Source organism: Choloepus didactylus, chromosome 15 (genome assembly GCF_015220235.1).
Source record: "Choloepus didactylus isolate mChoDid1 chromosome 15, mChoDid1.pri, whole genome shotgun sequence".
Lineage (NCBI taxonomy): Eukaryota > Metazoa > Chordata > Mammalia > Pilosa > Megalonychidae > Choloepus > Choloepus didactylus.
The window spans coordinates 32,674,513-32,817,047 of NC_051321.1; the positions used below are offsets into that span (position 1 = coordinate 32,674,513).

A 142,535-nucleotide genomic window follows, 5' to 3' on the forward strand; every position below is an offset into this window, starting at 1 on the left:
AAGTCTGCAAAGTAGGTTGTTGGAATTTTGATTGGGATTGCATTGAATCTGTAGATGAGTTTGGGTAGAATTGACATCTTAATGACATTTAGCCTTCCTATCCATGAACATGGAATATTTTTCCATCTTTTAAGGTCCCTTCTATTTCTTTTAGTAGAGTTATGTAGTTTTCTTTGTATAGGTCTTTTACATCTTTGGTTAAGTTTATTCCTAGGTACTTGATTTTTTTAGTTGCTATTGAAAATGGTATCTTTTTCTTGAGTGTCTCTTCAGTTTGTTCATTTCTAGCATATAGAAACATTACTGACTTATGTGCATTAATCTTGTATCCCGCTACTTTGCTAAATTTGTTTATTAGCTCTAGTAGCTGTATCGTCGATTTCTCAGGGTTTTCAAGATATAAGATCATATCATCTGCAAACAATGACAGTTTTACTTCTTCTTTTCCAATTTGGATGCCTTTTATTTCTTTGTCTTGCCGGATTGCCCTGCCTAGCACTTCCAGCACAATGTTGAATAACAGTGGTGACAGTGGGCATCCTTGTCTTGTTCCTGATCTTAGAGGGAAGGCTTTCAGTCCCTCACCATTGAGTACTATGCTGGCTGTGGGTTTTTCATATATGCTCTTTATCATATTGAGGAAGTTTCCTTCAATTCCTACCTTTTGAAGTGTTTTTATCAAAAAGGGATGTTGGATTTTGTCAAATGCTTTTTCAGCATCTATTGAGATGATCAATTGATTTTTCCCTTTCGAGTTTTTAATGTGTTGTAATACATTGATTGTTTTTCTTATGTTGAACCATCCTTGCATGCCTGGAATGAACCCCACTTGGTCATGGTGTATGATTTTTTTAATGTGTCTTTGGATTCAATTTGCAAGTATTTTGTTGAGGATTTTTGCATCTATATTCATTAGGGAGATTGGCCGGTAGTTTTCCTTTTTTGTAGCATCTTTGCCTGGTTTTGGTATTAGATTGATGTTAGCTTCATAAAATGAGTTAGGTAGTGTTCCATTTTCTTCAATGTTTTGAAAGAGTTTGAGTAAGATTGGTGTCACTTCTTTCTGGAAAGTTTGGTAGAATTCCCCTGTGAAGCCATCTGGCCCTGGGCATTTATTTGTGGGAAGATTTTTGATGACTGATTGGATCTCTTTGCTTGTGATGGGTTGGTTGAGGTCTTCTGTTTCTTCTCTGGTCAGTCTAGGTTGTTCATATGTTTCCAGGAAATTGTCCATTTCTTCTACATTATCCAGTTTGTTGCCATACAGTTGTTCATAGTATCCTCTTATAATTTTTTTAATTTCTTCAGGATCTGCAGTTATGTCACCTTTTTCATTCATTATTTTGTTTATATGGGTCTTCTCTCTTTTTGATTTTGTCAGTCTAGCTAGGGGCTTGTCAATCTTGTTGATCTTCTCAAAGAACCAACTTTTGGTGATATTTTTCCTCTCTATTGTTTTTTTTGTTCTCTATGTCATTTATTTCTGCTTTAATCCTTGTTATTTCTTTTCTTCTACTTGGTTTAGGATTGGTTTGCTGTTCATTTTCTAGCTTCTGCAGTTGATCCATTAGTTCTTTGATTTTGGCTCTTTCTTCCTTTTTAATATATGCGTTTAGTGCTATAAATTTCCCCCTCAGTACTGCTTTTGCTGCATCCCATAGGTTTTGGTATGTTGTGTTCTCATTTTCATTCGTCTCTATATATTTAGCAATTTCTCTTGCTATTTCTTCTTTAACCCACTGATTGTTTAGGAGTGTGTTGTTTAACCTCCAGGTATTTGTGAATTTTCTAAGTCTCTGATGGTTATTGACTTCTAATTGTATTCCATTGTGGTCAGAGAATGTGCTTTGAATAATTTCAATCTTTTTAAATTTATTGAGGCTTGTTTTATGTCCCAGCACATGATCTATTCTGGAGAAAGTCCCGTGAGCACTAGAAAAGTATGTGTATCCTGGTGATTTGGGATGTAATGTTCTGTATATGTCTGTTAAATCTAATTCATTTATCAGATTGTTTAGGTTTTCAATTTCCTTATTGGTCTTCTGTCTGGTTGATCTATCTATAGGAGAGAGTGATGTGTTGAAGTCTCCCACAATTATTGTGGAAACATCAATTGCTTCCTTTAGTTTTGCCAGTGTTTCTCTCATGTATTTTGTGGCACCTTGATTGGGTGCATAGACATTTACGATTGTTATTTCTTCTTGTTGAATTGCCCCTTTTATTAGTATGTAGTGGCCTTCTTTGTCTCTCAAAACATCCCTGCATTTAAAGTCTATTTTATCTGAGATTAATATTGCTACACCTGCTTTCTTTTGGCTGTAGCTTGCATGAAATATTTTTTCCATCCTTTTACTTTCAGTTTCTTTGTGTCCCTGTGTCTAAGATGAGTCTCTTGTATGCAACATATTGATGGTTCATTTTTTTTGATCCATTCTGCGAATCTATATCTTTTAATTGGGGAGTTTAATCCATTTACATTCAACGTTATAACCGTGAAGGCATTTCTTGAATCAGCCATCTTATCCTTTGGTTTATGTTTGTCATATTTTTCCCCTCTGTCTATTAATATCCTTTATTGTACCCATACCGAATCTCTTTAGTACTGAACCTTTCTCCAAGTCTCTCTGCCCTGTCTTTGTTTCTCTGTCTGTAGGGCTCCCTTTAGTATCTCCAGTAGGGCAGGTCTCTTGTTAGCAAATTCTCTCAGCATTTGTTTGTCTGTGAAAAATTTAAGCTCTCCCTCAAATTTGAAGGAGAGCTTTGCTGGATAAAGTATTCTTGGCTGGAAATTTTTCTCACTCAGAATTTTAAATATATCGTGCCACTACCTTCTCGCCTCCATGGTGGCTGCTGAGTAGTCACTACTTAGTCTTATGCTGTTTCCTTTGTATGTGGTGAATTGCTTTTCTCTTGCTGCTTTCAGAACTTGCTCCTTCTCTTCCGTGTTTGACAGTGTGATCAGAATATGTCTCGGAGTGGGTTTATTTGGATTTATTCTATTTGGAGTTCGCTGAGCATTTATGATTTGTGTATTTATGTTGTTTAGAAGATTTGGGAAGTTTTCCCCAACAATTTCTTTGAATACTCTTCCTAGACCTTTACCCTTTTCTTCCCCTTCTGGAACACCAATGAGTCTTATATTCGGACGTTTCATATTATCTATCATATCCCTGAGGTCCATTTCGATTTTTTCAATTTTTTTCCCCATTCTTTCTTTTATGCTTTCATTTTCCATTCTGTCATCTTCCAGGTCACTGATTCGTTGTTCACCTTCCTCTAGTCTTGTACTATGAGTGTCCAGAATCTTTTTAATTTGGTCAACAGTTTCTTTAATTTCCATAAGATCATCCACTTTTTTATTTAGTCTTGCAATGTCTTCTTTATGCTCTTCTAGGGTCTTCTTGATCTCCTTTGTATCCCGTACTATGGTCTCATTGTTCATCTTTAGTTCTTTGAGTAGCTGCTCTAGGTGCTGTGTCTCTTCTGGTCTTTTGATTTGGGTGCTTGGGCTTGGGTTATCCATATCATCTGGTTTTTTCATATGCTTTATAATTTTCTGTTGTTTTTGGCCTCGTGGCATTTGCTGAACTTGATAGGGTTCTTTTAGGATTTGTAGACCAATTGAAGTCCTTATCTCTAATTTATCAGATCTACAGCTTCGTGGAGTACACTTTCTCTAACTAACCCACAGGTGGCGTCCATGAGCCACCTGTTCTCCACAAGCCAGTTCTCCCCTGCTTAGCCTTTTTGGTGAGTGGGGGAGTGAGTCTTGTGGGGTCCAATTGGTGTACCAATCTTGCGTGTGTAGTTGGTGTTGCCTGCCCTGTATATGGGGCGTGTTTCTGGGCAGTCAGGGAGGGGGGGTGGCTCTAAGAATCAAATCTCCCTGGTGATCCTAGAGTTTTAAAGCTGCTGCAATCGTCTAATCCTTCAGTTCAGTCCTGCCACAGTTTGTCTCTGCCACTGACCCACAAGTCCTTGGTATTGGCGTATGGCTCCTGAGACTTGCAAGTGGGCCCCTCTTCCAGGCTGTGCACCCCGGGTCCTCTGTTGAGGGATGACTGTGCTATGTCACAGGTGAGTGCCGTCCCCCCAGGGTGGTTCTGGGCTGCTGGGCTGTGTAGGGAGGCTCCCAGTCTGCTGAACTGATGGCTGAATGGGGCTTTGTTAATTCACACTGCTCCACCTTCCCAACTCTGGGACAATCAGCTGAGGTTGCAGGGAAGGCTAATGTCCACGCCCAGTTTTGTGGTGTGTGCCTGTTATTTGAAGCACTTCCATCACACTGGGTTTTCTGGGGCAGTTCTGGGCTATGGGGCTGGCGATGGGCAGGAGTGTTTCCTGTCCACCAGGATGATGGCTGTGAGCGGACACCCCCCTTTTCTTGGGAAGTTGTGGTGTTTAGTGAATTTTCTCAGCCACTGGATTATTGCCTTTTGTCTCAGAGCTCTCTTAGTTCTGCTCTTGTCTTGACCTGCCCAAATTGCAAGTCTTTGAAGCTTTCTGTATTGGGCTTCTTAGAGTAATTGTTTTAGAAAAAGAAAAAAGGATTAAAAAAAAAAAAAAAAGGGCCCTCCTCACAGATCTAATGGGTTATTGAAATGCTAAGAGAGAAAGCAATTAGGGCCATTAAGGAAAGTTCCACAGGGCAGAGAGATCAGCTTTTCTTCGGGATTTGCATGTGAGCCTCAGGGCCTGAGCTCTGCCCTTCCCCTTTCTGTGTTCACCAGAACTCCAAAAATCCTCTGCTTTTATTTTGGAGTTTTTCGTGTTGTTTTTTTCTATGCCTGTCTCCTCTCTGCTGGGCTGGCTGCTCTCAGATTCTCTGGTGTCTGGTCTCAGTCTATCTATGGTTGGAGTTCGGACCAGCAGAACGAGCCCCCGACAAAGGCTGCCACCACAGTTCTCCCCTCCCCACCCCGGAGCCGACAGCACCCCCCGCCATGGGACCGAGCCCGGCAGGGAGGGGCGCGGGCCCCCCGGCCACAAAAACCCACAGATTTCGCTGATCTCAGCAGCCCCACGCTTCCATGAGTGTTGCATGAAGCATGCCCGAAGTCAGACAGCTCTGCGGTGTCCAGTCCACGCAGCCCCCAGCCCTCTACCCACCCCCCTGGAGGAGCAACCAAAACACACAGCTCACCAGTCCGCCATCCCACCCCACCTCCCATACTTCTTAAAGAAGAGGTCCAATGGCAAGGGCATGGATATGTGTTAAAGGTAAATGGGTTTGAATTCTAGCCCTGCCCCTTGCTTGCTAAGTGACTTAGGGCAAATACATTAACCTTTCTGGGTTTCATGATCCTCATCTGTAAAATGTAAATAAAACCTTCACAGGGTTATCACAAATATGAAATGAGATAATGTGAAGAGCACTTGGCACAGTGCCTGGCACATGGTAAAAGTTGGATAAATGTGAGCTGCTTTCGATTATGTTATTACTAGCCCTGGATTTTCTTTGATGGTCTTGTCAATTTGATGATTCCAGGATTCTTACAAGTACTGAATGGGATATACCGTACCATCCAGCTCCTGAAGGAGCCTTCTGGGCTGTGTGTGCACTCACTCTGAGCACTGGATGCTGTCAGGGCTGCTCAGATACCATCCACAGTCAGGGGCTGCCTCCTTCTGATGCCAAGGCCAGGCCCCTCCCTTCTGGCTGGCCCCACAGAGCTGTGTCCTGTCCTGCAAAGCCACCACCATTTTTCGTTTTCCCAATTTCCCTTCTTGGCTCAATATCTTCCTGTCCCAGGCTGCAGCATCCCTCCAGAAGCTACTTCCAGAGCTCTGTTGCATCTTGCGGGAACTTCCTCTCATATCTGGAAAGGATTTTCTCACTTCCTTCTCAGTGTCTTGGGTCTTACGTTAAAGAGTTCCACCTGCTAACTTCATCCCCTGCCACCTTGGAGACATTATTATCATGTGACATCATAATCGCAGTGTGCCACCATGTCACTGCATCATTTTGTCAGTATCTCAATACTATATTAACATGATCACACTGTCAGGTTGTCATTTCATTGCTGTGTTGTGTGCCTTGCTACAGTCATCACAATACTGTGGTGTCCCTTATTACATAGTTACCTCTATATCACAATATAACACCATATTGTTAACCTGGACTTTGACCCATTATTTCCTGGTTGGTATTTAGTAAACTGCCATATGACTGTCCTGTTTCTGGGTTACATCATTACATCATTGTCACTGGTACCTTTATGTTGATGCATCCTTACCAAGTTATGTTATTATAGAATCACTTTGTTTCAGTATTATACTGCTACTTTGTTAAAGAATTACATTGGCCAAAATGAAATGTAAATTGGGTAGGAGGGCGCAGTAGGGAGGTCTATTTCTCAACCCTACCATCCAAGCCCAATTCATTCCCCTGAGCTACTTCCTTGTAATTCTGTCTATTGTAATTCATGCCTAGTCATGTCAAACTCTGTATATCCAAAGCCATGCTCATCATTTCTAGTCCCAAGTCAGCTCTCTTCCTACCTCTGCTAATGGTCTCACCAGCCCCCCAGCCTCATGGAACATAATCCTTGGAGGCAGTTGTCTTTGTCCATTCATCTTCCTCTCCTTCATATCTAATCGGCAGCCAAGGGCAGATATGCTACTCCAGTGCAGCTGCCACTAGGCCCACTTGGGCCCAGGCAACTTGGAGGTGGAGTCTACCCAGCTCACCTCATCCCCCTTTGCCCCTCAAAGAGACTTCTCCATCACTAACCCTCCTTCTACAGGTCAATCTCAACCCCTCTCTCTCCCTTTCTCTGTTTCTTATAACTGTACCATTTATGTTCTCTCTGCTTCAACCTTTCTCTTCAACCACTCTAGCTGGCAGCCAGAATTAACTTTGCAAAGAACACTGCATCTGGCCATTCTTAGAAACAGTCAATGATCTCCCATCAAGGGCAGGAAAAAGGCCAAGCTCCTCAGCCTGGCATTCAGTGTCCTTTACAAACTGATCTCAAGTTGCCTGTCCAAATCTTCCTCTCCCTTCCTCCTTTGAACAGCCTTGTGCTCCAGCCAGGCCATTCTCTGAGCAGAGCATGCTTCCTCTAGATCCTGGGTTTTGCTTCTTCTCTAGGAAGTCCTCTCAGTCATCCTCTCCATCATTCTAAGTTTCAGCTCGCAGTAGCCTGTCCCTTGTCTGAGCCTACCCACCACAGCAGGTTTGTTTGAGTCTGATGTTCACAAGCTGAATGTTCCTGAGGGTTTCTTCTCTCCCCAGGCACCCCAGCCAGTCTTGGGCTGCCAGGAGAGCTCATTTGGACATTTGGACATTTTCATGGCCTTCAGACTATAACTTTGTAACCAAATAAACCCCCTTTATAAAAGCCAATCCATTTCTGGTATTTTGCATAATGGCAGCATTACCAAACTGGAACACAGGGGAAAACTCTGGATTATATATCTTAGCTTCTCTCCAAAATGTTTCTCTCAGCTTCTCTGAGCTCTCTCAAAGGACTCCAGTGATCTAATTAAGACCCAGTCAGAATGGGCGGGGTCACATCTCCATGGTAATGATCTAATCTGAAGGTCTCACCTACAGTTGGGTGCGTCACATCTCCGTGGAAACAACCTAATCAAAAGGTCTCATCCCACATGATTGGATTAAACAATCATGGCTCTTCTGGGGTCCTAACAGCTTCAAACTGGCACAGATGTGATAGGAAAACCAAGGAACCCAAGGATTGCCAGCCAGTAAGAACATAACATCTGGAGGACGCGAGGTTTCCAGCCTCCGAAACCTCGAGACAAATAAACTCCCGTTGTTTAAGCCAACTCATTGTGTGGTATTTTTCATAGCAGCCTGGAAACTAAGAGTGTTTTAAAAGTGCATTTTAAAAGATAATATTTGCCACAGGCAACAACCTGAATCAGAAGAGCTGGAGGAGCTGATGATGGCTCAGCCTTGGGTGGTGGTGAGTAGCTAGAAGCAAATGGACCAGGTTTGTTAAAGTTTATAGGAGGTAGAACTGACAGGACTTGGATAGTGATTAGATGAGATGGAAGAAGAGGATAGAGTCAAAGATGACTGTTTAGATTCTGATTTGAGCAGCTGAGCGGATGATGGCCATTTCTTCAAATAGGATCAATAGCTGGGACACACACAAATACACATATAGTCACCTCCAAATGGTTGAGGGTAATGATAGAGGAGTACAGGAAGTTACGCGACGTAACCCAGTGAAGTGGTTAAGAAAGACTCTGGGTTGGGCTATCGGATGCTAATGCCATGACTAAATGGGGCAGAGGGTCCAAGACATGAGGTTGGGCCTTGGGCTGGGATCTGGGGACCTGGAAGATGAGGGAGCAGGAGGCCTGGAGACTTGGAAGTGGACCCAGGGTGGCCCAAGGCCTGGGTGACTCCAGGCTTGGTTGGTGACAGACAGCTGGGCCGGACTGGGCTGCCCTCTCCTCCTCTGATAATTAATCCTGCACGGGGGCCGTGGGCGATGACAGGGCTGTCTAGCGTGCACTTAAGCATTAAATGACCAATTTCTGTCAGACTAACTTCCCCAGCCTCCCCATCCCCTCCCCTGCCGCCTACCCCCCGCATGCACCCCCTCCTTCCGCTCCCTGCACTCTGAGTTTTTCAGCAACTGATGGCTCCTGGTTCATTTCTGTGGAATTAATTGGTCCCTGAATGAATTCTGTTGACAGGGCAATTTATCATGTGTTTGGGCTGACAGTGAGGGTGGGGGGTGGGGGTGGGATGTGGGTAGGGGGTGGAGAGATGGCTGGGGGTGGGGGTGGGGGATCAAGATGAGGGGAAGGAGAGGGCCTGGGTTGGGATGAATATTGACCACAGATGGGGCCTGACAGGAGCCAGCCTGAAGGCTTGGGGTGCTATAGTGTACCCCAATCATGGCCTCACCCTTTGCTACATATCCCTGATCCCACAAGTTGAGAGAAAACCCCAGATTGGAGAGGACCTCCCCCCAAGCTTTGCCTGGTCTCTCCCCAACTCTTCAGTTATCCCAAATGGGGGTATCTTTGTTGGGGGAATTCAGAAGCACTCTACATTAACCCTCTGAAGGCTGGAATGGGGCCTGGGGCTCTGAGAGAGAATAAGGGAATGTGTGCATGTGTGTGTGCGTACACTCGTGCACTCAAGGAGTGAAGGACTGATTAGTCTGGGGTGGGGTAAGGGGCTGGTCCCAAGGGAGTTGGGCGCTCAGCCGGCCCGACTAACAGGAACCTAAGGGACTGACTAATTAGGGTATTGGGAAGGTTTGCATAGGCAGAGGTGTGAGGGCAGGCAGGAAACACAGTTGGCCCCAAATAGCTGCTTCCTTTGTCTCCCTTCCCTAGTACCCTACCCTGCACCTTCAGTGGTCCCTCAGATCACCAGTCATCTGCTTCAGTACTTGCAGCCCCTGTCCCCAAAGACATCTGGGCAGATACTGGGAGAGAAATTGGAAAAAGTAGGACTGACTCCCAGATGGAAGAGATGGCAACAAATAAATCTATGGCTCCTCCTTCTCTAGCTTAAAAAGCCCTCATTCCCTTTCCCATCTGAACATACCCCACCCCATCTCCACAGAGCTTTCTTGAACTTCTGGCCACAGAGATCACCCAGGTAGCTACAGAAGCCTAGAATATCAAAGTGGAAAGGGATCCTAGAGATCATCAGGCTTTACACGTGAGGAAACTGAGGCAAAGAAAGGGGCAGGCTTATTGAAATTCACACAGTGACCTTGTGATCCAACTTTTGGATCCCTTCTACTCCCAGCTTGGAGATGCCTCCAATACATGCATGGTTTTTGCTTTGCTTTGGGTTGCTTTTGGGGGCTCGGAATTCTCTGGAGGGGGGAGGCTGTCCCGTATGCCTCTTCCACAAGGTAGCTGAGGCACTTGGGGATGCAGTTACAAAGGTCAGGTTGAGAGAATGGGCCCAAGGTGCTACTGGGCTCAGTCAACTAGGAAGGCTGCACGGAAGAGGATGACAATCTGGTGTGTGTGTTGGAGGGTTGGGGTGGGGGGGTGGAGGGCTAGCCATCTTGGGGAAGAGTCAGGGCAAGGGGCAGCCAAATCACCCCCACCAGTGTGTGTCCTCTTTGCTGGCAATACACTCCTTCAGCTCTCACAGACTTCCTTCTGAATCCCCAAGAGTCTTGCAAAATTCTCTACCCTCCTCAAGACTGGGTCCACCCCTGCTCCCTGACTCTCAGCAAACAGTAACTACATCTCCTGCAATCCCTCTTAGTCTCCTTGGCAACTTACCCCCACCCCACCAAGTCCTTCATCTTCCCAGCAGAACAGAGGCCTCCTGCTTCTGACTCCCCTTCCTCTTCACCCTCACCCTGGGCCTCCCCGTGCTTTCAGGCCTCCTTCCACAAGGCCCTCACGTCCATCCCTGAACAGCCTCCTTTCACCCCCTCCACCCTCCCAGCCAGCACGCGTGTCCACACACCCCTTAGCCGAAGCTCACTTGAGCTCCCTTGAGCTTCCCAACAACCTCCTGGCTCTTCTCATCTTCTCTCCCCTTCCAAGTCTTTCAAAAGAGCTATTTACACTCTGCCTCCTTCCACTTTCCATGCCCTGGCCGAGCCCAGCCTAGACCCAGTGGCTCCCCACCCACTTCAGAAAGCACTAGCTTGGAGGTCACCAAATATCCCCTATTCACCAAATCCAATGGCCTTACCCTCAGTCACAGAACAAAAAAGCAAAAATTTGATTTATTGAGGAAATAATTGTCCTTATACATGTTAAGGACCTGGATGGCTCTTTACTTTTATTTAAATTTTATGTTTCAATGAAGTCAAAATTGTATTTAAAATAAATCCACAGAAATCTCTTATTCTTGTCCCCACCCATACTTTCCCCTCTCAGAGATAACCATTTTTATTAGATAAAATAATAATTTTACCTTCCCATGTTTATTTACATACAAGTAACATGGATAAATTCTTACTTTCCCTCTTTCCTCACACAGTGTGTCCCCTATTCTGCACTTCCTCATTCTTCATCACCTTTGACTAGTATTCCATTGTGAGGTGATTCCATGGTTCATTTAATCACTTTCCCACTGACAGACCTTGGATTGTTTCCAGTCTTTTCCCCAGATCCTCATAGCTTCTCTTTTACTCTCTCCTTTTCTCTTACTCATGCATTAACCTGTGAACATTTGGTGGACACCTCTTCTTTGTGTGTCTCTGTACACGGCACAGGGCTATCACAGCATAGACCACATCCCTGCCATCCTGGAGAAAATGAGCTAGCTGGCTTCTCCTCCTGCAAGGTGCAAGCTTTGATGTCAGAAAGATCTGGGGCCACCTGTCAGCCTTGCGACCTGCAGACTGTGCGGCCAAGGGCAAAGGGGTTCAACCTCTCTGAACCTGTTCTCTCATTTATAAAGTGTGGAAAAGTAATACCCATCTCACAGGATTACTGTGAAGACTGAATTAGATGATAAAATTAAACTGCCTGGTACACAGTGGGTGCTCAATAAATCTGTTTCCTTCCTGAGCTAATCTTAGCCTACATCCTCTCATTTGCCTGGACCATTTTCATGGTCTCATATATGGTCTCATATAGGTCTCATATATGCATCCCCTATCTCTCCTGTATCCCACACCCCACATTACTGACAAACAGTGTGTTGGGGATTGAATTGTTTTCCTCACAAAAGTCATGTTCAGGTCCCAACCTCTGGTCATGTGGGTGTGAACCTATTTGTAAGTAGGACCTTTGAAGACGTTATTAGTTAAGGTGTGCCCAAATGGAATGAGGGTGGGCCTCAATCCAATATCACTGAAGTCCTTAGAAACAAAGGAAAATGCACAAAGAACGAGAAGCCACAGGAAGAGCAAGAAGCTGGAAGTCGGTGGAACCTGGAGGAGAAAGGAGGTGATACTGCCATGTGCATTGCCATGTGACAGAAAAACCAAGGAACCCTAAAGATTGCCAACCATTCAGAAGATACCGACCCTGGGAGGAAGAAAGCTTCTAGCCTCTGAAACTGTGAGCCAATAAATTCCTGTTGTTATGCCAACCCACTCTATGGCATTTGTTTTAGCAGCTGGGAAACGAAAACAGATCTCTTGCAAAATTGCAAATTTATTAAGTCATTCTCTCTTGCTCAAAAATTGTCCCATGGTTCCCATTGCCCATAGATAAAAATCTAAAGTCTTTTAACAAAGCATTCATGCACTCCAGAACTTTTTTGGTTGCAACTAACAGATACCCAACAAAGTAGCTCAGAAAAGTGAAAGAGAGAGCGAGGGAGAGAGGGAGAGAGAAAGTCGGCCTATGACCCTGGAAGTCCAAAAGTAGGTCTTCTTCAGAACTAGCTGGCTCCAGAGGCTCAAATGACATCACCAGAGCTCTTTTTCTCTCCACCAGTCAGCTCTTTTGGTCTCTGCTTGACTTCACTCTCAGGTGAGCACTCTTCACATGGAAGGGGGAGTATTTGGGGGGGTCCTAAGCCTCACCATTGCAGCTCCCTGTCCAAAGGAAAAAGAAATACTTTCTCTTCCAGCACCCAATACAATTCTGAGAACACTCCAACTGTCCCTAACTTGAGGTCTTTGCACTGTGGACAGTGGCCAGATGTGGGTCTCAGGTCCACATCTGTGGCCAGGAGCTGATGGGGCACTCTGATAGACAGTCACACAAGAAGTGCACAGGATGGTGGAGGGCAGCTTCCCAGTGGAAGAAGGGTTGCCTCTTTGATGCCCCCCATGGAGAACGTGGTAGGTACATTAGGGTTGTAAAGAAGAAGAGTCACTGCAGCACCACTGGTAATATGGGAGTTATACGAGTTGAGCACTTGTGAGTCCTGGAGAAGCCAAACTTCTGAGATCCTCATTATCAACTCAGTATTCTCTGTGGGTCAGCCTCCCTCTCCACATGACTAGGGCTCCTACCATTTCTCACTCTCTCCTCTTTCCTCAATGCTCCTGCTTACTCATGGTTTCTTCTTCCTCATCACTCCATTCATTTATTTGTCCATCATGTATTTATTGAACACCTACTATGTGCCATGCAGTGTCCCACGCATTGGAGATACAGCAGTAAACAGACAAAAACCTGCCCTCGTGGTGCTCATGTTCTAATGGGAGAAGACAGGATATCAACAAAGAAAACAAAATCTGTTGGTTGGTGGTAGCAAGGGAAGGGAATAGAGAGTGATGGTGTGCTGTGTGCTATTATTTAAGTTGCTCAGGGAAGACCTCTCTGATAAGGTTAACACTGGAGCAGAGACTTCAAATACATGAGGGAGCCAGCCATGGGGATGTCTGGGGGAAGAGCTTTCCAGGCAAAAGACACAATAAGCCCAAAGGTTTGGAGGAAGGCATGGGCTTGATGTCATTGCAGCACAGCATGGAGACCTTCGGGACCAGAGCACAGTGAGCTGGGAATGATAATGAGAGGAAGTTAAGAGAACTGATCAAAGGGGTGGGGTTGACCAGTCAGAACATGCAGGATCTTGGGGGTCAGTTTTGTGACTGACTTTGACTCTGAGGGAGATGGGAGCCACCGGAGTGTTCTGAGAAGAGAAGGGACGTGATTTGCTTTCCATTTTGGTTGATCGCTCTTGCTGCGGGGGTGAGAATAGACTGGGGTGGGGCAAAGTTGGAAGCAGAGAGACTAAATTGAACTTTATTTGCAAGTCCAGGAGAAGGATGGGGTGGCTTGGACGGGTATGTACAGTGTAGGTAGTCAGAAGTGGTCAAATTCTGGCTCTGTTTGAAAGGTAGAGCTGCCAGGTTTTGCTGACAGATCAGATGTGTGATATGAGAGAAAAACAGAAATCAGGAAGACTCAGGTTTTTAGCCTGAGCAATGGGTGGAACAGAGGTGATGCTTTATAGCCTTGTTCTCTCCATACTTCCTAGTTCTGCTGCCTGAGAAAGAGGGACAAGTTGGCTCAACTCGAATTTGTGCAAGAGTCCAATTCTGTACCAGGAATGAAGTCATTGGTGCAAAATAATGGCAGTCTACGTCTACGTGTACAGGAGGAACTGTGGGTGAGTCAGCTTCCTTAAAGGAGCTGAGTAACAGATACCATTTTTGATGCCTCTAGCACAGTGTCCTGGCTACCAATTCCTTTTTAGCTTCATCTCTTACCATCTCCCTTGCCCCTCCAGGCCTGATAATCCAGCCACATTTTATCTGGTATATTTCCATGTCTCCACGTCTTTGCTCTCATTGTTCCCTCAACCCAGGACACCTTTCTTTATCTGTTTCTAACTGTGGTCCTTGGTGTACCTCAGCTGGGAACTCTGTGGGGTGCAAATAGGACTAGCAGAGTCAGAATAGTTAAGGTCTGGGGAGAACAAACGGAAGCTGAGGAGTGGGCCCTTTTTGTGTCTGGGGTGGACAGGTGAGGGTGCAGTTATGATAGATAACTGACAGGACTTTAGGCATATTCCTGGGCCCTCAGGCTGATTCCAAGCAGAAACCAGCACCCCACGAGGGACACAGCATGAAGTGTGGGATTCTGGTTGTCCAGTTCCATATGAGGGAGAACAGAAGTAGAACAGAATGTGAGTTCCTGGTGGGACCCAAGTAAGAGGCCTTGGCTCCTAATTTGATGTGTTGGATAGGGTGGACCTCCCAGCTGGGGGTGATCTGAAGGCAAAGCTAGGGACCAGGGGCCAGGAAGCCTGCTACTTATGGAGGAGGGCGGGGGCATTCACTGGGCTGCCCCACCCCAACCCAGTGCCCTGGCAACTTCCAGGAACTTACCTGCTGGGCATCAGGCAATAGTCAGGAGTTCTGCCATGCTGGGTTTTTGTAGGTTCTAAGCAAGATCTCCAAACTGGAGTGCACATTTTCCAGGGGTGCAAGGTAACCATTTGGGTGTGGGAAGAGAACCTTAGATGTTCTATTTCAATATATTCCAATCTCATCCTTTTTCTATTTTATGCTTTATCAGGTTTGCAATATCTTAGTTCAGTAGTACATTTACAGAATTTGTAAATAAGTGAATATACACACATTGAGAGTACATGTTCAAAAGTCTTTTTACTGTACAAAGAAATTTGAAGACCACCCTTCTAGGAGACTGTTGGTCAGGAGGAGCAGCATGGTGCAGGGCAGAAGGAGGGACCCACAGAACCATGGTGCTGCCATTTGCTGAGATGGGGAACAAGCAGATGGCACAGGTGAAGCCAGCGGAGAGAAGGGATGAGCTTGATTGGGGGCATGCTGATTCGTTAGGGGTCCTGCAAATCCTCCTGAGGTGTCATGATGTGGGGGGCTGAGCAAATTGGCTTGGAGACAGAAAGGCCTCTGAGATACTGGTGGGAAAGAGGTAATTAAGAGACTGCCCCTAGCCAAGGAGAGGAGGTCACTCCTTAGTCTGTCTCCAGGTTCTGCTTTCAGCTCTCCAACCACCCTTGGAGGCTCAAAGCTTCAAAAACTTTTCAAATGGGAGGGGGCTGGGATGGAAGCTGAGCTGGGGAGGCTCCCCAGTGGTGAAGGAAAGTCTCTGAGTGCAGAGAGCAGGTGGAGGCTGTGGCCTTTGTGTTGTAAGAGTGTGGAAGGGCTAGAGCTGGGAAGTGGCTGAAGGGGTGGAGCAGGGACCCCTTCCAGGTATCTTCAGTTCACTGCGGACAATCCTGGACAGTCACCCCGTTCCTTCCCTCAAACAGGGATACAGACACTGGGCTATACACACAGATTCTCTCATTCACACTGGACACTGGGGCACAGGAACACTAGGTGTGACTGAAAAGACAGTTCTCCTGCCACGGCCACCCTGAAACCCGCCCAGGGACATATAGACCCACACCGACATACAGAAGTCCATACACAAGCAGGGAGCCACAGAACGACGAACCCACATGGGTGCCCGTGCTCCCCGTGGGACACACAAACCACACCACAGCCACAGTGCACACCACTCCCAGCTACTGCTCACCGGGCCCGGGAATCGTCAGGGCACAGGGGAAGCTGCAGCAGGACCCATGAGCAATGGGGTCTCCTGAGGGCTCCTCCGGGCAGGGTAAGTAAACGCGCGGGAAAGCAAACTCACAGCAAGGAAACTCGCGGGCGCTGTCTGAGGTCTCCACGGTCTGCTGTCTCGCAGGATGAAATTGCTGCTGAGCTGACGCGCAACTGCGCCAGCCGGGGAGTGGAGGGAGGGGACAGGACCCCAGACACCTCCCTTCTCGCGAGCAGAAGGCCCCGCGTTCTGAGAGCTTGTACCCCAAATCTGGGTGCTGCTGAAGTGGCGGGAACCGCGCAGTTGTCTGGTATAGATGCGTGCCTTGACGTTACTCTGCACGTTCGGAAAGCTTAAATTCGTTGCTCCAAAGGCGGGTTGGGGAGGGGAGGGGAGGGTGGATACTGAGGGGACAAGCTCCTCTGGGTTTCTACATGCGCTCAGTCGCTGCTGAGGGGGTCTCGGCAAAGGGGTTGGGGAGGGTCCCAGTGCAGGGGACAAATGAGAGGATCATTGTGGGAGTTATTGGGGGTCAGTGCGGGGAGAAGCCCGCCCCAGAGACAGGGATAGACAAATCTGGAGCCACGGGGAGTGACATACAAAATTTTATTATTATTATTATTATTTATTTATTATTATTATTTCTCATGTGCACAAAAAAGAAAGAAAGAAAAGAAAAGAAAAAGGAAAAGAAAAGAAAACGAACCGACGTGCTGAAAGTGGTCCAGGAGATCAGAACCGGTGGGGGACCTTTCGAGGGTTCAACCTGTTCCTGGGTCCGGGACCCCCGCCCGGTCAGCCCTGCGAGGACTGGGATGGGCCCGGCCTCGGAGTCCGGACCCCGGCGCCCTCGCCGCCCGCGCTCGGCCCACGGAGCCTGGCTGGGCGCCGGCAGTTCCCTTAAACTACTCTCTTTTCTCGCTTTTCTTTTCAAATAAAAAGGCTCGAAGGGGAGAGAGATCTGGTCGAGGACTCCAAGCCTTTTCGTATTTGTTCAAGGATTTTTATTTATTTATTTATTTTCACTTTTATTGACTTTATTTCTGTTATTTCGAGTCGTCACGATCCACGGGTGAGGAGACATGCAAGGCGCATCGCCGCTACCGAGAGAGCAACTACGGGGCGAGGCTGCCCGGCCGCCGGCGGCCCAGGGCGCTCGGGGCCCCGCCGCGAGGGGGCGAGACCGGGGCAGGAGCCGCCACCTCCGTCTAGCCTGCCAGGGCTGGGCGGCCGGGGCGGGGCTGGGGAGAGAGCCGAGGGAGGGACAGAGACAGAGAGACTAGAGAGACGGACGGAGAGACACGGAGATGGCGAGGGGGAGAGATGCAGATAAGACAGAGATGGAGAGAGGAGAGATGCAGGGAGGAGAGCGATGCAGAGAGCGAGAACACGGAATTCCAGATAAAGAGCCAACAAAGCAGAGGCGAGAGGAGTCCACAGGACCATGTTCGTCATTTTGCATAGAGATTTCTTTTCTTTCGTAATTTTTTTTTTTTTTTTTTTGTAACATAAAAAATGCCCCCTCCCCCAGGACATGCTGTGCTTTAGTGGGCGTGTAGCTATGTCCCCCCTCCCCCCCCCAGCGAGCGGCGACTCTCAGCAGCACAGACAGCGGGGCGTATCTACAGGCAGGGCCGGCGGGCGGCGGGGACTCTACCGGGCAAGGCGGGGGCGGGGTTATATACACAGGGGTTCGCCTTCACACGACACACACCGTCTTTCTACAAAGCAGCAGCCGGTTGGATTTTCGTTTGTTTTCGCTTTTTTTTTTTCTTTTTGCAAAGACCATCATATTAAATAAACGTAGACTTTTTGCGGTTCTGTTCAGTTCCTGCTGGAGCAGGAGGCTGGTAGTGGGGGCGGGCAGCCCCCCACTTCCACCCCGCGGCAGCTCAGAAGCCGGCTAGGAACTGGCTCCTATCACCGGCAGATTGAGATTTGGGGGGTGGGGGCTGGAGCGGGCATCAAGTAACGGCTCGGATAGACCGGGGCTCACGGCCTATAGACAGGGCCCGCGACCGGCCGGGACAGCCTCCAATGGGGCGGCGGGTTAGGAAGGAGGGATGCAGAGGGTAGAGGGATGGGAAAAGCACGAGCCGGAAGGGAAGTCAGGAGGCCAGCAGATGAAAGAGAGGCTAAGGTAGGGGCAAGGCGGGGCTGAGAGTCGGATCACGTCGTAGGAGGTACCCGAGCCCAGGGGAGGCAGTCCAGGCAGAGTGGGAAGAGCCAAGAGTCGGACTTGGTCTGTGCGGGCTACTGGGCCTGCGTGCCTTGGGACCCAAGCTTCGAAAGACCTGACGTCCCCAAACCCCTTCCCTAGAGCCGGATCCCTAGACCCTCATTCCACCTTCCACGGCAGGGCACGCCCAGGAAGCAGCGACAGTCCGGCCGGCTCACGGGGAAAGGACTTTTTTCCCCGAGGGTTCGGAAGGGGGCTCTTCTTCCTTCTGCAGAAAATCGTTTGGTCCTTAATTTCCTTTGCCCAGCGGCTGCAGCAAAGCCTCCCGGCGCCCGAGCGTCCGAGGCGGGCTGCGCCGGGGCTGGGCCGCGCTGGAGGCCGCGCTGATTGTGTGTCACAGAAACATGTTGCGTGCGCTCGCCGGCGGGCCCGGTCCCGGGCCGACTCGGGCGAGGCGGGCGCCCTCCTCGCAGCGCCGCGCAGTCCAGGAAGGCGGGAAGGGGAGGCGGGCGGGGGTGGGACCGGCGGGCCCGGGCCTGAGGGTCCCGCCTGCGGCTCCGCCCGTCCGGTCATCCAGTCCGGCTATCGACGGGGTGACGTGAGGGCTGCGGGGTCCTGGGATGGGGGTGGGGCTGGGGCGGCGGCCGGGAGGCATCGCGTCGCGTCGGTCCTCCCTCCCTCCGGGGTGGGCGGTCAGACGGGGACGATGTGGAGGCCGAAGCTGTCGGCCTGAAGCTTGATGTGGTCCCCGCGGTAACTAGTGGCGGTCATAGGCAGCGGCAGCAGCGGCAGGGGCGGAGCCCCGGGGGGCGGCACTATAATAATAAGGGGAACCTGGAAGTTAACACAGGAGAAGAATGGGCTGGGTGAGAGGACAAACAGGAGAACAAAAAAGGAAAGAAAAGCAAAGAAAAGACCTCCCCGGGCTGGGGTCTGGAGGGATCTGGGCGGGAAGACCTTGGCTGGGCCGCGGAGCCGGTTGTCCCCGAGGAGAGCTGCGTTCACCCGCCTGGCGAGGAACCTGAGCGGTGGGCGCCGCCGCCCCACCGCCGACACCCCAGGGGGACCGAGGGCGAGGGCGGGCAGGGCCTCCAGCGGCCCGGGAGGGAGGGAGGAGAGGGAGCAGGAGGCGCGGGCGTCCTCGTGGGATCCCGGGGCCACAGTGCTGCACTACCGAGCCTGCCCCGCCCGGCCCCCGGAGTCCGGGCCGCAGGGAGGCGGACCGGCGTCGGGAAGCAGCATGGCCGAGCGGGCGGGCGACGCGCTGCGCCGCCGGCCAGCCAGGTGGCGTACTCACTTAGTAAGGCGGGGTTGCTGAATCTCCAAGCCTCGTTGTAGGCCGTGTACTGGGGGTGGCTGTACGGGTTGCCAGAGAACTCGCTCCCTGCGGGGGATGGGGTGGGGGTGAGAATCAGAATCGCAAGCGGGGACCGACCCGACGAGCCCCTCCCGCGACCTCCGGCTGTCTAAGGCGCAGGTGCTGCGGCCTGCAGGCTGGGCGGAGGCGGGAGACCCCGCAGGAGGCCCGAAGCCCCTTGGCGCCCGGTACACCCGCGTGGCGGGACCTGCGGGTCTGGACGGTACCAGCGCCAGGGCCCGCCCATGGCTACCCCGCGGAGGCGCTCGGGGACACCCTGGGAGGGTTCGTTCCGAGGCCGGGGGCGCCCACCCCGCCGCGCTGGGGGTCAAGGGCCTTTTCAGCGGAGAGATTCCGGCTGTAGGAGCCAGTGCCCCTACGGGTCGGAAGCGGGGGAGAATGGCGAAGAAAGGCCCTCGGGACACTTTGTCCTAGAAAGTCCTAAAAATGGCATCTCAGCTTGGTGCCAAGGCAGAGGACGGAAGCTCTGCTGGGAAACACCTCCCTCCCGCCTTTTCCTCGAGAGGCCGAATACGTGGGCCACGCGGCAGGGAAAGGAGGCGGTGGGAAGTGGGTGGACTGCCCGCCGACCCGCCAGCGGTGAGCGGAGGGCCCCATGGGCTGGGAGCCTTCGGAAGCCGTCTCCCTCCCTCCGCGGGAGAAAGGCCAGACCTTTGGGTTTCCCCCTCGCCCTTTCTCCTGTGTGATGACCCCAGACTGTTTACAGTGATCCCTAACCGCGGGTTAAGTAGAGGAGAAGGGGCCCCTCTCCGAGAGGGAGCTGAGGTGGGGGTGGGGGGTGCAGCCACTGGAAAGCCTGTTTATTGACGAGGAGGGAAAGCATGCGTGCAGCAGGATAATGAGCTTCTGAGCTCAACTGTGACCAAGAGGAACTGAGCTATCTCCTTCCCCATCACTAATGAAACAAGTGTAATTTCCTCATCAGCACTAGATTCTGTTTAACGACTCCCCCCTTGCCACCATGAGCTCTCTGCGGCTCCCCTCATACCCACCTCCCCGCAGATTCCTCCCCTCCCCCCCTCCCCCCACTCCCCTCCCCCCCACCTCTCCAAGACCTTCTCCAGCCTCCACTTACTCAGGTCACTCACCCCCTAGGACCTTCCAGGAAGAATCTCCCTGCCTCTACCCCCACTTCTATTCCCCTTCCCCCAAATCTGGACAGGTATCCCCTCACCCACACCTCCCAGCTCTCCTTGCCCAGCTCCTCTTCTACCACCCCTGCAGCAATTTCACTCTTTGCCGTAACCACCCCCCCCCCCACCAAGCTTTGCTTACCCAGGGCTGTCCCTGGATGGATGGGCCAGGGAGGGGACCAGTCAGCTTCTTCTATGTCTCTAGTGCCCTTTCCTCCCTCCCCCTAGGAGAGTTGAGCTTCAAGGAAAGGGCACACAGAGCATGCCCAGAGGGAGTGGGTTGCGGGCCCAGCAAGTCTTACTCTCTTTAAGGCCCGAGTTTTGTTTTTTTGTTGTTGTTTGTTTTTTTTTGGTGTGTATGCAAATAAAAGCTTCAACTCTTTAGCTTCAAGCCCTGCTCCCAATCCAGGGTGAAGGGTCAGGAATAGCAAAAGCTCCAGCTGCAGTGGCCAGACCCTAAATACCACTTCTATCTTTGATCCACAAGGCACCTCCATCTCTTCATGGGCTGGAGCCCAGGGGAGCAATGAGGGCCTGGGTCCCTCTGAGGAGATGGGGGTTGCTCTAGCTTGTCTCTCGGAAGCCACGGTCTTTCTGGTTCCTGCCATAGCCAGTTCTCTGTTCCCCTTTCCCTCCTCTCTCCAGGGTGCGGTCATTTCTCAACACTGGGCTTCCCTTGTGGGTTGGTGTGGTCCAGGGTGGCTCTGTCTGAGTGACTGACGTGCCCTTGGAAATGGTTCCTGACTCCAAGTTTCCATGGAAACCAGGACAGTCTCTTCCAAGCAGTGTCAGCTGGCTGGGGTGGCCTGGGGCACTGAGGGCAGAGCTGAGACTGAGTGCTCCCAGGGTACAGGCTTGGGTGCGTGGGCGGCGGCTGTGGAGCAGCCATCACACATAGTGATGGATACACACAAGGTGTGCACTTCCGCGGGCTCCCTCCCTGGTTGCTCATGAGGGCGCATGAGGGACCAATGGCAGCCTCTAGGGAGAGGGGGACAGAGTAGTGGTGGTTTGGGGGGAGGGGATGTTGAGTTTCCCCCCACCCCCAGCCTCAGACTACAGACCACTCAGCAGCTCACCCACGATTTAATTACCCCCACCTAGATTAGGCAGCTGCAGCATTGTCACCTACCAGGCACCATTCCTGCCAGGGTGGAGGTGGGGTAGCTTCCCTGGCCAGTGGGGGGCACATGAGGGGGGTAACCAGGCAGAGTGGTGCTCGCCATGTCACGACCTGGAAAAACACAAAGGGGAAGGGGTGAGGGCTGGAAGCGAGGGGCCTGCCTCTGTTCACACCAGGGCTACTCTGTGGAAAGGACACTTGGCTGTGTGCAGACATGTGTGCGTGCATGTGCAACACTGCATCTGAACAAGCAGGCCCAGGTGTGCCTTTGCATGTGTCTAAGTTTGTTACCTAAATGCCTGTCCCTGTCATCAGCTGTGTGTGTGCACCTCTGTGCTGTGTAGCTCTTTGTGTCTTTCTCTGTGTGCACTTTTGTGTGTATATGTCTGCCTTTGCCTGTATCTCTTTGCATCCCAAACCCAGATGGAGATGGGAGGGAGATGACCTGGTTTTACTCCTCCTTCCCAGGAAGACATTCGGCTATGGTCTCTCCAGTAGCCAAATGGACCTCTATCATCTTGCTCTCCCCCTCCTAACATCCCATGTTTCCTTCAGGCTTGGAGGACACCCCACCACCTGCAGGGGCTGATGGGTATTCCTTGTCCTCTCCAAGTGGAGCTGCAGGTGTTGGGCCTGGCAGGGGTGGAGAGCAGGGGGCCAGCCAGTGGGCTATTTTGCTGTCGGTGTTTATGGCATTTAAATGATAGAAAATCCTCCCTGAAGCAAATCAGGAGCTTTGAGCCAACAGTGCAAGTGGATCGGATCAAGTTTCACCGAGCAAAATCTGCTCCCCCCACCAGCTGCTGGACTTCTGTCCCCGGAGGCCTCTATTAGCTAGGGTAGGGGGCAGAGCTTTCCTTAGCAGTGTCTGGGAGTGGAGGCAAAGCAAGTCAATATCAGGGATTGCTGACCAGAGATGCCCACGATCCACAGACATCTCCTCTAGAATACAGCTGCACCTGACTGGCCTCCCTTCCTTGCCTGCCCCCTCCATCGCTATGAAGGTCACCGTCTCCCTTTACAACTTAGCAGGCTCCAAACTCCAATGACAATAATTTGCCCTCTCCACTCTCCCACACTTCCACATCCTAGAGACTACTTCTTTGTCCTCTCCTGGGTCCCATTTATCCTCTCCAGGTTCCCCTTATCTTCCTCTCCAGCCAGTGCCACTCTATCACTCTAGTGCCTCTGTCCAACCCTGGGCTGCCTCTCCTTCCCTCTCCACAGTTCAGCTCCTAGGAAGGCAAAGTATGGCTAGAGGAAGTCCCAAAAAACTATGCATATCTGGCCCAGTTTATTTTCTGTTCATCAACTGGGCCCTAGTCTTCATCCTCCCAGTGGTTATCCCCAAGCATGTCTCTGTCTCCCTGCCACTCTCCTTGAAGGTGACCTCACCGTCCACTTTCCTGGGATGCGTGGGTTTCCTCACTCCTACCTTAACCCATCCGAGTGATTCAGTCTTCCTTAGTAAACCGAGCTACAGCTCAGGCTTTTGCATTTCCAGCTGCCTGCTGAATATTTTTATCAGCTGTCCCACTGTCACCTCAAACTGAGCAAGAATAAAAGCTGATTCACCCCCTCCCTCCCCCAATCAGTTCTCCTGGCCCTGTTGCAGACCATCAGACCAGAAACTTCGGAGTCCTTGACATAGCCTTTCTCCTCGCCTCTAACATGAAGTCAGTCAACAAGTGTTGTCAATTCTCCTTAGCAATGTCTGTTACATCTTTATGGTCTCCATTTCCTCTGCCAGCACCATAGCCGCAACAGTTGTTTATTCTTCTTCTTATTAGCATTATTTGTATTCCCTGCCTCCAGATTCTTTACCCCTCCAGTCTATCCCGAATGTGGCTGCTTTCAGCTAGCCCTCATGGAACATTGCTTTCATCACACCATCATTGATTCTCTGTAGCCTGCAGTTCTAATTTAAACTGCCAGGCTTTTAAATCCTTCCAGGTACTTTCCCCACCAACTTCTCAGCTCTGATTCTCACCGCCACCACCGCCCCTCCCCCCCACGCCCCTCCCCCCCGCCCCAGTTTAGTTGACTGTTTTCGCTGTTTTCTTCTGTCCTTTTGCACATGCTGTTTTCTTCTTCCCTTACTCATAGCTTCCTTCTCCTTCAAGCCCAGCCATTCTAGCCATCAGGGAGGTCTCTCTCTTCTAAAGTTCTATAGCATCTGTGCCCCATTATAGTATATTTCATAATGCACCCGCCCTGCCGTTTCATGTCGTGCCTTGCTTCCCCAAACACATTATAATCAACCTAAGGACAGAACCCTGTTTTCTGCTCTGTCCTGCATAGTTAAGAACACAGTAGATGCTCAATGAATACTCGGTGATAAATTCTGTCATTCCACTGCACTTACAGCCAATTCCACATGGGTTCGCTCATAATTATTTTCTAATTGTTTCATATGTGTTGGTCTCTTCTAAAGAGATAAAAACTGGGACAAAATGTAAATATTTGAATTTTCTTTTTCTTTAAAAACAGTTTAAGCAATGGATTACAAATTCTTACAAGATGATGAAAGATCTGCGGTGAGGGACTCATATTATGACTTGGCCTTATGCAACAGAATGATTTTTCTCTATACCTATCCAATGTATCTAATATCTTACATTTTCTAAAACTCTAGAACAAACAACAGAGGGGAACTGTCAGAGAAGATGTCACCTCTGACTCCCAGAGAGAAGAAAGCATCTGTGTGTTTGTTTTATTGTAGGTTTTCTTTTATTGACTTCTATTATCAATAAAAGGTACACTCCTCCTGATCATCTCTCAGTGGATTAGACCTGAAATGGGCAATAACAATATCTATTAATTCCTAGAGAGATTACTAATAAGGCACATATTGGTCAAAAAAGGCCCAGGACAGAGGAGAGTGAGAAAAGATGTTGAGGTTCTGAAGCTAGAAGGATACAGAAACTCAATTCCTCCTGGCTCTGTGATCTTAACATCTACAAAGAAGCCAGAAAAAGTGGTATGCCTCTTTCCTAATAAACAGGAATTTAAATGCATCTGAATTCTGATTTTTAGCTGCAACATTCCCACAACCTGTCACACATGGATTCCTTGTAATTAAAGTTTTAGTGACAAAGTCCCCCACCTAGCTTCAAGGAGAGAGGATGACTGGAAAGGCGTTTCCAGCTAACTTGGAGGCCACCCTTATTGCCGTATTTATTTCCACTGGCTTTCCCTCTGGTACGATGCTAAGTACAATTTCCAGCATACAGAAACTTTTGCATGCTGCAAGTTGCCAACAGACCTATTGGCCAAAAGGTACGTTTCCAAATTCTGTTTTAAAAACTGAAATTGGCAAGTGCCAAGCAGACATTTTTTTTTTTTAATATGAAGAAAGAGGCCCATGACAAGGAAAAAACAAACAAGCTTCTTAATGTTTTCCATACCGCTATACTCCTAGCTGCTGGAGGTTCCATAAGATCAGCATCCCCACAAAGAGGTGCCTGGTCAAGACCCCTGCGCAAACAAAGATGCAAGCTACTGCATACAAAGCACTCTCAATGACTTCATTAGTACACAGGTGACACCTGAAGAGCAGGAAAAAATTCACCAAACTCTTGCCAGAGCCATATATTCTTCCGGAACACCATTGTCAATAATGGAAAACACTTACTGCAGGAAGTTTTCAAATTACTAAGACCATCGTCCCATTTGCCCAGCAGCATTCTTTGAGCAAGCCTCTTTTAGAGGCAGAATATGAATGGGTAATGGACTCTGTGCAAGGAAGAATCGACAAAATGCTGGGCTTTGCAGTGTTACAGATGGATGGACAATTGGGAATGGAGATGGACCCTAAAACTCTAAGAGAGCACAGCCACCTTCTTTAAACAAACAAGCAAAAGCAAGGAAACGAGACAACAGCTACATAGCAGAATACATCCAGTTATAAAATATGTGCCATCCTACAGAAGACAGGAAGCAGTAAAGTATTTTCTTTGCTCGCTGACAATGCTGGTAACATGAAAACATCACCAGGAATCACAAATGGATAAAAATCCACATATTTTGACAAGAGGATGGGCATTTCATATTGGATACTTGGTTCCTAAGGTTACAGAGTTTTATAGAGGGAAGAGCATTCGAGATTATGAGTCCAACTTCATGTTTTAAAGGTGAGAAAATGTAGATAGCAAATGTAATGGTTCCCCAAGACTACACAGCTAGTAAATGTTAGAGCCAAAGTTTGAAGCCAAGACTATACTATGCTACCTTTTAATGATAATATAAAGCTAGACACTCCCCAGAAGATCCAAAGAAGATGAAAAGAAGTCACCCAACAAGGAAAATCTCATATTGTCACTGCTGTCATTAAGATAAGGCAGGTGAAAAAGGACCCGGAGTAAAATATGGACACTGAAACTCCACAATAAAACTCCATGAGGTGGAGTATTAATCTCCTGTGAGGATTTTTCCAAAAAACAAAGAGGCTCTTCAAGAAACAGTAGTAGTTGAGAATCTTAAAATCCCCAGAAGTGTTAGAAGCACTGTACTTGATGAGGATGTCTTTTCAGTTCAACTGCAGAAGTCCCTGAAGATTCGAAAGCCAATTTCTACGGCAATCACTACATCTGATTCAGAGACAGTGCACTTTTGTCAGACATTCCTTACCAAATGGGCCAGATCAAATCAACTGTTTTGGGGACTCTAAGTGCAGTTCTTCTTACCAGTACAGAAAAAAAGCAAACTAAAAGACTTTATTAAGAAATTTGAAATTTTTAGTCATCAGATAATTCATAGTACTTTAATTGTCAGGTCTCAGATTCAAGGGCAGAATTGTGTTTCTAAATACACCTGGAATAGCCAGCAGTCATTGAGGACCTACTGCATGCCAGGCACTGTTCTAAATATTTTATATCTATTATCACATTAATCCTCACATCAACTCTGTGAGGTGAGTTCTGTTTTTAATACCCATCTTACAGATGAGAAAACTAAGACTCAGAGGGGCTAGATATTATGTCCAAGATTTCATAGCTGGTAGATGAAAGAATCTAGAGTATAGAATAAGCATACTCTTGGCAGTTGATTCTAGAATGAGATTCTCAAATATAGAACACCTAGAAAATAGAGAGGTATCTGGTTCATGAAAGTAACCGGGATCATGCTAAGCTAATCCTTTCTATAACAGAACACCTTGTTGCCTCTTGTTTCTTGCCTGTTTCAGATTCTTCCACTTTCTACAGCATGGGTTTTAAATATGGGGTTCACTGATTCCTTGGGACTCCATAGATGCATGACGGGGGGCCATTTAAAACTATGCATAAAATATTATGGGTATTATGCATGTGCATCTTTCAGGGTAGAAAGTAAGTGGTTTTTATCAGATTCTAAAAAATATTTGTAACTAAAAAAGATGAATGAGCACTGTTTGTATAAAAAGGAACCTCTGTTCTTTGGCATAAGAAAGACGCTGATTTGTTTGCAACTACTTGAATTGTGTAAATAAACAAGATCACAGAAAGAATAACAAAAATAACACGTGAAGGAACAGGGAGGGAGTGAAGGAAAATGTCAGAATTCAGAAGACCAAGAAAATAAGAAAAAAGGAAGCCCCTGAAGATGCAGAAATTGCTGATAGTGATGGCGCAATGAGACTTATTAGACATAGATTTATATGGCAAAAGTTATATTCAATGAGTTTAGAGATGCTTTCCCTCAGCATCTTTCTCTGAAAATGAGCACTTTTGCTATCTACTTGACACTGTGGAGAACCCTAAGGCCAGAAAACATAACTCTTGTTTTAATACCCTCTCCTCAAGTTTTGTCTACTTCTAAGGTGGCGAAAATGAAGACATTAGATTCCTTCAAGGTTGGCAGCCTGTGTCTCCATTTAAGACAAAAATTGATAATACTTACAAGAATACTCAGTTTCTAAATTTATAATTACTACCTAAATATATTATACATTTATTATACTAATTATGATTGCTCTATAACCAATCCAAGTTACACATAATACACTAAATAACAGACTTTACATCTGTAGATGCTTTAAAAGGAGAGGGAAAGAGTTTTCTACATATTCCTTTTTTTTCCCCTATTTCCCAGGTTTCCAAATCCTTCCAAAGGTTTTCTCTGGGGCTGAGGTGTATGTGTGAAAGCCCTGAGCCCCAGGCACTGTTTTGGCCCCACAACTCAACCTGAAGCTGGCCTGCTCAGTTTCCAGCAGGGGGGGCTGTGCCCGCAGCTCAGGGTGGCTGCTGTCCTGGCCCGCCTTGCTTCCTACTGACAGCTGGACCTTTAATCCCTGGTGTGTCCTGGGTAGGGACGCTGCCCAGACCTGCGTGGGCTCAGTGAGGTCTGCACCTTGACGGCCAACCAGCTGGACACGAACAGTCACAGCGACCCCACCCCTGCCCCTCCCAGTGCACTGTCCTTGCCTGGGCTGTATAGCTGGTGGGCTCAGGGCCCCTGGGGAGGGAATTTCTTCTACTCTGCTGGACCATGCATGGAGCTGCAGGCTCAGGATCCTGGGTTAAGGCTAGGGAGTGTTGGGGAGAATCACATTTTCCAAGAGTTGTAAGGGAACTTGGCTATCTTCTATCCAATGCCCTCATTTTACAGAGAAAGAAACCTAGGTTCAGAGAGAAAGAACATCTCCAGCCCTCTCTTCTTTTCACTTCCCCAGGCAGCCTTCTCTGGCTTCATTAGCAAGTCACAAATGGACCTCTGAGTCGGGCAAGTGCTGGCACTCGGGAGGCTGTGCCCAGGCTTGATGCTGGGCTCAGCTAGAGAGACCCTCGTGCTGGGTGGGCGAGGTTAAGCCTGTTTGCACAGTCTCCTGATACTTCAGGGCTCCCAGTTCCTCTCTGGCTTTATTTCGTTCCCTGAGAGCACTGAATTGTCAGCTCTAATCCTTCCAAAAGTGCAGTGTTTTTTTCAGGCGCTCTGTGTCAGTGAAACCCTAATCCCAAGGAAAATGGCCACTTAAGCTGCCAGAGCCTTAGGCCGCTCTCCAAGCCCGTGCAGAATTTCCTCCCTCCCTGCCTGCCAGCTCAGCCGCCACTGGGGAGGATTCCCGGCTGAAAGCACGCAAAGCCCTCTCCGAAGTGACAACAGTGGCAGGCTTGCTTCTGAAAGCTCAGGGTTAGAGAAAAGGGCTTGTTTGCCCTGAGGCTACAGCTAATGGGGGTGGGGGATCATGACCCACCTGGGGGGGGGGTTGTCTTCCTGTCACCTTGGGGGTGGCTGGCTCCCTGGGTGAAGCAGGCTTTCAGGTCTTGCCTGGGTGGCTTTGAGGCCATCAAGGCATTTCTGAACCCTTGGTCCCTGTACATACCTGGCACACCACATTTTAGGATTTGTGGTCATTCAGAAAAGGTTGAGTTGACTGACTTGAATTTTGCTTGGACAAACTCTTCTTTTTAGAAAGTGCTAAATAATAAGTAAATCAGCTTAGTGCATGGCGGGGTCCCCTTTTGAAGAACCTCCTTTAGGGTTCCCACAAACGTCAGAAACACCATCTACATTACAGCAGCCTAAAGGCTACCTATAACCTAGCTAATTCTGAAAGCAGTCCTCAGTGTTCTCTACTAAGCACTGCTTTGTGAGCCTGTGTTGGCTCCTGTATGCACTTGAAATAAAGAATGTTGATTTCTTGAAAATATTTTGATTCAAATCCAGACTGGCCTCCCTCCCTGATCTCTGATTGAATTAGTGAGACCATGCTGTGGAGAAATCAGCACAGTCCCTCTGGCGGGGCTCAGTCTTTGGGTCTCCTGGTGGGTAGTAAGAGATGAAGGGAAGAGGCCAGAAGAAAGGCCCAGGCCCGAGGTAACCAGCCAAACTTGAGCTCAGCTTGGATGAGCACAGAACTGCATCTTCACTAAGATGCCTGGAAACGCTCGGATCTTCTTCGTCCTCCCGACTCTCCTTGCCTCTGCAGCCCCATTATTGGGCACATGTACTTTGGCCCATGGCACCCACCTGGGGGAGGGCAGCCCACCACTGCCAGGATGGCTGATGAGCACGGACAAGGACATGGGGTTGGGGCTGGAAGTTGGGGTGGTGCCACTTTTATTCTGCTGCAGTTTGGCCCTGCTCTCTGAGCCCTAGGGATTGGTGCCCATTCTTCTCAGTATTCTTTTCCTCTAGAGGAGGACTGGATAAAGGAGGAAGGGAAAGAGCCCTGCTCCAATGACTCCCCAGGCTGCAGGCCTAGGGCACCTGTACTATCTGTCAATGTCTCATTGCTATGGAAATGCCCCCATAATTAAATCAGAGCTGAGGCCAGGGAGCTGGAGGTCCTCTGGGATGTTAGGAGGAGGCTAGCCTCTTTTCTTTGGGACTTCTTGGCCCAAACGAAGGGTCTGGGGCCCCAGGGTGCTGTGGAGAAGCCCGCTGGCCCTGTTTGGGCTCCACAGTAAAAGGCTCTCTGATTCGCTGCATGTCTGAAGTTGCCCTAGCCTCTCCTTTCAGGGTGGGAGAGGAACTCTAATGTCTGCGCCCTAAATTCCTCTGGCTAATCAGGGGCTTTGAGCCAACAGACAAGACTAGGAGATTCCCAGCCTCTTTCAGAAACATTTCTCAGCCTTTATTGCCTTCTCCTCCTCAGGAGGAGTGGGGGAGTGGGTGGGAAGGGGGTGGTGCAAGGGCTAAGCTGTTTGTTTTATGGAAGGAAATGTAGTTGCATTGGAAGGGGGCTGTTAACTACCGGAAGAGGCAGTTCCTGGAGGTCCTCAGGACTCCCTGAGTGGAGGGAGGAGACCCTCGGTTTCCCAGAGTCCACACCTCTATCTGCTAAAAGGCCACCTTGCTGACTGACCGCCCCAGATGTGGAGTCAGAGCTTCTGAGAGTTCCACAGCCCTTTCCAAGAAGCTAAGCCCACACTGCTCTCGCCAGCCTCTAGGACCCTGGGGCCAGCCCTTGCTTCTCTGCTTTGACCTTTGCTCACTGGCCTCCCCCACCTCTGCTTAGACTGGCCACTTCCAGAAGAGTAGCATCTTCTGCTCCCTCTCCCTGCTGTGGGGACTTCCCTCTTGGGCAGCTTCCCTACGTCCTGCTGGATCTGAGTTAGAAAGCTGCAGGCTCTACTTATTAAGAGATGTTTCTCCCAAGCTCCCACCTTCCTTCCCTGTCTACCCTCCCAGGGAGGGGAAACTAACAGGGCTTGTTTTCATTGGTGAAGAAAGTACTGTCCTTGTTCCTAGCTCTCCAATGTTCAGATATTTTCCCAAAGAAAGGTAAGTTTCCCTGCTAAGACTTAGCATTCTGGGAGCTTGGATCATCAGGCTGTGCTATCAGAACCACCTCAGGCTGTCCATGGTTCCTGGACCCCAAAATAATATGCTATAGATGTGATTTTCAGGAGCAGGTTTAAAACTTCTTGTCTGCCTTCTTTGATCTCCATTGTTTGACAATTTGCTGAACAGTGGTGGGGAAGGGAATATAGGAACTGCATCTGTGATAAAGACAAAACGGATACCCTCTTTTTAATAATATTAAACATGCCTACCTTACAGTCACTTTTGGACTGTTCTATTATCTTCAGTTCTTGGGGGTATCAACTGTCCTATTTATTGCTTCTGCCAACTCTCCCTCATGATCATTTGTATTTATGTGAGGTATATAATCTTTTATAGTGAGCTCATCTTTAGCAGTGCATGTTTTTTTTTTTTTTTTCCCCGTGGGAGTTCCATGTGCCTCAGATTGTAGAGTGTCTCTACTGAGGTTTGCCTTTGCGCCTGCTACAATTTCTGAATGGGTTACTATCCTGGACAAATTTGTATGTATGTTCTTTGCTTGGGGTTCCTGCAACATACTCATGGTATAAATTTGGACTCTGAACTCAGAGTTCGGTTTCTCACTGGTGACATTTTTTTTCTCACGTGCTCCCCTGGGCCATTGGAATGAGTTTGTGTTGCCCTGTTCTGGTTCCTGGCTTTAGTCGGGGTAATACTCAGTTTGAGCTTCCTGCTTCTCTCGGGCCCAAGGTCATGTCCTGTCTGATGTGTTACAACCTCAACCCCACCCTCTGGGGCCTACCTCCACCAGCGTGGTGCCTTCATAGACACCTGCCTACTGCTCTGGCTCCGAGTTCCCTCCATCTCTGACACCTGAAGAGTGAGGCTGGGCTGTGCATTAACAATTTTTGTTGTAATAATTTATCCAGCTGTGCTTTAGTGAGAGGGATGCTTCTTTGAGTAACTTTAGCCTGCCATGTTTCTGGACATCAACCTCATTCCTCCCTAACTTCTCTGGAACAAAAACGAGGGTGGCAAGAACTTGCACAAGGCTAGTCCAGTGCTTGGCAGCGATGCCCACTAGAGGCCAGTGAAGCCCGCTTGGTGCAGCAGCTCCGGGGACTGGTCCAGGTTTCAGCTTCTCATGTGAGCACAGAGAGCTGCTACACAATCACTGTCTTCCTTCAGCACCTTTTGGGCTCCAGGGTAGGGATCCTGCTCTCACTTTCAGAATGCTCAGAAGCACCCCCAAGTGACTTCTGGAACCCTGCAACTAGTTCTCATCCTCTCTTCCCTAATCAACAGCACTGCCAGTGTCTCCGCAGGCTCCTCTACCACCGCAGAGCTGGCTAGGCACAGGAAGAGAGGATCGGGGTAAGGAGGTCGTGGTGAAGAGGGGCTGTCTTTTCTACCAGTTACGACAGCCTTTAAGGAATGAAGACACCACACACAGCTAGGGCCAGAGACCTCACTGAAGAGGCCCTGACCCAGAGGTCCCGGGGACCAGTGAGAGGTTGACGATGGACCCCTGTGGGATCCTTTGGGGACGTAAGAAGGCGGTGGAAGGTACCAGCCCCAGCCAGCCAACCTGAGGCGGCCTGGGGCCAGAGTGTCCCTGACCTACTCTCTCCTCTTGCTGATCCCTGTTTCCTTATCACTTAGGAGACTCGGCTCCGTTCCAGACCAGCAGCCTAGAGCAGTGGGCTGGAGAGAAGAGATGCCGCTGAGCTAGAGCAGCCCAGCGGCGGAAGGGAAAGTGGGTGATAAATTTAAATAACCAGCTTGACTTGGCAGCTTGCTGAGTTGTGATGCAGTGAAATTAAAATCTCGGCAGAACTTGCAGACTCCACCCTGAAAAATCGGGCTCTCGCCTTGGTTCCATGGTGGCAGGTGGGGAGGGGAGGCTCTCGGGCTGAGCCCCAGCCTCCGGCAGCCACCCTTGCTTGCAATGTGATTAGCCGTGTCCTGGCCCACTGGGCGCCACTCTCCCCTCCATACAATAGCCCAGGCTCCTCTCTCCTCTCAGTCCTGACCTTGTGGAACAGCTGCATCAAGTGGCTGGTGAAGTTTGAAATCAGCCTCCAGTGCCAGGAAGCAGCAGGAATATCAATAAGGTCTGGCTCCTCAGTTTGGGCAAGAGCCCTTCCTAGGCTCGTTTCCTTAAGGTTTGCAACCTCAGCGGCCTGTCCCTGGGGGGAAAGATGAGCTGGGTACCTGGGACTTGGGGAATGAAAAGGGATCCTGAACGCCTTTGTACCCCCAAGCCAGGCTGTGGGCACGGGGATGACCCCATGCTCATTCACCTTTAGCGCACACCTGGCCAGAATCACCCACCCCAAAACGGGCCTCCTTTCTCCTTCCTCCACTACAGTCCTTACTATTCTCCAATAAATAAGCTGTTTAAGAATCCTTGGGTGGAATTTCTACAGATACACCAAGAGCCTCTCCCATACCCCAGCCTTCCTTGGAGCCCAGGTCTCAGAGAGGCCAACATCTTTCTAGAACCCACTCAAAGCCCGCGCCTCCCATGTCTGCTCCCCTTGAGCCCCGCTCTCTGCCACCCACAGGGTCCTACACACGGGCCCCGCCCCCGAGGCAGCCCATGAAGTCTCTGGGCAATGCCCCGCCTCTCACCTTGACAGTATCTCCAGAGAATTCTGTTTGTCCCCATAATAAACACATCATGAATCATTCATCTTTAATAGATTATGCAAATTAGGAGGACATAAAATCAACAAAGATCAATAACTGCAGCCGTTTAATTGCCAGCAAAAACATTTTAAGAATGAGCATAATCTGCAGCCCTTTCTCGGGTAATGGTGCCATTAATCCAAACATTGGATCTTGGCCTAAGTGTAGAAAACTCATTCCCTACCCCTACCCGCCCCCTCCCACCACCCCTCCCCTACCTCTCCACACACTTCTCTCTTTTTGGTAATTTCCAGTTTCTGAGCGAGTTTCCCCGTCATTACCACTGGTGAACAGCTCCGAATGTTAATGGTTCTGCTTTTGTTACTCCTCGCTTGATTGAAATGTCGCATACAGATTGAGATGTTAGTGCTAACTTGCCACCTGGGAATGTCAAGCTGGGTCTGAAATGAACTTTTCTCACACTTAGATCCAGATGGATCAGCCGGAGATGTTCCCAGGCTGAGCTGGGACCATTCCAGGGCCATGGGGGGGGAGGTGGGGGGGGGAGGCCCAAGGTGGAGGCACGTTTCTGCACCAGCCTGAGAGGCCGTCCGGAGGCAGGAGCCCTGCCCTGCAGATACTGAGCCCCACCCAGGGAAGCCCCTGCCTCCCGGCGTGGTCTTGAGCACAGGGAAGCACAGCTGGGGTTAGAGAAAAGCCCCCTGGGTTCTCTCCGGCCAGCTGCCTGGGGCGGGCTACCTTTGGGAAGCGACCACCATACCTGGCAGCAGGTAGCAGGCAGGTGCCTGACCTGGGGTCAGAGTACCCAGCAGGACAGAGAGCTTCTAAGTTGGACTAAGGAGGGCCCGTGACGAGGGCCATTTGGTAATAGGCTGTGTCCTGGCCCAGTTAACCCAGCCAAGGTGGTTACTCCCCAACGCCCAGTCTAGCTCTCCAGCAGTGCCAGGACTCAGCCCCTGACTGCCCAGCCAAAGCACACAGCTCCCTCTGGGTGGGAGACAGCTGTCCACCCTCTTAAGGACAACCTGGGAAAGCTAATCCCAGGGCTCGCCCGAGACACCGCAGCGGAGTCTGGGTGGCCACTTGCAGCCCAGCTCGGATCTGAGCTGTGCTCAGATCAGCTCCAAGTCACAGCCGGGGCCCTGTCGGACAGCCGGGGCTGTGCCCGCTCCCTGACTGCCGCTGGCTGTGCGTGGGCTGCTGCAGCCCGGGCCCCCAGGCCGCCTCCACTCTCCCCGCTCGGCAGGTAACGCCTCAGTGTCTCCCAATCCCCACCGAGACCCTTTTCAATCATCCTGTCTCCCAAGGAACAAACGGCACATTGGCTTTAGTGTCTCCAGAATAATTAGGTGAATTTTAATAACACCTCAATGTGTGTCTCTCCCACTTGGGCACTTCCCTGGCCCGGAAACCCTTTCGCAGTGCCAGACGCCTTCTGCAGCTTGCAGCTCTGCGGCCTGGAGCTCCATCAGCTGGGCCTTTCCCTCAGCCACCCCGGGGCCTTCTTTCTCTCTAGCTGCCTCTACTGCTCTGAGCCCCTGGGAGCTCTGGGCCATGGCGCTCCTTTACCCACCATTTGACTTGACTGTGGGGGGTCGGATCTGACTCTGACCGGCTTTGAAAGCAAACCTTGGTCTCCGTGATTTCTGTGGGAAGCAGGAAAAGTCCTGAAACAATCATGCTTATCGACAGTTCCACAGAACTGGGTGCCGTACCCTGAAATGCCACAGCCACCTATTCTGCCCAGAGGGAGAGGAAAGTAGATCCTGGAGGAGCCTCAGGAACCTGGGAGCCTGTGAGCTGCACACCAGGCACCCACGCTCCACTTCCGCCAGCCTGGCCTCTGTGCCCTCTGCCTTCTTCTATACAAGCCCAGCAAGAAGCTCAAAATTCTGGGCACCTCAGGGAAGGCAAGGAAAAGGGCAAAGGCAGAGGCAAGAGGATAGAAAGAAAGAGCCAACAACAGCCTCTCCTGGCCCCAAGATGCTTTTTCCTGCAGACACCCTGACCATAGTATTTTTTGCCCCACATGTGCACACATCTGTTTGTGAAGCACCCTGGTTTTCCGAGGCTTGCTCTTTCATCAGATATCATGGTGAGGGTAGGGGGTGCCCACTTGTCACACTGGGCCCCAGATGGCATGCGATGAGGTGGCCCCCACCCCTCCTGGAAGCCCCCTTACCAGTCACAACGGGGTATGTCTGGGTGCCTGACACATTGCTGCCCAGCTCAGGGTTGGTGGATGCAGATAGACTCGACTTGACTTCATCAAGCCCAGGGGTCAGGGCTGGGAGGGAGTACTCGTTCCCCTGGGAAGAGAGAGAGGAGCGACAGCTCTCTATTGATGCACACACAGAGAAAGGGCTGTGTATACAGATGGGGAGGAGGAACAGGGGAGCCCTCCCAGATGGGGTGGAGGAGACGGCCAGGCAGAGTGGGGGGAGCGCAAGAGGGGCAGGCTCAGCATGTGATGGAGAGCCTGTCTTGCACGGGTGGAGGGAGACCAGACTATGTGGAGCTGGAGGTGTAGCCTCTACATCATCTGTGGTTAGACCAGCACCCTTTAAATTTCTGTAGCATCTCCTGCCTAGGCAGCCTCAAGGGCAGAGTGTAGCAGTGGGGATCCCCTTGCTGAAAGGCGAGGGGTGTTTTCAGGGCCTCCTGGGGTGGGGAGTCCTAGGGAGGAAGGCAAACCATGACATGACGGCAGGGGCACTGGCTGGGGGGAGGGCCTAGCAGGGCCTCCAGCCTGACACTGCTGGGCTGGCTGATAGGGTGCGGGCGCCCCTTTTTTTGAAAACAAACAAAGACAGCCCCACGGGCCCCTTGCTCTCTGCCTGTGCACTGGGGTATGAAATTGGGGAGGGGGAGAGTCCACATGGCTAACAGAAGGGTGGGAGGGGGCCAGTCATTGACGCTGAAAGGGTGTCCTGCCCGAAACACTCGGGTAATTGCCTTTTTATTGCAGCCACCGCCAAGCCAGACCCCAGAGCTGGGCAGACCAGGAGCCTTGCACAAAGCAGGAAAAGTTGCTCTGATTAATATTACGTTAAATTAAAACTGATTTTCTGCTCTTTCAGGTCCGTTTTTTTCCCCTTCCGCTTCCTGGCCCCCCCAGCACGCCCCCTCCCCTCCCTAGCTGGACGGGATTGCCTCGTCATTTCCAATTCCTTCTCATATTGATCTTCCTGTAGAAATCAGTTTTGTAATTAGCTGCAAATTAGGCCTTCTACTGGGGGTGAAGCTGCCCCCTGATTTATCACCAGAGTAATTCGCTGTGATCGGAGAGAAATTAAAATGAACTCAATTAGGCTTCGGATTTGCTTTATGGGCCCTGCTCCGAGTTTCAGGGGGAAAAATGACTGTGCTGGTGTTTAATAGTCTAATGAAAGTAAATAAAGGTTATTCATTGTAATACAGCCGGGGACTCGGGGAGGGTGCACCGAGCCGCCCGCCTCGGCCGGCTCCTCCTTTGTTGGTTTATGGCTCAGGGCACCTTAAAAAGACTTTTGATTTTTGTTTTATGAAGACAAACAGCTTATGGGATGAAAGGATGGGTGGGGAGACAGGCGAGTGGCTGGGAGCTATCGGCGTCTTCGAGTGAGGCTGTGCTGTGTGGAGTCTGTGGAGCTGTGCAGGGGTGTGTGTGCATGTGCATCTGTGTGCATGAGCGGGCACAGCAGACCATGTTGTGCTGTGGTTGTGGACCTTGCCCGGGCTGTGTATGGGACTCTGTGTGTTGGAGTGTGGGGATTAGGGGTTGTGCTGTGTTGGGGGAAGGTATGTGCTGGGCTGTGCATTGAGCTGGTGATCTGGGAGGGACACACGTCTCCTGGCTCCACGTGGCTGTCAGGGTTCTTCTGGGAGTCCTGTAGGCTGGGTGTCTGTTGGGGACATTGGGGCAGTGAGCCCATTGTTGGGGGGGGTGTGGTATGTAAGCACATGCACACAGGTTTATGTGAGGAGTCAGCAGACGTGCTTCTGTACATTGTGTGTTGTGCTGGTGTGGTGTTCCTGGCTGTTCTGTGTCTGCAGGAAGTGTGCGGCCTAAGGGGTGGGCTGTCATCCTGCCCAGGGTCACACTGGATGATCGGATTGGGGGGCAGAAGGCAGCCAGGTGGGGTATCCTCCTGATGCTGGGCAAGAAGATTTCCACGGGCCTGCACAGACTTTTTGTGGGATCCTGGGAGGGCTTGGAGAAGAGATGCAGGTAGGGGACATTTCTGAGTACTGATCCATGCCAGATCCATGGAATGGCAGAACTGGAAGGAACTTATAGACCATTATGCCAAAGTCCCTTACTCTGCAGATGGGGAAACTGAGGCCCCCAAAGAGGATAAGATTTACCCACATACTCTCTCACCCAGATCTCATCATTGCTAACTACTATATAGCACAATGATTTTTCTTAACTACACCAGAAGAGTGTGTCCACACAGCACAAACGCGGCACGCACACACGCAATGCATACAAAGCTGGGTCTGCACCTGGGCCATTCGTGTGCAAGTTCTTGTGAGGCCTCGTTCTGCCCAGCTCCACTTAGCTCCTCATCCTCTCCACCTCTGCAGTCAGAAAGCCCCTTCCTCACCTGTTCTGATTTGATGTGCTCTGATGCCTGGAAGACGTCCGGATAGGAAGGACGCTCAAAGACCCGATCCAAAGCTTCTAGCTGCTGCTGGGTGAAGGTGTCGGCTCGCAAGTGCTTCCGCAAACTGTCCACGCCACTCTGGGAGTCTCCATTGGGGACTGAGCCCTCAGACACATCTGGAGAACACATAGACACTAGGGCATCAGTGGCAGGCCAGCAGAGGCAGTGGGCCGAGGGGCTGGGTTAAGCTGGCTCTGCCCCTGGGGCTCTGCACCCTTGCTCAGGCCCCTGGATCCCAGCTCCTAGGCTGGACCGGACAGGCTGGCCCGGGAGGCTGGCCATGGTGCAGAGAGCCGGCTGCACAAGCCAGAGCCTCCGAAGGGCCTGGGAAAGGAAAGCAAAGGGAAGTTGTCAAAGCATGGGGGTCAGGGAAGGATTCGGCAGAGGGGGCTCCCAGGGGCCGTCTCCCCAGGGGACAGGCAGCTGCGGGGAGAAGCTGGGTGTCTGGGACCAGCATTATGGAATCTGTGGAGAATTGAACTCGGCTCCAAGATGAATTTCAGTTCCACTGATTCAAAGGGTTGAAAATCATCAATTCTCTGAAGCTGAGTGTAACATGGAGACGGGGTGAAGTAATTAACTTCACCACGGAGGGAGGAGGGGCTCCAAGAGCAAAACTTAGGCCTTTGCTTGACTTTGCCCAGGACTGAGCCTGGAGCAGGAGGAAAGCAGGTGTTGTGGGAGCACTAGAACACCTCCTTGGCCAGAGATTGGAGACGGGGTCTTGGTGGAGGCTTCCCTGCTGCTGCTCCTGACTGGGCCCCTCCCGAGATGCCACCTGGCTTCCCCTCCAGGCCTCCATGGGGAGCTGAGACTTGCTCCACCAAGGAAGGGCACAGTTGAGCCACACTGGTGCCCTCTCCCGAGCCATGCTCTGCCCCCTCGGTCCCTGCCTTCCTGCACGCCGTGGGCAAAGTGCCTGCTCTGCTGTCCCTCCCCAAACCCCCACCCGACAATTGTCCAGGCCCAAAGCCGGGTCCTCCCCAGCCCCAGCTTGGCCACTTCTTGGCTTCCCTCAGCCTAAGACCAGCTGGGGAGGCTTGGGCCTGGGGCCAGCCCATGCTGCAGGCCCCAGGGTGCTCCTCTGAGACTTTATATATATCAGTTTATAGGTGATTATATGATATGATATAATCAATATTGCATTATATACAGTAACACTGTACAGTATCATTCGGGAGACCATAGAAAATATTACATATTGATTAACCTCAACTTGCAGCCAAGCCACCCTCCCTTGCTGGCCTCCCAGATGGAGCACGGGGATTGGCTTTCCTAGTGGGGCCTTCCCTCTTCCCTCTGCAGGGGGAGGGAAAGCAACGTGTGTGTGTGTGTGTGTGTGTGTGTGTGTGTTTGTGTCAGACAGAGAGCCCTCCACAAAGAGAGACAGGCAGACAGAAACACAGTGAGACCCAGAGAAAGAAACCAAGACTAGGATCAAGTCTGAGGCAGACAGACAGACAGACACGAGGCAGCTGCAATGGTTTTCCTGTGGACACAAAACTTGGTGGCTGTGTTTTTTTTTTATTTTTCTCTATAAGCCTCTGGAATGATTTTCAGCCTTAGAGAGGGGGTGTATTCCTGCATGGGAGGTGGGGTGTGACATTTATTTTTCCCTTTTGTGTGAGTATTCTCTGTGTATATGCATTTGTGCACATTTGAATATCCAGATAAGTAAGTGTCTGTGTGTGTTAAAGGTGAGAGCCTTTCTGACAGAATGTGTGTGTGTGTGTGTGTGTGTGTGCATGTGTGTGCATGCATGTGTGTGTGTGTGTGTAGGGGCTGAACTGAAGCTTTGTCCTCAGGTCACTGGCTGGAGGAGTCTCTTTTCCTTCATTTATTCAGGGGCCCTTCAGATCTTGACAAATCTGTCACTCTAAATTTGCGAGAGATTATGGTGCTCTCTCCCCAGCCCGCAGAGAGGTGATATATGATATCTGCTGCCCCTATTGATTGCCTGATCTGGTGGCAGAGGCCGGCGAAATGAACTTGAAATGAACATCATGCCTCAACTCATTGTGCGTATAATACACTACTTAATCCCACATTTTTCAGCCGCTATGGAATTCAATTGATCAATCATGTTCCACTGATAGTACTTTTTAGGGGTTATTGCTGCTCCCTCCACTCGCTGGCCTTTTTATTTATTTATTTTTGTGTGCTCAGGCCCTGGTGGTAGACAGGTGACAGGGAGGCAGCGGAGGGGGAGGGACGGGAAGGCGAAAAGAAGCCTGCTCCAGAAAGAGGTGGCAGCGGGAGGGAGGCGGGGAAAGGATGAGGAGAAGAAAGGGGGTTGGGGAGAAGAGGAGACGGAAGGTGCTGGAGAACAGGAAAACAAGGGGTGTGCTGGAGGCATGTAGAGGACGCAGAGAGGCTGCAGGAGGCACGAGGAGGAGAAGAGAAGGCAGGCAGTGAGGAGGCGGGAAGGGCAGCTGTGATGATGAATGGTGGAGGAGCGCCAAGGAAGTTACGGGGGAACAGGGAGGTGAGCTAGCGGGGCAGGGAGAGGGCGGGGGCATTACTGGGGTGGGGGGCATGGAGGCAGCCTCCCAAACCATCAAGGGGGTCCCACAGGCTCTCACAGGCTCTCTCCAGAGGAGGTGGGGTGGGGCCTGGAGGAGGTCGGCAAGCGAAGGAAGTGGGGAACTAAGCAAGGAGGAAGGGCAAGCAGGAGGCAAGGGGGAAAGGAGGTTGGTAGAAGCCCTGGAGTCTGAAGGTTCAGTCCAAAGAGAAGCTCAGGGAAGAGGAAGCCCTGAGGTAGAGGAAGGGAAGAAAGAGGGAGAGGGAAAAGGGAAGAAGCCCCCATCCGGGAAGCCTGGGGAAGTGCTGGCTGGAGTGAGGACACTTGCCACAGAAATGAAAGCAGCTGGCTCAGTTTTCCCTGAAGCCTGAGCTTTAGCAAAGGAGGGCCCAGGACCTGGATGGGGGTGGGTTTGGAGGGGAGGAGGCGAAGGGAAGAAAGAGAAGAGAGCAGAGGAGGAAGAGTGGAGAAGAAAAGAGAACACGGAAGAGGGGAATAGAATGGAGGAGAAAACAAAGTGGTCGTCACCACCTGGAAGGCTGTCCCCAAGATGATGGAGAGCTCAGGGTGGGACTTCCCAGGGGCAAAGGGCAGAATTCCAGAGTGACAGCAAGGGAGAGGGCTGGAATGGGACTGTGAGAGGACTGCTAGGCCCCAAAACTGAAAGGCTCTCTGGTAGAGATGAGCTGAGATAGAGGAACGGGTAAAAGCAGGTCTTGATCCAGGTTTCAGAGTGAGCAGGGAAGGAAAATGTGTGAGTCATTAGATACCATCCATCCCAAGGAAGACTCCCCACCTTACAGCCCCCTGATACCAAGGAGCCAGGCTGTGAGCTCCTTTGTGGGCAGGGACCATGGCTGATGCATTTCTGTAGCTCCAGGGCCAGGCATGGGCCTGGGCATAGAATAGAGACTAAATAAATGACTGCATTAAGGAATAAATGAGCAAAGGAATGAACAAATGAATAGGCTCTCCTGGATGGCATTCAAAGCCAGATCCCTGACAGAAGCTCTCTGGACTGGCCACCTGACTGGCCTGGCACCCCAGGACACCTAGTCACGTGTAAGGCAAGTTCCACACATGCATCCCTGGCTGCCAGAGCATGCAGAAAGGGCCTGCAGCCGGCCTCTGGGAAACCTATGCCCCTTCTTCCCTCACCCCCACTTCTTGTTAGCTTCTGACAGCATCAGCTCTGCTCCACAGGAGGCCCCTGCCTCTCTCAGCAACACCTTCCTGCCTACCTACCATGCCCCTGTGCAAAGGCCAGAGAACACCATGTTTCCAGTTAAGGGCAGAACTTGAACCTTGGAGCTGCAGAACTGCCACCCAAAGCAGGTGGCAGAGGCTACTTGAGAACGGGCCCTAGGGACAGCCTCTACAGCTTCCTGTGTCCCTGGGAGCTGGGTTGGGATAATACTGGCCTGCCTGCCCAGCAATGGGGAGACAGTCCTCAGGAGAGCCTTTCCCAAATGACAGGAGGCCCTCACCTCTAGAGATACCAACTGACCCCTGGTCAGGGCTCCAGGAAGACGGCTGGAGTATGGAGGCCATATATCTTGGGCTTTCTGGACCAATTCCAATTATTCTTTTGCATCTCTGGCCACGTGTTTAGACTGGGAAGCAAGGAAGGGAGCACGAGCTAGTCAGACAGCCCCCCCCCCCCCGCTACCATTCATTGACAGCTCACAAGTACCAAGAGCTTATTATGTGCCATTTACACAGCTCACTTAATCTCCCCAACAATCCTACGAGGTTAAAGATAAGGAAACTGAGGCAAACAGAGGCTAAGCAGCTTGCCCAAGGCCATGTAGCTAGTGAACGACAGTTAGGATTTGAATTCTGGTTTGACTGACTCCAGAGCCTGCACCCTAAATCATTTCACTCTGCTACCTGGCTGCCAAACCCAGGGGCCCCAGACTGTGCCCAGAATGATTATAGGTGATTATAGGGGACAGCTGGTACAAAGACCTCATTGTACAGTAAGGAAAACTAGCAGGGGTGGGCGGTGAGGTAGGGTGACTTGTTCAAGATAACACAACTGGGTAAGAGAACTCTGAGAACTGGAACCCATTCTCAGTACTCTGTCTACTACACATGAGCTCTCTCAAGGAGAGTGAGCCACCACCAATCCTTTCTGGAATGGGGCAGGAGCTTATAAATAAATTAATTAAATTAAATAAACTGCTGGGTTAAAATGGTGACATTTGTTATTCTTTCAAGAGAAATAAAGGTTCTTGCTGTCTTCTCCTCTGACCACGTCATATTTGCTTAGCAGTTAACAAAAAGCTTTCACAGACCTTATGTTGCTTGAGCTTCCCAACCACTCTCCCAGGTGAGTAGGGATTATTGTCTCCCTTTTGCTGGTGAGGAAGCTGAGACTGAGAGTAAATGAGGTGCAGATTAAACGAGAAGTAAGCATCTAGCTCAAGGGCATATCCTCCAGGGAGCGTGGCACAGGGAAAATGCTCCACAGAAATTTGTCGACTGCACCAATGAACAGTAGTGGCCACCTGCTCAGCCAAGGTCCAGAGTGTGGGGCTCCTAGCAGGGGGGCCCCTGACTCCCGGCAAAGCCAATGATCAGCTCAACTGGAAGAAGAGCCAGCATCATGGCAATAGGGGTTACTTCTTGATCATGAGAAATTTTTTATTTCCTTCTTGTCCAAGGTTTTCTGTATTGTTCAGCCTTCGTGCAACATGCACGTACTTCTTCTACAATAATTCGTTGTTTAATGTCTTTTAAAAGGTCTGATCTCATTCGCTTAGCCCTGTCACTCTCTATCTATCCCTGGGCTGCCCCTGAGCAGAGTCTGACCTCCCATCTCTCTGACCCCAGGCCAGAAGCATCTCCTTGGCCAACCAGGAATGGCATTGTCCAGTGAGGTCTCAGCAGCTTGGGGAGGGGAGCTGTTGCTGAATATTATGTCTTGGGTATGGGGATGGGGACAAGTAACAAAACAAAAGTGCTCTGTCCTTCTTATTTTGTGTGTTTACATTCTACCTGGATTCCCAAGGTATTCATTGCAAGGGACAAGAGAAAGTCTTGTGCCTTGACTGAAAGTTGAATGGGGGTGGTAGTAATAAACAGAATAAAGTAATGCCATTTCTTTGGTCAGAAATTGTCAAGGCTCATCAAAGTCTACAACACTGGGATGGAATGAATGAGGGGTTGCCCACATATCCCAGGAAACAGGAATTAGGCATGACAGAGGAATTTTTTAAATATATTAAAGAACAATGCTAACTTCAGTTTTCTAAGCCTAAATACAAATATCTACCTGTCATGGGGAAACTAACAATATTAGGGATGTCACACTCATTAAGTCCATTCAATTTATGAGGCACTGATTATTATTATTGTTATTACTATTATTATTATTCTCACTTTTCAGCTAAGGAAATAGTCTCAGAGAGGCAAAATTATTTGTTCAACATAGTCCATTTACTAAGTAGCGAAGCCTGGATTTGAACTCAGGGATCCCTGCCTTCAAAGCTCTCTCCACTCTATCAAGCTTGCCTTCTATGTCAAAGACCATCACCATCATGATATCATTTATTTAGCACTTACTACATACTAGGCATCTCAAGGTGCTTTTCACACATTATCTCAAAGCCTCGCAGAGTATTTGCAAGAAGTGTCATTATTTCAATATTACAAATGAGAGATCAGGCTCAGGAAGGGTTTAAAACATCCACAGTCACACACCTGGCAAAAAGCAACCTTGGGGAAAGTCAGTCTTACTTCATCTGGCAGACCGGAAATGACTTGAAAAAGTGGGATGGGAAGAAAAGAGAGATGCATGGAGGAAGTGGGGTAGAGGCTGATGGGGGGCCTCAGGCCTTAGACGGTTGGGGAGAGTGGGAGGGGCCAGGGGCCGGCTCTGGTTGGGGGTAGGGGCTCCGTCCAAACGTTAGTTCCATACCCTTCTCTCTCCACGCCTCTGCCTCCTCTCTCTTTCTGCCTTCCCTTCTCCACACACCATTTTCCCCCTCTGAGGGGTTCAGCCCCAGGCTGTCCCCCAGTCTCCCCAGCTGCCAGTTGTTGCTGTTTCAAACTCAATTGTTCTCCCCGGTACTGAGGCAAATGGAGTCATTAATTACCTTCTATCGGCTGGGCTGAGTTCAGAATGCGATCAATATCCCCGCTTGTCATTCAGGGCAGCCCGTCTATGCAGCCCCAGCCCCACCCCCACGGCGGCGCACGGAGCTCTGGGCTGCCCCCGGGCCCTCCCATCTGACCGGGAACCGGGGGCGAGGTTGGGAAGCTGAGGAATGGGGCTGCTCCCCCGAGGTCGGGTGCCGTCCTGACTGCAAAAAGAGTGAGGATAAATGGAGTGGGGAGGGGAAGGGGCAGAGAGAGGAGGAGAAAGGAGAGGGGAAGAGTATGAGAGAATGAAGGGGGGGGTAGGAAAGGGGAGGGGAGAAAGGAAAGGGGGAAGGGAGGGTGAGGGGCGATGCAGAGTAAAGAAGAAATAGATAGGAAAAGGAGGCGAGAGGAGGGAAGGGGATGCTGCAATGTGCTTCAGAGGCTGGACCCTGCGCAGTGCCGGTGCAGACACCCCAGGCAGCCTTCTGTGGTCCAAGGAGAGATAATGACATACCCCATTGCCTCCTACACTTAAACTGGACTATTTGTGAGTCTAGCCTGCCCAGGAACTTCAAGCCAAGCTCAAGAGGAGGGCATGAAGAGGCCCTTGGAAATCTGCCCAAAGCTTGGCTCTGAGCAAGACGAGTCTCTGCCCAGCCTTCCAGGCCTGGCAAACCACCTGCTGTCCTTGACTAAGTCCAGTTTCTAAACACCAGCACCCAGGGGGTTCATGGCAGAGCCAGAGGCTGGCAGTAGCCGCTGGGCCAGCCTGGCCTCAGTCTTGCTGTACCCATTTACACCCACACGCCTCTCAGGACACTAACTGCACCAGATTTTAACATCAACAAGGACGGGTAGTAACATCTCCTGGGTTAAAACCCTAGTTTTGTTGCTCACTTGAGCTTTTCTGGACTGAGTTTCCTTGGATATATCCGAGAGGGTTGCTAAGTTCCACCCCTAGCAGTTTCTCCTTTCCCTGTGTTCCAGGGAACAGGGAAGTATCCAAACTTCTATTGTAGAAATAATAATAAAAATAGCCATAGTAATAGCTGAAATCGATTGAGTTCCTACTATAGTCAGCAGACATTGTGCTTAATATACATACACTGATTTAATCCTTACAATAACAGCAACATTTATTAAGTGCTTAGTATATACTGGGCACTCATGTAAGAAATTCATATATATTAACTCATTTAATTTTCACAAGAACTGAAGTAGGAATTTTGTAGACAAGGAAACGAAGTGCAGAGGTTAAGGAACTTTCCCAAGGTTATGCAGCTAACAAGTGGTGGCGGAGCCAGAACCAAACCCGGCAATATGTCTCTGGCAGCTGAACTCCCAACCTGGGGAAATCGAGAGCTAGAGCGGTTTGGTAACTTGCCCCAAAATTATTTATTACAGCCAATGAGTGGCAGAGTCAAATTAGAATCTATATGCATCAGAGTTATTTTTTAATGTTTGTTTTAAATTTTCTCCATTAAACTATGAATATTTTGAAGGCAGGGCTCTCATCATTTTCATTTGTAAATCTACCAGTTGGTTGATTTGCTGAATAGAATTCTACAAGCAAATGTTGATAAATTCTTAACTTGCCTTGCACACTTTACATTTTAGAAGGGAAAAAGAAGCAACAAAGGCAATTGCTTCTCTGGATTCAGAGTTGTCACAGTTTACAGCTAGAAAGGATCATGGAGGTAACTTAGTCTGATATTTAGAGATTTAAAAAAAGAGAAAACCACAACAGGCTCAGAAGGGCCAGGTGATTTTCCCATGTCACACAGCCAGTCAATGCTAGAATTGGAACTGAGGTTACCAGCCCTTTTCACTACTCTGGGCTGCTTAATACTGACCAAGAAAGAAAAATTGATAAAAGGGAAGTGATGAGGGATCTGGGGAGAAAGCAACCATGTCTAAGAATTGACCGTAGCAATGGAGGGACATTGGACAGAATCTGACTAGAGGAAAGAAAACTGCTAATGTGTTGAGCTAAAGGGTGGGCATATGACCCCATGGCAAGAGATCCTAGAAGGGAACATGATTTCATAATGGTAGGATGCTTGAGAAATGAAATTCTGACTCTCAATGAAGCTCAAAATTGCAACCTGACAAAAGACAGGGAGTGGAATTGGGGTGGGGGGAGTAGGAAGACAAGGACATTTAAAGAATAACATTGTTGTTGCACAAGGATAAGCTTTAAAATATGATGAGCCTAGATTTTAAAAGGACATGTATGCCGAACAGTGGAAGATTATGCAGCCATTTAAAAATCATGTTTTTGAAGAATATTTAATGATATGTGAAAATGGTCCTGATATAATGTTAAGTGAAAATAGCCAGATACAAAGCTATACATACATTATGACTCCAATTTTGATAAACAATTATATATATATATATAAATTATATGTGCACAGGAAAAAAGACTGGAAAGAATATACCAAATATCAACAGATCAAAAAATTATTTCTTGGTGATAAGATTATGGGTAATGTTTTTAAAAATTTACTCTATCTTCCAAATATTTCACAATGAGCAGGTACTACACTTCTCATCAGACTAACATTTATTTTTTTCCTCTTATTAAGGACACACAACAGATGGAAGGAGGGGACCATGACTAAGGATGGTTATAAGAGTAGCATGAGTCTGTCAGGAAAACAAAAGCTCCAAACAAGCTGAGACAACAAAAAAGCACTTGGGTAAATATGTTTGGAGAAAGAACAAAAAGAAAGGCAGGTTTAAGCTCAGGGCTTGGGAAGAGGAGGTAATACTGAGAGTGGAGCGAAAGAAGACAGAACTTTTCCACCCCCAGCTTGCCTGTCTTCTCCATCAAAGAAAAGTCTTCAAACTGGGAGCAGCACAGAAAGTGCCGGCAGGGGTGCTGGGCCCAGGTCAGGGAGAAGCCAGACAGGTAACCCCTAGCCATTTCAATTGTGTTAATTTTCCCAGGCTCAGATACCTCATATATCAGGACTCTAGGGAACAAAGTAGATAGGATCCCGAAATTGCTGTTGATAATCCTTGAAAGGTCACAAAGAAAGGGGGAGGCAGGGGCAAGCCGGATGCCATCCCGACTTGCAAAAGAAGGGGAAGGTAGATTTATGCAAACTATATTCCAGTAAATTCAATATCAGGCTCTGGACATATTTTAAAAGAACTAATTATACAGCTAATTTGTGGGCACTAAAAAAGAAAATGGTGATACCCTGAGCCTGCATGAAATCACCAAGAGTAAGTTGTGGCATATGAACTTGGTAGCAATGCTCAGATCAAATGCCTCCCCCATGAAGACTTCCCCAACTGCCCTGGTTGGAAACAACTGCTCCCTGTTCTAACATTCATCATAGCTCTTAATACTTGGATCACAGCAGTAATTGAATTCTGCTTGTATAATGATGAATTATTATCTATCTCCTGACTAGATTATAAGCTTCTTGAGGTCAAGGATTGTGTAAATCAGTCCTGCTGTGCTTTATACATAGCAGGCATTCAATTGGCTCATCAACTTGAGTAGGAATTTTCTATTGGTTGATTTATTGATTATGGATGTAGTGAATGTTAATATTTGGTAAAGAATCTCCTTCCTAGTTTTATGGACAAGACAAAGAAACGTGAAATGGTTGATAGCTTTTGGGCTCAGTGGTAACTAGAGCATTCATTTATTGTAACCTGAAGGGAGGTCTCAAGTGGAAGACCATGTAGCTTGCCTTTATTTTATCTACTCAACTCTTTGAAAAAAAAAAAAAAAACTCCTTGGGTGAAGGTATAGAAGACATCCTTATGATCTTAATAAGGTGGAATTATGAGCCGAAGCCAACAAGATGAAATTCAACAGAGATAAATGGAATGCTCTATGTTTAGGTTAAAAAAAAAAACAATTACACAAGTGCGGAATGGGTAGACCTGGCTTGATAGCAATTGGTGTGAAAAAGATCTCCAGGTTTTAGTTGACCACGAACTCAATATGAGCTTGAGTCTGACACGGCTGCTAAAAAATCGAATGTAATCTTAGGCTGCATTATAGATGTAAAGTCTCCAGATGGAGATGGGACAATGGTTCCACTGTACTTGGCGTTGGCCAGACTGTCTCTAGAGTTCAGTGTTCATTTAAGAGGGACATTAACATTCAAGAATGAATCCAGAGATGGACAACCAGGACAGGGAGGAACCTCATCTCTGACATCTGCCCTATACTCAGCCCAGAGTTTTGCCAGGTGCTCAACAAATATGGTGGAATGAATGGGAGGGAGGGAGGGAGGGAGAAAATTAGGGGCATCAAATGGGAGATCTTAACAACCCCTCTTTGTGGTAAGCATCTTTTTTTTTTTTTCACAGATAAGGAAACTAAGATTCAAAGAGATTATTTAATTTGCCAAAGGTCCCAGAGCAAGTAAGAAATGGAAGCGGAGCTCTCACTCAGATGTTTGGACTCCAAATACTGTGCTCTTTCCTCAAGACCATACTGACTCAGTATCAAGGCATGTGTCTGTCATCTATGTCCTATGTCTAGGTGGGTCTATGTCCTCCCAGGCAGAACTGCTCAAGAGGAGAGTTCTACTGTGAGTAGCACATAAGACAGATGACACTTAAGAATGTGAGACTCTTCCTGGTCACCACCCTCAGCCTCCCTCCACATGGGATCTTAGCCACCTCCAGGCTCAAGCCCAGGTCCTCCTCCAACCCATTCTTTCTGATCTTCTAGACCACTTCCCTGAATTCTGATTGCATGCATACCATGTGATTCAGCATTTACTTAACTAATAATTGTTGGACGCGTAATACCCTTGCCTCCCCCAATAGAGTGTAAGCTCCTTGAGATCCACATCCTGGCCATTGGCTCCTCTCATACACCCCAAACACAGCTGGCACTTAGGCTCAATACCTCCCAAGACAAAGTGTAAGTTTTCTCAATACCCCACCTATTTAGATACCAAAATGAAGTTAAACTCATAGACTCTCAGCTCTCTGAAATGCTTTCCAGGAAATCTGCCTGGGGACAGAGGATGGCCTCAATGATCATTTAGGGCTCTCGTATTTCCTAACCAACTTGTAGGGAACAGGGAGACTTGGGGGAATTGTACCAGCACACTTTCCCTGCTTAATGAATAAGTTAGCCCCTCCGAAACAAGGGCCCCCAGGTTACCTATGGAAAAGCAGGGCCTGGGTGCTCCTGGCTGATGCACAAACTAGCCTGAGCACGTGACCAAGTGTGTGAGGGAGGAGTGGAAGGAGGGTGAGGGTGGTGGTACAGGTCACAGGTCGGGGAGGAGGGAAGGGAAGGCCAGAGGTGATGCAAGGGAGAGGGAAGACAGGCCCAGGGAGAAGGGGGAGGGGCCAGCGCCGGGTGGGCTTGGGGGAATTCCCGGGAGTGATCAGTTTGCTCACCGGCCGGCCTGCTGGCAGGGGCTGAGGCTCCCTGCTCTGGGGCTGCTGGGGAAGGAGGGCTCGCTGAGTGTCTGTCTACTGGGAGCGGACTGGGCTGTCAGGGAAGGAGCGGGGTCTTGTGCCCTGGGGCTGTCCCCCCTGGGCTCAAGCCAAAGCCAAAACCAGTTAGAAACCTCTTTGGGGCCGGGAGGGGAGGGGGCTTTGTTAGCTCAAAGGACACAAGCAAGGCGAAAAATTACATACCAGGCCGCCCTAAGTATGCTTGTTTAGAGAAACTGCTTGCATTTATGAAGTCTTTGGTGCGGAAAGCAGGGTTGCAAATGACTGCATCAGAGCGACAGTAAAGGCCATTAATTTCCTGTTATGTTTTCCTGTGTTGGGGGCTTTATTAATTTAATTTTACACTGTCGAACAACAGCGAGAGCTGACACTGCCACACCGCCACGGCTGGGGTTTTCTTTTTGTGTGTGTAGCAAGGCTTTGGCTGACATGCAAATCAACACTATTACCGGAACCAATAAAGATGTGTGGAGGGAAGAGGGGAGGGGTGAAGTGGGGGTGGAAAGGAGAGAGAAGGGGAGAAAAGGGCGAAAACCATCCCTGGCCAGTTTCTGCTCTCCTCCATGCCTGGCTTTACCTGGCTTCCCAGAGTATTCTCTGCCATCCGCACTTTCTGCCCATCCTTCGCTTTCCCTGCTACCTCTTCTTCCCTTGGATTCTCTGCCTTTGGATGACTCAACCTCCCTCATCCCCCTCTGTCCCAGCTCCTGGAAGAACTTGAATAGGGATGCAAAGCTCCCGGAAGAGGTGGAAGATGGGCTTCTCCCCCCTGCCTGACCCCCGCTGAGACTCCCTCTAAGGCCCTGGGGAGCAGAGAGTGGTGCTACCCATCCTGCAGGCTGCAGGGACACCTTTGCTACACGCTTTCCTTTCTGGCCATTTCCCCCTCCAAATTCCTCTTTCCTCCAAAGCCAAGGACCTGGGCCCTCTTAGTTATTATTAGTGCACACACACTCCCCCCTTTCCCCTCTGTGAACCCATGTGCTTGTGCACATGAAGAAGGGTCTAGAAAGGCAGGTACTCCAAGCAGCTTGGAAATCATTCTAACAGTTTCCATATCCTAACCTTGTAAACCATTTATTTCCTTTGAATTCCAAGAAAAAAAACATACTGTCTGTAATGGTTTCTCCTTAAGGGACCCCAGTAGCTGTCTTCAGTAGGCCAAGGTGTCCGAGAGACATGGATCCCCAGCACCAGAAGAAAAGGTGGGTTCCTAGGAGACCCAATGATACCACACTCTGGCCCCTTTCGCAACCTAGTCCTCAGATCCACCGCCCTAAGATGACTCATAGTGCCCCTCACCCAGGGGGGCTTCCACCGGCTGACTGGCCCCAGAAGTCCATCCTGCCCCGGGCCCAGCTTGCCGCACCACCAGCCCACCTGGGCATCCACACTGTGGAGGAACGTGCCGCTCCTGGAACGAGTCACGCCTCCCAAGCACACCCGTTTGCATCCCTCCATCCCTGGCTTAGCAGTGAGCCTAGGGGACTGAGTGAGCCGAGTGAGTGTGTGTGTGTGTGAGGGTGAGTGTGTGTCTCCCCCCCTGTCGCTGACTCGCTCGCTCTCCTGCCTACACTTTCTGCTTCAGGAACTGTTTGGCACGCTCGGAGAGGCTGTTGGATGGAATCCAGCTCTCCCTAGGAGGAAAGCCTAAACTTCATAAACTGCATTTACTTTAATGCAGGTTCCTGGGGCTGCTTTCCTCAGGCTTTTCTCCCCCCCCCCCTTGTCTGCTCTGTCTCGATCACATTTTATCCCTGCCCCTGTGTGTAACTCAGACCACACACACACACACACACACACACACACACACACACACACTACAGCCAGTACTTCTGAAAAAGATGAAGGCTGGGGCAGGAAAAGGCGAAAGGTGTAAAAGTTCTCCTTCATGGAGAAAGCCAATGCAGGGCCCCAGGACCCCTGGCCCCAGACCTGGAAGGACCCCCGTGAGATGCCCAAGCACCCCCTCCAGGGGAAGTGAGCACACAGGGTGCTTTGAGGCAGGCAGGTGGCTGCCTTGGCGAGGGAGGGGATGCTGACATTTCCTGAGGACGGCCAAATCCAGAGCCACCTGGAGGCTGGGGCCACAGGGCTCCCAGAGAGGGAGGGAGAGGAGGTGAGGCTGGCAGGCAGGTGGAGGTTTGTGAGGTCTCCCTTGTCTGCTGCTGTCAAGGTCAGTAGGTTCGGGTTCACCGAAGGGTCAGGGTAGTTTGAATTACTGGCTCTGCTGCATCTCGGCTCTGAGGCTGGTGATCTGTCTCCCAGCCCCTGAGCCAGCCCCAGCCCTCCCCTTCCCTTCCTTGCCTTTCCATCCCCACGGGGCAAAACGGAAGGGTCCCAGAGAGCCCTAAGGACACCAAAGCCCTGAGACAGGCAGGTTGGGGAGGGATCCTTCCCTGCTCTCCAGGCCCCCACTTCTGTACAGGCAGCTGTGGTGGGGGAGGCTGCCAGGACCCTTTCTCTGGCATGCAGCAACCCTGGGTCTGCCCAGCCTCCATTCTCTCCAAATCCTCTTTCCAAGGGGTCCCCTGTGCCAGCTGCCTGCCCTTCTCCACTGTCCGCTGGTCTACAGAGGAGGAGGTGCCCGGGGCGCTGCAAGCAGCAGGGCCCGGGGGACAGCCTGGTGCTGGCTCCACCCTCCGCGTCCGCAGCCTGCGCTGGGGGAGAAGGGCAGAGCTGAGGCAGCGGATTTCTTGCTTGGTGCCCTTGCCAGTGGGGGAAGGAGAGCGGTGCCTATCTGCAGGGCTGGAAGGTAGTTGCCAAGCAGGGGACTAGGAGTCGCAGACATATTGTGAAGAGATGGATGTGCACACACGTGCACCTGAATGTGCAAATGGGGGGTGGGGGAGGAGTGCCTGATGGCCTTTGGTGAAAGTTGTAATAACACCTGAGCTACTCCGACCCCAATTTCCTTGACCTTTACGTCCAGTCTACACATTCTCTCCTGGGAGATGAATTCTGACTTTTCTATTCTGACTTTTGAGGACTACATGAAAAATATTCTCTTGTACTAAATCTCAAAATCCCAAACAACCAAATGTGGCTCTTTATCCACATCAGCATGAAAAAGTCGGAAAACTAATGTGGCTAATGACTTGGCTGCAGTCTCTGGTGTAAAAGCAGAGCCATATGTATACATTCCAGTGTCTGTGTCAGCGACACACAGCCATGGCTAAACCCTGGACCTTCCCCCAGAAACCGCAAGTCCCTATGTGCACAGGGCCCCAGGTAACGGTCTGGGCAAAGCACCAGCATAACCTACACCTGCCTCTGTATGAGCGACAGTCAGTGTTCAATGGGCTCATAGCCAACGTCACCGAGAGAGTTTAGTTAAAATCTGTGATTAAACTAAGAAAAATTAGTACGAATGGACTAATTTCCCAGGCTACTAGAAAAATACACTCATACCAATGAATGTGTGTTGATACGAGGATTAGTGTGCGTGTGTGTCTCAGCAAATGCTGATCTTTGAAACTCAGCCTTTTCTCAGACCAGAGTGGACTTTAAGCCAGGTTTTGAATATTAGTTGGAAAATAAACATGGGTTGAACTTTTGCTAAGGCAGTGAAACTTGGGCACTGTACAGACAGGTGATGACGTTCATGTGGATTTGGTTTCTGGACTTCCACAGGACTTGCCTAGGGAGGGGCGGGGTCTGTGAAACATGCCGGGTGGGCGTGAGATGAAGTCCAGCAGAAATCCCCAGAGCACCGCTCCTTACTGGCCTCAGCTTCCCTCTGCCAAGCTAATGTCTTCTCGCCGTGTCTAGCAGGGGCTCTGCAGTTCCCTGCCCACATCTTTAAGTTGAGGGCACACCACCCCCAAGCCCACATCCTAGGAGGGTATTTTTGAGGCTGGGAATGGGATGGCTGCTGGGGATGGCTGCTGGAGATGGTTGCAGGCAGGTGAGGATCTGTGGAATACAGACAGCTGTGCCCAAGGGATGCGTTCAGGTTGAGGGGTCGGGGCAACCTCGTTTTGTTTCCTCTGCATGGTGCAACCTCACTATGCCCTCTGGGCACCCCACCCCCGGCCCCCCTCCCAGCTGCTTCTGGCAGAATCCTGTCCCGCTAAACTGGCAGGCACTCGGCAAGACCTCCCCACGCCCCTCCCATGCAGGGAGCACCCACCTCCCCCTGCGCCATGGCCCGTCCCCTGCTTCCGGGCCACAGGGCCCCAGGGAACAGCCCCCGTGGGCTTGAGGGAGCCAGGCCCTGGCCCCTGCCCCTGCACACCTGCCCGTGCCCAGCCCGGACTCGGTTCAGAGTGAGCCCACCAGGAGCTCTCACCCAAGACAGCCCGGCTGCACCCCAAAACCCAGGGCCTGGGCCACTCTGCCATGGCACCCTCTCCTCTTCCCCAGAGGTCCCTCTTGACCCCTTTTCTGACCCCCTGTACTCCCCCCCGCTGCCCTGCCAGACCGAGAGCGAGAGGAGAAGCCGGTGACCAGGGCGTGCCTGGTTTACATTAATGAGCTACTCCGAGTGGGATCCAGCCACGGAGGCAGCCTACAAAAGGAGGCGATCCGGGCGGCCAGGAGAGGAGCTGCTCAGGTAATTGGTTTATCTATCTGGAAGCAGGGGGAGCAATCTCGGCACAGACAGACTAGCAGTAAAGTCTCTTCCTTAAGGCTATTTCCTTTGTCTTTTCAATTGCTTGCACATCCATGTGAGAGAGGGAGAGAGTGTTAAAGAGAGAGGGAGAGGGAGAAATGTTAATTTGTGAATTAATGGCTTTTCTCAGCGGAATTGTAAATTCAAATGTCACCTCACACGGTGACACCACGGCTGGTCTGCTGAAGAAGCAATGATAAGATCCCCCACCTCCCTCGGTGCCCCTCCCTCCCCAAAGATAGCTGTGGAGTGGAACATGCTACTTTTAATTTGCAATAACAACACAACAGAGGTATGCAGTAATGACTGCCTCCTTCCACCCTCCTCCTGGCTGCCTTCGCCCCCAGTCCAGTTGGCTCCCCCATTTCCTCCCTCCCTACCCCTTGATCTTCTGAAACAACACCTCGCCTCACCCTGGCTGCCCCCCACCCTGCCCCAGCCGGTTCCTGATCACATGGGGGGAGGGGGTGCCTTTGGAATTGACGATGCTGCAACCCTCTCTTCTCCTTCAATAATCAGGGAATTAATGACCCTGAAGTTAAAGTGAGGCTGATACCGAGGCCCTGCCCAGCATTGGGAAAAAGCCTTCATTGTTTTCAAGCAGGAGGCGGGCAGCAGTGAGGGAGATTCATGGATGGAGATTGAATATGCAATTTTCTTTCACCTTGCCAAGAGCTGCCCCTGGGCTGTGCCTGGCCTAAATTTTTCCTTTTACCATCTCTGCCTTATCCGGCCCTCCCACCTCCCTTCCATTCTTTCCAGAAAATTACCTTCAAAATTGATTTCCACTTTTACAAACAAATATAATGGGAACACAGGAAAAAACTTGGGCCGTGATGAATTAGGGCTGTCAGGTACTTCCAGGTCTCCTTTGCTTTTGTTTTACTACCTGATCTGCTTTGTTTTTCCAAAGGCTGGAGAAGGTGCCCCCATCCACAGGGTGCCTGACCCTGCAGGCCACAGGGGCCTCAGCCACAAACCCCATCAGTGGCCCAAGGCGGAAGGGATCCAGGCCTCCAGGCTCTATTAGCTTCTTAGTTTCCCAGTGGAGGCCCGAGCCACCGCCTCGTTTTCTGATCCCTGACCCTTAGAAACCCACTCTCCGAATGGTCTCTAACCGCCACCCCCAGGCTATTTCCCCTGACCCCCACACCATGTTCCCTCTGGCCCCCATACCTCTTAAAGTCCAGACCAGATGCAAACCTCCACCTCCTCTAATGTGGGCAGGATCAGTGTATACCTCGACTAGAGCAAATAAGAGACAGACAGACACTGAGAGATCCTGAAAGACAGGCAGGTAGAAGACCAGGGGTAAGACCCCAGATTGGGAGACCAGGCTCCTCTTCAAAGGGCTGCAAGGGTTCTGAATGGCAAGTGCTACACAACCTGAGGGTGTAAGGGTCCCCAGCCTCAGTTTCCCCAGCTGTGGTCCACAGTCACCCCTGGAGTTAGGTTTGGGACAACCCCATCCATTTGCCAACGGAATGCAGGGTGATGCCTACGGGGCCCTTTGGGCAAATCGCTACACATACACACACACACACACACACACACACACACACACCTGTGCTTCAGGACCGTGGACTCGGACCTGGCTTCAAGCCCTCCACGCTCACTGGCCCCAAGGGACATGTACCTGCGCACACCTGATAATCTCTTCAAGCACATACACCACTCAGAAAACTGTAGTCCTTCCCAACACATGGCATTCCACATCCCCTTTCAGTCAAATATCTCAGAAGGGTAGAAACACACATATTCACACTTGCATAAATAGACTAAAAAATGACATATGGGTCCATAAAACAAACACACATTTTCCAAAGAAAATAAGTAAACTTGCATATGGGAGTTGAAATGTGCAGGATGCCCCCTGTTAAAAAAAAGGAGGTCCTGTATTTACGTACACACATCTAAAGCGCCTGTGGAGGCGAAGAGATGACAGGTGGCCCATCAGGCTAATCACAGAGCAAATGAGTAGGTAGAGCCAGACAGAGGTCCTCCAAATCACACGGCGAGGCTGACGTCTGCTCCCGCCACACTGGCCCCGTCCAGGTTATCTTGTCCCAGCCTTAGCTTCCCTGGGCTGCCCCACTTACCAGGAGCTGCATCAAGGTTAGAGAGCCTGTGCACAAATAAGTTTCTTTCTGACACATCTTCTTTTCCCCTAAAAACATAAACCTGCCAGTTAGGCTTTCACTCCTGTCTTCCAAGAGGAAGTTGCCTCAACGCTTTCAATCCATGATCTAATGGAATCCTCGTGAAGTAAGTGCTATGACCATCTTCATTTTACAAAGGAGAAGACTGAGCTGAGGGAGGGTAGGTGACTTGCTCAAGGTCACACAGCTAGTAAGTCACACTAGGATTCAAACCCAGTGTTGCTTCATGCCAGAGCCCCCTCTCTTCCCCATGGAGCACACCACCCACGGGCTCCAGGGACTGCACACAGCTGGCCACAACCCCTCATCCTCCTTCCTGGCGGGAGCCTTTGCAGCCTTCTCTTGCCTCAGGCCAGGGCTCCTAGCCAGGGCAGGTGATGCTCATTTCTACTGCCTAATCCCCTCCTTTGCTCCTAGTCTAACCTGAGCAATACCCTCGGGGTCCGCTCAGAGAGAAAGTAACCGAGGAAATAAACTGCTTCTTCCAGTTACAGCTCCATCCAAAGCAGAAGGGAGCCATTAAAGACAGTGGCAGGACTCGGCCGTTTGCAGCTGTGCAACCTGCCCTGCCTGCAAAAGCACAACTGCACTGACTTGGCACCACTTGATTGCACAATTCATTGTGCACCTAATTAATGGAATGCAAAATCACAGCCCCCTGCGATCCCACACATCAAAGGATGACAACAACACGCCTTGCTTCACACAGATCAACAGACGCACACCGCATGACTTCATTTGGATTTTTGGACAAGTTATGTAACTGCTCTGGGCTTTGGCAACAACACTGGAGGACAGCAATGCTTTGGGCCCCAGAAGAAGTCAACTGGGTAAAGGCAAAGGACTTTGGTTGAGATAGAGAAGTACCAGAGTCCCTCCCCTATGCCACTGAAGCCAGGGCATGTACCATGCAGGGAATCAGTGTCTACCTGCCCATAAGAAGAGAGGAGCATTTTAGCATGGAGCTGAATGGGGGTTCGGCCCTCGCAGACTGCTGGGCAGCTTGCCTGTTGAATGCTTCATGACATCACTTCCTTTTCTGTCTCCTGGGAGCTCCTGGACCTTTGGGAGGAGGGTCGAAGCTTCTTGACCAGCACATTTCTCAAAGGAAAGTCTGGGGCGGGGGGTGGGTCTCCACGCTTCCAAAGACCAAGGAATGAGAAGGAATCCCAAGCAGACTCACAGTTGCTGTCAGTTTCCTTTTGCCCCAGAGCCTCGGCTGATCGGCCCTTTACTAATACCCTCACAAATATGACTGCCGCAGATTCTGATAACACTGCCCATAGCCGAGTGCCAATGGCGCTCTGGGCATTATCACCATGAACACCAGTCACTGCTGCTGAGATCGGCTCCAATAACACCGGCACACACTGCAGTGATTGTCCTCGCTAATGCCCACCACCGGGACATTGTTAGAGCTGAAGAATAGGCCGAGCTGTACCAGAGGCAGGAGCAGGAGTGGCTTCCTTGAGGACAGAGAAGCTCATGGTGTGCCCTCAGGGCATGGCACTTCTAGGGGGATGCCAAGGTGCTTGGGGCCAAAGGATGGCCAGCTTGGCAGGAGCATCGGGGGTCCTCCTGGAGGGAGAGGTGCCCCTACCCTTCCTCTAAGGTCTGGTCCCCTTGACATGTAGCCCCCTTCCTGCCCCAACACCCCTCAGTCCCCCAGGTCAGTTTCCCATTTTGCCTGCAGTCCTGGCCCGATCGCTGAAGGACACACCTGGGTGTCTGGGCACCCCTGCCTGAGGCTGCCTCCTGCAGCAGCCTGCCAGCCGCTCTGCTACCTTGGCCTGACTGCGGAGTTGGGCTACATCATCTTGACACATAATTATCTCCCCTATTCTTAATCATCTGAGCTGCTCCCTAATGCATACTGGGGCCTGGCTGCTTGGAGGCACCCAGGGTGGGGGAAGGGGGAGGAAAGGCTGTGAAAAGTCTGCCTTCACTCTCTCCTCTGCCTTCTTCTCCTTCCCACCTGGGCCGGATGGATCAGTGGAAGGTCAGGGAGAGGCGGTCTCCCTCATGGGCTCTGGTCTCCACCAGGGAAAGGATGGTTTGGTCTGGCCTGGGGTTGGTCAAGAGGAGGAGGGGATCAAGGCCAGAGATATCGCCCCCCCCCCTTTGAAAAAAAGAAGCAGGACTTCCAATCCTTCTTTCTACGTGGCCAGGCCCAGAAAATGTTAAGCAGTAAGAGAAAACTTAGAGGTCCCCAGAATCTCTCACCTAGAAGACTTCAACCATTTCCTGAGCTGTCTCCCTGCTTCCATCACCATCACATCCCTGGAGGGCGATCTTCCCCAAACCCAGCCCTGCCCAGACACCTTCAGTGGCTACTCCTGCCTTCAGAACAAAACTTAGATGGCACAGTCTTGGCCTGCTGTCCTGTGATCCTAACCCATCTACTCAGCCTTACCTCCTGCCCTTTCATCCCAGCATTTTCTCGCCACAGAACCGTCTGGTCACAAGGCTCCGAATATCAGAAAGAATTTCATGCTACCATTGTCTTTGGACATCCTCCCTGTCTGTGGGTACAGTCCAGCCCCTCCCCAGCTACCATGGCCCACAGCCCAGATGCCATCACAGCACAGAGATCTCAGGGGCCTTTCTGCTCTCTGGGCTCACGTGCTTTCCACGCTCCACTAGACTGTGAGCTCCTTAAGGACAAGAATCATATCTTGATCTGCTTTGGGATCCTATAATGCCAAGCCTTTCTTGCAACTGATGGTCAAGAAATGTTCACTGAATGGAGGTGACTTGAAACAATGTGTGTGATCAGCTGCTCAGAGAGGAGAGTGCTCTGATCAGGGCCAGGGTGGGCCATGGCCTCACGCCAGGGCTTCTCCACCCTCGGCCTCCCTTCATGGCCCATAGGAGCCTAAAGAGCACAGGACGTGCTTGGCCCCAGACTTGGGCCACAGGGGAGAGTAAAGGCCATGACAGAGGGGCTCCTGTGGCCTCCCCCAGCCCCCTGGGCATCTCACACTATGTAAAAATGCAGCATCTGGTGGCTACAGGAGAAACCCTTCTAAATCACCTGGGTGCCAGGGAGGTTGGCTAAGGCCTGAGCATGGGAAGCCCCCAGGGAGAGCTGGGACTTAGAGCCTCTCCCTCAGCCTCCCCTTGCCCATCAGGGGCTGTCGCCAAAACAACCACAATGAAATTTAGTGAGTGGCAAAGGCCGTGGCAGCCAAATGGGTTTGGATATTTTGGAAGAAGGAGAAATAGAGCCAGACAAGCTGTTTCCCTGTGAAACGAGGCCATTAGGGCTTCTGGAAGGAGGCCAGCACCAGGTCGTCACTGTCTTGCCAGTCGGAGGCCTCTCACGCACTCTGTCCCTCCGCCGAAGGCTGAGGCTCTCGCACTCCCTTTCCCCTCTGCCTGGGCCCAGGGAACCTCAGCCATGTTCCTTTGCTCTATTCCTTATCCTCTAAAGCTGCCTTTAGAGGGCATCAAGGGCTTGCCTATGCTTGGGGTGACCATATAATTTATTGTTCAAACAGGACATTTTTGAGAGCAAAAGGAGATGCTGACTGGCCAAGATAACAGAGACAACAGGCATAAATTGGGACAGTCCTGGGCTAATGGGACATATGAAAACCCCCTTTATGCACACCCTTAGAGGATTCTGATCCTGTGCATTTCCTGGGAGAGTCCCTTAAAATCACATACCTGCCTAAACCAGGTGGTTACAGCTTCCCCGGTGGGGACCACGAGAGAGCTGGGACAGGACACAGGCCCTGGACACTGATGTCTCTGCTTGTCTGGGGCCTGCTAGCCCTGTGCCCACCTCATGTGCCAGACGAGAACCAGATGCTCCCCAATGGACCCCTAATGACACTACATTTGTAAAATGCCTTCCCCCAAGCTCACCCCCACACCTGTCAATGGAGGAAAGACCCAGAATCTCATCTCAGTACCCCCTTATTTCCTTTACCCTCCCCTCCTCTCCTTCGTTCCCTACTCCCTTTAATGCCCTGCCCAACACCCTGGCTACACCTTGAGATGTTCCAGGGAAATGAGAGGTAGGGTAAGAGAGAAGCCTGAGAAGTGTCTCCTCCCGTGGAGAAGAATAGAGAGGAGCCCCATGTCCAGCTCCCTGGATGGCTTTAATAGGGGCAATGTCCAGGTGTTACAGAGAAAGGACACTTGGGTCAGTTGGCAAATGACATTGCTCCCCCACCTTCTGATGGGTTGGGATCAGGTAAGGACAAGACAGGTTGGCCTTTCATCCTCAGGTCACAGACCAGCTGTCCCCCATCCTCCAACACCTTCCCAAGGTACAGGGCTCATGCTTCTCACCCTGGCCTCCCACAGGGAGAGGTGGGGTGAGTCCCAGTGGAAGGTGAGGCTGCTGAGGCTGCTGAGCAGATGGCGAAGCTGATGGCCCCACCACAGCCTCTCTCCCTCGCTCCAGGAGCCAGCAGGGCAGTGGGTGTGCCTGGGCTTTGCTACTAAAACTGATCTCACAGCAGAGCAGCTGCAAGGCCGGGCCGAAACCGGAGCTCTCAGTCCAAGGACAAAGCATGCAAAGGGGAAGCCAAACCTCTTCCCTCCTCCCTACCTTCATCACGTTTCCTCTTCTCACCATTGGAGCGAGGAATCCCCAGGATCCCATTGATGGAGTAGGATCCCACTGGATCATTGGAGGCGCTGGAAACAGGAGGGGAGGCCGTGCTGGGAACTGGACGAGAGTAAGGAAAAAACGCCGTCAGGGCTGCAGTTGTGATCACAGGCCACAGCCGAGGGCCGGGGGCAGAGGGGACAACGGAAATAAGGGGTGACGGGGAGCCTGCATATTCCTCTTCTTCTGCTGAGGCTTAAGGGGGAACATGTTGCCATCTATGGTTCAGGCATTTCAATTCTGCCCAGCCCTGGGGTAAATGGTAACCTCTGTAGATCTACAGATTTCATTTGGGCCCTGAACTCATTCCACTGAAGATGAATGAAGCGCAGGCTCAAGAAACACAAAACTGACTTCATCTAGAAAGTGCTTCAGTGGTCCTTGAGAGAGCAGAGCTCCTAGGATGCCTCCTTGCACAGACTGTCCAATTCCTGGGGCTGGGCCAATCCCTCCACACAGAGCCCAGCTCACTGGCTCTCAGGCCCCCGGGCCGAGTCTACCAATCCTGATTTAGAGTCTGTGGCTTTCTGAGGTCTGTCTTTGATTCTCTAGGAGACACAAGAATGGTCCTGAAATCCCACCAGGAGTGCATAGCAACTCTCTCCCAGTTGCTTCTGGTCTTGAAATCACTTGAGAAGTTCCTAATTCCCCCCTTAGGGCACAGACTAGTGAACCCATTCACTCAGCGGTAATCAACTTGGGTACAGCCTGGCCCAACCCTCCTTCCCAGCACACACTGTTCACAGGTCTAGTAAATAACAGCTTCTGCCAGCTCCAGGAGGGCTGGGACCAGCCATTTCTACTTCCTGCTTGTCAAGAAAGAAGGGGACAGTTGCCAGGAGGGGCAGCAGGAAGGTTTAACCACATCCCAGCCCCTCAAACCCAGACCTTCTCTGTGGCTACAATGGTGCCAAGTGCCCCCGGGACCGAGAACCGAGAGAAGACAGAATGTGTGTTTGTGTGTGTGTGTGTGGAGGGGTGTTAGCAGGTGTTTTGTTGGGCCTGGGTCATTCTACGAGAGGCTGTGAGCAGATAAATAAGGATGGAGAGAGGCAGAGGCCAAAGGGTGAATGAGGTAGAAACAGATTGAGAGAGGCAGGCCCAGAGGAAACAGGGTGGGGAGGGAGGGAGAGCGGAAGAGGAACCAGCCCAGAGCCACACACAGGATGAAGAGAGAGCACAGAGGGAAAGGCAGAGAGGAAAGAAGAAGAAAAAAAAAGAAGGGAGGAGAGCAGAGAAGAGAGAAGGATAACTTTTAAAAAAATTTAAAAAGCAAAAAGCTGGAGTGAGAGAAAATATGAAAGAAAGAGGGACAGATAGGGAGATAGAATCAGATAAAAATAAAAGATAAAGGGGGAGGCGGAGGGGAAGAAAAAAGACCTTCTACAAGTAAAGATAGTGATTGATTTAAAGAGAGACCAAGGCAGTGGAGAGGACACAGACTGACCAAGGCAAGGCAGAGGCAAAGTGATGTGGGCAGGTGTAGACAGCCATCCCAGCAGCGCTTCTCTCCTGGAGTTTAGAGAGCAGGGACTGGGAAATGGCTGGGTAGTTCCGGGGGTGGAGCAGCGCTTCCTGGCTTTCCCTGGGCGGGGCCCAGTCTCCCCCCTTCCCTGAGCCCTCTTACCGATGGTGTGGCCAGGGGCAGTCACTCCCGTCCCAGCCCCGTCCGGCGTTGGGTGGAAAGGCTGCTGGACTTTGGTCCGGATGATCCTGCCACAGCATCACAACAGCATCACACATCACGTGCCCTCTCCAGCCCGGCCACCTCCAGCCCAGCTCCTTCCTCATCCAGCTGCTCCCTACGCCCCTGTCCTGTCTGCCACAAGCACGAGGTTTCCCTCCTGTTGGCTTTGCAGACCCAAGCTAGTGTGGCTGGATGCAGAGGCAATCTGCATTCTGATCTGCTGTGTGCAACATCTGAATTGCAGCTTGGGTTTGGTAGCAAGGATCCAGGCAGCAGACTGAGAGGAGCTCAGCATCATCGCCCTTTGTAGGGGGTGGCGGTGGGGGCCGCCCCATGGCTTGCTGCCCACCTTTCTCTCCTCGACCCTATGCATGTCTCCTCCAGGCAACTGAACTTCCTGAGTCTGGAGATCATTTTGGAGTCATGTTTCCTATTGGAACCAAATCACAGTCCTCCCAAGTGGGGGTGGGGTGGTGGGATATCCCCATTCCCTGAGCTAAGGAGAAGTGGCCAGGAAGACCTGGGTCACAGGTGACCCTTTTGTCCCCATGATTCCAGCCCAGCTCATGGTCCCTTTGCCAGCTGTCAAGCCCAAGCAACATCTTGTTTCAGCCCACTTATTGTCCTCAAACAAGTCAAAGTCCTGTCCCCATCCTGCTGATTGGCTCAGTGGCCTCCTTTCCCGCCTGAGGGTTTTACTTGGATCCCATAGTTTATCCACCAGCCTGGCTGAAAGGCTTGGTGCCCTCTCTGGGGATATCCCAGGTCTGGGGACGAGTCTGCTTGTCAGTGACCCGAAAGTCCCAAGGCCCAGGGATCAAAAAAGACTTATTGCTGGGACCAGGACTGAGGAATGCCCCCCTCCTCCCACTGGTCAAATTAGTCCTTGGAAGCGACTTTTCCCACGGTGCTCCCCCTTTCCCCAGAGAGGTGTATAAGCCATGGTCACCTCTGCCAGCCAGGTGTGTGCTCACAGTCCTAGAGGTGCCACTTCCTAGGGTCCTCAGCTCTAAGCAGCTTTTACTGAACATGTGCAGGCAATAATGATGAGCCCCTACATCACAGTGCCGGAAATGAAGTTAGGGAGAGCAGACACGTGCCCTCCCGAAAGCTGAGTCACCATCGGGGGGAGAGGGCAGGCAGTAAGTGCCAAAAGAATTCAGAAGAGGACACAGTCCTTGCGGGCAGGAGAACGGGAAGAAGTCACTGAGAGTTGGAACTTGATGTACATCTTCAAAGCAAAGTAGGAATGAAATTAGAGGCATGCATGAGAATGGAAAGAGCACTGGGCTGCACGTCAGGGGCCCTGAGTCACAGTTTTGACTCTGCCACTAGTCTTGGACTCATCACTCAGCTTCTCTGAGCCTCAGTTTCCTCAACTGTAAAATAAATGGGTTGGATACAGGATCTCTAAGGTCTCTTTCTCTAGTGAAAAAAAGAAAAAAAGATTCTAAAATGAACAAAGAAGCAGAAGGAAGGGAATTATAAACAGATGCTGGAGGAGGGTAGAAGCAAAGATGTGGAAACCAGAATGGGAATGATGTTTTCAGGGGTTAATACCTAGACCACCCAGCTGGAGTAAGAGGAAATGAGGCTGAAAACGTAGATGATGATGATGACAATAGCCATTTTCCATTTACTGAACACCTACTATGTGCCAATAGTATATACAATTTGTAGTATTCACATATACTATTGTTAATTCTCACAACCTCCAAAGTAGATACTATTATCTTCATCTTGGAAATTTGAAAACCAAAACCCACAGAGGTTAAATAGCTTACTGAGCATCACATTACTACTTAGGACAGAGTCAGAATTCAGCCTCCTAAATCTGTGCTGCTTTTTTTCTTTACTTAGTCGCACTTCCCTCAACAGCAAGGAACCAGGTCTAGAGGGTCACAAGCCATGAGTGAGTTCTAAACTAGAGGCGACACGTACAAACTGATCCCAGTAAAGCAATACACAGGCACGAGGAAGTAAGGAGCTGGACTCGAGAAAGAAAAGGAAGACTTTGAAAGACAGTGTGAAGGCAGAATGGCCATGATTTGGGAACTAACTGGAGCCCACATGGCTCTGAGGACCCGATTCTGTGTAACTGGAAGGTAGTATGTAGCACTGGCAGGAACCGAAGTGCGGGAAGGTGGCCCATTTTGCAGGGAAGTGGTGATGTGAGCCTTAGACGTGCAGTGTTTGCCCATGTGCCAGCTGGCACAGCAGATGTGGATTTAGGAGATCGTCAAGGAAAGGGGTGTCCAAAGGGATGAGAAGCCCTAAGAGTGGATACTGGAGGTCTGGCAGGGAGAGCCTGTCCTTGCAGTGCTGTCAGAGAAGAAATTGGTCACACCGGAGACGGGAGAACCGGGAGAGGCCTGCTTCATGTAATAGAGCAGAGAGGAGTGTTCCAAGGAGAACATTATCCACAGTGCCAATGGTGACACAAAGACTGAGGAGAGGTGGGAATAAGAAGAGGCACTGAGTTGGGAACTTCGGAAACCTTGTAGTGGCCTTGGAGAGGGCAGTCTCAGCACAGCGCCTAGAGCAGGAGCCAGATGGGGAGAAATTAGGGAGTAAGTGAGGGTGAGGAAAGGCAGGTAGTAAAAGTAGACTGTTACCTTCAGAAGGACAGGAGAGAAAAACATGGTAGAAGCTGGAGGATGGAACAGGCAGCTGAGAGGAGGGGGTTTTTTTTTAGGGTAGGGAAGACCTGGCTACATTTGTAGGCTTGAGGGGAGGAACCAGCGAAGAGCTATTTACGGACATTGCCCCAGAGAATGTGGATGATTGAGAGGTGGGGGTGGAGTGGAGAGCACAGACGGAGCAATCAGCCAGAGATGGCGTATTTTGAGGTGGCCAAAAACTTCAAAAAGGAAACTTTACAGCTTCTATCTCTCAGCAAAGCAGGAGGTGGGGTCATCTCCCAAGAGTTGGGAGGAAGGTTTGAAGCACGATCACAACTGGAAAGATCCGACTAATAGCTAAGGGCAATAGACTGGTCTACAAAAAAGTCTAGAAAGATGCTGAGCAGCTCAGTGCAGTTGCTCCTAATTCATTGCAGCAAAGCTTCTGGTCTCTCACTGGACACTGTGGGTGGCCCTGGCTTGAGGGCTGATGGGCTCCCCAGGGCTGGGGCTGGGTGAGACAGATAACTGGATGGCCTTGCAGAGTTTCTGTCTTTGTTACCCAGTGCCTCTGACCCCTGGGGCACTGGTGTAGATTGAGCTGAAGCAGCAAGTGACGGAAAATCACTATTTCCTGGCAGCAGCTTGGTAGAGCATGGGAAAGGAGTTGGGCAGGGTGCCTGCTGTGACTCACTAGTGCTTGGTGTCCATCCTTGCCCCTCAGGCAGTGGGCATTTGCTGGTGCCCAGAGCTGATCTCAGGGAACTTACGAACGGGGACCATGGACCCCTGATGATCATCACTGCCCTCCTGCATTCTATGAACAACACAACAACTCATGAGAATTTCACAACGGGTTAGAAGAATGAAGTAAAGAAGTTGCTTTGGAGAACTGCCTGATACTATTTCCTCCTCTTCCTCCTCCTCCTCCTTCTCCAATTCCTTTTCATTCTTGGCCCCATAGCACAGTCATACACATCACGTCCTCCATGGCCCCTGCCAGGTTTGGCCTGGGAGGTCAAGTCCTCAGATACAGATCCTTGAAAGCTGCAGTCGGGAGCACTGGAGGACACATCTCCACTCAGGAGCTGGGAGGTGCTACTTCCTGTTTCCACAGAGACTCTGCTCTGCCACGGCTCCTGCTCTCCACTTCTCTTTCCCTTCCCAGAGATGCTCTTTTCCTCCACCATTTCAGATGAGAGCTCGCCCTCCCTGGGAAACTCCAGGGCTTGGCCTGGGCCCAGCATGGGGACTTCCAGGCATTTAGTCTCCCATACTCACAAGGGCATGAATATAGCAAAGGGAAACAAGGTATGGGCTTTGGGCTGGTCTGCTGGAATCTGAATCCCAGCTCTGCTACTTACTGCCGGTGAAACCCTTGGTGGATTCTTATTCCTCATCTCTAAAATAAGATAATACGACTGTCCACTTCATAGGACTGTTGAGAGGAGTAAATGGGATAATTCATGTAGAGTGATTAGTATCACGCTTGGCTCAGTAAATGCCAGCTATAATAATAACTGCCAGTGGTAGTATGATTCCCATGGATGACCCCTAGGCCTGGCCACTTTCTATTTACAGACTGAGCCACATGCAAGCAGGAGGCTTCCCAGCCCCACATGCCCCGGCCTGTCAATGGTGCGAAGAGCATTGAGACCCTGAGAAGAGCACTGAGAAGTCAGGAGACAGCCACAGTAGGTGCTGTGGTGCATTCATGGCCCTGAATGCATCAAAAAGACTCTCAAGAAGGCAGACTAGGGACCAGACGAGCCACTGTCTGGGGCTGCTGGGAAGGATCCACAGAGGGTACAAGCCACAGCTCCTTCAGGACCCAAGAGAAGTCAGGGGCTTAAGGAAGAGCTTAGAGTAAAAGATGAGGAGGCAGGTGGTAAGGTCACCGCCTCACTGGTTAAATTCCCAGGAGGCCATCAACTCCCACCAAATCAGACATCAAAACAGTCTCATCTGGGCTAAACCTGCCTATAATTGTGCCTAAGAGTCTCCCCCTGAGTGCCTCTTTGTTGCTCAGATGTGGCCCTCTCTCTAGCTAACCCAACTCAGCGGGTGAACTCACTGCCCTCCCCTCTATGTGGGACCTGACTCCCAGGGGAGTGAATCTCCCTGGCAACGTGGGATATGACTCCAGGGGATGAATCTGGACCCGACTTCTTGAGATTGAGAACATCTTCTTGACCAAAAGGGGGATACAAAATGAAACAAAATAAAGTTTCAGTGGCTGAGAGATTCCGCAAGGAGTCAAGAGGTCACTCTGGTGGACATTCTTACACACTATATAGATAACCCTTTTTGGGATTTAATGTATTGGAATAGCTAGAAGTAAATACCTGAAACTATCAAACTCCAACCCAGTAGCCTTGACTCTTGAAGACGACTGTATAGCAACGTAGCTTACAAAGGGTGACCATGTGATTGTGAAAGCCTTGTGGATCACACTCCCTTTATCCAGTAGAAAAATGGGGACAAAAACTAAATGAAAAATAGGGTGGGAGAGGGGGATGATTTGGCTGTTCTTTTTTACTTTTATTTTTTATTCTTATTTTTACTGTTTCTGGTATAAGGAAAATGTTTAAAAAATAGATTGGGGTGATGAATGCATAACTATATGATGGTAATGTGAACAGTTGATTGTACACCAAGGATGACTGTATGATATGTGAATATATCTCAATAAAACTGAATTTTTAAAAAACGCTAAAAAAATTAGTTAATAAAGTGTAAGGATTTCAAAGAAAAAAAAATACAATTTCATCTCATCTGTTCTGAGTTAGAATGAAAGCCATGTCTCCTGTTAACAGTTTGTTAAACTCATGAAGAAACAGAAAAGCCCGCCACCACTTAAGAAAGCACTAGTGCATTTTTCATTTCCTCTTCCTCTTCCTCCTTCTTCTCTCATTCCTTCCTCATTTCATCCTCTGTCCCTCTCCCCTCTCCATCTTACTCCGCCCCTCTCTCTATTGCTCCCTCTTTGTCTGTCTGTCTGTCTCTTTGCACCCTGAAGTCCCACCAGGGCTCTGTGAGTTTATTGATTCCTGGGAGCTGGGGGAAAGCAGGAGGCAGGGCTGGGGTGCAGGCTCCGGGATGGAAATAGAAGGCTATAAATTATTTGTGACAGGAAAGCAATAGTGGCAGAGTGCTGAGCACAAGTCCTGTGTCACTATTAGATTCCTTTTAGCCTGATGACACTGTAAAAAAGGTTAAGTGTCTGCTGGAATCGTACACCTGGGGGGCCGGGGCAGCCTGGGAGCAGAACAAGCCACCGAGAGCAGGTATATCAATTCTCCAGGCCAATAATATTCCTCTCATTGATCGCCACGCAAAGTTCAAAAATCTCATTACAGCCAGGCAGACCGGGAACTTTTTACAAATCAATAGAATGATATAATGTATGTATACTTAGTACAAATGTATCTATTCATCTATCCATCCATCCACAGTCCGCCTCAGGGTTTCCAAGTTAACCTACCCATCATATTATCTTATGTATGATATTATGCTGCATTATATTATATGATAGTAAATGATGTGCAAAAACTCCCTCTGAGGTGGAGATGAGAAGAGGTCCAATTAGCGCTGAGGTGACCTCAGACAGCTCACCTTGGAGGGAGTGAGGCAGTGGCGTTTCCAGGACCAAGCTGGTTGGAATGTCCGGGAACAAGGATTCCTTAGCAGGGGCTCCAGTGATAAAACGACTGTCTGCTGAGTATTTACCACATGTGTGGCAATATTCTAAGAATTCCAAACAAATAGTTCCCTGAATCCTCACAACAACCCATTTTACGGTTAAGGCATTTTATAAGTTTTCTAAGGCCGCCCGTTTAATAAATGGTGAAGCCAGGGATTGAATTCAGGGACTGACCCCACGGCTCACACTCTTAATGGCTAAGCTATTCTGCCGCCAGTGGTGAGACACACAAAAGCCCAGTCTGGATTTTAGCTCCAGTCTCTTGAAGAGTAAAGGGGCTCCCCTGAGCCTCAGTGTTCCCAACTGGAAAATGGGAGTAAATCCTGTCCGGCTGCCCAGAACAAACTTCCCACTCCACTTTGGCATTACTTTCTAGAGGAATGGTGGGCTGGCCTCAGACCTGATCATATCACTGGTTTGCTTAAAGGGTCTTGGAGGCAAGATGTCAAGTATCTACATACGTATGCTGTAAATCAGTGTAAATACTCCAAGGGTAGACTGCCAGTTTAGAGACTTTGCAGAAAATATTTAATCCCTGCTCTTGGGAAAGTCTTTCCCAATTTGGAAACCAATGTTTCAGACAAGCTGGCCCCACTGCCCACCACTGGACCAGCGCAAGTGCTAGGTGGGGCCTGTGCCAGTAACTCCAGGCTGCCTGGGTATTATCAGCTGGATCATTCCAGAGGACAAACTGTATTTGCTTTAGCAAAGGATATTTTGCCCAACGAATGCAGGTAACTGCTTCAACTCAGGCCTTTGAAGAGCTGCCTACATCAGGCACGCATCCCTGGCTCAGCCCCAAGGCAAGTTGGAACAACAAAGCAGCTGGAGACTTTTCACGGCAGAGCCTCAAGTGAGCTATCATAGATCATATAGGAAAGTTTCACCTCCCCTGAAAATGGTTCCTACCACCCCCTACTCTTGGGACTCAAAAGAACTGGAATCTCCCTCCACACACCCCAGGGTTTGAAAACTCTAAATCTAATTCCTCTTTCCCCTAGGAACCCAAAGCAAACAACATCCCACCCCTACCATCACCCCAACGCCCACACGTGCCCTCCTCACAGACCATCCTGAAGCTCTTAACAGAACCCGGCCTGCAGAGCTCCGATTTTGCATTTTGTACAGAGTTCACAGCTGTTTTTACCCACACCCGCATACATGCCCTGCGGTTTTCAGTTTGGACAACTGACCATATACAGGCCAGGCAGGGTCCTGAGCATAAGAAGAGACAGATGAGGAGAAAGCCATTCTTCAAAGCTTTGGCCAGGACCTCCCTGGCCGTGGTGGGACATAGCTGGAACACAAAGATTCTGAGTTTACCTGGGACCCCCCAAAGATATCAAGATGTCTTGTGTTGCATCTCAGAAGTCATAACTGAGCTCCAAGAAATGAAAGCCTTACCAAAAAGTATTTCCTCAAAGCACTGTTTTTTAATTACCTGTATCAGAATCTCCTGGGGGGCAGGAGTTGGTAAAATGAAAGCCCCTGGTTCCACCTCAGACTTCCAGAATTAGTTTCTGATGGTGGTGGGGCCCAGGGACCTGCATTTAAACAAACTCTCTAGATTATTCTTAAACTTTCTAATGCTTGAGAATGACTGGCTGAGCCAGGGGAAGAGGAAATTATCTTCTGGTTATACAGGGAAGACTTGAGAGAGTTGGAAGAGAGTCCCAATGAGCTAAGAAAGTTTCTTGGTTATACTCTGTCAACCCACATTTCTCTCTGCTATTCTTAACTCCAACTGACACAACCTCTAAAGTTCAAGAAGCTAATCAGTTCCTCTGTGGAAACTATACTAGAGGTTAAAAATAAAAATACTTTCGAAATAATTTTTACGTACATTCCAGGATGACCAACTCCCAGGGTTCCTTCATTACCAGGCAAATGTTCTGCATCAATTCAGCCTCCTAAGACTGGCAATGTGGGCTATAATCCCTCCAACACGTGTCCCTGGGAGCCCAGGCCAGAGACGATTTACTGGGCTAGATGGGCCATGGGGCTGGCCCAAGGGGGCAATAGTGATGGTTTCTATGATGAATGGTAAGCATATGGATTGATTTAACTTTAAGATATGCATAGGTTTAAAAATTAAGGGGCAATGTGTTTAACTAACCATTTGGAAACCAGTCTGCGGTGGATGCCAAGCCCAGAGCGTGACCAGACTAGCTCCTCTCACCACCGACCCTGCCCTCAGCTGTCAGGGCTCCCAGGCTAGAGCCGGGGTCTACCAGCTGTCCAGCCCTCAGCCCTGCTAGGGAGGCTCCAGAGGCCGTGAGACTGCCTGAGTGGATGGTGAAAGGGCTGTGCTGTAGATTCTGCTGGGCCAAAGTCTCCCTTGCTGCTCCTGTCCATCCTTCCTGTTTCTCCATAGGCTCACCTACACCCCTCCACAAGCAGGAGGCAGCCTGAGGGGAAGTGTACCTCTGCAGTCTCCCAGCCTCCAGCCCCTCCCACCTCTCACCTCCTTACTCCAGGATTCAAAAGCAATCGTCAATCTCTCTTTCCTCCTGAAAGAATGGGATGTTGCTAAACCCTACAATTGCTGCCTATTACCTACAGGATGAACTCAAAATTCCTCTGCCTGGCCTTCAAAATCTTTCTCGATCTGGCTCCACCCTGGCTTTCCAGTCTATTTCCTTCTGCTCCCCTTTCCTTCAGGGTCTAGCACAGAGCTGAAACCTTATTTTCCTGCTTATTCAATTCACATTGACTCTTCCTTTGGACTCTGAGCTCTGCAAGGGGTAGATGTCTCATCTATTTTCCTCGCCATTGTATTTCTAGTACTTAGCAACAGTGCCTGGCGTAATGTAAGTACTTAATAACTATTGGTTGAATAATGAATGAATATTATTAATATTATTAATATTACTATTTTAATAATAATAATAGAAATGTAATTCTAAGGAACATAGTGAGCCAACATTTGCTTACTATGTGCTAGGCACTTTACATCAATCATTAATTCTCACAGTCACCTATGAAGCGGGGACTATTATTAATCCCTGTTCTACAGATGTGGACACAGAGGCTCAGAGAGGTTAAGGAACTTGCTCAAGGTCACACAGCATGAAGGAATGGTGCCAAGATTTAAACCCAGGTGCCTGGCTGCAGGACTCGTGCTGCTCATCACTGTGTAGAATAAGTCAGTCAGATCAGGAACAGATGGCAGAATCTGTGAGAGACTGGACCTGTTTACATTTGAATAGAAGAGCTGCATAGGATAGTAGCCCAAGCAATAACTACCATTTATTTCATATTCGCTATTTGACAGGAATGATAATAAATGCACTTTCTCATTCAAATCCTGACCACAACTCTGTAAAATAAATTGGCATGTTCTCTATTTTACCAAAGAGACAACAGAGAGGCTAAGCAACTTGCCCAAGGTCATGTGCTTAATAGCATTGAGTCAGACTTTTGGATCCAGGTCCAAGATTCCAATGTTTGTATACTGAGCCATGTTACTTCTTCTGGAAACTTCTATACTAATCTTTCTCTATGTTTATTAACTATTTGGGCATAAATAAATTTTCCCTTCCATCTTTTCACATCCATGATCTGGACCACTGAGAAAATATATATGTAGACAATTAACAGAGATGCACATAGCTGTGATTCTAAACATGCTTACCCTCTCCCAGGCATGTGCTATGGTTGTATTTGATAAGCATCAAGTCTGTGTTACCAACAAGCCACAGTTTTTGGTTAAACAGCTATAGACTTCGGTGTCTTTCATATGCACTAGTAGATTTGGGGAGTAGATTTTCCAAGTTATATAGTTGCGCATGCGTATGATTATATGGGGCTACTGCAGACTGATATGTTTCCCAGTTTTCTGTGTTTCTAGAGACTATTTCTATGATTAGTGTTTCTTTAGATTCATGTCTGTCCTAGTGCATTGATCCAGGATTTATAACACTGGGTATATTTATCAAAACCTACTTCATGATTATCTGCCTGGTTATGCCTATTTCTGTCAAATATGTGAACCATGGTCATACATGACGCCCCACACATCACTGTTCCCCTCTCAGTGTGTTTGAGTGAGATGCTCACCTCACAATTGTGTGTTTACAGTGGCCCACACACCAGTATTGATGTGCATAAATATGCATTTGTATACCTGTGTATCTCGCAATCTGTGGCCAGGATGGGGTGGAGGTGGGGGGATGTGGAAATGAGAGAATTATTAAATGCCAAGTAGATGTGCGATAAATTCCATTGATTTTGTAAACTCCAACTTGTCTTCAGTCTCCTTCCATTCTTTATCCTGGGGGCAATGCAACAAAAACCTATTTTAAATACCTTTGCTTCCCACCCCCCTCCAAAAAAGTGTCAATATTTTATTTGGATTTTTAACTTCGCTCCATAACAGTTGTTTGACCTCCTGACTCATGCGAGTCACATAAATTCTGGGACTTTATTCAGGAGCCATGTTCCTGCTATTGAATAAGCAATTTGGGAGGGTGAATTAATGACTTGTGCTGTTGCTGGAAAGTCCCTGAAGAAATATTAAAATTGCTTGCAGACTGAATCGATACTCAGTGAACACCCAGCAAGAGGGCTTCGGCTCTGGAATGGCCACAGAAGGCAGGGCTCTGTGGAGGAAGGGGGATTCCTCACCCAGCTTGGTGAGGGTCCTCCCCTGTCTTTCCCTGGCTCCCCAGAGCTCTGTCATTTTCGGTAACAGCCAAGTCTTCTTAAGGCCCCAACCATGCTAGAGCTGATTTGTCCTGTCTCCGGAAGCAGGCTCAGGGGACAGCTTACTCTCTTACTAGCAACAAGAGCCTGGAGGCCTTATTGGAGGTGATGGTCTGGACACATCTGCCGGAGAAACAGGAGGTGCCACTGTTTTTTTGCAGGCTGTGCCATGCTTGGGGAGCTGAAGCGCACTGGGTTCCAGGAGGTTACAGCTGTGACCGCGACCATTTTCTGCTGGGCAGGCAGAAGTGTAGGCACCACTGGGTGTTGGACAGCTGGCTCTATCTCTGTCTATGTTTAACCAAAGTGTTTACTATCGCTTAGGTGCCTTTGTGTGTGGGATGGCGAGTTTGTTTTGTGTCGTGCTTTACCACGTATTGCATTGTGCCAGCGCATTCCAGCCACTGGCCTGAGGTACGTTACTTGACGTTTTGTGGTATTGTATCAAGGCGCCTGCACTTTGTGTAACACTGAGTTGGAGGAATTTGAGTATTGTTCAGTGGCAGTATCTGTGTTTCTGCTTTGAATTATTGTGTTCATTGATCATATCAGCATCTTTTTTTTTTCCGTAATGTATGTCTCAGAGATTAGGTTAATCGGTGTCTCCTTGGTGATGTGGGGTGAGTAACGATGTTGGATTTGGGTGGTGGTATAATTCGGGAATTGCTTGAACTGCCTGCTCAGTGTGGTTGTGGGGAGGGCCCATTCTTCAGCTTTCTAGTTGACGCTGGTCTGGTCATTTGCACTGTTTCTTTCCAGAAGGAAGACTTTAGAGATGCAGCACAAATATCTTCTTGATGTCCAAATGTACAGTTCTGTTCTTCTCGGAAGAAAAAGCAGAGCTGGCTTGGACACAGGGAGTTCCCCATGCTGGGCTGAACAGCTCTGATCCCAGAACACTATGGTGGTCCTGGTACCAACCTCCCCGCATCTACCTAATGCAGAGAGTCAAGCCCTAGGTCAAACCCTATATCTGCCGAGACTCTAGATCCCTCTGGGGCTAGAGGAGGATGGATGGGAGTGAGCTCCCCAATCCCAATGGGAAAAACAACATGAACTCTATTTCCAAAGATCTCCAGTCCCCTCCACTCTGTGGCTTTGCCCATCAGCATCATCATCCTTCCCAGTAACCCCAGATGATGTAGCTCAGCAGTAGTCTGCACTCTCAAGGCCATGCAGACATGGAAGAATACAAGAATACATGGACTGGGCCCGACTTTCTGCTAGGGCACAAGGTTCTTGTTCTGTGCTTGTAAGTAAATGTGTGAATACATACCCAGGCATCAAACTGCAAAACGCACAGAGCTCTTCAAGACACTATACATGCCTGTACTTTCTTTGACCCGAGCTCAATATGGAGTGTGGCATAGTAGCTAACAAGTGGTTTTAGAGCCAGTACTGCATGAGTTCAAATCCTATTTCTGCTACTTAGCCTATGACCTTGGGCAAGTTGTTTAACCTCTCTGTAATCCAGTTATCTCATCTATGAGCACTCCTATAAAGCCCTATGGGTTTGGCTATGAGGCTTAAATCAAGCAATATACATAACATGCTTAGGACAGTTCTTAGTTCACTAAGCACTTGCTAGGTATTATTATTAATAATAATATTAGTAGTAAAGGACTTGCTGAGTAAAACTGTAAGATTGGCCCATGCATGTGTAAAAACGTGTGTATTTGTGGCTAATGCACATCAAACCCTAAGATAAATCAAGGGGTAGGTGTCTGTGTGTGTTTTCTGTAGATAAGTAAAAAAGTTGCCATCAGGCCGCACAGGAGCAGGGGGCAGTTCTCTCCTTGGCCTCCTGGTCCACTGTGACAGCTGCAGGGACTGGGGGTGGATGGAGTTCATCACTGCCCAGCTCTGTACCCAGGGCTCTATCCACCCTGTAGTGATGGATAGGCAGAAAAGAAGATGGTGGCCCTCATATGTGTTTTACACATAAAAAATTTAAAACATGATTGAGTTCTCAAGACTCAAATTTAGCTCATTTAAAAGAGGTACTTTCTTTGTTCAGAAAATTACACACAGAATTACCATAGGACCTGGCATTCCCACTTCTAGGTATATAACCCCAAAGAATTGAAAGCAGGGACTCAAACAGATATTTGTACACCAATATTCATGGTATCATTATTCACAATAGCCAAAAGGTACAAGCAACTGGAGTGTCCATCAACGGATGAATGGAAAAACAAAATGTGGCATATACATACAATGAAATATTTTTCAGGATAAAAAGGAATGAAGTTCTCATACATGCTACAACATGGATGAATCTTGAAGACCTCATTTTGAATGAAATAAGCCAGACCAACAAGCAGATAAATATATTATGATTTCACTTATTTGAACGAATCAGAATATGCAAATTCATAGAGACAGAAAATAGATTACGTGTTATCAGGGATGGGGTGAGGCAATTGGGAATGGGGAGTTAATGTTTAATGGGCACAGAGTTTCTGTGGGGTGATGGAAAAGTTTTGTTAATGGATGGTAGTAGTGGTAAAACACATTGTGAATGTAATTAACACCACTGAACTGTATACTTGAAAGTGGTTAAAATGGAAATTTTCATCATTTTATGTTGTATATATGCTACCACAATAAAAAAAATTGTAAGCAAAAAAAAAAAGGAAGATTTACTTTCTAATTTAGAAAATCAAGATCTTTACTAGCTAATAGGTGTAAATGAGGGATAATGGAATCTAGATATTAAATTTGGGAACTAAGGAAGGTGGTAGGAAAGGTATCAGATAAGTGAATGTTAAGGCATTTGGATGTGGCTGTTATAGAAACCCACTGAGGTGAATTTGATTATCTAAATAGGCCAAAGGGTCAGGAAGAACACAAAGCCAGAATGGAATTGGATCTTAGCCTCATTTCCTGGGATTTCCCATAAAGATGGGAAGCTAGAAATGCATCATTGTGAGTTAGGGAAACTTTGGTTTTCATCTTTGCTATTGTTGGGCACAAATGAAATAGTAGGATTTGCAGTTGTCTGGTTATTTTGAGCCACTATACCAAATACATTAAGCCCAAAGGAAATCTTTTCTCCTGAATTTTTTTCTTAAAATCACTCAGCAATGGGAATAACTAAAATTATCAAACTCCCACCCTTTCACGGAATATCCAGATATTTGGGACAATAGTAGATAAATTTGGTTTGAATTTATTAAGTATTTGCTCATGTCTCCCTCCCCTCTTTCTTCATCCTCTACCTCACCCTCCATTTTTTTCTCCTCTCTTCCCATCTTCTTTCTATTTACCTCCCTTTCCTCTCCCCTCTATGACATTTAAGAATCAGAGGAACCCTTCAAACCCATCAAATAAGGATTTTTTTCCATGGCCATTTCATTTTATCTTAAAAAAAAAAAACACAGAAAAAACAGAAACTACAAAATGCAAAGTACCACAACCCATGAAAATGCCATGAAGCCTTGAAAATGCCAACCTTCAACTCCTCAAGCAATAGGAGGCTCATCCCAGAGAAGGAGGATACAGTCATATAAAGTACACACACACACACACACACACACACACACACACACGTGTCCACAGAGGCTGGGCTCTCAAACACAAGTGGACAGAGGTCAGTAATCTAATTCTGTGCAATAGTCAAGTAACTGGAAGTTCACAGAGCAGGCCCCTTCCTAAAACCAGCTGGGCTCACAGGGGACCATAATTTTCATTGGCATTCAAGATACATAATCCTGTTCACAAAATATTCTTTTGGCCCTCTCAAGCATTTTTATTTAAAAGATTTCAATCTTTAAGCTCATGCAAACCAGAACTCACACATTGACATAGACACATAACAAGAAACATACACTTGATAATTATTGTTTCAATAATAATAACAAACATTCACTGAGCACTTAATATCTGCCTGGCACAATTCTAAGCAGGTCTATGTGGATTCGTTCCTTTAACCCTCAAAAGAACCTATGAGGTAGCTACATGATTATCCCTGTGTTATAGATAGGGAAACTGAGGTCCAGAGAGGTTACAAAATTCACCCAACCCCACATAGCCAGTGAGTAGTGAAGCCAAGATTCAAGCTCTGACAATCTCTCCCCAGAGGATGCGTTCTTATACCATGCCATAGAGCTTTGTGTAACTTGCCTTGCCCATAGTAGGGCTTAGCAAGGTTTTTTTAGATGGACAGATGAAAGAATAAATGAGTGAAAGACCACATCTATTAAGAACACAGATATTCTTACTTAAGTTGGCAAAGTGGATTCTCCTATCAAAGCCAGGCCTAACAGACAGCTCCAGCTTAGCTGGACATAGTGATTCACTCTCCCAATGAGCTTTCACATACTAAATTCTCTGACCACTGCTTCTCCACCTGACACCAGGGCCAGGCTCAGCCTCCCTTCAAACCAGAGCTCAGACTCCACTGCATCAAAGAAGCTTTCTAACCACAACACTCTGTTTCCTTAAATATTTTTCTCTGAAAATAGGTGTTTTCCAATGTGCCAATGCCGTGCCTGGATAAAAAACAAACAAACAAACAAACAAACAAGCAATTCAATCGATTATGTGGATGCTTCTAAATCACCAGATATGGATATGGTTATCCTCTATGGATAACCAACTAAACTTTTTGGTTTTCATCCAGATGTTTGGGAGTTGCCATAGTCATTAACCTGTTTGTCAGCAAGTGCTCAAGCATTTCCAAGCGACTTAAGTGAACACTAAAGAGGAAAAGAATAACCCAGAATAAAACAGACTAAAGAGGACAGAAGTAGCAGCTATTCGACAAAATCAGTCAAGCAGATTCCGTTCCGGGAATGTGTTGCTACCTTGGAGATCCATTAGGACATGGATCCAGCTCACAAGAGACTCGTGTACTAAAAGACCTTTAAAAACCTCATAAGTCTGTATCCTTGACTGTCTGCAGAACCCTGCCCAATCAGATCCCTGCTTGGCGGAGCTGATGGATCAATCCCAGTGTCCAGAACGAGAACAGCTGGCCCATGTCATGGCCAATCCAACCTTTTCCTACTGATGTGACCTCATCCACTCTTCGGACGCCTGCAAGCCTGTGCACTTAGTATCTCCACGTATTTTTCAGTCCAAGCTGTAGATTTTTCAAAGCTTGGTGTAAATCTGGTTTGTGACTTTGTACATGGACCTCTATTTATGATTTAGTACTCTGCCTTTCATCATCTCTCCTAACTCCATTTTCTTTCCTCTCTCTACTTTTTAAAGCTATTTACAACTTCCTTATCCATAGAACGGCATAGCCATCTTTCAGTGTCTCTAACTGATATACCCAAATGATTTTTCTTGCCCAGGTTTGCTCTGCCCTCGGCTTTATTTATGTTTTAGTAAATAGGAACTTTGGATCGTTCCATTCAATAGCATTTAGGATGACCATGTTTATCAAAGAGATCACAGCACTAAAGGGCTCCTTGCAAGGTACATGTGTTTATTCTTATAAGCAACCGGCTCTCCCTCCGTGCAGGAAGGCTGTGTGCGTGCGGGCAGGCATGCACGACGTCCTCCTCGGCTTGTGCCTCTGTGCTCCACTGCCCTGTGCCAATGCTGCTTGGCACCAGCCGGAAGAGCCCTGAGAAACCATGATGTGGGCAGCAGCTGACCCTTGTGCTGCTGGAGAGAAATCCAGGCCCTGGGCCCTCCCTGCTGCTGACCACTCAGCCCTTTCAGGAGCAGGCCCACGTAGGCCTGATGGGGCCGCAGCCTCCAAATTCACCTTCCCACGCACACCCTTCAGCCCAGAGCTGCAGAGGAGGCTTGAGCTGATATTATTCCCAAGCAAGGTTTTGGAGGTCTATTCTCCCCATGGTGCAAGAAGGGGGACGGTGGGAAACCAGGACGATGGCTCCCTGTGTCCCTCGACCATCTGTTGCCTTGTTCTCCCCCTCTTCAATTCTTTCCACAGCTTCCTATTTTTGACGCTATTTGACCTTGAACTCTGGTCTCCTCCTTCACATCAGAATCTGTCCCAAGGGGGACAGCACCTTCTAAGAAGCAGTTACCTGGCCTGAGAGGCCTGGAGGCCGGGAACCAGAGGAGCCAGCCCATCAGTCCACTCCTGGAAATAAATCCCATTGTATTTGCATTTTAATTTTCCACATAAACAAAGGCCCAGAGTACTCGCTTGGGCAGCATCACCGGACGAATTTAATTAGAAATGAAAAGTTTATAGGGCCCTCTTTAATGCGATTAATGTCAGTTAACATTTATCACATTCATATGCTGGAATCACCTTTTCTCAGCAACCACTGGCCATGAAATGAATTTCTCTCAACTTTTTTTGTACCCGCCCCGGGAGGTCACCTCCTAAGGAGCCTGTCCGGCGGCCTCCCAGGAGTCAGGAGCTACCGGTCCTCAGAGCCAAGTTGAGGAGAAGTGAGGGTGGGGTAGAGTGTATATTGCTGGGGTAGGGGGACAGAGGGTGAGAACCTCTATTTCTAGGGGGAGCTGGACCTTAGACAGGGCTGTACCCTCTGCAAATAGCTGAGGACTCCACCCGGTATGCTGCCTAAAAGACCGCAGAGTCTCCTCCCTAATAGAAAGTTCCCCTCCTGGCCCAGTCCATTTCTGTGGCCAGAAAGCAGGCTTAGCTGGGCTGGGGCTGACAGACATCAGTCACATCTGGCTGCCATTCTCTCCTGGCTTCTGCCATCTCTCATCTGCCCCCCTGTCTTCTCTCAACTGGGCCTTGGTGACTGGAGAAAGGAACCCAAGTCCCATCCCTGGGTCTGTCTCTTCCTCTGGCTGTGGGAAGGCTGCCCGCCCTAGTGGCAGCTCCTTAGGGAAGCAGAGGGGACTGGGGGAACATGAGACCTCAATCGGTCCCTAGAGAGAGGACGGCCTTCCTTATCTTATCAAATTCTCTTCACTCTTCACTTAGAGTCTCCTGAGATTGGCCTCCAAACCCAAACCAGCTAAAATGAGTAATGAGGAGAGGGAAGGGAAAGAGGAAGGAGAAGGGTAAGGGACTGGGTAGGGAGGGGAGGAACCCACTTTGCAGATGATGACAGGAGATAAATATCATGACCTTTGTCCAGACCTAATCACCCTCTCCCTTTGAGGATCTTTTTAGATGCAAACCAAGCAGTTGCTCCCAGTTCTCATATGACGGCATTGCACACCCGCCACCCTGGCCGTCGCACCCAGCTCTCCCCTTCTCCCACCAATAGAGCCAACACACACTGCTCACAAGTGCTTCCATTCCCAGATATATGCACATGCACAGGCTAAATGAATCAACACCCTCTGTGTATACCTGACAGGACATGCACTCATCGATCCACCAGGAAGTTACTGTCCATTCAACCCTGGGCTCTCCTAACAGCATTCCCTAGCACCCAAACAGGCAGGCCTTCCAAGCGATGGCAGGGACTCGCGTTCTGGCACCAAACCATCTCTGTAGCCGGAAACCACTTGAATAGCAAACCACCAGCTCCCCGTTCAACTAGACTGGCTCCCTAGAATTCCAGGGCCATTTTGAGAGCTCCCTAGAATGCCAGGGCCATTTAGACAGCTGCCCGGGGCATGAATCCCAGCTTAGCTGGAAGCCATCAGCCCACACACTCCACACAGAGGCCCCCAACAGTCACCAACTTCTCTTGGTACAACACGCCAAGGTGGGCACAGCATGTGTGCCTCTAGAACTAGGAGGAAGGAGGTACCAGGGTAAGGGGCAGAATGAGGTCTCCCTCCCCGGCCATCTCTGTGGCCTGTCAGGCTGGATGCTGTCCTTCTCCTGCTATCAGCCTGGCCCGCAGAGTTCAAGGGGCTCCCGAGGGGATCAGGACCAGGGAAGGCTGTGCCCCCAGGACTCACTTCTTTTCTCTCAGGCTCAGAGGTCACCTTGTTCTTTCTTTCCACCCTCCTTCCCTCTCTCCCAAATACCCTCCAATCCTTCCTCATTCTGATTTCTGCCTACCAGGTGGATCCAGTCCCCCTTCCAGCCTGCTGCCCTGTCAAGCAGCCCTTCCTCCTCCGCCTGCCAAGAGCTGTCCATCATGTCCTCAGCCTTCTCTGGTCCTGAGTTGCTGCAGAAGGAGAGCGCTGCAGAGAAGTTCAGGCAGGGCTGAAGGCCGGCAGAGGAGGCAGTCCACGGCAGAGTGGCCACAGGCTCCCAGATGGGGGGAACTCTAATCTGGAACCTCAGGAAGCAGGGGCCTCCCTCCCTTTCTCTTGGCTTCTCTCCCACTCTCCTTACTTCCCTGCCTGCCAAGGACCAGGCTGGAGCAACTGCACTGCAGCAGCCCCACGGCCACTGCTTACCTACCTTGCGGTGAGCTGACTGGTGTGGGCGGTCATTGCACGTGCTACCTGCTCCTGCAGCTCCACCCTCAGAAAGCAAAGCCCAGCTCCTGGCCCTGGGACTCTACCTCCCCATGCCACGTCCTTTGCTCAGGTCTCTTTTCAGAAACTTGCCCACCTTTCTCCTCCCTGGCTGGCCCTTTGCCCTTTTCCTTTACCCCCTATGGGCCTTTCCTCGGGCCCCCATTAGCCTGAACTTCTAGCCACCCCAGAGCTCTGGCTCCCCCCAACCACCTCCAAGACTTTGCAGGGCTACCAAAAGCCCTCACCACAGATGAACAGGCTCCAGTACACCGTTTTCAAACTTCCACTCCCTCTGGAATTCCCTGTACTGCACTCCTGCCAAATGCTCCGTTCCCAAACAAACCTGTCCAGGCCATGCCTGCTCCCAGACCTCTCGCCTTCACCTCTAAGCTTCATCACCTCCTTCCTCACTCCTCCAACCCTCATTCTCATTTTCTTTCCCTCCCTTTCCCTCCTCTTCGCACCCTGTCCTCCTATAAGGGGTGATCCTCCCACCTCCATGTCCCTTCCTCAGGGGTTTCTGGACTTAAGGGGCTCAGGAAAAGCCTGGACCCCTGCACCTGCACTGAGGTTACTGCAGCTCTTGTCTAAAGCAGAGAGAGGAGTTCTGTCCAGTTACACAGACCAGGGGCTGCACAACGCTGGCCCATGAGCTGAATCAGGCACAAAGATGTGTTTTATTTGGCCAGCACAGAGTTTTAAAAAATTGCATCTCTGTGCCTTTAAATAGGGCCTGGGTGCTGTAGCTCTGTCTGCCCAGTTCCCACCAGGCACCTCGGCTCAGCCCCTGCAGCCTCTCCCCTTTACTTTCCTCACTGCTGCCCCTAAAGGCATTTGCCCTGGTGACCCTACAGTCATGTGGTGTCTCCATCGTTGCCCTTTGCACACACATTCTTACCAATTCAGACTTCTGGGTACTATTTTCCTTCCCCCCACATCCCTACAATAACCCTGAACCTCTCTAGACTGCCACCAGACTCTCAGTGTCTGTATCTCTGCCTCTCTCTCGGCAAACACACAATATTTTCTCATCATATTATCTCCAAAGGAAAAAGAGGCTCAGGTTTTTGGTGGTTGTTGAGGATGAGCTGTGAGGGGGGCTCTAGCTAGACCTATCCTATCACAGCCCCAGACCCCTTCCTCTCATACCTGAAAGTCCCCAGACCTGTGCTGGGACTTGCTCCTTCTCCTCCAGTGCCAGGAAGTTCTCCGTTTCCCCCGTCCCCCAGAGCCCTCCTCAGCCTATCCCTGGGTGCCTTCCTTTTCCATCATGCCCTGGTCTGAACTCCACTACACTGTATGTTTCCCACCACATAGCTTCTCCCTTACTTCCCTGGCACCTGGATGATTTGGGGAAGGATTTGGAGGCTGGCCCTTGGGAAAGCTCTGCCAACTGTGACCTGCATGGGCCCCAGCTTGGTGGGTCACTGCACCACAACTCCGAAGGAAGAGGACATGCCTGGTGGAGCATCTTCTTTGCTGATTGTACAGTTGGTCCCTAACTCATCCTGCCAACTGGGCTGGGACTCAAGTGACAAAGCAAGGACGGACAGCTTATCACACAGCTCTCTGTCACACTGTGGCGGGGGGGTATCACTGTAGCAGAGCCTCTCTCAGTGGGGGCTAAATGGACTCTGGAGTGTTACAGTACAGATAATAATTGAATGAAAAGTTGGCTTCTGTTTGTCTAAATTATGAAATGAGGAAACCTCCGCCCACCCCTATTACTGTCACCACCTTGCCCAGTGGCCCAATGGCTACCTCGTGGCTTGACCTGATGGGCCCAAGTGAGGTGTCCGGCCCCTGTCTGTGACGGTTAGCCCCGTCCTGTGGGCCTTTCTTCCATTCGTCCTCTTGGCCTCATAGCCCTTTCACCCAAGAGGACTAGGCACACACACACACATGCACACACACACACACATCCATTCACATGGAAGGCAGCAACCCAGAAGCATATAAACCATCACGAATATATTCAAGTTGCACCTTAATTGCACCAAAACAAATAATTTGTTCAACAAGAGAAAAGCATCTCAACCTAACAGTTCAGTGGCAGACAGATGAACCCACAGTGATCTAATTCGTCGCCTGTTTAACATTTCACTTGTTATTGGGGCATTGGTTGTGACACATGGTTTTTCACACCTCAGATCTGTCAGGAGCCCTCCCTCCTTCCCTAGACTCACCCTCGTGGCTGGGCGAGCCACCCTGGGCACACTCTGCACCTGTTGCTGCTTCCCCTGTAAAAATCTGAGCTCTGAACACCTGACTTGGAGGGTTGGGAGAGGTGTGCGAAGAAACAGCAGAGATTTCAAGAACTGGCAGGCGAGGTTACTGCATTCTTTTAAAGAGCAGGAAGTGAACAAGGAATTCTTTCTAGCATACATATTTTCCTCTTAATTTAATACTTCCAACCACAGGCAACAACAGGGAGGGGCCACAGACAGACCTAAACATTAAGAGACAAAGTTTCAGAGTAGCTAGAGCTGAAGACAATGGGGCCCCTGGTTTAAGGTGTCCCTTGCCAGTCCTGCTGAGAGGTTGGGAAGCAGGAACTCATCCCATGTGGGCTCATAGAGAACCCCCTCTTCAGAGTGCAGGCTCAGGAGGCGGGGGAGGTTCTTGTGCATCAGTTACTACTATTGTTACTCTTTTTCTAGAAGTTTTACTATCAAACTCCACAAGCACAAACCACAGCATATGCAGTCACACCATCCCATGTGTATACTAGAACAAGGCCATTCCCCAACTGCCCTTTAGAATGTCACCCCAACTTCCAATGTGGCCTCTCAGTCCCTGGATCTACCTTGCACCAGAATCTTCCCTTGTGCCAACGTGCTCTTGCTCGCCCCTGCCTCTCCCCAGTGTCCCCTTCTCCAGGCACCCCTGTTTCCCTTTTCAGGGCTGCTCCTACCTGGCCCCGTCTCCTCTCAGCTAATTCCCCCTGTGGCCCCTGTATTGAACTGTTGTGTTGTCCATTTCCCTGCGACAAGGGCTCTGGTTACACAGTTATTGATTGGTTTTCATGCAGACAGATGGGCCCTTCCTGGGCTCCCATGGAAATCCCTGGCTGTGTGGGCTGATTGTTGCCTCTTGGGGTGTAGAATTGCACTGGAGACCACCCTCCACGCAGCCTCCTTTGCCTGGGCTGTGGACGGTAATAAATGGAGGCAGCCTGAGCGATAATAAAAGCAATTGAGTGGGTTACCTGTGCAGTCACAAGATTTATAACTCCTCATATTTGATGGGATTGTTTTATTGAGTTCTCACAAAAGTTGGGGCACAATTTACGTATTTATTTAGGGTTTCCCCTCTCTTTTCTTCTTGGCATCACCCTCCAAAGTCGATCTGGAGCTTTCACTAGGGACATCCCCTTCTGTCTTTCCCTTCCCAAGGGTGGTGGGTAAGAACTCAGGGACACCAGCCTTGCTCTCACCGGGAAGCCACTTTGTGGCCTGAAAGCCCCTCCTGGGCCGTCCAACAGGGAGACGGTCAGACCAACCAAGTGGCTGCTGGCCAAGATGCCCAGTCTAACAACTAAGGAAACAAATATGGGCAAATGGGCTTCTCAGAAGGACACTGCCAGCTCATTTTACAGACTAAGAAAACCAACAGCCCTTATTTCACATCTGATTCTAATGATGGATGACCTCAACAGCAGGTGACCCTTCCTGGGGGTGGACGGGTGAGCAAGGCTCTCAGACAGAAACTGGCATGCTTGGTATCTGTGGCCCAGTCTGACAGATCCCAGAAAGATAAGTTCTCTGCCCTTATTTCTCCCATTCCTGTCTGGGGAGAAATCTTCTGAACCTACCAACCAGTCCTGGTTGTCTGCCATGAGACCAATGACCTTGGCCACCAAAAGCTGCCAGGTAGGGAGATGTGGCAGGCAATGCCACCCCTCCGGTGCACCTGTGCCCCAAACCAGGTCTAGGAATCAGATGTGTGAAGCTCTGGAGCCAGAATTTCAGAGAAGGAGACCAAACCCAGCCCTGGCCAGGTCTTCAACATTCTCTCAGCTCAGATGAGTGGCTCCCAGCTTATTTGGAAAGGTCTTTGAATGAACAGCCAGTAGACCACTGTCACCCCTCTGCCCAGTCTCTGAAAAAGACCAGAAGATGACCCAGAGTCGCCTGAATGACACAGGATGGAATTCTCTAACAGCGCTGGGGCTGCAGCCTTCTTGAAGCCAAGTACTGTCACTGCTAGGAAAACGGATGTGCTCACCTAGAGCCAAACAGGCTAAGGGAATGTGTGGGTAGCCGGTGAGCAGCGAGAAGCTCACTCTGGAAGAGTTCACTCCAAAGATCTAAGGGCAGAGAGTACCCTGTCCCCAAACAGGGTAAGGCAGACTGAAAAAGTTAGAGAGCCATGGCCTTACTGTCAGCTCATTCCAAGACGGCACCCTCAGGGGACCTTCAGTAACCCTAGACTCTATCTGGAGTTGGTTCCCCTCTTTCAAAGCAGCTGTATCCCTGCCCAGAGCAACAGCCAAACCAGACGACTTTGGTATATAATCGGGAAAATCCTCCCTGCCTAGTCAATTGCTCAGCAATGTAACTAGGTGACTTTTCCCCTTTCAGTAGCATGGCTCTGCCTCCATCTCTCCCCGCTCCAGGCCATTTCCCGCACCAGGTTTCAGTCTTAACCCTCCTGTTTATAAACCACCACCCCTCCACAGCACCAGGGTATAAGCTGAGGAGCCGACAACTCCACGCTCAGCGATCAGTAAGTAGCCCAATATTTAGAATGATTCAGATAAATTCCACATGATAAGCAACTCAGTCCACCCTCTGGATTCTTGACAGTGGTCTCTGGCTGGAGGCATGTCTATGAGGATTTGCTAAGGAGAAAGCAGGTTGGATGGCCGAACCTTTATAGTGACAGGATCAAAGACTGCCAAAACCATTTTTAAAGCATGAAAAGCTATTTCGTTTCTAACCATAACAGCATATTTCAAGTGCAGCGACAGCATCTGTTTTGGGGAGGGGAAGATGAAAGCCTGACGATTTGGCCCAGGTGGGTGAGCAGGTGCGGACTTCCTTTTTTGCCAACCACCAGTACATGCACACCCTTACTCCTAACAGTTACAAAGCACCCAACACAAGTGGGCACCTCACCAACAACAAACCTCTCAACTCAAGAACCACCCATTCCCCTCGAGGCGCCACACTTTCTGCACAGAGAAAAATCACCAGGCCCTTCCTATAATGAGCAAGAATTCTCAAAACAGAGAAACGGCAAATTCCTGACATCACCGGCACCAGCAGACACAACCTGCCTTTATTAGGCATTAGGGTGAAACAACACATTGCACAACAACCTTCCCCCATCAGAGCAAAGCACCTTCGGGAATGAAGTTAAGGGCCTGGTGTCCACATCCATCCCACCAGCCTCGACTCAGCAGCACGCTGGGAAGCCCCCAGAATTCTTTCCAAAATGTGAAACATGGGAGGATTCTGTCCCAAAGCAAAAGCAAGAGCAGCCCAATGGCTCTTCCTCGACAACACAAGCAGCCAGCCCAACTGAGGGAGCCGGGGCCAGCCGCCCACGCCCTCCGCGGTGGTCCTGTTCTGTCCTTCCCGCTCCCTCTCCACCTCCAGCCACACCTGCCCACAGATGGGGATTTTTCTGGCCCAAAAGAAGCCAGAGATCCCACAGCCACCTGTACTGTCCAGGCGAGATGGTTCTTCCACTTTCACCTCACTCATGGCTCACTCCTCTACTTTCTCCCAGTTCTGGTGGGAGCCCCTCAAGGCCTCTGGAACTTGATCCTGGGGTCACCCAGGACCTAGGATGAGGGCATCCTAGCCCAGCTTCCAAAGAACCTCTCAGCCAGTGAAGAGTGTATGCTAGGGGGAAGGAGGGTGAGGGGTGCTAGGCAGGGCTGGCACCGCACCTGCCTTGGTTGCTTGGTTTCTCTGCCCCAGAAGAGAACCAAATGCCTTAACCATAAATGCCTTGGGTTCCTCCAAAGGCTTGCAAATCCTGCCGCTTACAACAAGCATTTCTCTCAAATACTCTCCAGAACTCCATCATCTAGGCCCAGCCATTCTTGGCCCCAGATGCTCTCTTCCCAAAATCTCAATTCCAACTCACTCTCAAGACCAGCAGCCAGCTGACTCTGATGGCTCAGAAAACAATGCTTCTTCCCCTCACTACCTGCCACTTCTGCCTCAGCCCCAAAGCTTCCCCAGCCTCCCCTCTGGCTTTTAAATGCAAAGGGCTCATTCCTCTCCCAAACCATCCAGCAACTTTTTCCACTTCATTCTGAAGATGTCTGAATGTCAAACCGTTATGCTTTCAATACCTGGCTGAGCCAGGTCCAGGGAGCTGGAGGGTTTTCGGAGGATGTATAATTAGCTGATCAGTATTATGTTACCCTGTTCATAACTGAATAACCATTTTAATACAGATGGCACACACTGGGATAATTACTGGGGTCGCCTCGCAGTACGTTACAGCACGAGTGTGGCAGAGGGAATCCTCTTTAGCCAAGGTACATTCTACCAGCTAATTTTACCTGCTGTTTTCAGGATGATTTGGGATAATTCCATATCATTTGCAAAATATTAAAAGCCGTTGATACATGATGCCAGTTTCAGAAAAAGGCACCATCTGAATTATTAGTTGTCCTGATAATGAGCCCATGAAGAGTACAGAGAATAACAAGGATATGAAGCCCTTAGCCCTCTTCTTTCTCTTGTGGGGGTTTGCCTTAGAAGGGGAACAGAGGTTGAAAGGCTGCCTGGGACTTGCTTCTGGCTGGAGTGTGACTCATGCAGGAACTCTGCGGATGTCAGATTGTCAGTTCTGCCACCATGGAGCCTGCCTGGATTTCTGGCCCCAATTGCTGCTTGTATGCTCTGTACCCATCACAGACAAATACATTTGCACACTGGCTGGAGGTGAACATGCACGGAAAGTGCACATCTGTTTTCCCAGAAAGCACACTGGAGTGGGTTGGGGATTGGGAAGACCTAACTATCCTGTGCTGCCATTCTGGCCTGTGTTGTCCCCACGGGCCTGAGCCTGTCATCAGCACAAAGATTTCAGCCTGGAGATGGGCACCCTGGGTGGTTGGAGGCAGCTCTCAAGGGTCAGCCTCAGGGGTCCAGAGTTCTCCCTGCCTGCCTGGTGTCCCACTCCCTGCCCAGCTCCTCTGCTCCCTGCCAGTGGCTGGATGGTGGTTGGCCTTTGCTCCGCAGGCTTGGAGGCCAGTGCCTGTAGGCCGGAAACTTGTGCGGGAGCTGGGTAGCAAGGCCTGGGCTCCGGGGAGGGAGGCTTTGTGGGAGCTGGCAGGAGCACGGGGGAGCCAGGACAGGCGGCTGTCCCTGGGGAAGGGAACGCGCCTTTAGAAAGGGAAGTCTGTTTAGAGGCGATGAATAGACCCTGGTCATTTTAAAGGTTAGGCTGCGGGCGGGCTGTGATTGTCTCTAGATACCCAGGCAGGTAATCTTGGAGTCTTAATTACCACAAACACTTGGATTCATTTCCAGGACGCCGGCGGGAGAAGCCTGGCAGGGAGTACCCAGCGCTGAGCCCGAGACAGCTCAGTCTGTCTATCTCTCTCTCTGCCTCCCTGATCCCCTCTCCCTGCCCAGGGGACTTGGGCTTGGCAGAGCAGAAGGGCAGAGGCTGGAGGAAGAGCGAGGCCCGGTGCCCGGAGACGCCCCTGCGGCAGGAGCCGGAGCTGGAGTCCCGCCCGGTAAGCCCCTGCAGCTTACTCACCTGTTGATGGAAGAGACGCTGGGCACCGTGTCGTTGTCGCAGATGCCCTCGGCCAAGAGCCGGTCGCGGATCTCCCAGGCAAACATAGTCGGGTTCTGTCGCTTGTATTCAGCAATCTTGTCCACCACTTTGGGCGTTGCCACTTTAGGCTTGGAGCCGCCGATCACGCCGGGCTTGATGCTGCCGGTCTCGTAGTACCTGCGCCGGGAAGGCCGGCGGGGTCAGCGAGAGGCGGGCGGCAGCGACGGCGCCGGGAGGAGCTGCAGGCTCCGGGGCGGCCGAGCAGTTTTCCCGCCCGAGCCAGCCGCGCCGAGGGAGAAGGCCGGGCTCGGCGGAGAGTGCTTCCAGAGGGCGCTTGGCTAGGGCAAGCCACGCGAAGGAGGGCGAGAGGGACGCTCCGCCCGAGGAGGCCGTAATGCCGTGGGGTGAGCGCACGCTAGCGGCTACAGGAGGCTAGGAGAGTGAAACACCGGCCTTTCATTTGGGGGCAACAGGAGGAACAGAGCTGCGAGGCCTCCGGGACAACCCGGGGTTAAAGCGTCTTTCCCAACGAGCGCAGAGCGCCGACGGAACCGGGACCATCCTTTGGCCTCCCAAGTGCTGCTTTTTCTCCTTTTGGGGACCCCGTTTTTGCTCCCCACCTCATTCCTCCCTTTTGTGCGCAATTAACTCGGCTAAAAGAGGCCGGGAACTGGGCGGCCTCCATGCGAGGGCCGTGGGGCAGGGCAGGCGCTGGGTGACCCTACTTCAGCCTCGCTCCTGGGGCCGCGGCCGCCACCTGCGCTTCCTCTGCAAAAGCAGCTCTCTGGATCCTCCGGTATCCGGAATTTCCCTCTCACTTGGCGTCCTCAGCTTTCAGCCGAGTCCCGGGTCGGAAACCAAGGGCTGGCCGGGAAAGGAGGTAGGGCGACCACCAGGGCAATTCCGAGGTCCTCACCTGCCCAGGATTTTGCTGACACAGCCGTGGCTGACCCGCAGCTGCCGGGAGATGTCGCAGGGCCGCACACCCTGGTGGGCGAGCTCCACGATGCGCTGCCTCACCACGTCGGGTAGGGGCCGGCCGTTCACAAACACCCCCCCGAGCTGGTTCACACCCCCGTGCCCTGCTGGGGAGAGACAAGAAAAAAACACAACACCCCACACACAGCAGGGACCGGTCATTAGTCAGGATCCACTGCCCGGAACGAGCGAAGGGAGCAGGCAAGGCGGAGGGGCACGTTCCAGGACCGCGGAGAAAGGTGGTCGGCCCACCGCAAAGCAGAGGACTGGGGCTTGGCACTCAAGGGGCCAGAGGGAAGGGAGCGCAGACGCTGGGCGGAGGGCTGGGAAGGAAGGAGGCTCGCTGCACGCAAGGGAGAAAGTGGAGAAGCCGGGAGAAAGAAAAGAAGGGAAGAGTGTAGAGAAAGGAAAATATTAAAGGGGAATTAATGCCAGCGGCAAGAAAGGTAGGAAAGCGAGGAAAGGAAGGGCGGCGCGGGGACCAGCGCGGGATGGTATCCCCGCCTGCGCCGCAGGCAAGGCGGAGTTCCTATGTGTCCCAGGCCTTGGAGGCGGATGAATTGGGGGAAAGGGAGGGGGGAGGGTTTTCGAGGACCTTTTGACTCTGTTCAGAAGGGGCCAAAGCACACAGGGGCTAAATCCTAGACACCCCCCCGCCCCCACCTCTTTCCTTCTGTTTATCTTTAATCGGAGTTTTCCTACCTCTCTCTGTTGGGCTTTTTTTTTTTTTTGGATCGGGAGTTTTTCTTTATTTTTTCCATCTTTGGATATTTAGGGACTACATTTCCCTCTCGTTTCCCAGGTGTCTAAAGTTCAAAGAAAATCAGATGGAAGAAGGAAGACAGAAGAGGCAGGGGCCCCGGGTCTGCTGCGCTCAAAGACAGGGAGGCGGCGGAGAGCGCAGCGGCGCCCGGCAGCTTCCGCAGAGCTCAAGCTGCTTGGGCTCGTCACCCGGCCGCGCGCGCGGAGCTTGGGGCCTACCGCCTCCCTGGGCGCAAAGCACAGGCCGCTCCGGCGCACTGCGGGCTCATGGGGCACCCTGTGCAGCCGGTCGGAGACATCTCATTTCCCTCTGACCTCTCAGGCTCGGTAGCCGCGCGGAAAACTCAACAGCAAGGGCGTTTGCTCCCCTGACCAAGAGGAGAGCGCTGGGTTTCCAACCCGACTCCAGCGCGAGCTCCCAACCTCGGAGCCGAGGCAGCCACCGGGTGCCGGCGCGGCCCCATGCCCCGTTCTCCCAGGCTTGCTGGTTCCCTAGAAATCCTGCACCCAGAGCGATCAACCCGCAGCCGCAGTTACTGCGCAATCCAAGCGCAGAGACTTCTAGCGGCCGAGTCTGGCCAGACCCAGCCGACAACCTGCAGCCTCTGCCCTGCCAATCTCAGACGACTTTCGGAGAAAGCGGGGACATCTGCGGCCCCCTCATCTCCCTCCCGGCCCCTTCTGGAGGATCAAGAACAAGGGTGGGTGAAACCCTTGGGGAGACGGCCTCTGATTGGGAGGCCAAGAGTAGGCTGAGCCTTTTATTTTACCCCCTCCCAGGCTTGTCTGCCTACCTCTAGCCCCACTCCTCACCCCTCCCCGCCCTCCAAACCCCGACCATCAATAATTTAGGCCCCGGGAGAACTCGCGTTACCGGTATGAAAAGGCGGCAGCTGCGAGCAGATTAAAGATGAATAATTCAGCCTCCCCGGGCTCCGGGCCCGGCCCCTCGGCCCCAGTCTAAGGGGTGAGGACGGCGGCAAGGGGGCACGGCTGGAGTCCAGGGCTGGGGCCGGGAGTGGGCGCTGAGGCGGGCCTGGAATGCGCCACTGCCGCCGGCGCCCACTCCGGCTGCGGCTGCTCTCCAGCCAGCCCGCGGGTCCGCCAGTCAGCGCCGCCGCGCTCTCCGTTCTTCCTCCGACCACCTTCCGCTTGCCTTGCTCCCCTTTAGGTTTCAACGTGGCACCCTGTGGGTGGCCCGGGCTCGGCAGATTCCCGGCGGAATCGGCAAGAGAGGAGAACGCGAGCAGGGTGGCCCTTCCAGGAGGCAGATCGGCTGGGCGAAGACGGCGTGCGGACCTGGTTCCACTCGCTCGGAAGAGGAGCGAGGCTTTCCCGCTCGCTCGCCGAAAGCCGCGGCAGCCCGAGGCCCCGGCTCCGGTCCCCTGTGCTTGGAAATTATTCAGGAAATATATCTGATACCAAGGGTGTTTTTTAAAGCTCCCCTGTAAGGCTAAATATATGCTTAGAGAAAAACACAGTTCTCTGTCCTCAGCTCTCTTGTCCGAAGCTCGGATCCAAGCCAGGTTTAAAAAGTTTCCCTGTGAAAAGTTACAAATTATCTTTAATTATTAATCCACAGACAGAGGAGGAGTTTTCTATTTACAATCTTATTTATTTAAAAAATGCCTGTTTAAAAATTTCAAAATTGTTTTACAAGCTAAAGACAAATGACATGAATTAGATAAATTAAAATTTCACGAAAATAATTTCCTTTTTCCTATTTTTCGATTTCTTTTCTCCCCTTCTTTTCTTTTTCTGCAACATCCTTTCAATGTGCTTTCCCTGATTTCCTTCCTCTTTTGAGTTCTCTTTCCCTTTTCCCCGGCTTTGGCATTTGCCTTCCTTTTGTTCTCCCCCTCCCCTGATTTTCTCCCTCTTTGGCGACCCCATGGCCGTGTCACTGGCTGCACTGTCCTTTCTGGGCAGGAGTGAGAGGCTCCCAAGGAGCTTCCAGAACTGAGAGCAGAGCTGCGCCAGGGTGCCCCAGAGAGGCTCCTTTTGCTGACTTAGATTTCTCCTCAGAACCCCCCTTTGTTTTTAGAGCATCTCCAGGGAGAGGCGGGGAAAGATGACTACGATGTCCTGCCAACCTCAGGCTCCCTACTCAAGCAGAGAAGGGAAGGGAAGTGAAGGGAAGGGAGGTGGGAAAGAAAGGGAGAGGAAGGAAGCATTTCAAAACAGCCGGCAAGAAGCTGGGCCTTGGAGGGCTGGGAGTTGCTGGGAGTCGAGGGTCAGGAGGGGGCACCCCACCCCCACATTCTGGGCAGGATTGTCTTGACACAGGCTTTCCACACTAGGAGTGTCTTACTGGACACCCACAACTGATCTGGAGAAAGGTAGAGAACAGGAGAGGAAGTGGGCTATTGGGGAGGGAGGAAAAAAGAGAAAACAACACAACACAAAATCCTGAACCTGCCTGCCTGTTAGTCCCCTAGCCCAGGACAAGAGGACGGCCAAGGAGTGGGGCAGCTGGAGCCAGGGTGTCAGCCTGCGGAGGACACGAGGCTCTGAAAGGAACAGGTGAAAGGAGAGAGGCAGGTGATGGGCACCTGGAAGGAAGAGAGGGAGGATGGAAGGAAGGAAGGAAGGGAGGGAGGGAGGGAAGGCAGGAAGGAGACAGAGGGAGAAGTATGGGTCATCGAAGGCAGAGGGAAGAGAAGCTGGAGGCATGAGAAACATCGGGGTGAGGGAAAGAGAGAGAACGAAAGGGGGGACTGGGAGAAGCCAGCGTGGTCTCCTAGGTGGGCGCTGAGCGCAGGGGACCGGGGCCGCGGCGGGACGGGACAGGTTCGGGACCGGGATCCCCGAGCCAGGGCAGGAGCCGGGCGCCGGTACTCACGGTGCATCGCGGAGAAGGGGTCTGCTTTGCAGTGCATATCCATGGGGAGGCAGAGGAGCGGGAGCAGCGCGGCCGCCGCCGCCGTGTCGCCTCGCAAACTCAACTTCAGGACTTGAGGAGAAAAGGGAGGGACGGTGGGAGGGGGGTGGTGAGCGGGCGCCCGACTGCGGCGGGGCGCGCGGGGCGGGGGCCACCGCGCTGAGCGCAGCGCGGGGACTCCTCCGGGCCGGCCGGGGCTTGCAACCGCAGCGGCCGCAACTTCCCACCGTCGGGGCGTGGGGCTCGGCGGTCAGCAGAACGGCCCCAGCGCAGGAGGCCGGGCCGGGAGGCACTGGGGGCGCATGGCGCGCGAGGCTGTTGCGGCCGGGGCTGAGGCTGGGCGGGGGAGGCGGCTCACTCAGCTCCCCTAGAACCCGGTCATCCAAGAGGCAGCGGTCGGAGAGGGCGCGGGGCGGGGGCGGCCCGAGGGCGCCGGGCGGGGAGCGAGGCCGCTCCAAGTGATGGCAAGTTGGCGAAGTTGGCAGAGAAGTAGCAATCTCCGGGATGTCCGAGCGGGCGCCTGCGGGAGGGGAGCGCGCCAGCCGGGCCCCCGCCCCCGGAAAAGGCAGGCGCTCGCCGCCGCGGCCGAAGGGCCGGGAGGGAAGGAGGGAGGGAGCCAAGCGGCGCCGGCAGCGTTGGGCTGGCCCCAGGTGGGTTGCGGCTGCGAGGAGGCTCGGGCGGAGACTGGAGCCTCGGCTCCCGGTGTGTGTCTCTCTAAAAGCTGCAAAGCCCCCTCCAGACCCCCTCCCCCTCCCCGCGCCGGGAGATGGATGACTTGTCAGACAAAGGCAATAGATTCCACCACTCTGTGATTCGCCAGCGCCGGAGCCCCGAGCTTCGGCGAGGAGGGCCCGGCGCCTGTCACTCCGGTGCCGAAGAGGGGAGGGCAGAGGAGGGGGAAGCAGGAGGGAGGGAGGGAGCAGCGGGCGAAGGAAGAAGGAGGGAGGGGAGCCGGCTAGGGGAAGGGGGAAGGGAAGCCTGGGATTAAAACTACACTGAGAAACGAAACCCGCCGATAAGATAAACGTTAGATAAGGATAAAGAGCGGCCGGTCTAATGAATATTCAGGCAATGACAGAGGGCCGCGGAGCGCGCCGAGCTTGGAAGCCGAGCTTGCAATCCCAACTCGCCCAGCCCTGCCGTCCACCGGCCAGTGCCCGCATGGGCCGCGCGGGCCCGGGTCCCGTTCTGCATCCCTAGTCCCAACCCCTCTACCTAGATCTGAATTCCCTTCTGTTCCTTGTTAAATCTTCCTTCCTCTCTCTGTGTCTCTGCTCCTTCCCCTTCCCTCCTGAGGTACCTCCCCACGCACGCACCCCCAATTCTCATTCCCGAGCAAAGTGCCCGGCAGTTTGTCCTCTCCCGTCCCACGCGCGGCTGCGCCCAGGGCCTCCCTTATCCCCTTGCTCACGAGAATCTGAGCAGCTCGGAGCGCTCGGTTTGGCAACGAGCTGGAGACCTCTGTCCAGGACCCACCTGACGCGGTGGGACCCAATCGACGGTGGGAGAGCCCAGGGACTTGGCTCCTGGGCCCTCAGGTGGCCAGGGAGGGGACTTGGGGAGGGAAACAGTGCGGAGACGCTGGTCGCCAGCGGCAGAGTACGCGGAAGACCAAGGCTCTCTCTCCTGGGTTGAGAAGAGGAGACTGCGATCCCGGCTGAGCGCCGCCCGCTGCCAGCTCAGTGGATCCGAAGCGAGCGCAGGAGGCGCAGCGCGCCAGGCCGGGCCCCGCTCCTACCCGAGCCGCTGGTCCAGCCTCCGCAGCCCTTGCCAGCACTCGCTCGCTCGCTCGGGTCCACTTGCATGCACCAGGCAGAAGAGGCCCTTTGTCTCCTAACTAGTTAAGTACAGAATATCCGGGAGATCTTTATGAAATATTTTCCCTCGTCTCATAAATCATCTTGGCACTTCAGCTGATGTTTTAACTCTCTCCCTCCTTCACTCCCTCCCCCCTCTTCCTAGATCTGCGAAAGGGTGGCTCGGCGAAGCCCGCGCTGCGCAGTGCTCTCGCCGCCCGGACGCGAGGCTCCTCCGGCCCCTGCCTTCGACCCCAGGCACCCAGGGAAACGCCGCGGACTCGCGCCGCTGCGCCTCTGGCCGGGACCCGGGCGGTAGCTAAGGTCGGGGGCCTCCCCCTTCGGCCTCAGCTAGAAGGAGATTCCTGTCGGGCGTCCAGGACCGGGGTTTGCTGGGACGCCCTTTTCTCCCAGGGCTCGACTCGAGCCGGCCTCAGCCCGACCGGGCTCTGAGTCTCCCACTCCGAGAGGACCCGGAGGGCTGGGGTCCCGCATTTGCCTTCCCTCTTGTATCCTCCTGAGACCGATCCGCTCATCCACAGGAGAGGTACCTTCTGGGAGGAATAATCCCTGCCTACCTGCCCCCTCCTTCCCAGTCCCCACCACCACTTCCCTTGGGCGGCCGAGCGGGTTCCCTTCCGCTGGAGGCTGAAGGCGCACGGTCCGGCCGGGAAGGTCAGTCTCTTCCTCTGGAGGCCTGCAGATGGCGCTCCTGGGTTTGCTTTGGCCTCGCAACCCCACGAACACTAACTTCGTGTGGGGAGCGAAAAAGGAAAACAGAGTTCGCCGAGCCTACAGGGAACCGCTCTCCGGCCTGGCAGCAAGGGGCTCTTAGATGGCATTGGCTGGTAGAGCCTCCGGCCCCCTCCGGGGAGGTCATGAACCAAGAATTGGGGGGGAGGGAAGGGCCATTGAGGAAGGGTCCTTACTGAGACCAGTTCAGAGGTAAAGGTGCCCTTCCCTCGGCTTCTCCTCATATTGGGGGGTCTGAATTATTGTAGGAAGAAGGCTGGACAGAACATCCCTCTGTACATAGAGTCACAGATCTTTTCCAGAACCAGCTAGACATAACCAAATGTGACATACACTTGAAGCAGTGTGGGCCTGGAAAACATGTTTTAACATATTGGACAAGAGGAATGTTCATATTTTGTAAAGAAGGGGACTCAAGGGACAAAGTGTGCCGGAAGTTGTATTCACACACCTATTCTTCACATGCCCCCTCCCCCCTCCCAGGAGTGAAGACCCTTCCAGGATAGTCCAACTCCCAGGCAGCCCGAGAGAGCCCAGACACTGACATGGCAAACACCACCCCACATAGACACACACACACACACACACACACTCCTAGGGCCCTCTCCCCAGCACTGCTCTATCTGGACACTCACCCTACCACCCTGCCCCTGGCAGCTTCCTCCTTAGGTCCAGCTGGTTCCTAGGTCTAGAAAGTCAAGGAGCAACCTGCCCTGACTATTAGGAACCCCTTTTGGTCGAGCCTCTGCCTTCCCCTAGGCTTCCAGTTGAAGGACCCCCTATGGATTTCTCTCCAGCCACCGACCTCCTTTCCTGTTCTTTTCCCTTCTTTCTTCTAGTAAAGGGGAAAAAAAGCAAGAAAGGGGGAAAAAAAAGGAGAGACGACAGAGGAAAAAGGAAAAGAAAGAGAAAAAAAGAAAACAACCCAACCCCAAACACAATCCGGGCTCCGACCTGTCAGGGTTGGTTGCTTTTCCCGTCTGCCTCTAAATGAACCTTTTCTCTCTGGTGTTTTCAAAGCGGCTCTTCCACCCCCCAACCTAGGGGCATTTACACTTCAAACAAGGCGCCCGCCTCCCTGCGGAAATTTAAAGGCAAATAAACTTTTGGGGAGTTGCTCTGATACCCATCTCGGGATTTGCTTCATTAGCCGCCTCTGTGCATCTGATCTGCCCAATAAATCTTCCTTGTGGATCGTGCGCCTTCGCTTTCTGCGCTCCCTTCCCTCCCAGGCCCGCCCGACGCCGGGCGCCCTTGCCTCCTCCCTCGCGCCCAAGCTGTGGCCGGCCTAGCTCTCCCGCTGGGCCGAGCGTACTCTGTGCGGGTGGATGTGTCCGGGAGGCGATGGTCTACGCTAAGCCCTCTCCGCCCAGAAACACATGTGTACACATGCACAGGCAATCCCAGCCAAGCCAGGAGCGAGTCGCACCCGGAGCTTCCAAATGGGTTTCCTGGCAGATTGTGCACGAAGCGAATCGCGGGTGTAGACTCGGTCCACTGCGGCAGCTCTGCTCTTCTTCCGGGCTTCCCGTAACCCCCACCCCCGGCCCAGCTCTTTCTGCCCGGGAGGAAAGGCAGAGGTGTAGCTGCCTCCGCTCCGCCCGCTGGGCTCTGACCTGGGGCCCATAAGCCGGGCCTCGAGCAGTTGCGGAAGGCGGCTGGGCCGCGGGCCGCCGCCGGAGAGTCCCAGCGGGGCCCCCTTCCCCGCGGCCTGGGCCTGCCCTTCCTCCTTCCACCTCCCGGGGAAGCAGCCAGAGAAGCCACGGTCGGGGCTCTGAGGGAGGGGATTAGAAATTCCGAAATTAAATGTATCTCCCCAGGAAATGCTCCCCACAGCGCGGACCAAATTAAACGCTTTCAAGTTCGGGGTGGGGGTGGGGGTGGGGGAACTGTTTAGAACCAATGGGGAAAAACTAGTCCGAAGGGAAGAGAAGCAGCAATGGAGGCGGGAGGAGAGGAGGGTAAAGACGAGGAGCAACTCTGTAGCCGAGTTCCTTTTCTAGATTGTCCCCCGTTTGGGGAGTCCCCACCTCAACCACCAAAAAAAGTTACTTCTCTCGACATCAAGATCCGGGACAGACGGCCGCGGTCCCCTTGCCCTCCGGGACCGGCGCAGGCCGCAGCGCACCCCCTCGGCGGACAGATCCCGGGCAGCGGTGCACGCACCCCGACCCCCTCTCCAGCGCCGCCTGACCCGCTCCCGCCCGGCCCGGCCCCTCCCCCCCATCTCTCCCGCCCCTCTCCCCTCCTAGCCCTCTGGTCACGTTGGAGGATGGCTTTTTTTTTTTCTTTTTTTTTTTTTTGGAAGAGCTTCTGGTACAATATGGAGCACCACGGGCTGCAATTTCACACTCCACAGCACATTCCCCCTAAAGCTACTTTCTTTTTTTTTTCATCTAAGACCCCCTAATTCTGCTTCCTCGCTCGCTCCCTTGCTCCCTCCCTCCCTCCTACTCTCACTCTTCTTTTCCCGCTTTTGTTCCCAATATTTGGGATCCCGGCGTGAAGCCCCGGGGGCCTGGCTCCCCCCGGCCCCGCCCGCTCGGTCTGTTGGTCCTGAGGAGGCCGCGCGCACGTGCTGGGCCTTTATCCTCTCCGGTCCCTCCCCCCTTTAACCCGGTTTCTCCTCACAAGAGGTCCCTGCGACCTGCCCGGCCCTTCGCAGCCCCTTTTGAGGGGCGATGACAATGCGAGCCACTTGCCACCAAAGCGGCCTCAGTCAGACGGGCCTACCAGGTGGCTGCAGCCCAGTGGGCCGCCCGACCAGGGCGCGGAAAAAATAGTCAAGTCAGAAGGACCTGGGCCAATGGGGACCAATGGGGGGCCAAGGGGGGCCAAGGGGCCCAGTGAGGCCCTGGCACTCCCAGGTCAGACCTGGTCAGAACCTGTCTCCACATCCCCCACATGCACAAGGGCCACCCCTGCACAGCTGGAAGGGGTCGCTCAGCCCACAGCCCTTCTGGAAGAAAGGCAGCCACCACAGGCCCAGTCCTTTTGCTTCTTTGAGCCTCAGTTTTCTCACTTGTAAAATGGGAACAATTAACACCTGTCATTTCTGCAGTGCAGCTACTTTGAAAATCAGACATTTCTATAGATTAAAGAGCAAATGCCCAGCTCGCTGACCCTTAACCCTCAACACAGAGGGAAGGGAAGAATCTGAGAGCTTGGTCAGGGCAGGGGTATGATGTTTTCCACCCAACCTATAGCCTCTAAAGGCAACCGTGGGATTCCTCACCAACCCCCTTCCTGTGTCCCTCCCTTCAGGATATTTTTTTTCTTTCCTTTGACTATACCCCATTTCTTCCAGGTTCATCAATCACTCCCGTCTCTGTCTATCTCCTGCCACTCCATTTCCACTTCTTCCTGAATCTCTGCCCCACTGCTCCCCCTTCCCACTGCACCAGCGCAGCTGCCAGCGGATCAGTTAAATTCCTCGCCCCCTCCCCAACAGCCGGGTTAATTGTGGCCTCAGGTGCGATCCCCTTCAGGCCAGTTCGCCAAAACCGTGGGGAGGAGTTGGCCCGTTGGCGGAGGACTTAGGGAAGGAAATCCCGTCCGGTCCGGTTCCAAACAAAGAAAGTTGGTCCTCCCAGGACCTGCAGTCAACCCGCCAAAGCCAGAGCCGAGATCAGACCCGGAATGGCCTGCCAGGGAGTGGGGTGGGGGTGGGGGTGGGGGGAGTGGGGGGTGGAAGGGGAGAGAGAGGAGGAGGAGAGAGGGAACATGAAAGGAGAGAAGAAAAGGCACTTATCTCTGGAAGGCCTGAAGAGGCTGGTCTGGGCGAAGCCGAGGTTCCCACTCGGCCAGCTGCCCGCCCACGCCCTCCCCCACCCCCACCCCCACCCCCACCCCAAGACCGGGTGAGAAAGTCCGAGTGAGTCTGGGTGTCGGTGGAGAAGTAATGATTAACTCCGCTCTCAGCCCGGCCCTGAGCCTGACCCGGCTGTGGTCGGGGGAGCCTACGGGGAGACCCTAGACGCCCCCGGCACTACCAGCCACGGCCACCACGAGGAAGTGGGCTGCGGAGGGAGGGGGCAGGAGCAGGGGCAGCCGAAAGGAAAGAGAGTGCGCGGCGCGGGGAGCGCAACTCCAGACGCCGGGTAGAGCAGGGGAAGACAAATAGGCACAGCCGATTCAGAGGGAAAGGAAGAGGCCGAAGCGCGGTAGCGCTGAGGAATAGTTGGAGAGGGGCGGGAGAACCCGGGCCGAGTTTTCCCGGAGTTGCAAGCAAGATCCCGCATCTGCTCTCTCGGATCCATCCACGGCGCGCCACCCTCCCTTCCTACCCTCCCAGCAGCCGTGGGGATGCGCAAAGCAGGAGGAGATCGCGCAGAGCCGGGAGCGGGTAAGACAGGGGGAGACCCGCCAGCGAGAGACAAGCAAGCCAGAGGGCAGGGCCACCAAGGCGGGGGACGGGCTGCCGGCGCCGAGGAGCGGCTGGAGACAAAGGAGCGGAGCGGAGGGGAAAGGGGAAACGGAAAACCAGCGAGAAGGGCTGCCTGAGACAGGGAGAGGCCCGAGGGAAGGGGTTTCTCAGGGGACCGGCCGAGGTTTGTATACTCGTGCCTCGTCCCCACACCTCAGCTTGGAACCGTGATGTCCCGGGTGGGGGGGGTCACTCCCGCTTGCCTTCCTAGTGGGCTAAACCTTGGCCTTGGGTCGGGGCAGGGGGTGTTGCTGGGAGTACCTACGGGCCGTGGGAGCCAAGTGTATGTGAGCCTATATGTGTACGGGGTACGCGCTGGCACTTGCGGGCGATTAGGCCCGTGGGGTGCGGGCCAGGCAGGGAAGGGCCCTCTCTGCAGGGTTAGACGGCAGCCCCATGGCTGTGCCAGCCTCGGCTCTCCACCCTCTGCTGTCCAGAACTGTCCATTCCCCGAAATGGAAACAAAAGGGCTGAAGGGAATCCCTTAGAAGCCAGTGCAAGATCTCCTTCTGGCCAAAGTCCTTTGGTTTGACTCTTTAGGGTCACCCACGTCTAGAATGGTTTCTCAACTTTCTGTAACTGTTCCTACAAAACAGAAAGTGCATAGTAAACCTAGGAATGAAAAGGTCCCAGTCCCAGGAGTTAGCTTGGCCATGTCTTGACGAGCGGTGAGTTCTAGACCCACCGCTAACAGTACATGGAAGAAATTAACTAATGGGGGGAGAAAGCCCTTTTCAATTTCTAAATAAATTAGGTAGAATTTCTGATGTGTCTCCTTGGGGCTGAGCCTCTTTCAGTGAGGGGAGCTGTGTGATCAGTGAAGTGTTGTGAGGATGTGTAAAGGTGTGTGTGTGGGGGGGGGGTGGTGCAGAGGGCATCTAGGCAAACAGCTGTTCCAGGAGGGGCTGAGACAGAAGCTCTGGACCCTTATCCAGTGCCTCCCCTCCTCCCTCTGCCCTCAGCTGGGGCTGCTCAGAGGCCAAGGCCTCGCAGCCTCTTCCAGAGGGGCCACCAATCAATCCCGCAGGTCAACACAACAATTAATAACGGAGTGAGGAGGTCTGGCATAGGAGGGCCAGGAGGCGTCAGGCGGTGTCTCCCCCCAGGCTCTGAGGGCCCGGCTGCTGGACCAGGGAGAGGGAGGATTCTCCCGGGGCAGGATGAGACCTGGCAACCCAGCGTGGGCCAGAGACTGTGCCCAGAGCCTCAAGACGGAGAGGCAGGGGACCAGCGACAGAAAGCCCGAAGGCCGGCTGGGAAGTCAGCGGAGAAAAGGGGAGAAATGAGAGGACAACAAATAAACCTCTTGTTTTATGGTTCTGGGGGAATGGGCTTAGATGGTTGAAGACCACAGTTATCCTAACTGCGGCTTTTCTCCTCACACCTTCCCCTCGCCTTTTCCTGATGGGTTTCGCTGCTACGGAACAGGCTCAGCGAGACTGAATAAAACCCGCATCCTTCGCAAACCCGGCTGCGGCGCTTGCTCCCGGGCGTGCGTCAGGCTCGCTCTCGCGCCAGTGTCATTATCACATCGAACTAGCCAGATGCGGCCCAAAGGGCTGGGAGTTGTCTGGGGTGTGCGGGCCCCTGGGAAGCAGTGCCCCGGCAAGACATGCCTATGGAAGAGTTGGGGACAGAGGCGCTGGAGGGGGCGGTGAAAAGAGAAACAAGGAAAGAGAGAAGGTGGCTGGGAGTGTGGACGCCTCCGCGGCGCCGTGGGGCCACCTCGAAGGGAACAGCAATTTCCTTCTCTCAGGTCCAACCCTGCTTCCTGCTCAGCTCTGCGACTCCTCCCCACCCTTCCCCAAGCCCCTGCCGCCCGGAGTGTTTGCCCCGCGCGGGTAAAGGCCAGAAAAGGAGAGAAGGGGAAGGAAGCCCGGTGCTCGGAGAGTCTTCCTGGTGGCTCTGTCACAAACGCGACAGAGAGCGGCTACCAGACCAGAGACAGGTAGGCAGGTGCCCCTGGGGAAGTGGGGAACACTCTGATCCTTTCTGGAATAGCTGATTCTCAGGAATCTTGGGGAAATGGCCCTGACAGGTGCTCCAGGATGCCCCCCACGGCTCTGCCATCTCCTTCCTGAGGAGCTGGGGAGGAGATCTGGGTGCACCTGGGTGCATCTGCTGGGACTGTGAACCTGGTCCATGCACCTCTATCCTGCAAAGCAGGGGGAGCCACCTGCCAGGAGGGAAAGTAGAAAAGTGGTCGCATGAGAGCCTGAGTAAAAGGGACAGGGAAAGAGAGAGGGGCGGGGGCAGGAGGTGTCAGGAGGCAAAATAGATTTAGAGAGAGTGAGGGAGAGAGAAGTCCCATGCAGGAGAGGAAGACAGGCAAGAGAGGTTCCCAGGAAGGCCCAGCCATTAGGTCTGTCCTTGGGCTGCATATTTATACGGTCGAGGGGGTGCACAGATGGGCTCTCAATTGAATTCCATCTTCAACACCATCAGAGATTGATTTTGTACTCGCTTTTAATTTTCCCATAATTAATTAGATCATTACGACTGTTTGCTATTGATCTCCCTACTTAAACCTCTGGTGCGGAGGGGTAGCCCAGAGCCCTAAAAGCTCAGGAGGCCATAGTTGATACCCCTGGGAGCCCAATATCCCCAGTGGAGACAAAGCCCAGGGAGGGGGGTGGAGGCAGCCCAAGGATTGGGCCAAGGAACAGAAAGCAGAAGTACTGGGGGTGAGACCTAGGTTATCAGCTGAAAGAACTGGAACCTGAGCTGCTGGGAGTGACAGGGGAGGGGAGGAATGAGAGTTGAGAAAGGTAAGGACTGAGGCAAAAATAGAAAGGGGGGGGGGCTAGAGTTAGGCCTAGACCTCTGTGGAATTATTTGGAAATCTATGGAAACCTGATCCAACCCTCTCCCTCCCCACCAATCTAAAACTAAACTTGGGCACTTGGCTTCCCACCCCTGCACTGCACCAGGGCATGAGGTGGGCACTCAGAGCTGAATTGGCAGGCTTGAGGAAAAGAGGGAGGAAGGAAGAAAAAAAGAAAACACACCTCCACTCCCTTAGCCCTTTGGGCAAACAGCTTCAGATCCCCACCCCCCCATTCACTGGCACCTGTACCCCTCTCTCCTAGGCTTCGCTGGAGTTGTGTTTTTTTCTGAGCACACATGCGTGAGGCACAACTACACGAATTCTCACACTTCAGTTCATATTCAAATACACACAGACCCAGGCACACAGAGACATGTGCACACAGTGTTTCCCACCCACCAGTACAGGTGCCCACACCCCCACACTCCCCACTAGCAAGGAGGGGTTTCACAGTGCTCCCAACTTAAAGGAAGTTGCACAAAATATTCATACGTGGAGACAAAGTGGAAAGATAAAGTCTTAAACGCACAATGGAAAGGAAAAGCGAGGTTCTGCAGAGACCAGAAGTCATAAAACTCACGTTTTGGGGTGGAAAGTTTTCAGTAAAGGACTCAGATAACACCAGTGGGGAAAGCCCAGGAGACCCCCGTGGTGGGGCGAGGCCGTGAGTCCCACTCCCCAGCTGTCACAGAACCCTGTCGCATTCCAAGACCAGGAAAGAAAGAGGAGTGGGGTCCGCCCTTGGCTGGGTCGCCCCCCATCCTTCTCAAGTGCCCCCCTTGCCTGCCGCGCTGACGGATCGCTGCCGGCTCTTACCTGTCCGGCCTGCGCTCTGTTCCATGCTCTACTCCCCGCCGCCGCCGCCGCCGCCTGGGCCTGGGTCTGGCTTCCCGGGTCCTCCGCGGCCCGACAGTGCGTCTGGTTTTCGCCGCCGCTGCCGGCAGATCTGCGCGCAGCCACCCAAGACCGAGCGGCTCAGATAACCCGGGCTGCCGGCCGCCTCGACTGTGCGCTCCGCTCCCGCCCGCGCTCACACACCCGGCCACGCCGAGGCACAGCCACACGCGGAGGAGCCACGCCGGCTCTCCGCCCCGCGCACACGGGCGCACACGCACCGAGGCCCTTAGCCAGCCGCAGGCAAGCCGACACCCTCTCTGCCGGAGGCACCCAAAGACCGAATCCCCAGCCTAGACGCGGGCACACCCTCCAACCCCACCCCCTCTTCTTCACTGTCACACGCTCCCGTCTGTCGCACGCAGGGGCGTCCTCTCTCACGCACTCCCCAACTTTGTGCTGTTCCCCTTTGCCACGACTCTCAGCACTCGCCCCTTCCCACCGTTGGACTTTCAGGCTCCAGCCTCCCAGCCTCAGTCCCCAACACCCCCCAAAGACACGCTCCAACTTTCTCGGCCCCAACTTTCTCAGACCACACAGTCCCTCCCCGGAAGTCTCTGTCACCCAAACATCATGGAACTGTTCACTAAACCTCTCATAATCGCTTCTGCTCCAAGAACTCCGGATTCATTTTCTTTTCTTTTTTTCTTAAACTCAGATGAAAGGTCCTGGCCTTTAAGAAGACAGTGAGGGCCAGAGGGAAAGGGTGAACCCAGGATCTCTCTCAAGCCCCTGCCACACTCAAATGGCAGCTGTGTAAGCCAAACTTTTCCACAACATTCCGATCCCCCACCCCAAGTCTGCTGGAACCTCAGACTCACGCCGTCAGAGCACACATACTCACACTCACATCTTCTGATCAAAGGCCTACTTTTGTTTTGCTTCACATCATGTCCCCCAACCTGGAATTCACACCCCTTGTGTGTGCCTTTCTCATAAACTCTCCATGGAACCTCTCACACCACTTTTCTCACATACATCCTCTTACACTTCTAATTCTCACACTCATGCATGCTTCTACTCCTACTCCCACACTTGCTTCTCATTTGCCCCACTTTATACCCATACCCACTTGCTCTCCCACTGTCACAGACTACCTTGCTTACACACCCCCAGTAGCACTGCGAGACCATCAAGGAAAGCACTGGGTAAGCCCCAGGGTGCAGGCAGGGGGTGGGGGGGCTATGGCAGGTGCCATCTCACACAAATGCCCAGGCTGCCAAGTAAGGGTGGGGGGCTCAGGGCCCAGGTCCTCCCAGCCCACTTCAGTCAAGGACCCAGATTCTCTTCAACTTCCTCTGGAAAGATTGTGCATCAAGAGACAGGAAGCTGGAGGGGCCCAGGAGCCCAGAGCCCAAACCTATATCATGGTTACTCAACTTAAATTTTTCGAATCTTCCTAACAAAACATGAATTTCTACCCTTGCAGAAAAATCATGGCCTTATTTGTGATGTAAAACATCAGACCTTGCTGATGTTTCTTTTCTTTTTCCTCTTCATTTTTTTTTCATCAAACAGGGATTTTCCAACCCAAGAGCACAAAAGCTCGAAAAGTTAAAAAAAAAAAAAAAAGTTAAACACTGAACAACATTCCCAAGCAGGGTTGGGGAGCGGCATGCATAAACGAAACCCTGGTTACACACACACAGATCACATACCCTCATGTGGTCACTCCATAGCACACACGTGAGATGTTCACACACAGAGTTAGTCTCACTGTCACCTACGCAGTACCACGCCCAGTCATGCACCAGAGCTGTGACCCACGGAGCCACACCTTCACTGCACAGTTCTTTGTGTCTTTGTTTCCTCTTCTTTCAGTGGTGATAATAACCCTTGGCTTTCTAGCAGTTTTTTTTTTTTTTTTAATCTAGTCATGAAATTTGTGTGTGGAAGTGATTTGTAAATTGTTAAGTGCGACCACACACACATTAGTTATCCTTGTTCTTGTATTATCAGAGACGCGAACATCCCAGACACACATGTGAGGAAGCACCCACTGGGGAACGAGGCGTTTTGAACTGGAGACGCACACACTCTGCTCAGTGCCCCCTCCCAGCTCCCGAGCCAGTTTGTCACAGTTACCTGACCACAGGGCCCAGGGTTGGGGCAGTGCCAGGGCTGGGGCCTTGACTCAAGGGAAGGCAGCCGAGGCCATTGTGCTAAGCAGCCTGTCGCATACCAGAGGGGCCGTGAGGGAGAAGGCGCCTCCTTCACTCCCGACTCTGATGCTCTCGAGGCTTGGGGACTCCAGAAGCCTGCAGAGGGATGCCAAAGGGTCCAACCCCGTGCCTCAGCCTCCCTCCAGCCTCCTCCCTCAGGCTCTGCCTCTCTTTGTCTCCCAGCCCTCAACCCGACCCACACTGTCTCTCGGGCCCTTTTGCTCATTGCCCACTCCATTGATTGAAAATCTCTCTCATGTTCTCCAAGGAGTCCCAGGAAAAATGATCCACCAGCTTATTGATTCTTCATTAGAATTACATTTTCACGTGTGCTAAATTGGTTTTAAAAGCTTTTTCTGTTGTTATTGTCGTGTCAGACCCTGCCGTCCAGGGCAAACCAAGTTTAAATGTTGTGGCTTCTTAGGAAAAAAAATCATTGGAGCCTGGTCTGTGATTACTCGCCTTCCTGCCTTATTGTTGTCATGATGACAATTGTGATTTGGTTTAAGTATCTTTCAGAAAAGGGCCCTGCAGGAGGTAACTCAGGTCCGGCTGGGACTGGGGAGGGGGAGATGAGGTAGGGGGTGGGTGGGAAGAGCCTGCCGCCCTGGAGGAAAAAGATCAGAGCAGTTTTCTTTCCCTGAAAATTAAACTTAGCAGTTGAACATGTATGACTTGCTTCTGGGGCAAGAGGAAAGGAGAAACTTCTAAAAATCGTTTTTATTTCCTTGTTCCCATTCCAGACTGAATAAAGGAGAAACAGAAAACTGAAAATCCCTTATTCTAGCTGCCTCCCCCTCCCTTGACTAGCTGGGGAGGGGTCTGTCAGTCTTCCACAGGGTGCTGAGGGAGCCATCGCAGCCTCCTGCTTCATAGCAGAGGCAGAAACTCAGCCCCGTAGGCACTGGTGATCATTACCCTCTGTGCTTGCCAGGGATGAATGAATCCAAATGAGGAGGAAGAAGATGGAAGAAAGAGGCAGAGACTCCAGTAGAGAAAGGAAGAGGAGAGACCCAAAGAGTGAGGGGGTCAGGCCCCAAAGTGAACCTGACAGACACAGAAAGGAAAGGAGAGATACAGAAAGAGAGAGAAAACCAGGGATGGTCTGACGGACAGAGGCAAAGAAGAAAAAGACAGAAGAGGAGAAGAATGAAACAAGGACGGAAGGAAAGAAAGAAGACTGAAAAAAGGAAATGTGTAGAGAAAGAGGAAAGGGGAGGAAAGGACCGAGAGAAGGGGAGGGAAAGAGGCCACCGCCCTCGGGAGCAGCAAGCCCTTGGGAGCCCCCACCCCCAGCCCGTGCAGCCCCCAGCCTTCCTCTACCCCCAGCCTGGCAGCCCGCAGTCGGCGCCGCGGAGTGGGCACTGGGCGACCGCGGAGCCGAGGCAGAAGAGCCGAATGTCTCCGTGATGTGTTTATCCTCTAATCAGTTCATTAGTTATAAACAACATGACATTAGAAGTTAGGAGGCAGTTGATATTAATTTTTATTTAACTAGTTGATGTTTAATCCGTCACGCCAGGCTGAATAGCAGCGAGAAAGATCTTCCTGACACAAAACCAGTTAGAACTTCATAAGGCGCAATCAGTGTCCGCGCCTCGAAACAAACAAGAGAGACAGAGACGGAGAGACAGGGAGAGACAGAGACAGACGCAGCCCCGCCAGAGACAGAGACGACGAGGCTGGCGGGGAGAGCGCTACCCCAGGTAGAAGACCAGGGAAATAGGCTAAAAGACTGAGAGCGCGGAGAGGGCAGCTCGAGCGAGAGGCTGGCAGCCCTGAACCCCGGCGCAAGCCCAGAGCGGTCCCCGACGTAATAACGAGGGCCTGGGGCCGGCGCCGGGGGACGGCTGGATCAACGTCTGGCTCCGGCTCTGCCCAGCCTCGCTGCGGCAACCACCAGAGCCTCCAGCAGCGGAAAGCTTCGGGTTATTTGGCAGCCTGGCAGGCTGCCAGAGGCTAATGTCCCAGCAAGGCAAGGCCCTGAGTTTCCAAAACTCTTCTCTCCAAGGTCCAGAGGCCGAGAATCCCTTCCCGCCCAGCTTCAGGAAGAGGAGGCCGGGGCAAGAGAGGAAAGGAGAAAAAGGCAAGGAGTTTGTGTCCAGCGGCACAAGTCTGAAAAAGTTTGCAGCGGTCATAAGCTAGAGCGGGCTGTGTGTGTGTGTGTGTGTGTGTGTGTGTGTGTGTGTGTGTGTCCGGGGGTGCTCGGGAAAGGAGAAAAGCCTGTGAGTTCTGCAGATGGGAGACGGTTTCCCCAAGTTTGCCAACGCCTCCAGGAGCGTCCCGCGGGCCGGCATCCGAATAGAGACTAAGTTGTGCGGGTCGCGGGTTCCTCGGGTGGCCGGGCCGGGCCGCCTGTCTGAGGTCCCCCGGGGCCTGCCGGAGTTAGGCTCCCTCCCCCGCTCCCAAGCACGAGCGCTGGGCTTTTTCCACCTCCTCTCCCGGCACCGGTTTGGTCACGGCTTCGTGCGCGGGCACGCGGGTGGGGCGGGGCTGTAGTTTTCCGCCGTCGCGAAGGACACTATTTGGAGCGGCAGGGACATCCTCGCCCGCACACGGACACAAGCCGAGCATCTCACCATTTGCATGTTAATCTGCCTCCACCGCGAAAAGGAAATCGCTGAAATTCCGAAGAAAATTGCCCCTCGCCAGCAGTTAATAGTTAACTCAGACAGGAAAGTTCCCAGGGAAAGGCGAAAGCCCGGGCGAGAGGCGCAGGGGAGGCGGCCGGGGAGGGCCCGGGAACTGCCCGGGCCTCTCTCCCCTTGCCGGCCGCGGTCGGCCGGCGCGTCTCCCCTTCTCCGGCGGGCGCGTCCCCCACCCCGTAATTAGCATCGTTTAGTTCACCAAATCCTTCCTGGGAGAAATCTGTTCCCTCGTTCCGGGGCTCGGTTCAGCACCTGATTCCGCCGGGTGAGGCGAATAAATCACTGCGACGGCGGCGGGGGAGCCGGGCCCCAGCTCGCCAGACGGGGGCCGCCGGGAGATCGAAAAAGTGAGAAAGGCCGCGGAGCCAAGAAAAATGATGCAGGGAGATGGAGCAACCCCAGCCCAGAGAGAGTGAGGGGCGCGGGAAAAAGACCCAAAGAAAGAAAGGGAGCCAGAATTAGAGAAGGGACGGGAACGGGAGAGAGAAATACAGACTGAGACGGACTGACGAGAGGCAGAGTAAGGGAAAAAAAAAAAAAAAAAAAGTGAATGAAAAGAGAGGGAAATGAGGAGGAGAAAAGAGAAGTTAAAGAAGAAAGAAGAGAGGAGAGAGATTAAGAAGGAAGGGGCAATAGAATAAAGAAAAATAAGAAAACCAAAAGAGCAAAAGCTTTTGTTTATCTCCCCAAACTGTATCCCTCTCCTCAGCAACCACACCAGGGTTCTGGGCAGCGGCCGGGGAGTGCAGCCTGCCGGCACTCGGGACTCTAGGCGGGGTCAGGCACGGGGAGCACAGGAAAATCTGCCCCTGGAAGAGGGTGATGTTCGTGTGTGGGATGTCATCCCAGGTCCGGGGCGGGGTGGGGGTGGGGGGTAGTTGAAGGGCCGCACGACCCTTTCTTAGGCGCGCATCCGTAGCCGCGGATGTGTGCTGCCCTGGCGCGGACGGCGGGGCCCCCGGGAAGGGCGGGCTGCGGCCACTTAGCTCAGACCTGCAGTGTCCCGGCAGCTTTTCAGCAGGGCTTCGGAGAACTCTCCCCTTGCGGATCCCCAGCTCCCAGGCGGGAGCGCCGGGCACGGCTGCCGAGAAAAAGCTACGCGGCGAGAACCGCGGCCGGGCGCCAGCGGAGGGCGCATTTCCTGAGCCGCCTCCCCGCGGCGACCGAGAGGCGCCGCGCAGATTCCGCCCGCGCGCGGGGCAGGGTCGGCTCTGGGCTGCCCTGGCCAAAGATAGGCAGAAAGAGAAAGAAGAAGAGAAAGAACCTGGGGGTAAGGGGAGAGGTCGTGGTATAGAAGAGACGGAGAGAGAAATGAAAACTGGGAATGCGGGCCGGAGGGAAAGGAGGAAGTAAGAATGTTATAGAGCGTCTCCTCTCGGGTCTGACCAGGCCTCTGCGCGGTCAGAAGTGGAGCGTTTCATTCCCGGGCCTCACCCTTTGCGAGCCCCTGTGCTCTGGCGCCCCCAGGACGCCGGGCCGGGAGACTGAGACCCCAAAAGAGCCCCTGGAAGCCTCTGCGCTGGGTACGGGGATGACAGGAAGGCTTCCCTGCCCGCCAGACAGTCCCCAGATGACAAGCGCCCGGAAATATTCTGACCTTTGGGACTTGGGATCGATGTGGCCCAACCCACTGCCCACTTCTTGCCCCCTCTCCTTCCTTCGCCTGCCTTGTCCATCCTGTCAGCCATAGAGCTGGACTAAAGGAGTGGAAAAAAGAAAGAAAAAATGACCTCCAGAGAGGAGATGGTGGCTCAGGCAGTTCCTACTTCCGCGGGGACACAGGATACAGCTGTTATCTAGACCAGAATCCTCTGGGCCGGGGAAAGTAGGGAGCAGCCACTCCACTGGGCCAGCTCAGAAGGCTCAGACACTACCTGATAGCAAAAAGGGAGCTATGAACCAAGAAGCTCCCCAAAGTGTTAAGGCACCAGCTGGAAAAGTGACCGGGATACAGAGAAACAATGTGGGGGTGGGGCATGCTGTAAGGGAAGCTTCATAAATGGGATGGGGTCTTGCAACATGACTAGATACAAACCGTATGTAGAGGATAGGTGGGTGAAGGATTTCCCAGGCATGGGGAGGGGGGCCATAGCCTGCCTAGTTGGAGAACTCCAAAGGATTCTGTGAGGCCACCACGGGGGTTAGGAATGAGGAGTGGGAAATAAGTCTGGGAGGTAGGCAGGAGCCAAATTGAGGAACACCTTTGCTAAAAAGTTTTTATTTCTTCCTCTAGGCCTTGAGGTGTTATTGAAGGATTTTAAGCAAGGGAGTGAAAATACCTGATTTGGAGGAGAAAGACCACTCTGGAGGTGTAGACAGTGGGCTGGAGGTAGAGAAAGCAGCAGAGACTGGGAAAATAGTATCAGCAGGATAAAATGTGAGGTCTTGAAGCAAAAAAGTTCAAAGGGGCTGGAGAGGAAAGGATGGGTGTGAGAGGTGGAGTCAGGATGGTCAGGAATCTGTCATTCATGGGCTGTGTGTGTGTGTGTGTGTGTGTGTGTGTGTTGCGGGGTGAGATGGTAAATTAAGACCTATATAGATTTCTGAGTAACTTTAGCCTCATGATTGAAGGCAACACTTCTCTCCCTACCTCACGCACCCCTTACCAAACAGTCTCATAGAACAATGAGCTGTAGGAGAGGATAATTTCTTGCCAACTCCAAGACAATGAAAGCAGCACCCAACAGTGAAAAGCACAGAGTCCAGAAATCCTGAGGTGGAATCCACCTTTCTCAGATTTAAAACATACCAGTTGCATGACCTTGGGCAAATCCCTGGAATTCCCTATGCCTTAGTGTCTACATCTATAAAATGAGGACAAGAATATCTGCCTTATGGAACTGTAGTGTGGGTTAAACAAATTAATATACTCATCACATAGAAGATGTCTGATCAGCCCTGGACTTCTGCATGCATTTATTGAGCATTGGCTCCTGTGGCAGGCACAAGGGTTCAGGGGTACAAAGAGTAGGAAGAGGAACAGATATTCTGGAGAAGTTCTCAACCCAGGGGAAAGGCCAGGTACCACCAGGAGCAAAGCTGATAATAATAATAACAAAACAATGAAGGTATCTGAAGGCTTACTGAATGTCAGGCATTGTTCTGAGGGTATTACATACATGAATTCCTTTAATCCTCACCTACTATTATTAACCCCATTTTACAGATGAGGAAACCGAGGCACAGAGAGTTTGAGTATCTTGCCCACAATTGTACAGAGAGTGGGTGTCAAAGGTAAGATCTGTACCTAAACACTGCTTCCATAGCCAACACTTTTATGCACATGCTATACTAGAATATTCCTAGGAGGAAGGTCAGAGGGAGAAAAAATACTGGCTGCGACTCACAGTTTGAGTGGGTCTCAGAGAACTCCTCAAGGGCATCCATTTGGTGAAATTGAGGAGTCCTCCTCTCCTCTCCCTTCTGGATCCTCATGCCAGCTCCCTTTCACCATCTCCAGGCTCTTCTCTCTTCTCTGCCCAAGCCCTCAGAATCTGGAAGCTCGGAACTGGCTCCTGCAACCAGCCCGGCCAAGACAGTGACCAGTGAGGCTGCAGGGCTTCTCAGGCCTCACCAAGCACAGGAAGTGCAGAGCCCACACCTCAAGAGCTGTTCTTTTTACCAAGTCTTGTTCCTTGTCATGGTACTCCCAGTCTTTTCTAGCTTCCAGGCCTGAATTCTAGAGTAGTAGTCTGATCCTGGGGGAGGATTTCCTCCCTCACACATCACTCTAGCCAGGTTCAGCCTCTAATTAGGCCTCAGTGGGTCCTGATCCTCAACACCGGCCACAGACAAGAATTGCCTGGACACATCCTGATGTCTCCCACTCAGGCCCGACCCTGGGTGCTGCAGAAGAGCACAGAGCACCCCACTCATGAGCCCTTCCTCTCTGTTGGCTCTGTGGCTGCCCTGAGAATTGACCTTATTGTGTGGCAGCAGAACTGTCCTCCCTCCAACATCCCAGACAAGTGACCTCCAGTCTCTCCTTTCTCTAGGCCTGCAGAGGTCTCCCCCTACCCCTTTGGGTGGGAGTTGCTATTACCAAAAGACAGAAGTTAAAGTTCTGGAATGATCCAGGAATAGGGAGATCATCCCTGTCTTCCCTTAACTCATTCGGGTAGAGGGAGGCAGGTAGGAAACTGTGTGTGTGTGTGTGTGGGGGGGGGGGTGTGACTTATTCCCAAGGTGGCAGCACCATGGAGCAAAAACATTTATGGACTCCTCTTAGGGGGTCTGCCTTCCAACTTTGCAGCTTAGTTTGAAAATCTTCCTTAAACAGAGATAGGAGGTTAGGAAACCTGTCAACTCATTCAGAGCAGACACAGGATCAAAGGTAACCGGGCTAGAAAAGGACTGGATGAATGTAATTATAGAGGAGATTTCTATCTTGCCGCTCCCCATCTCCCACCCCCAGCTAAGAGTCAAGGCAAAGTGTGTGTGAGGTGGGGGTGGGGCTACTACCTGCAACATCCCTGAAGTAAATGTCTACCCTCCCAAGGAGAAATCACTTCTCTGAGTCTTAGTTTCCTCATCTGAGAAGTGGGGGTGCTTATTCCCTCTGCACGCGGAAAGTGAAGCATTAAAGCGCTCAGAGCGATATGGAAACCTACTAGGGACCCGGTTTGTGATTGTTATTATCATAGGCCTTCAAAGGAGACCGCACTGCGTCAGCCACAGGTTCGGGATGCCCGGGCACTTCTCCACTCCTGTGGGAGCCGAGAGCCGGGAGGGTGCGATTCCAGGGTCAGAGCCGCCCCCGCCCCCGCCCCGAGGCTGCGGCCGGCTGGTCCCCCTCGCAGGACAGAGCCGGACCCTCAGCTGTGCAGGCGCGCAGGCTCGGCCGGGAGGTGGGACAGCGGGTCACGCTCCCGGCTGGGGAGAGGGGTGCGGAGTGAGAGCCCGCAGGCCGTGTGGGAAGCCGGCCTGACTGCCGCCGCCTCCGCCCGGGAGCCTTCCGGGCTTGGAGCTGCCCCAAGGCAGGGCGCATCCGCCGAGCTGCGAGCGCCACTCGCCCGCGGCCCGCCCCGCCCGCCGAGCGCCCGTGCTCGATTAATAATCATAAACCCCCTCTCACCCTCCTCTTAAAATTAATAACTCTGTAATTAGAGTCATTTCAGAAGCCTCCTGAGCCTCCGAGGCCGGCCGGGCCGCCGGTCGCCCGGTGCTGTGGGCATGCGGGAGGAGGAGGCCGGGCGCCGTGGCCGCCGCCGAGGCATCTGCAGGTACAGAATGAGAATTAAAATCGCTCTCAACAATCCAATACACTTTTTATCAGCCATCTATCTGAGAGCCGGGCCCATTCATCATCCGAGGCATTCTCCCTGAAAACAAGACCCATTCAGATTTTATACAAATTATCATATTTATCATCGTCTCCAACTCCGGAGTAACATCTCCGCAAAGTGTCTGCCGTCTCCCCGGGGAGCCGCGCGGCTCTGAGCGCGCGAGCGCCCGCCCGGCAATTCCCCCGCCGAGCCCCCTCCCCTCTCCCCTCCCCACCCCCACCCCACATCGGGGGGCGGGGGGCCCAGTCTCTGGTCATTGATCCGCTGGCTCTGCTTCCAGCTTCCCTCTCTGTCCTCCCCCTCCACCCAACACTCTCTCTCTTTCATCTCTTTCTTCCTCTCTCTTCTCTCTTCTCTCCTTCTGGCCTTTGATCCCTATCCTCTTTACTTTTACTCTCCCCGCACTCCCCCATCAATCTCTCTTTCCCTCATCTCTGCCCTCCCATCTCTCCCTCTCTCTTTCTTTCTTCTCTTTCTCTCCTCTCTCCTTGTCACTTTTGATCCACTGTCTCTGCTTCCTGTCTTCCCCCAAGTGCCCCCCACCCACCCACCTCCCTCTCTCTCTCATTTCTCCCTCACTCCACTTGGTCTCCAGGGCTTCCCTATCTTTCTGTCTCCTTCTATGCGTGTCTCTTGGTTTTGCTCTCTCCCTACCCAGCATCCCCTGCTTCTCTTGCCAGAACCCAGAAGCAAAAAGGGCCATTTGAGACAGAACAGCTTGAGCCTTCCTCCATGAATCCCGGAGGTATCCCACAGAAGGGCTTCCAGTTTGGGCCCACATCCAAGAGTCTGAGGAAATGAAGCAGGGCCACACAGGAGACATCTTCAAACCCATCACACATGACAGCAGCCCACTCCACACTACGTACACACATGCACAGCCCACAATACATACACAGCCACACAACATCCCCCAACCATACTCATGCAGCACTCCTTCTATAAATACACCCCCCCATACCACACACAGTCCCCCAATAGATACAGCACATACAGACACACATAGGTGCATCCCAAACACACAGGTGTGAGGGTGTACACTTCCCCCTCATGTATTCTCACCCAGACTCTCATTCCCGTGGTCCCATCCCTGTCTCCACACTCTCTGTCACTGGCACCTACATTCATACACTTCAGGTGGGTACACCACAGCCCCTGGAACAACTTTTTTTAAATTCAGTTTTATTGAGATATAGTCACATACCCTACAATCATCCATAGCGTACAATCAGTTGTTCACAGTACCATCATATAATTGTGCATTCATCACCAAAATCAACTTTTGAACATTATCATTACTCCAAAAAATAAAAAAATAAAAATAAAAATAAACATACAAGTAAAGAAGAACATCCAAAACATCCCATACCCTCATATCCCCTATTATTCATTTAATTTTTTTCCCATTTTTCTACTCATCTGTCCATAGACTGGTTAAAGGGAGTGTGAGCCACAAGGTTTTCACAATCACACAGTAATACTATGTAGGCTACTTAATTATACAATAATCTTCAAGAATCAAGGCTACTGGGTTGCAGTTCAACAGTTTCAGGTATTTCCTTCTAGCTATTCCAATACACTGAAAACTAAAAAGGGATATCTGTATAGCACATAATAATGTCCTCCCGAGTGACCTCTTGACCCCATTTGAAATCTCTCAGCTACTAAAAATTTATTTTGTTTCGTTTCTCTTCCCCCTTTTGATCAAGAAGACTTTCTCAATCCCACAATGCTGGGTCCAGACTTATCCCCAGGAGTCATGTCCCACATTGCCAGGGGATTTACACCCCTGGGAGTCATGTCCCATGTAAGGGGGAGGGCAGTGAATTTACCTGCCGAGTGGGCTTAGAGAGAGAGAAGCTACATCTGAGCAACAAAAGAGGTTCTCTGGCACAATTACAGGTAGGTTTACCCTCCCCTGCAACAACTTTTCTCTTGGGTGGGGGAGTACCCTATAAGCAGCAAGTTCTCAGCTGTCCCACCCAGCTATTGGATTGGTCCCACTTGCTCTGTGCTGACCCCCAGAGATTAATGAGCCCTCCCTAGGTCAGGCTTATAGGTGTGGGTGGGACTTTTCAGAAGGGGCTTTTATTCAGACTCGAAGGAGGAAACATCTCACAAAGAGGGAGAACAGGTAACGTTCAGGGTTGTCTCTAACCACCACCTGTGGCTGACTGCTTTCTCTCCAGGCCTCAGTCCTGGGGGTGACCATGCTGGCCCGCCTGGAGGCAGTCAGTCTCCAGCATTATATTGAGCTGCCCTCTGCCTTAGGCCTTCTTTGGTTTCTCCTCAAAAGGCTGCCTCAGTGTGTTGCTGTGGAGGAGCCTGTGGTTCCTTCTCCTATAGACCATTGGTTGATTCATTCATTCATTCCTCAGTCATTAATTCAACAAACATTACTGAGTGCCTTCTACATGACTATTCTGTGCTCAGCATGGGAATTACAGTGGTGGACAATTGATACCCAATCCCTGCCTTCATGGAGAGTAAAGTCTAGAGCAGTGATATTCAATAGAACTTTCTGGGATGATGGAAACGTTCTGCATCTGCACTGTTCAGTGTGATGGCCACTACCCACTTGTGGTCATTGAGCACTTGCAATGTGACTAGTGCAATTAAGGAAGTGAATTATTAATTTTAATTCATTTAAATTTTAATAGTTACATGAGCCTAATGGCTGCTGTATTGGGCAGCACAGGTCTAGCCAGCAGGTTAGTGTTTGTTTTGTTAAATAAGATAGGATTTATGTGAAAGACTTCCCTCTCCTTCTGGAGCTAGGTCAAGCCTGGGAGTGGACTCTCTGAACACTGACTCCTCTTCTTGCTTGGACCACCAGTTCCCTATATGCTATATGACTGCAACCCACCCACATGTGTATGAACATAAGAACCTTTGCCCCTAATACAGGCTTATTCTAAAAACACTAGAAGAGTGATTCCTCATGAAATATTGATAGTAGCATTTATTGAGTATTTATTGGGTATCAGACATGATTTACATATATTCTGTCATCGGCCTTACCCAGGGCTCACAAACACAGATGCCTGTGGGGGCAGGAAGAGGTTCTGGGGCTTGTGGAGAGGGTGAGCTCCCTCAAAGTGGCATGATCCCTCAGCTCTGAAGACTGTTGCCAGGCATGAGTGGGGGTCAATGATGCCAAGTTGTCCGACTTTTAAAGAGCAGCAAGAAATCTTGATTTTTATTTGAAATTCTTGGAAGCTATTTCAAAAATGAAAAACAACAATGACCAAGCAAATTATCAAATGATGGATGGGCAAGGATAGTCTTTGCAGATTCAAAGGAATCCCAATGTCCACTATTAGAAGCCTGGTTAAATTACTTATGTCACCTCTATTCAGTGGAAGCTAGTCAGCCTTTACAAAGAATGAAGTGCATCTTCATAAGTAGATATGGAAAGACCTCCAAGATAAATTAAGTGAAAAAAGCAAGGCATGGATCAATGTGTGAGTTTCCATTTATGTGCAGGGAAAAAAGAACACATCATACATGCATACACACACATTTGTACCAGCATAGACTAGCTCTGGAAGGATATACAAGAAAATGGAAATGATGGTCGCCTCAAGAAGGGGGGATGGGGGTGGAAGAAAGACATTTTTTCCTGCATAGCCTTTGGTAGGTTTTGACTTTGGGGCTAATTGCATGATTTATGCATTCATAGTGAAGGCCAGGCAAACCTGCCTAAATGCCAGGTATGGCTTTTGGGCCACATGTTTATAAATTCTGACCCTCACAAAGGAGTCCTTTTTAGGTAGGCATTACTGAACCCATTTTACAGATGAGGAAACTGAGGCAGAGAGGCTAATTAAGTTCCCTAGGAAGTTGTGAAGCTGAGCTCCTAACCTAGGTATTCTAACTCAAATTGGTGCTTCACCATTTCAATGCACATAAAGACTTCTGCATCATCTTTTTGTACCCCACTGTGGTCTCATCCCAAGAATGCACTATCACACCTCTCTGGGGCCTGTCAGAGGTGTACACTGACACCTCTGTTGTGGACCTGCATACATGGGTATTTGCCCAATCACATCTTCACAGTCCCAGAGCAGATGCCCTTGGGGGACAGACTTCCTGTGTCCTCCTCCGTGATGAGGAGAAATGGACATCTACCTGCCAGCAATGGTTCTTCAGATTCCTTGTACCCCATCTCTCCTACTTACACCCTTGCACTGTCCCATGCTCGAGAGTAACCAGAGTTGTCTCTTTTCTCCAAATAAATGTGAGCCATTGGTCCAGGGTCCACAGGCATTGACAGTACCAAGTAATTGCAGAGCTGATTCTTCTTTGATTCCTTAACACCTTGTGAGGAAGGCAGGAAAGGATTCCTGTTCCCCTTTTGTGGATGGGGAAACTGAAGCCCACAAATCATATCACACACATCGCATACACACATTCCTCTCTCTTCTCTCATACTCCCACCCACCCACCCACCTACACATACACATTTGCAAATACTTGTAAGAATTAAACATACATTGTGGTGCAAACCAAGGTACTCATTCCATTAGCTTGCCATAGTGCCTCCTTGGGGAGAGGCTCCAAGCTGGAGATGGAGAAGGACAGTAAAAGAGGCAGAGAGGTAAAAGGAGAAACTTGGTCTTTGGGCAAAAACTTACCCCACTGGTGGTCTGAGTTCCATGGTTTCACCTGTAGCTGAGTGTGATTATGTGGTCTGGTGTAGCTCTCTGTGTGCAAGGATGCATGCCCACTCCACTGGCCCTCAAAGCACTAAGTTCCCAGGTTTCCCTTCCCCCACAACAACCTTGTTCTCCTCCCAAGCCTGGGTCAAGAGCAAGTGAACTAGAAGGTCCGAAGATTCCTGACCTGCTCCCCAATCCCCTCAGCCACAAGCCTAGATCCCTGGTCCTGGCCCCAAGTCCTCTTCATGGTTAAGGAAGAATAAACAGGCCAGATATTCAGGGAATTTCCTCTGCCCCTTCCCCTCCAGTAAATGTGTCCATGCTTATCTTAGCAAAACTCAGGCTCTGGCAAGATCCAGACTCTTGGAGGGCCTAGAGTAGTCAAAGGCAGCCTTAGATGGGGATGACAAATTCTGGCAACTGACTGGTCGACTAGGCCTCCCATAGAGCCCCATGCATCATCTCCAAGGAATTTATTTAACAGACACTTATAAGGAAATTGCTATGTACTTGGCACAAATTCTAAATGCTTTACAAGTGTATCAGTTCCCTATTGCTGCTGTAACAAACTGCCACAAAATTTGTGGCTCAAAACAACATGAATTTATTATCTTATAGTTCTGGAGTTCTAAAATGAGTTGGCAGGACTGTGTTCCTTCTGGAGAACAGAAGGGGAGAATTCCTTGCCTTTTCCAACTTCGAGAGACTGCCTGCATTCCTTGGTTCGTGGCTGCAGCACTTTGCTGTGCCAGCACTTCTGCTCACATCATCACATCTTCTCTGACTCTGACTTTCCTGCCTCCCTCTGATAAGGACCCTTGTGGTTGATTACATTGGCCCCGCCCAGATAATCCAGCGTAATCTTATCTCAAGATCCTTAACTTAATCACATCTACAAAGTCCCTTTTGCCAGGTGAGGTAAGCTATTCACAGGTTTGTTTGTTTGTTTTTTTAATCTTCATTTTATTGAGATATATTCACATACCACGCAGTCATACAAAACAAAACGTACATTCGATTGTTCACAGTACCATTACATAGTTGTACATTCATCACCTAAATCAATCCCTGACACCTTCATTAGCACACACACACAAATAACAAGAATAATAATTAAAGTGAAAAAGGGCAATTGAAGTAAAAAAGAACACTGGGTACCTTTGTCTGTTTGTTTGTTTGTTTCCTTCCCCTATTTTTCTACTCATCCATCCATAAACTAGACAAACTGGAGTGTGGTCCTTATGGCTTTCCCAATCCCATTGTCACCCCTCATAAGCTACATTTTTATACAATTGTCTTCGAGATTCATGGGTTCTGGGTTGTAGTTTGATAGTTTCAGATATCCACCACCAGCTACCCCAATTCTTTAGAACCTAAAAAGGGTTGTCTAAAGTGTGCGTAAGAGTGCCCACCAGAGTGACCTCTCAGCTCCTTTTGGAATCTCTCTGCCACTGAAGCTTATTTCATTTCCTTTCACATCCCCCTTTTGGTCAAGAAGATGTTCTCCGTCCCACGGTGCCAGGTCTACATTCCTCCCCGGGAGTCATATTCCACGTTGTCAGGGAGATTCACTCCCCTGGGTGTCTGATCCCACGTAGGGGGGAGGGCAGTGATTTCACCTTTCAAGTTGGCTTAGCTAGAGAGAGAGGGCCACATCTGAGCAACAAAGAGGCATTCGGGAGGAGGCTCTTAGGCACAACCATAGGGAGGCCTAGCCTCTCCTTTGCAGCAACCATCTTCCCAAGGGTAAATCCTATGGTAGAGGGCTCAACCCATCAAACCACCAGTCCCCTATGTCTGTGGTTATGTTAGCAACCATCGAGGTGGTTAGGTCATGGACATCTTTGGGGGGCCTTATTCTTCCTACCACAACAAGTAGTGACTCATATAATCCTTGTAACAACTCTCTGAAGTAGCTACTATTACTATCCCCATTTTGCAGATGGGGAATCTAAGACAGCCAGAGGTTATGGTTTGCCCCAGGTCTAACTTTAAGTATATAGAAAAGTCATAATTCAGCCTCAAGCAATCTGTCTCCAGAATATGTGCTCTTAACCACCATACAATACTGCAAGTGTTTGTGGGGCCTTTTAGAAACAGATGCTTACACATATGCTACATACACAGACATCTCACATACACATTGTCTATGCATTTTTCATATACACATACACAAATACATACACCCTTCACATATATGTCTTCTACTCACATGCATATGCTACTACAGGTACACGAATATACACAAACACCCCCTCTGCTCAAACACACTCATGCTTACATGCCCTGTACACACAAATACACATTTGTGTACACTATTTCATACACACACCATACATAAATATATTTGGTGCAAACACAAAACACATACACTTTCTATACTATTTGCACACACAAACACTGTGTTCATGACCACATACATACCTTGATGTATATACCTTGCACACATATGGACATGGAACCATGCAAACATATTCTCTTTGTAAACATACCTTGCCAAAGTTACATAATGTGCCTGCAATGACAGACATATCCTGAACATGAATAATCATGCACACATATACAATGAGTAAATATATGTGATCTATAGACACATAGCTTACCCACACATAGTCTGTGCATACACATTTATACCCCAAACACAAACTGTGCACAGAGACTCACTTGGCATTCATACATATTATAAACACACACCCTGCACCCCAGAATGCTGTGCCCTGCATACCCTACCTATATACTCATTTTACATCCTGCAGAATTCCCAAGTATTATGCTCTCAAGTATTATGCACATACATACAGAGACCCTGGGTGCACACAACCTGTGTACACACACACATTCCACCCAGAATACATACATTCACACACATAAACATACAATCGTTTATTAGAACATTCTATATGCGCATCCTGCTGTTATAGAAATGGCTATCCTATTGAGAAGGACTAAATCCATGCTGGATTCTCTGCTTTAACCAGGCCTCGCATAAATATATTTATCCCAGGTTTTGAGGCGATTCCCTGGGCATTCCCTAACACTGGAGGGGGATTCTCCCCATTTTCCGGAGGAGGAAGCTGAGGTTGGGGTTGCCGCGCCCCTCGCGCCCCACCCCCGCCCGCCGCTGCAGAGCTGTGATCAGCCCCCGGCTCGTATCCCTCAGCTCCAGCAGAAAAGTAGTTCCAATACTATGTTTGTTAACTAGGTTATCTAGGCTTTGGAAGATTTTAATGTTGAATTTTATAGCTTTACCACGCTCTGCCGTCCTTGTGAATATTGTAATATTGCATTTTTTACAAGTTACTCTTCTGTTAATGTTCCAGCTAGTAACTTTTATAATCCTCCTCAATGAAATTTTTTTGTATTCTTCCGCACCGTTAACCCCAATGGCGGCGCCTCGGCCCCTGGCAGGAGGCAGACAGATGAATTCCTCTTTAATCAGAAATAATAATAAAAACACACACGCGGCTCCGCTCACTTCGGCTCCCCTCACCGCCGCCTCTCAGGGCCGCCTGTGGGCCCTGCGGCCTAGGCCCGGGCGGCTTCCGACAGACGCCGGCCGCCGCGTGGGCAGCGCCGGGCTCCCGGCCTGCTTCGCGCCGCCCCGCCCCGCGTCTCAGACTCGCGCCCCTTGGCGGTCTGCTTCCCGGACGCCCCGGCTCCCGGAACCCGAGGCTCTCCGGGCCGCAAAGCCCCTGGCCTGGAGCGGGTCCTGACTCTTTAGCCTTCAGCGCGCCCTCCCTCTCTTCCGTCCCTCTTCTGCCGGTGTCTGGCCTCTGCCTCTGCCAACTACTGTTGCTTGCTCTTCTGTCCCTGTGTCTGCCTCTCTCCCGGGCTCCCTTCATTCGCCCCTGTCATTGCCGTTCTCTGCCTCTGGTGTAGGGCTCTCCTTTGAACTCTCTTACTAGGTTTCTTCGCTGGCTTTTCTCTTTTCCACCTCTTCATCCTCGGCATCTAGTCTCTACATCCTTCCCTTCTTTTTTCTTCTGAAAACTGGAAGCCACTTGGGGTGGGGAGGTCTGGTGAGGCACGCGGGTGAGTGAAATGGGGTTTTGGACCAGGCTGGGGCTGGACTGGGATTGGAGTCACTAGGAAGGGGAGTGTCAGGGAGGATTATGGTGTCTGTAGCCACGAAAGGGGAAGAGGCCACCTGAGGAGGGATGTTCAAGGGTTGAGGGTGAGGCCAAGTCAGAGGGTTCTAGCTCCTGGAGGCTAGGGAGAGAAGGCAGTTGGCCAAAGAAACTCTGGCGCCATGCCCTGGGATCCTCTTCTATCTAATGGGAAAGACCCACCATGGGGGTAGGAAAAAAAAAAAAAAAAGAAAGCTGTTCCTGAGGGATGAGGGCTGCAGTTTGGGAGCAGTCTTGATGGAGGGGGGTTGCCTGTGTGCTTATGGCTTTTGTGTGTAGGATGAAGGGCCTGTCTTCACTGATAGTGGCACCAAGAAAACGTGATTCAAGACTACAGTAGACCACATGAATTCCTTCATTCAGTCAACAAATAACTTATTGAGCACCCGCTGTGTGCCAGGTCCTGTGCTAGTACCAGGGAACACAATAATGAGTGATAATACAGCCTTTGGACTCATCGAACTTATGGTCTAGAGTTTGTGACATGTATTAATCAAATAATCACACAAATATATCTTTACAAACTGGGATCACTGCTTAGGATTTCTGAGACGGCGTGGGGTATGTTCCTGGGAGTTTTCAGGGATCTTATGGGTAAGGAGGAGAAAATTGAACTCCAAGTCTAATAAGGGCTCCAGGACCATACTCCTAGATTCTCATTGTCCTCCTTATACTCAAGACCCCAAGGAGTGGGAGGCAGTCCTGCTCCCATTTTGCAGAGGGCAGGGCCGACTCCCCAACTGCGGTGAGATTTTATTGGCTGCCCTTCAAGACGCCAAACCATCAGATTCCCCCAGGGACTCGAAGATGGGACCACTCCAGGACTCTCCCTCCTCATCATGCAGAGGGGATGGCGGCCCCACTTGTGAGGACAGAGGTGCCCAACATCTGGGAAGCGGAGCCCCAGCGCAGCTGAACATCTGGAGTGCTAATCGCGGGAGGCGGGAGCTGGGGTCCGTGAAAGGGGTGGAGAGAGCTCAGCGAGCGGGGTCCTCGTTGCCCCATCCTCGTGTCCCCCAATCTAGACCTGGCCGATAATTCGCCTGATAGCAATAAATAATGAGTGTCCTCTACCCCGCCAGCGAGAGCAAGGCAGAGCCCCTAGAAATGCCCCTCCCGCGGAGCCCCAGGACCCCTAGGAAAGGGTTGATGGATCCGCTCTCCACTTCCACCCACTGCAGGCCGGGAACGTGCAAGTGAGGTGGATATTGAATGAGGACCGGAGCAGGGGAGAGGCTCAGGGACCAGAGGAGGAGGGGAGGGGGCGAGGCGGGGCGGGGGCGCCCGCGCGCCTGTGAGGAGCGCGGAGGCTGCGAGCGCCCGCGACAGTAAAACATCTGTAATGTGCCATTCGCCGCTGCTCGCTGATTGCTCATGGATTAAAGATTAAAATCTCGGCTTTGGCAGATGGGGAGAGAGAGGAAACTCTTACGAGCACGTTTTGCATCTGCATTTCATTCTGCTCCGTTCCCTGCGCCACGCCTGGTGGCACCCGCCCTATCGCGAACACCCCGCTCCCGGCTCCCGGCTCCCGGCTCCCCCTGCGCGGCCAGGCTGGCCTGGACCCTCAGGCCACCACGTCCATTTCCCAGCCTTCCCACCACTCGGAACCATGAGCTCTTGAGCCCCCTTGTCTTAGTTTCCTGGGGTCCGCACCTCTGATCTGGCATTGGTCACTCATTCCCCAGCTCTTGCCTGGGCCCCAGGCAGGACAAGATGAATCTCCCCAGAAAAAGGGTACGCTCCATTCCACGGGCCAGGGGCGCCTGCACATGCTAAGCTGGCTGCTTCTGGCAAGTAGGGAGGCCTGGAAGGGCTGGGCGCAGAAGATGGATCAAATGTTGGTACTCCTGGCCATTGGGATTGGCAATAAGAAATTGTAGTATGAGCCAGATGAGCTCACCTGGGCGGATGTGTCCCCTCTGTTTTTCAAACTGAGCTACTGTGGAGGCAGAGAGTGGAATAGGAGGAGGGACTGAGGTCAAGGAGCTCCAAGGGTGGGGAAGGGGTTCCTGGAACAGGGTTGGATCTGGCTTTTGGATAATGCCTGTAAGTTGGCCTGGCCTGGCCCACTGAGGAGTTGAAACATGGGGGCTCAGGCACCTGGGGCAGATCTTCTGGCTTCCTCTCTCCCCTCCCCACCCCCACCCATGTGTCCCTGGCATCAAACTTTGTTGGGGAAGGAAATCCAAGCAGATGGAACTAGAGACAAAGGACCATCAGAAAGACAGGCTGGTGCTAGAGAAACAGAAAAGGGAACAAAAAGCTGCAGAGTAGCATGGCAGATGTGAACACTTGCATCTGGGGGTGGGGGGAGGGGATCTCTGGGGTGGGGAAGAAGGCTGGGGAGATGGTAGAAGGGCCTTGCCTGCATTCTCAGGCCCTTGCCAGGAGGGGGAGGTTGGTTCAGGGTGAGCAGAAGAAAAGCTGAAGAAGGATGAATAAGAGGATGGTTGGTGTGGCAGATGTAATTAATTACTGCATATTAAAATGTTTGTTTACAGAGATGAACAGTGGCCGGAGGTCTGACGGTAATTAATTCACAGCATTTCGCAGCCCTCTTTAAGCCTGAACCCCTCTGAGGGGCCCTGGGATGGGCTGGGCTGGATGATGTGCTGGCTTCTTTCTGCCCTCCTCTCACCAGGGATTGGAGTACAGATTGCTAGTGCTGGAGAGAACCTCAGACACCACGGACTCAAGCCTCAGCCCACCCAACTCACCTGGGGAAACTGAGGCCAGAAATGTTCGTGATTAGTGATTTGCCCAAGGCCATCAGCTAGTCAGTAGTGGAACCAAAACTGTAGTCCCTGTTTCCTTATCCCTAGAAAGGTGTCCAGGGCCAAAAGAACTTTGAGGAGACAGTGATCCTGGGGCAGAGAAGAGATAATAGGAAGAGCCCAAAGAAAAGGGTTGGGAAGAAAAGGAGATAGGTCTAGGACTCCCGAAAGGAGGGGATAGGGCCATAGAATTATCAGAACATAGACTCTTTCCACCAGTGCATCCTCCTGGGCCATGAGGAGGCAGAAGCAGTTAGCACTTCAGCTTGGAGTCTGACAGCCTGGCTAGCTCTTCCATTCCCAGCCTTAGGACCTTAGGGAACTAATGTAACATCTCTGAGATTCTTTTATAAAATGAATGCCTTCCTGGTAGGGTAGATGGGAGGAGTGCACTGATTGTTAGTACTTTTAAAGAGGAAACGGAGTTGGGTGGCACTTACCCGACATGACTGTGACTGTTTCTGCTCCCACCTCCTCTTCACTCACACACAGTCCACAAAGTGGACGGCAGAGACAAGCCATATTCACAAACATCCTTCCACCCGTTCATTCATGCATCAAGGAGTCAGCAAAGGGAATGCCAAGTGGTGTGTGAGGGGTGGGCTGGGGTGCAAGACGAAGAGGAGATCTGCTCCTGTTTTGTAGGAACTCACAGGATTCACATCATGAAGAAAGAATCAATGGCAAAGGCAGAGAAGAAATGTCACTCAGATGAGGAGAATGGTTGGGACCGGTCCAGGGGAAGTGGGAGCAGCACCAGGAAGGGAGCCTTCCTGGAGGAGCCAGGCTTCAGGCTAGGCCACAGAGGATGGGTAGGGTAGGGTTGGGTGGGAGTGGAGGAAGAGGAAAGCTCCATGGTGGAGTGGTGCCTGGTGGCCCTGCAAGTATCCTGCCTGGGCCACTTATTTGGGAAGTAGGGCTGAGCAGAGGGATCCCTCATTTTCTCCCTCAGGCTCTGCTCTTTCTTCAGGTGGAGATGAATATTACCCCTCCTTGTACAAAATCTGTAGCTGAGACCAGACGACAGAGCAGGCAAAATTTTCCCTTGTGCCTCAATTCTAAGAAGTAGGGTAGGTGCCCAGAGGTGAGAAAACGGAGAAGCCAACTATTTGAGGCCAATAGGAAGGAGGAAGCTGGGGTGAAGTGAGCAGTAAAGAAGCTGAAGAAGGATGAAGGATGGCATTGGAGGCGAACTGGGGGAGGGAGAATAGGAGGCAAAGACTGCATTTGTCCAGGGCTGTGAGGACAGGGCAATTGTGTGAGCACATGTGCTTGTGTGAGCCCGGGCCGTGAATGAGAGTGCTCTTGGGTGGATGTGTTTAGAGGTGGGTCCATCCATGTATGAGTGTGTGCTGATATGCGCCAGCATGTTGGCGTGTTCCTGGGTGTCTCTAAGTGTCCCTGTGTGAGGAAATGCTGAGGAGCTACTTTCGCACATCTGGGCCTTTCCCCTCCAGTCAGCACCCCTCCCGACACACCCTTAGGTTCTGCAGGAGAAGTGGGAGAGGGACAGGACTCCCTAACAGTGATGGCCACTCCCCAGCCTGGTCTGACACCCCATGGCCCTTCAGGAGTACACTAGCCTCCCTCTTGTTGGAGGTGCCAAGGATTGGGTCCCGGGAGGGGGCTTTTCTTCAAACAGCCCCTCTGCCCTGGATTGGCTTTTATACCTCTGGGGAGAAAAGTCTCTCTCTCTCTCTCTCTCTGCCTCCCTCCCTCCCTTTCTCCCACACACAAAAGCAAGGAAAACTCACAAGATATAGAAAAGAAAAAGGAAGAAAGGGAACTCCACCTGCCAGATCACACACCAGGTGATCTATTTCAATTTCCAGTCTTTTTTTCTTCTGAACAGGGCGAATACCATGAGCAGAAATGGGGTACAGCACACACTGACCTGCTGCCTGCCTTTTCCTGCCGTGTCTCCCAAGTGCCCCTCTTTTTTCCACTCCTTTCACCCAACTCAGAGGCCACGGTGGGGGAGCCACCCCTCCTCCTGTCTCCTCTTTCCACACTGGGATGTACAGGAGGGTTTGGCGACGACTCGTCGGGTCGGGGGCTGCTGCCGGGGCGCCCCAGCCCGGCTGGGCCTGCTGGGGGCGGAGGAGGGGCGGTGCCGGGGGGTGGGGGGCGGAGGCGGAGCGGAGCTGTCGCTTCCCATCAGGCGAAGGATTGTTCCCGACAGGCGCAGGCCCCGCGGCGTTTCTGTGTCAGGGAGTTTTGCCGGCGCCGTGACCCGTGCCAGGGGGGTCGGGCTGCGCGCGGGGAGCGGCCAAGAGTGACCAGCGCGGCCGGCCGCATCGTCACCACCTGGCCGGGTCACCACTTCCCTCTCCTGCCACGAGCGCCGCGAGCTGGGGGTGGGGTGGGGTGGGGGCGTTCTGGGGACTGGGGAGGGGGCCGTTTCTCCCAGTCTGACCGCCCCATCCCTGTGGAGAAGGTCAGAGTGGGGAGAAAAATCTACCACACAGAGGGAAGAGACTCCGTGGAAGTGGGAGAAGGTACCACCCTGGGCCTCAGTTTCTTCCTTTTAGATTTGGCGGGAAGGGCTTTCCTGGTCCTGAAGCAAGGATGCACTGTCCCCTGAGAGTTGCAGAGAAGTGGGTGAGGTCACCGGCTAGAGAATGCAATATCTGAGGGTGGACAAGTCTCCCGAAGAGGCATGGGGAGGCCGAGCTAGGCTCAGGGTTGGCCGCAGAGCCAGACCTGCCTAAAGAGGGCTGGATCGGGACTCAATGGCATGAAGCCAAGGGCCTGGAAGGCTGGGGGTGTGTCTATGCAAATAAGATGATAATGAAGGTGTGGAGGGCTGAATTTCCTAAGCAGGAATGAAAGGTGGAGGAGGGGCTGCAGGGAAGGAGGGGCAGGCTCCTGACCTCTCCCCGCAACCCGCTGGTCCCATCTGAAGTCTGCTGGCTCCCATCTTCATGATTTTGATGGGCCCCCACCCATGCACCATCAGGGCCTTTGTGTCTGCCAGACCAATTGCCCCTCTCCTGGGCCTACCCATCAGTCACCCGAAGCTCCAGCTGTTCTCAGCCTTTGGAGCAACCTCGGCTATAGCAACTACAAATTGGCTCTCAACAGCCGCTCCAAGAGCCCTTCTCTGCCATTGTCTCAGGACAAATGGCCCTTCCCCTGCACACCACCCCACAGGCCCAGCCACATTGCCTGCTGCGCCAGGGAAGGGGAGGGGGGAGCCCACCCGACCTCTTCTGGGAAGCTCTCCTTCTCTACTCCAATAATCTGGCATGCTGGGCCAGCAGGCAATCCCCCTGCCTGGTTCTGGCCTGGACACCCTTTTGTCCTTTCCTTAGCCAGATCTGGGCTCCATGGAGCTGGGCACTGAATCTCCTCCTTGTTTCCCTCACAGCCTCAAGAGCTGAAGAAGTGTCACTATGTACTTGTTGACTGCAGATGAAGTGAGGAGTTTAAGAGGAGGGAGGGAACGACTGGGGAGGAGGGCATGGAACAGGGGGTCAGGGCTCCCTGGAGCCACCATGGCCAAACACAGAGCCAAGACAATTGCATGCCTAATTTTGCTGATTGCATTACCATCGTTAGAACAAGGGGTCTGAAACAGCCTACGTTAAGGGGTAGAATTAGAAAGGGCTTTAGAGACTGGTCCAGACATCCCCAAAGCAAATCTAGTACAATGAGCGAGGACTGTGTTAGACAAACAGACACATTCACCTCCCATTTCAGTTGCCCTTTTCCCCACCCACCACTTGCAGGATCTCTGCTCTAGCTCTCTTCACTCCTCCTCTTCTTGCTCTCTTCCTCGACTGCCCTCCACCTTTCTCCTCCATGCTGATCTGCCTAGGTTGTATCATTGAGTAGGACTGAAAGGACACAGTGGGTAAGGTCTTTGACTTTTGGAGTAGAAGACCCACAAACCAAGACATCCTTCATGGTGTCTGCCTGTAGTCAAAATGTCCATCCTAACATCTGTCCCAGTGCAAGTGCCAGGGATGCAGAAGAGTGAAAATAGTCTTGTTTGGGATTGGAGGGGATGGGTCTGTCTCCCATGGCTATGTGAGAGACATACGACCATCCTGTATATCAGGGTCTGGGTGAGATGGTGAGTCTGGATGTCTTTGTGAAGGTCTCAGTGTGTGTGTATGTAAATGTGAGTAGGAGTGGCTGGAGGAGGGCGTGAAGGTCTCAGTGTGTGTGTATGTGAATGTGAGTAGGAGTGGCTGGAGGAGGGCGTGAAGGTCTCAGTGTGTGTGTATGTGAATGTGAGTAGGAGTGGCTGGAGGAGGGCGTGAAGGTCTCAGTGTGTGTGGATGTGAATGTGAGTAGGAGTGGCTGGAGGAGGGCGTGCACGTGTACCCCTCCTGGTAGCTGGTCTTCCAGCCCATGGACATTGGTCAGAGTTCTGGGGAAGAGAGCAGGATCCCTCTCTTTTGATCTCAAGGAGTAGTTGGCTAGGGGGCCACTGGCCTGGAGAGTCTGCTTAGCAGTGGTGAATGGGCCTCTATGGCCAGGGGAATGGTGGAGAAAGGATGGGGCATAAGTGGGGGTTGAAAATGGAATTGCCAGCCCAGAATGAATGGATGGTGGAGTTTCTCTTTTGTAACCAGGAATAATTAAGATAGATGTGCGGATGGATTAGCTGTCCTGCAAGGTCAGAAGCGCATTGCCGGATCACTCTATTATTTCGCTGCGCCACAGCTACCCAGCTAACGCCTTTTTCATGATATTTTGAACATCAGCACAGAAAAAAACCAAGTGAGTGCACGAGAGATACAAATGGATCATTTGGTGGAGAAATCCGTCTTCGTCACCGCCGCCAGGCTGGGATTAATGCGATTGAAGGCTCCTCCAGGCTCCGCCAGGGAGACGGGCGCAGGAAAGCAAAAGAAATTGGTTTGTATCCCTGGGAGCACGATTGATGGGCTGGGCCACCAGGCTGGGCAGAGCTACTGTGTCCTCAGACTGGGCTGGGAGCAGGGAATGGGACTAGGGTCTGGCCTTGGCCTGTGTGGGGCCCTGCCCTGAGGAGAGATGTAGACCAGGATGGAAGTTGCAGGAACTTGCTTTGGAGGCGGAAGAGGTCTGGTGGTGGGTGGGGAGGGGGAGGCACCCTGAGCCCCAAAGCTCTATGGATGTGATGATGGGGAAGATCTTAGGCTCTGGTGCCCCAGGTGGGCCAAGAGGCTTTAGGGAAAGAATAGGAATGGAGGGGCCTTTTTTCCTAGTGATACCTCTCTTTCATGAGTGGCCAGGAAGAGGCTGCTAATGTCTCTAGGAGACAGGATTGGGAGGTGAGGGTTTGGACCAGGCAGATGTGGCCCATGCACTCTCAGAACAAATATTTATTGGGCCCCAGCAGGGCTAGGCTCTGTGCTAGGTGCCATGAACTAGGTATTGCCACTGCCCTCATCGAGCTTGCAGTCTAGCTAGGCAGACATCATTGAACAAGTCATTCCAACCAAGCATGATGGGATTGTGATAGGGAAGCCCACAGCAAGAGGACAGGACCTAGATTCCAAGATCAGGGAGGTCTTCATTCAGGGGTGACAGGAAAGCTGAGACTTGAAGGATGGGGAGGAGCTACCAAGACAGGGAAGGGAGAAGAGCAGAATTTTACAGGCTGAGGAGACAGACTGAAGATTTGGAAGTGAGAGGGGCTGGTGGAGAACTCTTCACCTGCCTGGCACAGGTGGTAGAATCTACCCTCAGGGAAGTCAAATAACTTGTCCAAGAGTACATAGCTCGCAAATGGAGAGCGAGGGCTTGAACGCAAGTTCTTGACTTTCAGGTTATTGCAGCATTGTATTAGTCTGATGGAGGAGATGAGGTCATCTGTCTCTGAAAATGGTAGATATATGTCCTTCACTTGGGAGGCCCAAGTCAGAAGAGGAGAGCAGGGCTCACCCATGTACCCAGTAGGTACCCACATGCTCACACACTTGGAGTGAATGGGCCCAGTGATTGGAGAGAGTTTGGAAATGTTTGGTTTTGTTTTACTTTTTTTACTTATTAAATTTATAGCATATGGCAAAAACTTAAATATAATATGTGGGAATACAGTGAAAATTAAGTCCCCTCTTACCCCTCACTTTTCAGTTCTTAAATTCTCCTCCTCAGAAGCAACCACTGGTGTCATGTTTTTGGCGCATCTTTGTAGAAACATTCTCTACGTTCCCAGATTATCGAAAACTGTCCACATTGTTTTGCATCTGTTTTTTTGATTTAACAAAAATATTTTGGGGGATTAGTTCAGAGTAGTACATGAAGGTCTCCCTTGTTCTTTTAGACAACAGTGTAGTATTCCATTGTGAGGAGAGACCGTTATTTTTTGAATTTGTATTGATGGGCATTTACATTGCTGACCATCTTCTGTTACTGCCAAAAAAGAAAACAAAACAAAACTCGGAGTGATTATCCTTGAAGTAGAAGCGCTGGGCTAAAGGGAATTTTTAAGAGGGAGTTTTGGCTTTGGTTGTGAAGGGAAAGCAAGTGGTGATATAATAGGAATGAGGGGAGATGGCGGGAGGAAGGGACCAGGGGGGATGGTGGGTCTTGGGGAGAGCAGAACACTCCCCAAGTCAGGGAGGTCAGAGGCTTGGGTCCCAATCATGTCTCTGTTCTTTATTAGTTCTGTGGTTTTGAGCAAGTTGTTTAACTTATCTGAAACTTTTGTATGCATGTATAAAATGGGAAAAACAATATGAACCTCATTGATTTGCTCTGAGGTTTAAATAAAATTTCCATGTTTATGCATAGGAAAATGGATGGAAATACTCTCCAATAAAAGCAGCAACTATCTCTTGATAGTGATATTTGAAATGTTTTAATTTTTTCTTTTACACTTTCTGCATTATGTGTGTTACGTAGAAATTCTACAGTGTGCATGCATTATTTTCATAATCAGGAAGAAATAATACAGACTATAGATGTTCCTGGTGGGGCAGAAAGGGTGGGTAGAAGCCACTGCAGGCTCAAATATTTGGGTAAGATTACTTGGCAGAGACTGCTGCCAAGGGTGGGCTGGATTTACAGAAGGATAGAGTTGGCAAGAGGGATATGAGGTGGGGAAACATGAATGAGCAAGGTGTAGAGATAGGAAAGCATCTTTGGGAAAAGCAGTCCAGTTCAGCTGAAGCAGAATCCTTGTACTCATTTCATACATTTGTTCATTTACCAGGCGTTTAATGAGCACACATTCTGGACCAGGCATTGTGCTCTGCCCGGGAACTTGCTGGTTATCAAATCAGAAACAGCCTTAACCCTTGTGAATTTTATGACAATTGAATAATGACACAAAGAGGTGGCAACGGCTTCTGTGAAAAGGTCTATACAGGAGTGGTATGGGTCCTCTGAGAGCCTCCATTAGAGGAGCTCCACCTAGTCAGGGAGGTCAGAGAAAGCTTCCCAGAGGAAGTCCTCATTGAATTAACCCAAGATTGAAAGGACAACTAGGGACTAACCAGGCAAAGAGGAAAGGGTAGAGTGTTCCAGTAAGATGGACCAGCAAGTCAAAAGGCCTGGTGGTGGGAGGCAGATTGGCGAATACGAGGGACAAATGCAAAGAGCAAATACGGTTTTCTTCCAAAATACAGTTTCCTAGAGTGCTATGAAAGAAAGCAGATTCAATAAGAAATTTAATCATTAATTACAGTGGTGGGCCTGACTTTCCGGGGCCTTGTGAGCTGTGGTGAGAATTTTAGACTTAATCTTAAGAGCACTGGGGAGTTGTGGTAGTTTGGAGCTGTCATGTATCCCAGAAAAGGCCATGTTCTTTTAATCCATTCTTGTGGGGCTGACCTTTTGTGGGTGGGACCTTTTGATTACATTGTTTCAATTGAGATGTGACCCAGCCCATTTAATCCTTTACTGGACTCCTTTATGAGAGAGCTCAGAGAGAGAAATGCCCCAGAGATGCTAAGAGAGAACCCACAGATGCTCAGAGAGAAAGCCAGTGGAATCAGAAGCTGAAAGCAATGAAACCCGGGAGTGAAGGACCAGCAGATGCTGGCTTTGTGCTTTGCTCTCTGACAGAGGAACCCCAGATGCCAGCAGACTTTCTTCAGAGAAGGTATCCTCTTGTTGATGCCTTAATTTGGACATTTTCACAACCTTAGAACTGTAACTTGTAACTTAATAAATCCCTGTTGTTAAAGGCCAAGCCATTTCTGGTACATTCCATTCTGGCAGCTTTAGCAAACTGAAACAGGAGCCATGGAAGGATTTAAGCCCAGGAGTGACCTGATTAAGCTTGTGTTTTTAGCAGACTCTGGCTGCAGAGAGTGGAACCTTATGGATCATGAGAAAGCCATGGGGAACAGAAGATGATGATGTGGATGAGGGCAACAGGGATGGAGATGGAAGGAAAAGGATGGAATTAACAGAAGAGGAAAGGAGAAGAGGCTGGAGACCTGTGTGTGTGCAGGGAGGCCTGTGGAGAGGGTCTGCAAGGCAGACCACCTGGAGCCATTGACAGTGATACACAAACAACCACCACTCACTGAGTATTTACCTACACCAGGCCATGCATAACTATTTTTGCATGTATGCAATCCTTGAACTATTCCATGAGAGTGATACTGCTACTCCCAGTTTATGGATGAGGGTAAGCAACCTGATCTGGGTTCACAGCCTACTAAGAGGTGGAACATGCTGGTTCCAGAGTATAACCACCATGCTACACTGCCATGGTAGCTTTTTGAACAGGAGAGGGATGTTATCAGTGTTGTGAATTTGGAAAATTAATCTGTTGGCAATGAGCAGGATGGATGAGTTCAAGGCAAGAGGCCCAGAGATGAATGTTTCAGGTAGGCAGAAGTGAGTCAGGGAGGTCAAAGAAATGGGAAGGGAGGAATGGATGTGAAGGCCACTGCAAATAAATAGGATTTAAGATATGTATTAGTTTTCTATCGCTGCTGTAACAATTTACCACACATTTAGTGCTTAAAACAATACCCATTTATCATCTCACAGTTCTATATCAGGGCTTGACTGGTTTCTCCACTTAGGGTCCCCAAAAGCTGAAATCAAGGCATCAGCTGGTCAGGGCTCTTATCAGTAGATTCTGGGGAAGAATCTACTTCCATGCTCATTCTTGTTTTCAGAATTCAGTTCTTTGTGACTGTAGGACTGAAGTCCCTGTTTTCTTGCTGGGGGTGACTCTTGGCTCCTAGAGGACACTGTCCTTGTACATGGCCCTTCCATCTTCAAAGCCAGTAACAGTGTATCATTCTCATGCTTTGACTCTCTGACCGTCCCTTCTGCCATGAGCCAGAGGACACTCTGCTTTTAAAGAGCTTGGATGATTAGATTAGGCCTGCCTGGAACATCTCCCTTTTGCCATAGAACTTAACATAATCATGGGAATAACACCAGGGGGTGAAAGTCACGGGACCATTGTAAAACCTGCTGCAGGACCACTTGCATTTGTGTGGTTTGGGAAGCTGAGTGAGGAGAGAGAGGTGAAGGGGTGGTGTGGGGACAAGATGGCTCTGAGGTCTCGAAACTGAATAGTGGTGACATAGTGGTGAAACTCTGGAAACAAGAACTCAGGAGCAGAGCTTGGGAGGCTGGGAAGTCAATGAGGTGGGCATCTAGGAGGAATTAGAAACTTTTCTCAGGACAGTGACATAACATTTTTTCCTGCTTTTCAATTGAGATATCCCATACGTACTGTAAAGAACATTACTCCTAAGTGTGCAACTCAATTAACTTCTACATATGCATACACCAGTGTGACCGCCACTCAGATCAAAGATTTCCAGCCCCCCACAGAGTTCCCTCATGCCCTTTCCCAGTCTTTAGCTCTGACATTGTTCACCATAGATTAGTTTTGCCTATGCTTGAGCTTCATAGAAACAGAGTATGTACCCTCATCACATAATTTATCGAGTGCCTGCAGTGTGCCAGGCGCTGTGCCAGGCTCTGGGATGCACCAGTGACCAGACAGATAAGGTTCCAGCCTCCACAGAACTGAAGTTCTGCTTGGAGGGAAGATATCAATACCAGTGGAAGCAATAAGATGACTGAGAGGGAGGGTGTGGACAAAAAGAGATGGGTGAAGATGAACCCATGAGAAATGCTTACATGTGGGGGTGGGGGGAGTGGTCAGAGGAGCAACAGGAGAAGCCGGAGTGTGCAGCAGCACAGAAGGCAAGGAGAGAGCCTTCGTCAAGAGGGAGGGAATGATCAACAGCGTCACGTGCTGCTGAGAGGTTATCGACACATATTTATGGAGCATCTGCTTCGTACAAGGCTAGGTACGGAGTGGAATACAGAGCGGCATAAAACTCCCTGTAATAATGATCTCCAACTCGTCTGTAGAGATACGAGCAGACCCTGGCAGGAGGGGTTGGGAACACCATAAAATTCAAAGATGATCATGTCGTTGCCCTCTTAAAACTCTCCTGTGGCTTCCCATTGCCATTAGGATCAATATCAGAACTTCACCGTTGCCTACTGGGCCACCATGGTCTGGTCCCTGCTGACCTGCAGCCTCATCCCTCATCTCTCTCCCTGTCACTCTGGCTCTCCAGATATCCTGCTCACCACCCCCACCCCCCACCCCCCGCTCTGCTTCCTCCAATCCCAGGCCTTTTCACACCATTGCTTCTGCCTAAAAGTTTTTCTCTCTCCCTTCCCCTGGAAAGATCTGTTAACTCTATCCACTATTATTCATACCTCAGCCTACTGGTCACCTCCTCAAAGAAGCCTTCCCTGGTTTCCCAGTTTAGAACAGGTCCCTATGTTTCACACTCCCACAGCTTACTGTACAGAAATGTTTTTTCCTAACACTGGTCTTGGTGTGCAGTTATTATGTGATCAATGCAACAATGTCTTTCTCACTTTATTAGAGACCTCCTGTGAGAGCAGGACCTTATTTGTTTGTGATCATCAGTGATTCCCCAGCACCCAGCTCAGTGCTGCCCCCATAGCCAGGGCTTGATAAGTACTTGCTGAATTTGGAGTAAGAAGGCCTGTCTTTTCCCCCTGGCTATGTGACCTTGGGTAAGTGGCTTTCTTCCCTTCCCTGGGACTCAGTTTCATCATCCATAAAATGAAGAGATAGATTCTCAGAGGGCCTCTCCAGCCTGATGTCCTCAATTCAATGATTCACACTTATAAAAATGCCACTGGGCTGCCTGCCAGAACGTTAACACTGATATTAGTAAGTGCTGAGTAAGAATGTGGGAAATGGCAAGTGCTGTAGGGACAGAACAGAGCATTGTAATCTGGGAGGTTAAGAGAAGACTTCAGCAAAAGGTGGGTAGGAATGAATTAAATAGCTGGAGAGAAAAGAGACTTTCAGGAACTGGAGAAGCCTAGAGGTTGGAAAGCATCGAATGTGTCAGGGGGCAAGGATTCAGCTCCCTTTAAATAGGAGAGGCCCTGTGTATTTGTTTCCTTTTGCTGCAGTGACAAGTTACAGCAAACTTAGTGGTTTAAAACAACATAGATTTATTATATTATAGTTCTGGAGATCAAAAGTCCAAAATCAGTCTCACCAAGCTAAAGCCAAGGTGTTCACAGCAAGGCCAGTTCTTTCTGGAGATTCTAGGGGAGACTGTTTCCTTGCCTTTTCCGGCTTCTAGGGCCATCCTCCTTCCTTGGCTCCTGGTGACTTTGATCCTCTTGCCTCCTTGCAAGGACCCTTGTGATGACATTGGGCTCACCTGGAAAATCCAGGATACTCTCCCCCTCCCAAGATTCTTAATTTAAGCACTACATAAAGTAGCATACTCCTAGGTTCCGGGGATTAGGATGTGGACATCTTCGAGGCACCATTCCTCATCCTGCCACACCCTGTATAGCCTAGTGGTTAGGCATATCATCTCTGGAGCCAGAATGCCACAGTTCAAGCCCTGACTTTGCCACTTGTTAGTAGCCTAATCCTGGGTGAGTGATTTAACCCCTCCAAGTTTTCTCATTTGCAAAATGAGGAAATAGTAGTACATCTTTATTTGCTCCACTATTTTATTGGTATATAACAAACCACACCAGACCTTAGTGGCTAAAAACAACAATCATTTATTATTTTTCATGATTCTGTGAGTTGGCTGGGTTCAGCTGGGCAGTTCTTCTGCTCTTCACGGTGCTGGCTATATTCACTCATGCGGCTGCATCTATCTGGGAACTCAGCTGGGACTGGCCTCACCCGCTTGTCTGGTAGGTGATGCTGGCTAGTGGCTGGAAAGCCTTGGTTCCCATCTATGTGGATTCTCATCCTGCAGGGGCTCTCTCCCTCTACTGGCTTCTCCAGCAGGATAGGGGACTGCTTCATATGGTGCTGGCTTCCAAGGTGGTAAATGTGGAAGCTGCAAGGCCTCTTAAGGCCTAAGTCAGAGGTCACAAAGTGTCTTCTGCCCCATTCTATTGATCAAACAATGCACATGGCCAGCCCAGGTTCAAAGGGAAGGAAAACAGACTCCACCTCTTGTGGCAAAATCTCATTGGAAGGGATAGTTGCAGCCATCTCTGGAAACAATCTGTTACGCTAGAGTGAGGATTCAATGAATTAAAACTCACGAAAGGACTTAGAACAGTGCCTGGCACAAAGGAAGTACTCAATATCCTTGAAAATGCAGGTTGTGTTATTCAGCTGCCTGTAATCCAAGCCTGACTTTGTGACCCTTGGCATGTTACTTAACCACCCAAGCCTTGGGGTGGTTTTTTAGTTATCTGTAAATGAGATGAGTGGTAAAGCTTTGAGGATAGATGCAAGGATGAAATGCAATAGTACATGCAAACTCTTAGCCCAGGGCCTAGTATATAATTAGTGCTCAGTAAGCATTAGCTTTTGATATTACCAAAGTTCTTTCAGGTACAGCACCAGGCACTTCTCATATAATCTTTTATTTAAGCCTATTGTTAACCCTATGTGCTCTATATGTATACACACACACACACACACACACACACACATGCACTCACATTTGAGGAAATGGAGGCCCAATGTGCTTAAGAAGCTTGGGGAAGGAAGTGGCATGCTTGGAACTGGGAACCAGGTCTGAGTGACTCTTTCCACTTTACTAATGATTTCAAAACTTTTTTTAGTATAAAATCCCTCTTTTCAAACAAATCCAATGTATAAAACTGAGGAAGACAGAATTTTATTAGTATATATTAGGAAGGCTCAAGTTTTAATTTTTTACCTATTAGAAAAAATATCAATTAACACACACGTTAACTTCTAATTTGTTAAAATTCTGTTCATAACATTTCTGTGTCCTTTTATTAAGGTTTCAAAGATCATACCTTTATACAGAAATTTAAATCAAAGCTCTGCAAACCTCTAAATACTTTTAAGGAATTTTAGGGTTCCATGGAACCCATACTGGAAACCCCTCCATCAGCCATCTTTTCACATAGGAGAGAAGTGGATGGTCCATCTTGGTCCTGAGCAATGGGGTCTCAAGAACCTGGTTGAAGAGCTTTGAGTCTTTTTGTAAGCAATGGGGTATCACTAAATGTCTTTTTATACATTATTTATTGAATTTTAAGGTATTAAGATCAAGAAAAACAAAGGCAGAGGATAGTAATAGCCAGTATTTATTAAATGCTTACTGTGTGCCACGTACTACTATGCTCTCAATTATTTTATCTCATTGAATTATCTCAATGCTACAAGGTAAGTACGATTGTCATTCCCATTTGACAAATGATGAAACTGAAGCTCAGATTGAATAAGTCATTTAACAAGCTAGCAAATAATGGAGCTGGTTTGCAAACCTCTAAGAAGTCATTGGGATTTTTTTTTATGAGGAGGTTATTGGTGACTGATGAGTGGGAGCAGAGATATTAGGGAGGGACGAGGTGGTGGAAGGTGGAGGCAACAAATGTACATTAGGAATTGGAGATGTTTGACAGTGAGAGGAAGGTAAAAATAAATATTAGAGTGTAGGGGCATGGAAGAAAGACTCAAGGCTGAGAGGAAGGAGCTAGGGGAGAGGGTAAGAATGGGAATGCTGGAGAAGAGGGTCACTGAGGAGCACGTGCTTCTCCCTATGTCCCAACTTCTCCTGGCTTCTCAAGGCCATTGGTAGCAAAGGGGCCATCCCAGAGAGGGTGCAGCACTCTTGCTGGGCAGTGACCAATGTGGGGCAGTTTCCACTTTCCCTCACACCCTCTATGCTCTAGATGAACTGTACTGCTCTCCTTTTTCTAAACACACCTGGCACCACCATTTTGAGACAAGAGCATGGATTTTGGAGGCAATGAGTTCTGGGTTCTAGGCCAAGCTTTGCTGCTTACCAGCTGTGAGGTCTTGGACAAGTTAACTTCTCTGAACTTCAATTCCTCATCTTTATATGTAGAGATAATAACACATATCTCTAAGGATGACGGGAAGGGCTAATGAGGTAATACGGATGAAAGGTTCTGGCACATGCCTGGCACAGAATGAGTGCTCCTTAAATAATGGTTTTCTCTTTCTCTGCATCTCTGCTTTTCTGGCCAACCCCTTCCCCTAGGCTCCACCTGTTGAAGCTCTCCCCAACCATCTACTCAGATCCAATGGCACTTCGTCCATCAATCCTTTCCCTCACTCTGCCAGAGTGCTGAAATCTGTCCCTCCTTGGCACACCAGAGCACTCTGTGTTATCCACCGGGAACTTTGTGCTCACTTACTGCTTTGTAGTACAGGTATTTGTGTTCAGGTTTAGCAGGCATGAAATAAATATTTACAGAAGGAAGCAAAGAATGTGTTAGCTTGAGCTTTCAGAGAAAGCACAGAGCCAGTTTTGCTTCCCTGTTCTTTTGTGGGATCTGGAAGGCCTCTAGTAGAAGGTGGGGGAATTGGCAATGACATTGCCAATTGACCTTTGGTGGTGGGCAGGCAGGCCGATGATGCCCTTATCCAGTTTAGCTGGGGGTGGGGGGTGGGCATTGGTATCTGTGAAACTTTAGAGACTGGAGAGGTCAATGACGACTTTGGTTGATTGAAGGTTCAGGAAGTCTTTATTAATTGGGATGAGGTACCATGGGGGAGTTCAGGGTGCTCTCTGTGGCCCTAGAAATGAATCAGAGAGTTTGATGCTGAATTGAGTCACAGCTGGGAGCAGACCCGGGACTGGTTGAAACTGTGATTGGGGATGACACCACTTACCCTCCTAGGG

At 50.9% G+C, this 142,535-nt stretch overlaps 1 protein-coding gene across 8 annotated transcripts; it reads right to left on the reverse strand.

The window, feature by feature from the left end:
• Window positions 1–17,607: 17,607 nt before the first annotated feature.
• On the reverse strand, window positions 17,608–105,749 carry PAX2 (paired box 2). Of its 8 annotated transcripts, XM_037804518.1 has the most exons (11): window positions 105,712–105,749; window positions 95,055–95,165; window positions 91,389–91,557; window positions 90,452–90,649; window positions 63,302–63,387; window positions 61,615–61,734; window positions 38,165–38,340; window positions 35,758–35,884; window positions 21,729–21,830; window positions 19,383–19,469; window positions 17,608–18,919 (listed from the first exon to the last, which is right to left on the reverse strand). In XM_037804518.1, exons 1-11 carry the CDS (start codon window positions 105,734–105,736, stop codon window positions 18,843–18,845), a joined length of 1,278 nt encoding a protein of 425 aa, XP_037660446.1. In that variant the 5' UTR covers window positions 105,737–105,749; the 3' UTR covers window positions 17,608–18,842. The 8 variants fall into 8 exon arrangements, with proteins under 8 accessions (XP_037660446.1, XP_037660440.1, XP_037660441.1 ...); XM_037804512.1 differs by lacking the exons at window positions 95,055–95,165; window positions 105,712–105,749 and adding an exon at window positions 56,071–56,139 and having other exon boundaries at window positions 17,608–18,900; window positions 91,389–92,158; XM_037804513.1 differs by lacking the exons at window positions 95,055–95,165; window positions 105,712–105,749 and adding an exon at window positions 56,071–56,139 and having other exon boundaries at window positions 91,389–92,157.
• Window positions 105,750–142,535: the final 36,786 nt, after the last annotated feature.

Bases quoted from the DNA above. Each gene is read 5' to 3' on its own strand.
- PAX2 (XM_037804512.1), bottom strand. From the start codon at position 91,612: ATGACCGGTCCCTGCTGTGTGTGGGGTGTTGTGTTTTTTTCTTGTCTC. The intron at 63,388-90,451 runs GTGAGTAAGCTG...ATGCTGTGGCAG, and splicing joins AGCGTCTCTTCCATCAACAG to GATCATCCGGACCAAAGTCC. The intron at 21,831-35,757 runs GTAAGGGGGCTT...GTGTTTTTCCAG, and splicing joins GACATACCCCGTTGTGACTG to GTCGTGACATGGCGAGCACC.